The 144,179-nt window shown below is 37.9% G+C and overlaps 8 protein-coding genes across 14 annotated transcripts; 6 read left to right on the top strand and 2 right to left on the bottom strand.

The window, feature by feature from the left end:
• The first annotated feature begins 16,318 nt into the window (after nt 1-16,318).
• LOC107781085 (histone-lysine N-methyltransferase ATX4-like) lies at nt 16,319-18,766 on the top strand. Its single transcript, XM_016601720.2, has one exon. The coding sequence runs from the start codon at nt 16,511-16,513 to the stop codon at nt 18,530-18,532; it is 2,022 nt and encodes a 673-aa protein (XP_016457206.2). The 5' UTR covers nt 16,319-16,510; the 3' UTR covers nt 18,533-18,766.
• A 4,457-nt stretch (nt 18,767-23,223) lies between these two features.
• Nucleotides 23,224-26,762, top strand: LOC107807970 (SUMO-conjugating enzyme SCE1-like). The gene is made up of 5 exons (XM_016632448.2): nt 23,224-23,455; nt 23,743-23,826; nt 25,601-25,753; nt 25,860-25,973; nt 26,412-26,762. The coding sequence occupies exons 1-5, from the start codon at nt 23,387-23,389 to the stop codon at nt 26,472-26,474; spliced, it is 483 nt and encodes a 160-aa protein (XP_016487934.1). The 5' UTR covers nt 23,224-23,386; the 3' UTR covers nt 26,475-26,762.
• Nucleotides 26,763-31,473: 4,711 nt separating this feature from the next.
• Nucleotides 31,474-35,317, bottom strand: LOC107807972 (cysteine-rich receptor-like protein kinase 1). The gene is made up of 6 exons (XM_016632450.1): nt 34,155-35,317; nt 33,575-33,694; nt 33,117-33,467; nt 32,791-33,025; nt 32,459-32,603; nt 31,474-32,272 (listed from the first exon to the last, which is right to left on the bottom strand). Exons 1-6 carry the CDS (start codon nt 34,930-34,932, stop codon nt 31,874-31,876), a joined length of 2,028 nt encoding a protein of 675 aa, XP_016487936.1. The 5' UTR covers nt 34,933-35,317; the 3' UTR covers nt 31,474-31,873.
• A 781-nt stretch (nt 35,318-36,098) lies between these two features.
• LOC107807973 (uncharacterized) lies at nt 36,099-44,977 on the top strand. 3 transcript variants are annotated; one of them, XR_012710961.1, is made up of 3 exons: nt 36,099-36,314; nt 36,747-36,813; nt 44,641-44,977. XR_012710961.1 is itself a non-coding variant. In XM_016632452.2 (3 exons), exon 3 carries the CDS (start codon nt 38,248-38,250, stop codon nt 39,160-39,162), a length of 915 nt encoding a protein of 304 aa, XP_016487938.1. In that variant the 5' UTR covers nt 36,099-36,314; nt 36,747-36,813; the 3' UTR covers nt 39,163-44,626. The 3 variants fall into 3 exon arrangements, 2 of the variants coding, with proteins under 2 accessions (XP_016487938.1, XP_016487939.1); XM_016632452.2 differs by lacking the exon at nt 44,641-44,977 and adding an exon at nt 38,248-44,626; XM_016632453.2 differs by lacking the exons at nt 36,747-36,813; nt 44,641-44,977 and adding an exon at nt 38,248-44,626.
• Nucleotides 44,978-45,942: 965 nt separating this feature from the next.
• LOC107807974 (homeobox protein knotted-1-like 2) lies at nt 45,943-55,211 on the bottom strand. The gene is made up of 5 exons (XM_016632455.2): nt 54,648-55,211; nt 54,290-54,409; nt 54,012-54,153; nt 48,216-48,454; nt 45,943-47,717 (listed from the first exon to the last, which is right to left on the bottom strand). The coding sequence occupies exons 1-5, from the start codon at nt 54,951-54,953 to the stop codon at nt 47,565-47,567; spliced, it is 960 nt and encodes a 319-aa protein (XP_016487941.2). The 5' UTR covers nt 54,954-55,211; the 3' UTR covers nt 45,943-47,564.
• Nucleotides 55,212-60,149: 4,938 nt separating this feature from the next.
• LOC142182187 (serine/threonine-protein phosphatase 7 long form homolog) lies at nt 60,150-60,932 on the top strand. Its single transcript, XM_075256228.1, has one exon. It carries the CDS (start codon nt 60,150-60,152, stop codon nt 60,930-60,932), a length of 783 nt encoding a protein of 260 aa, XP_075112329.1.
• A 10,298-nt stretch (nt 60,933-71,230) lies between these two features.
• On the top strand, nt 71,231-89,954 carry LOC107821910 (uncharacterized). 5 transcript variants are annotated; one of them, XM_075255935.1, is made up of 17 exons: nt 71,231-71,310; nt 71,480-71,524; nt 73,791-73,987; nt 74,782-74,896; nt 76,985-77,123; nt 78,088-78,223; nt 78,958-79,094; nt 79,343-79,544; nt 79,853-80,091; nt 80,174-80,285; nt 80,462-80,606; nt 80,756-80,898; nt 80,988-81,157; nt 81,861-82,157; nt 82,235-82,290; nt 82,714-82,925; nt 88,631-89,954. In XM_075255935.1, exons 8-17 carry the CDS (start codon nt 79,466-79,468, stop codon nt 89,806-89,808), a joined length of 2,631 nt encoding a protein of 876 aa, XP_075112036.1. In that variant the 5' UTR covers nt 71,231-71,310; nt 71,480-71,524; nt 73,791-73,987; nt 74,782-74,896; nt 76,985-77,123; nt 78,088-78,223; nt 78,958-79,094; nt 79,343-79,465; the 3' UTR covers nt 89,809-89,954. The 5 variants fall into 5 exon arrangements, with proteins under 5 accessions (XP_075112036.1, XP_075112037.1, XP_075112035.1 ...); XM_075255936.1 differs by lacking the exons at nt 71,231-71,310; nt 71,480-71,524; nt 73,791-73,987; nt 74,782-74,896 and adding an exon at nt 76,467-76,500; XM_075255934.1 differs by lacking the exons at nt 71,231-71,310; nt 71,480-71,524; nt 73,791-73,987; nt 74,782-74,896 and having other exon boundaries at nt 76,513-77,123.
• A 3,453-nt stretch (nt 89,955-93,407) lies between these two features.
• On the top strand, nt 93,408-96,997 carry LOC107804854 (glutaredoxin). The gene is made up of 4 exons (XM_016628792.2): nt 93,408-93,666; nt 93,958-94,046; nt 96,511-96,609; nt 96,702-96,997. The coding sequence occupies exons 1-4, from the start codon at nt 93,563-93,565 to the stop codon at nt 96,785-96,787; spliced, it is 378 nt and encodes a 125-aa protein (XP_016484278.1). The 5' UTR covers nt 93,408-93,562; the 3' UTR covers nt 96,788-96,997.
• Nucleotides 96,998-144,179: the final 47,182 nt, after the last annotated feature.

A 144,179-nucleotide genomic window follows, 5' to 3' on the forward strand; every position in this document is an offset into this window, starting at 1 on the left:
CCAATCTACTTGAGACATAACAAAATTGAACACAAATTAGGAAAGTAATCATGGTTTCAACTCATTTGAGCATTTTATCAGATACTAGTTGAGCATCTTGATTTCAAATCTCTTTTACAAGATTTCCTTCATTCCCCAACCCAATCTTTACTTATTTATGTTCAAAAATCTTCCTACAAACCTAATTTGTACATGCATGTATACATAATACCATTACACCCAAGAATCATACCTCAATAACCGATCTCATAATCTCTACAACACCAACACAACCTAGGTTAGACACCTATGGCTTCCAATCACCATCCCATTAGTTACAATACTTAATTCATACTCATATTCCCATAATATATCCATATATGTAAGTCTAAGGGTGATTTACCTTTAGGAAGAAATCTTGCAAACCCTCCTTTGAGTTCTTGAAGGAATTTCTTGAAGATCTATGTGTTTTATGAGTAGATTTCATCAATACTAGTGTAGGAATGATGGAATTTCACATCAAGTTAATAGAGGTTGCTTACCTTAAAGATTGGGGGAGTTGAAGGTCTTGAGAGAGTGAAGGAAGACCCCAAAGTTCGGCCAAGATGAATGGGTAAAAATGAACCCCGAAATGAGTATATAATTTCTTGGGCGCCACAGGTGGCGCTGGGCACTGCCTGTGGCGCTGATTCCAGTATCTCAAAAATTGTCGGCGCCACGGCTAGCGCCCGGCGCTACCCAGGGAAGGGATACGAAAATGGTCATAACTTTCTGTATATACTTCCAAATGATGAACGATTTGATGAGTCGGAAACTACACTCAAAGAGATTTAATTTGATAGATTGTTCACCACACAAAACCTTATATAAATGGAGATATGCTTGTCCAAAGTGAGGTCTTGTGCGTACTCATTTACAACTTTAGTCTATTATGAAATTTTCCAACTTGGCTTACACCTAGGGCTCTCCTTAGACCCCAAATCACTTATAATATGACTTATACGCTTATTAACATATCCAATTGGTATTCATTATATCATGAATCCTCATTTGCACGCAAGATAAAATAATTAGCCTACCTTGGCACCACGAAATCTTAAATTACTTAGCAAAATCTTCTGGGGCTTTACATTCTAGCTGAGTTCAGTTGCATTCCTGGGTCATGTTGTGTCAGCAAAGGGTATGCAGGTTAATCCGAAGAAGATTGAGGTAGTCAAGAACTGGCCTAGACCAACATCAGCTACAGAGATCCGGAGTTTCTTGGGATTGGCAGGCTACTATCATAGGTTTGTGAAGGGGTTTTCATCTATCGCAGCCCCGATGACCAGGTTGACCCAGAAGGGTGCCCAGTTCAAATGGTCGAACGAGTATGAGGCGAGCTTTTAGAAGCTCAAGACAGCCCTGACTACAGCACCGTTGTTGGTTTTACCCACTGGTTCAGGGCCTTATATAGTTTATTGTGATGCATCTCATATTGGACTTGGTGCGGTATTAATGCATGATAGTAAGGTCATTGCCTATGTTTCACGGCAGTTGAATATTCATGAGAAGAACTATCCGGTTCATGATTAGGAGTTAGCAGTCATTGTTCAGGCGTTGAAGATTTGGAGGCATTATCTGTATGGTGTGACATGTGAGGTATTCGCGGATCACAAGAGTCTACAGTATTTGTTCAAGCAGAAGGAGCTAAATTTGAGGCAGAGAAGGTGGTTGGAGCTATTAATGGACTACGATATCACCATCTTATATCATCCGGAAAGGCCAATGTGGTGGCCGATGCCTTGAGTAGGAAGTCAACCAGTATGGGCAGTCTTGCTTATATTCCAGTCAGTGAGAGACCGCTTGCTTTGGATGTTCAAGCTTTAGCCAATTAGTTCGTGAGGTTGGATGTTTCTGAGCCCAGTCGTGTGTTAGCTTGCACGGTCGCTTGTTCCTCTTTATTAGAGCTTATCCATGATCAACAATATGATGATCCCCATTTGTGTGTCCTTAGAGACACGGTGCAGCACAGAGATGCCAAGCAGGTTACTTTAGGTGATGATGGAGTTTTGAGATTGCAGGGTCAAATTTGTGTGCCTAATATGGATGGGCTTCGAGAGTTGATTTTAGAGGAGGCCCATAGTTCCCGGTACTCTATTCATCCAGGTGTCGCGAAGATATATAAGGATTTGCGGCAGCATTATTGGTGGAGAATAATGAAGAAGGATATTGTTGCATATGTGGCTCGGTGTTTGAATTGTCAGCAGGTTAAGTATGAGCATCAGAGACCTGGTAGTTTGTTTCAGAAGATTGAGATCCCTGAGTGGAAGTGGGAGCATATCACTATGGACTTCGTTGTTGGACTCCCACGGACTTAGAGGAAGTTCGATGCTCTGTGGGATATTGTTGATAGGCTGACCAAGTCAGCACATTTCATTCCTGTGGTAGTCTCCTACTCTTTCGAAAGGTTAGCTGAGATCTATATCCGAGAGATAGTTCGACTTCATGGTGTGCTCGAGTCTATCATTTCGGACTGAGGTACGCAGTTTACCTCCCATTTCTGGAGAGAAGTTCATCGAGAGTTGGGCACACGGGTTGAGTTGAGCACAACATTTCATCCTTAGACAGACGAGCAGTCCGAGCGGACTATTCAGATTTTGGAGGATATGCTCTGAGCTTGTGTCATTGACTTTGGAGGCTTGTGGGATCAGTTTTTGCCTTTAGAAGAGTTTGCCTACAACAACAGCTACCGGTCGAGTATCCAGATGGCTCTGTATGATGTCAGTCACCGGTTGGATGGTTTGAGCTATGGGAGGCTCGGTTGTTCGGTACGGATCTGGTTCGGATGCCTTGTACAAGATCAGGATTATTCAGGATAGGCTTCGTATAGCTCAGTCCAGGAAAAAAGAGTTATGCCGACCGTAAGGTTCAAGATTTGGCATTCATGGTCGGTGAGCGGGTATTGCTTCGGGTGCCGCCTATGAAGGGCGTGATGAGATTTGGGAAAAAAGGCAAGCTTGCCCCTAGGTTCATTGGCCCGTTTCAGATTCTGAATCGAGTGGGAGAGGTGGCTTATAGACTTGCGTTGCTGCCAAGCTTATCAACCGTACATCTAATGTTTCATGTGTCCATGCTTTAGAAATATCACGGTGATCCATCCCACGTGTTAGATTTCAGCACTGTCCAGTTGGACAAGGACTTGTCTTATGAGGAGGAGACTGTAGCTATTCTAGATCGGCAAATTCATTAGTTGAGATCGAAGAGTTTTCCTTTTGTTCGTGTTCAGTGGAGAGGTCAGATCGCTGAGGTATCGACCTGGGAAGCCGGTATCCCCATCTTTTCCCAAACTTGGTTACTTTCTTCTTCTATCCATTCGAGGACGAACGGTTGTCTGTCCGCTGAGGCCTGTCTCTTAAATGCGAGATATGGCCTGGGCTGCCTTCTTCACAATTGCGAAGTGACTGTCGCAAATGCGACAACTGCCTGGAATCCCCCTTGGTCGCAAATGCGAGACTTCAGTCATAAATGCGACTTCGCAAATGCGACATTGCATTCGCAAATGCGAACTTAGCAGAAGTTTGGGTTCGCAATTGCGAACCCTGGTCGCAATACCCATATCTGCAACTTGCAATTTTATAACTTAGCCGAAACTCTTTCATTTTTCACATTCTTTCAAAACCAAAACACTCTTGGGCGATTTTTCAAAGACAACTCTTCTTCCAAATCGACTGTAAGTCAATTTTAACTCGTTTCCTTCAATCATTAACATCTTTTCACATGATTTCTAATCAAAATCAAAGGTTTTCATGGGGAAAATTGGGTGTTTTCGGTAGAACTTAGGGTTTTCAAAATATTGGGGATTTGGACCTCGATTTGAGGTCCGATTTCAAAACAAATTATATATTTGGGTTCATGGGGGAATGGATAATCGGGTTTTGACCATATGGTCCCGGGGAGACTTTGACTTTTTGGGTAAAACTTTAAAAAACTCATTTTCATGCTTTAGAATTGATTCCTTTAGCATTTATTGATGTAATTAAGTAACTTGTGGCTAGATACGACGAATTGGTGGTGGAATCATGAGGTAAAACGATAATTGAAGCTTGAGTTGTGTTCGTGGCATCAAGGTAAGTGTTTGGTCTAACCTTAGCTTGAGGGATTAGGAGTTGTGTCCTATTTGCTATTTGTTTCTTGTCGAGTACGACGTATAGGCGTGGTGACGAGTATCTATACGTTGGTGTCAAGCATGACCGTGAGCCTTATATTGTGATTATTATGGCTTCGTTGTATTATTCATGCTTTGATGATGATTTCTATTGTTGGGCAAAGTTTGTGGAAGTATTGTAATATTTGAACATTGAGGAGCGTTGGCTCAAGTTGTACAATGAGATATGAAAGTATAAGTGGAAATGGAACCTTTTAGAGCATTTGCTCAAAGTTGTGAAGTGAATTGTGAAGTAAAACTTAAAAAAGAGAAGAGAATCATTATATTATCTCCCTTGTCGGGAATTTGTTATTTTTGATGTTATCTCCCTAGCCGGGATGTTGATGATTCTTTTGATGTTATTCCCTTGCCGGGACTTGATTGTTGAACTATTGTTCCCTTGCTGGGATCCTTATTGTAATTTCATTTATTCCCTTGCCCTATTATTTGTGATTGTTGTTTGGGTAAGAAAGAGTGTTAAAGCACGAAGGGTGATGTCGTGTATGATTTGTGAGGAAAGGGTGTAAAGCAAGAAGGGTGATGCCATGCCGCACGATGTACAATTCCACGCCGATTATATTGATTATATAGTGAGGACGAGAGTAAAAGCACGAAGGGTGATGCCGTGCACATTTTCATTACTTGATTGATTTGGTGAGGATGAGAGTAAAAGCACGAAGGGTGATGTCATGCACATTTTAATTACTTCATTGATTTGGTGATGACGAGAGTAAAAGCACGAAGGGTGATGTCGTGCACTTATTGATTTCTGATTCTTTGTTGATATTTGAGATACGTCGTTTCTTTCAATTACCTGTTGTCTTTATATTCTAAATTGATAGTTCCCCCGCAGCATGTTACCCCTCCCATACTTGACTGTATATTACTGTTCTTCTTTTCCGCTGTATATAGTTGAATTGCACATGTTTATTTGGTAGTCTGGTCCTAGCCTCGTCACTACTTTGCCGAGGTTAGGCTAGGCACTTACCAGCACATGAGGTCGGTTGTGATGATACTGCACTCTGTACTAAGTGCAGATCCCGGAGCAGCATCATTTGGACCGTAGATTGGGTGGCTGCCTTTAGTCCATGTGATGAATATAAAATATTTACTTATTATATATTATTAATATTCTACTTTAAATAATATACTTAAATTTATATTTAGTATTTTGCCTCTTTCTAACTATTTTTGCAGAAAAAAAGATTAAAAATAACAGAAGGAAAAGACAAATACTCGATGAAAGTATGCTATGGCAAGCATAAGAATTGAGATGGGAAACGGAAGCCTATAATTGAAGTTCAGATACATCCAAGCTCCTATCTTGGACGTATCCAAGCTCCTATCTTGGACGTATCCAAGCTCATGTCTTCAGACGTATCCAAGCTCATGTCTTCAGACACATCCAAGATCATGTCTTCAGACATATTTAAGCTCACTCCTCGGACACATCCAAGCTCACTCTTCAGACGTGTCCAAGCTTATTCCTTGGATGCGTCTAATCATTTAATGTTTGCAAGATTTATCTATAAATAGAATACAATTTGGCATCGGAAGGGGGAGAAGGAGGAGAACTACTTTTATCTAAACTTTGGTCTTAACTTCTTTCTTTAACTATTTTATTTTAATCTTATTAGTTTTTGGATTTTCTAAGAGTATTGGAAATATTCTAGAATTCCTTTTTGTCATAATGAACAGCTTTTAAAGTTTGGAAGCCAGATTCTTCTGGCCGACTCTCTTTAAAGATGCCCGAGCATATGTTGCACAATGTGACAGGTGTCAGAGAACATGTAACATCACTAAGAGAGATGAGATGCCATTACAATCAATACAGGTATGTGAAATATTTGATGTGTGGGGAATAGATTTCATGGGTTCTTTTCCTTCTTCTCATTATTTTGAATATATCCTTGTGACCGTGGATTATGTGTCAAGATGGGTTGAAGTCATCCCCACAAGGAAAAATGATGCTCGAACTGTGTGCAATTTCCTCAAGAAAAATATTTTTACTAGATTTGGCACACCACGAGTCATCATTAGTGACCAAGGGACTCATTTTATGAATAGACAATTTTCTGCTAGCAGACAAAATATGGTGTGACTCATAAAACAGGAACACCATATCATGCTCAAACTCAAGGGCAAGTTGAAGTTTCCAACCGTGAGTTAAAAAGAATTCTCGAAAAAACAGTTGGAATCTCAAGAAAAGACCGCGCTTTAAAAGTAGATGATTCATTATGGGCATACCGAATGGCATTTAAAACGCCAATTGGAACATCCCCATATAGATTAGTCTTTGGGAAAGCTTGTCATTTGCCAGTTGAATTAGAACACAAAGCTTTTTGGGCACTAAAAGCACTAAACTTTGAATTAGACTCTACTGGTAAAAATAGATTTTTTTAGGTTAATGAGTTGGAAGAACTGAGATTAGTAGCTTATGAAAATGCAAGAATTTTCAAAGAAAAAACAAAAATCTGGCATGACAATTTGATCCGATAGAAAATTTGTCAAGTGAGAGATCAGGTACTTCTTTACAATAGACGACTCAAGCTATTCCCAGGAAAGTTGAAATCCAGGTGGACAGGTCCTTACAATGTTACAGATGTAACTCCATATGGTACAATTGAAATGCAGCAAAATAATGGAGGAGACAAGTTTAAGGTGAATGGACACAGGCTAAAAATGTACTTTGGAGGACATTTTGAGCAAAATCTGTCGGTCACTTTGATAGACTGATGAATTTCAAAATTAATAAGTCGAGCTGACGACATTAAACTTAGAACTATGATACCCTACCCGTAGCCATTGAGGGTGAAGCAATGGAGCCTCATAAGTCCGATACAGATTTGGGTAATTAAATGCTTAACCAATTAATCTGGTCAATATCCAGGTAATTGTACAATCGGAACATCTCACGAAGGCCTCTACAAAATCAATGTCACCTACATAGGAGTAACTCCATGGTGATCGGTATGCCTAAGTAACTGGTTGGTTAGCCATTTAATAATTCAATTTGAATGTTGGCACAAGTAAATTTTCAGGTTTATATTCATAACCAGCACTTTATGACTGTCAAAGTGTTAAATTAGTTCAGTCCATTACACATAGATCATGTGTGGTCATAGTTTCTTTCAAACTTTCTTCTGTGATTGTAAATTTGAAAGTCAAAAAGATTTTATTTTATTTATATATTCTTATTTTCAATCTCTCTCTATATATATATATATATATATATATATATATATATATAAGGATTTTCTAATATATTTATCTATGCATAACTAATTTTCTTTAGTTTATAATCATCCTTTATTCGTAAGTATTGCTCTTGTACGGTTTTAAAGTGTTAAGATAAAATTTTACATACCGTTGAACATAATTTTTTTCATTTATGCCATCTAACTTTGTGATTTTTGTTTTTATGAAGGCAAAGGATGAGTATCTCCAAATATGAGAAATTGTTGAAATTGAGAAGCATTATGATCACAAACAGGTAGAATCAATATAATTTAGCTAGAACTTGCCCCAAATATCTATCGAGGCGAAATTTCAGACAACATTGATTTTTAAATATATATATATATATATATATATATATATATATATATATATATATATATCCTTTTAGCACCCAAATTTGAGCCTTCAATTTTGTTGCTATACCATCATAAAAAGAAAAGTAAGAAAGAATACAAAAGTAATATTCTTACTCTTTCCAAGCTATCTATAGTTGAGTAGAAATGGTTATCAAAGCAAGGGATGGAGAACTATGAAGAAAAAAAAAATGAAAAAACTGGGCATTCTGAAAAACTGTGCTTCATGTATATATGAATGTCCCATACAAAAATACAAAAAAAAATGTATATATGCTTGCGAAATAAATTCGTGGTTGACAAAATAATTAACTCTTTTGATAAAGCTGGAAACATGAAGTCACTATCAATATATTCTTTATTCTTACCAGCATTAAGCCAAATATTACAAAACCAAAAAAAGTCCTAAGAAGATTTTAGAAATCAATGTTGATCGTATATTAGTGGAGACTGACATGAAGGGCAAGCTTATGAAAAAATTTGAGAAACTCAAGAGTTGTGATCATAAAGTTATCAATCTCAAAAGGTTCATCATGAATACGCGATGCAAAATTTCTTTTGCTAAATAAAAGCAGAAGCAGATTCAAGGTAAAGATTTGGTGAACTTGAAAAAGTTATTGGCATTGAACTTTATGTAAATTTTTATTTTTTCAATTTTCTACTTTACAAGAAACAATAATTACTAATAAAGTTATTCTCCTCGAGGACGAGCAATGGTTCAAGCATGGGGGAATTTGATGAATATAAAATATTTACTTATTATGTATTATTAATATTCTACTTTAAATAATATACATAAATTTATATTTAGTATTTTGCCTCTTTCTAACTATTTTTGCAGAAAAAAAGATTAAAAATAATAGAAGGAAAAGACAAAATACTCGATGAAAGTCTGATACGGCAAGTACAAGAATTGAGATGGGAAACAGAAGCTTATAATTGAAGTTCAGATACATCCAAGCTCCTATCTTGGACGTGTCCAAGTTCATGTCTTCAGACGTATCCAAGCTCATGTGTTCAGACACATCCAAGCTCACTCCTCGGACACATCCAAGCTCACTCTTCAAACGTGTCCAAGCTTATTCCTTGGACACGTCTAATCATTTAATACTTGCAAGATTTATCTATAAATAGAATGCAATTTGGCATCGGAAGGGGAAGAAGGAGGAGAACTACTTTTATCTAAACTTTGGTCTTAACTTCTTTCTTTAACTATTTTATTTTAATCTTATTAGTTTTTGGATTTTGTAAGAGTATTGGAAATATTCTAGAATTTCTTTTTGTTGTGAGATTTAAATACTCCATAATGGAGTAATCTCTTTTTTTGGGATAGTTGATGAAGCTTGATATATATTATTATAATATTATTTCAGTTTTAATACATCCTTGACTTGAAATTTTCATCGTATAATTCATACTTGCTGAAATAATAGTTTCTAACTAATCATTATTATCACTTCTATATATTTTATTTAAGTTATTCTTATATTAATTTTGTAATTATCACGGTGCAAAATTAATATATAATACCAATAAATAAAATAGTAGAGTGAGAATAATTTTTTGTAAAACTCTTATTTCAAATCTGTAATCTTGTAGTCTCAGTTTTAATTCTCACGGAGGAATTGTTGTAGGCAAGATTACTGATTTTTAGTAAAAATATTCTCACGAAGTTTTTACTACCTTTTAGCACAATTCAAGCAAGAAAATATTTCGGTTTGATCGGCACTAGTTTTAACTCAATTAATCACATAACCTCACGGAGTGCTATTAATTGACTTTTTTCTTAGTGAACAAATATAATTGTATTAGCAACAAGCAATTATTCTTCAGAGAAATACATGTAGAAATTGAGATTTTATTGTAATAATATTATTAAGTGAATTCAACGATTCCCAACTCTTTTAAATTATAAATCTTTCAGAAATTATTTGCTTTGCTTTAATTAATTAACAAATTTTTAAACTCACCTTTAATCAATTTGGTTCTCTCAAATAGTAATAAAAATATTAAAAGTCTGTAGCCTAGATTAACCAATCTCTGTGGGACGATATCAAAAACTATACTAGAATTTGACTGAGTGCGAGCAGAAAAATCCTATGCACATTGGTCTCGTTACCATGCGGAGATCCAAGGTAGACCTGTAGGTGTCCGCAGGCCCTGACGTCTCCCTCTATCCCTTTATTCATGTTTCATTTCCTTAATTCAGAAACAGTATATTATTTATTTTCAGACTTTGTATGTAGCATTCTTAGATCGTCTGTGGTACTGTGACACCAGTTCTGGGTGGTTGAAGTTCAAACAGTTGTATTAGACATATATATTCAGATAATTTACTGTATTTCTTCCGCTTATTGTAATTTTTCGCTGTCCACACGCTTTGGCTTTATAATTGTTAAAGAGTATAAAATGAATAAAGAAGTAATTTGTTCAAATAATTGGTTTGCCTAGCTCACATTAGTAGGCGCCATCACGACTCCTGAGGATGAAAATTCGGGTCGTGGCAGCCTAGCTCCTTACATACTTTTTCATTACAAGAGGATCAACAAAATAAATAATATTCTTACTGAATTTTTGGTCAAGTTCCATTCAATAAATAATAATCATTCTGAATTTCTGATTTTATATTTGAAAATGAGTTATAGCTGTAAAGAAAGTAAACTCTATGAAATTAAGCAAGAAAGTCCAATTTAATTTTCATTAACACCTTCTAAAGACAAACAAAAACAACTTCAGGGAAAAAGAAATATTCTAAGAGTGAACTAATTCGTGCCTGAGCACTTGACCACACACCGGAGGCCCCGCGCTTAGTGAAAATAGAGCGACAATCGATGAATCTGATATACCTTTGCCACAAGGATGGTAATGTTTGTAGAAACGACACTAGGTAGCCACTTTAAAGGATTGTTATTTAGAAATTAGTATTAGTACCCGTGCGATGCACAAACAAAAATCATATCAAATTTCGATGTAGGTTGTTTGAATCATGTGCGAATACCTTAAAATATAAACCTCTGAGATAAAAATTATATAACATTAGATATTAATTATGAAGAAGGATATGAAATTATTGTTCAAATCTCCTAGTTGACAACCTATTTTTTTATATATTTGTATTAGCATAATCCTTAATTATAGTACTTGCATTTTATTTTGCTGTCAATATTAAAGAATACTAAACATGTCATGTTGTGATCTGTCTTGTTTGAGCACATGAGATAATATTATTTTAACAAAATTCTTACTATCACTTTGTTTTTATATGAAAGACTGAAAGTCAAATATGTCTTATTTATCACATCATTTTTATGCAAATTCTTTTTTTTTTATTCTTTTCTTATAGTTATTGTCTATTTATTAATTAATATTATTATACTATCATATAAGTTTTTATTAGCTTAATAATTAAATTAATGTCTTGCTTATTATCCTTTAATAGTCCTTAATAAATATAAATGTTTTATTCTTGAAATTTGGTATATTTTTATGCTTGTAACCTCTTATTCAAATTTTTTTTAATCGTTTAAATTTATAAGTAATATTTTAAAATATATTTTAATTATTTTATTTATTTATTTTTATTTAATTTAAAGTATAAGTATCCTCACACTACCTCTATTTTTTATACACTCTTTTCTCTACTACAATATTTTAATTAGTTTTTATATTACTATTTCACCTATAACGAAAATAATATCATATTTTATTTTAAATTGTAACTTTGAATTAATTTATTTGATTATTATGTTCCAAATGTATTGAGTTCTCTTATAATTATTTTTGTATTAGCTGTAGTTAAATTTCTTTCTTTTTAGCTTTAAGATGCAAATTTAATTTTTAATAGTAAAATTACCTATATTAAAATTTTATTTTAATCATAAAAAAATATTTTATAATTATTTTGAACACATTATATCTTAATGTTGTAACAATATTTTCACTATCATATTATTTACTTATGTAAATTTTCTTTCTCTTTTAGTTTTAAGATACAAATTTAATTTTTAATTTTTATTAGTAAAATTGCCTATATAGAATTTTTTTTTAATTTTTTTTCATAAATAAGACTTCAATTTTGTGGTATTATCCATAGTTTGATTATTCTCATCATAGTGTTAAGAACTCTAATCTCACATTCAAGTAGTTTTTCCCTTTCATTTCGAATAGTAATTGCTTTAGTAATTTAACGTAATTTTGCTATTTTTTAATCTGATATATAGTCTTACTATGTTTTATGTGGCTTTTCATTAACTTGTAACTTTATTTAATATCATTATCAACTACTATTCTTTAATATAATATACATAAATATATAATTTTTTAATCATAAAATAAATATTTATTTTGATTTAAAAATATTGCTTGAAAATTTTAAATTATTTAAATTTTAATAATATTTTTAAGTATTATATATTTACTTTATTTTATTTTCTAAACTCATGATTTATAAATATCCTCACATTATCTCTAATTTATTTTTATTATTCAATATTTTTAGTTTTTGATTTTGTATATTAGACTTGAGTTACGTGGACTTACCCATATTATGACTTTTTTTATCACAATATAAAATACTTTCTTATCTCAAATTTAAATTAGTTTTACTCATTTTCTCTATGATAAAAAAATTGAATTTTTATTTTTTCTCTATTTAGTCTTTATTTTTTATATTATATAATTCAATTCGTAATATTATTACATTGTCATGTGGATTTTTATTAGCTTGTTCGAATTTAATATATATTTCTTTCACACTCATTCTAATATAATATAGATAAAAATTAAATAACTTTCTCATCTCAAATTCAAATATTTTTTTATCATTCTACTTTCTAAATTGGACCGCATTTTCAAAAATTTATGTTATGCTTTCAAACTTAAACTAACTGTACTCAATTCAAATATTAATCATACAAAAGTATTTTCTTAATTGTTTGAACACATTATATCTAAATGTTGTAGTAATATTTACGTATAAGATAATTGTTTGCTTGATTTATCAATATTAATATGACTTCATTATTATTGTTATTAAAATATTTTTTTACAGATTCTTTAGTTTTTTCCTTACCCTATAAATAATTTGTATACTTTAATAAGATCTTATTTTGCTGCTTGAATTTATTAAATTTTTAAACTCAATAAATCTTTAATATCTTAAGTAAATTTTAGTTTTATTTATATTTTAACTTACTCCAAAATATAAATAGTCATAAGTTATCTCAATTTACGTATCTTTATATTTTTATTTTTTCTATTATAATTTTTTAATTAATTTTTTACCTCCATATTTCTAGCTAATATAGAAGAAAATCTATGAGTTGATCAATATATAGATACAAATATATATACATATAAATATAAATATAGATATATAGATTAGATTTGTCTAAGATCTATTTAGATTATGTATAAGATTCATTAAACTACTTCCATTGATTATGTTTCCATTTATAATTTCTAATTATTAATGTTGTCCTAAAATTGCCAAGTGGCTTCATTTTAGCTTGCCACTTGGCTTAACCACAATGCATACTACTCTCCTTTTAATATAATATAGATTATATTTTAACTTACTCCAAAATATAAATAGTCATAGGTTATCTCAATTTACGTATCGCTATATTTTTATTTTTTTTCTATTATAGCTTTTTTAATTAATTTTTTACCTCCATATTTCTAGCTAATATAGAAGAAAATCTATGAGTTGATCAATATATATATATAGATAGATAGATAGATTAGATTTGTCTAAGATCTATTTAGATTATGTATAAGATTCATTAAACTACTTCCATTGATTATGTTTCCATTTATAATTTTTAATTATTAATGTTGTCCTAAAATTGTCAAGTGGCTTCATTTTAGCTTGCCACTTGGCTTAACCACAATGCATACTACTCTTCTTTTAATATAAATATAATATAGATTAGTCAGTGCATCCTGAATTTTAATTTCTTAGAACAAAACTGTCCTGAATTGTCCTGGAGTTAAGATTTTTATTTTAAAATTTCAGGACAAAATAAGTGCTAGCTAATCTCTAAATAGCATCCTTGAGAATGGTTATCTGTGTACTTGCTCCAAAATGTTCGTCGAATGAGTAGAAATGACACCAGTAGCCACTCTAAAGGGCTGCTATCTAGGAATTAGGCAGTGCATCCTGAATTTCAATTTTGTAATTCAATTTTCCAGGACAAAAAGGTCCTGAAGTTAAGATTTTTAGTATAAAATTTCATGACATAATAAATAGTGGTTAATCTCTAAATAGTATCCCTCAAAATGGCTGTCTGTGCACTTTTAAGCTCGCTATTTAAAATATATCTACTATTTATAATGTATTTAAAGATTAGTCAATTCACCCAAACTTCAGGACTAAATATCCTAAATTTGGAAATTCAGGACTTAGTGTCCTGAATTTTTGAGTTGCTAATATAAACTAAGTGTCCTGAATTTCTGAATTACCAATTTAAAATACATGACATAAGATTCGAACTTTACGACACAATTTTTGAACTTTAGGATACAATGTCCTGAAGTTTGAATTTTGAGGTTTAAACTCTAGGACGTTGTGTCCTGAAGTTTGAGCGAAATTGGCTAATTTTTAAATACATTGTAAATTGTGGACATATTCTAAACAACATACTTAAAAGTGGCTACCTGGTGTCATTTCCACTGCCCCGTCGAATGATGAACCAATGAGCCTATATTGTTTGATGAAGGTGCTAGGCCCAGGGGCGGAAATGTTCGTAGAAATGACATCAAGTAGCCACTTTAAAGGACTGCTATTTAGGAATTAGCCAGTGCATCTTGAATTTTAATTTTTCAGGACAAAAATATACTGAATTGTCCTGGAGTTAAGATATTTATTTAAAATTTCAAGACAAAATAAGTACTGGCTAATCTCTAAATAACATCCCTGAGAATGATTGTCTGTGTAGTTGTTCCGAAATATTCGTCGAATGAGTAGAAATGATACCAGGTAACCACTCTAAAGGATTACTATTTGGGAATTAGCCAGTGCATCCTGAATTTTAGTTTTGCAGTTCAATTTTTCAGTTTAAAAAGATCCTGAATTGTTCTGAAGTTAAGATTTTTAGTATAAAATTTAAAGACAAAATAACTACTGGTTAATCTCTAAATATCATCCTTGAGAATGGCTATCTGTGCACTTTTAAGCCCGTTGTTTAAAATATATTCACAAATTATAATATATTTAAAGATTAGCCAATTCACTCAAACTTCAAGAATAAGTATCCTGAATTTAAAAATTCAGGATTTAGTGTCCTAAATTTTTGAATTACTAATTTAAAATACATGACATAAGATTTGAACTTCAAGACACATTTTTTGAACTTTATGATCGATGTCCTGAAGTTTGAATTTTGAGGTTTAAACTCTAGGACGTCGTGTCATGAAGTTTGAGCGAAATTGATTAATCTTTAAATACACTATAAACTACGGATATATTTTAAACAACATACTTAAAAGTGACTACCTGGTGTCATTTCCACTGCCCCGTCGAATGATGACCCAATGGGTCTATATTGTCTGATAAAGGCGCTAGGCCCAGGGCTGCAAATGTTCGTAGAAATAACACTAGGTAGCCACTTTAAAGGACTGCTATTTAAGAATTAGCCAGTGCGTCTTGAATTTTAACTTTTTAGGACCAAAATGTCCTGAATTGTCCTGGAGTTAAGATTTTTAATTTAAAATTTCAAGACAAAATAAGTGCTGACTAATATCTAAATAGCATCCCTGAGAATGTTTATTTGTGTACTTGCTCCGAAATGTTCGTCGAATGAGTAGAAATGACACTGGGTAGCCACTCTAAAGGGTTGCTATTTAGGAATTAGCCAGTGTATCCTGAATTTCAGTTTTGCACTTCAATTTTCCAGGATAAAAAGGTCCTGAATTGTCCTAAAGTCAAGATTTTTAGTATAAAATTTCAGGACAAAATAAATACTGGTTAATCTTTAAATAGCATCTTTATGAATGGCTATTTGCGCACTTTTAAGACCGCTATTTAAAATATATCCACAATTTATAATGTATTTAAAGATTAGCCAATTCACTATCCTGAATTTGAAAATTCATGACTTAGTATCCTGAATTTTTTAGCAGCTGGACTAAGTGTTCTGAATTTCTGAATTACTAATTTAAAATACAGAACATAAGATTCGAACTTCAGGACACAATTTTCGAACTTTAGGACATGATGTCCTAAAGTTTGAATTTTGAGATTTGAACTCTAGGACGTCGTATCCTGAAGTTTGAGCGAAATTGGCTAATTTTTAAATATATTGTAAACTATGGATATATTTTATACAACATACTTAAAAGTGGCTACCTGGTCTATTTCCACTGCCCGTCGAATGATGACCCAATGGGCCTATATTGTCTGATGAAGTTGCTAGGCCCAGTCCGAGCCCGTTTCCGGGGGACCCACCTAAACATTAGAAGACGATCGACCAGAAGGAAACCTATAAATAGGAGAAAATCCTTGTACAACTGGGAATAGAACATGCTGTTCCTTAATCTCTTCCTTTATGATTATGCCCTTGGCGTTTATTTTCCATCTAGGTCTCTCTTTTTTTCCGGCAAAATTCTCTCTGCAAACTGTAGAAACAGTTGAAGAAGTAATTTACAATCGCTCTGTTTATGTCAATAATAATTTCGTTCTTGTGAAATAGCGGTTCTGAGCAAATTGCGATCGGGTTTATATGATTTAAGGGTTTTGGGAGTATAAATTGCTTCGATGTACATGAAGAAGAGAAAGAAGATGACTGTGAAACGTAAAACAAACAAGAAAGAGATCGACGAAGAAATTGATAGGGAAAATTGGTTTATTACATCCAAGAAACAGAAAACTCATGATGTTTTCGGGGTTCCTCCACTTAGAGAATTCAGAGATTTTAGATTTCAATTGAATATCAAAGAAATCAAATATCCAAATTTCCTGCCCCCTGTTCAAGATTACCCCTTTTCAGCAGAAAGTAAAGACCGGATACCAAGTCCAAGATCCCATCTTTTTACTGAGTACTCATTCAAATTGAGGAAGATCAATGTATGCTGCTCGGCATGTAAGAATTTCTCCAGTAATCTTGACGAAAATTTGTTATGCCCCGACTGCAAAGCAAAATCTGATACACCACAAATCAGTAATTCGTTACCTCTGCCGCAAGAGAATATAGCTGTAATTTGCAATGGAATAGAAGGGATTTATTTCCCAGGACTTCATATGGTTCAATGCAAGTGTGGTTCATGCAGCTCTAAGAAGCAGAAAGTTGGTGAATGGGAAAAACATGCTGGTTCCAGAGCCAAAAAGTGGAAGGCCAGCATTAAGGTAAAAATATCTATGCAACCACTCGGTGAATGGGTTGAAAATAAAAATACTCATGGTTTTAATCCTTTGAAATTAGATAAGCAGCAACTGATTTCACTCTTGCAAGAAAAGTACAAACCTGTTAATGCAAAGTGGACTTCGGAGCGTTGCGCTATTTGTAGATGGATTGAAGATTGGGATTTCAACAAGATTATTATATGCAACAGGTGCCAGATTGCTGTTCATCAAGAATGTTATGGCGCTAAAGGGGTTCGCGATTTTGCTTCTTGGGTTTGCCGGGCTTGTGAAACTCCACAAGTTGACAGGGAATGTTGCCTTTGTCCTGTCAAAGGGGGTGCATTGAAACCTACTGATGTTGATCCTTTTTGGGTTCATGTCACTTGTGCTTGGTTTAGACCTGAAATCGGTTTTGCTAATGTTGAGAAAATGGAACCTGCTATAGGACTTCTTGCAATTCCGCCAAAGTCCTTTCATCAAACATGCAGTATATGCCAACAGACTCATGGTTCTTGCATACAATGTTGCAAATGCACAGTGTCTTATCATACAATGTGTGCTTTTCGCGCTGGATACTACATGGAAATGCATTGTTCAGAGAAGAATGGAACGCAAACTACTAAATGGTTATCCTATTGTGCTTCTCATAAGGCCCCAAGCGTGGATAACATTTTAGTCATGCGAACTCCTAATGGAGTTTACTCGAATCAAAATACGCTTCATGGAATAAATGGAGGTCGGGTCTTAAAAGGTTTAAGGCTCATGACTTCTGATGCATCATCAGCTGAAACTAATGAACCAGATCCCTTCTCTGCAGCTAGATGCCGTGTTTTTAGACCATCAACGAACAAGAAAGTTAAACTGGAGCCAATAGTCCACAGGCTAACGAGGCCTCACCATCATTCGTTAAAGTTGATACATAGTTTAAGCTCAAAACAATATCAAGAAGAAAGGAATTTTCCAACTTTGAGAGAGAGATTGCATTATTTGAATAGAACGATAAACCATCGGATATGCTTTGGAAAATCCGGTATACATGGATGGGGTCTTTTCGCAAAGAGAGAGATTGAAGAAGGAGAAATGGTTGCTGAATATGTTGGTGAGAGGATTAGGGGCAGCGTTGCCGACCTCAGAGAGCGTCGCTATAGGTCACAAGGGAAGGACTGTTACTTCTTTAGGATAAACGAAGAAGTAGTGATTGATGCCACAATGAAAGGAACCATAGCAAGATTAATCAACCACTCGTGCATGCCAAATTGCTTCGCGAGGATCATGAGTCTTGGAGAAGAAGAGGATCGGATTGTTCTTATAGCTAAAACGGATGTTTTAGCAGGGGATGAGTTAACCTTTGATTACAGGTTTGAGGCTGATGAGAGTGATGAGCCTAAAGTCCCTTGCCTATGTGGTGCTCCTAACTGTAGGAAATTCATGAATTAGAGTAGCAAAAAGCAGACAAGAATTGTTACTTCTCCAAATTATAGTTAGTTCGATTCTTTAATTTATGTTTAACTTGCAAATGACTTCGTGGTTCATGTTTGTTCATGTTTATATTCAACGTAACTGTTTCACTCAATTTTTGGAAGACTTTCTTTCTTTTCTCGTTTGTTGTAATTTGTAAATGGTAGGGACAAGTGAAGAAATTGGTCTCCTAGGTGGATGTGTAATTGATGAGTATAATTGTTTCATCTTTCTTTCGTTGGATTTAAGCGTTTTTTTTTTTTTTTGAGAGTTTTGAGTTTCCTCGTATTATTGCCCAAGTTCTTTTGACACACGTATGGAATTTATTATGTACTAGAAAGTAAAATCATGTACCTCTTCTTAACAACATATATATATAAATTTCTCAGACAAAAATCACAATTATCGTCAAATATGTTGCGCTAGAATTGAACCCGCCAAGATGAACCTGTCTTGAACCTCGCTCTGATACCACTTGTTAGGACCGTAAAAATCAGGTGTCATACGGAAGCTAGCTAAGCAAACATTGAGCGACGATAAATCATACAACAAAGGAGAAATATACCAAAAGAGACACAAACATTTAACGTGGTTCGGTCAACTGACCTACGTCCACCGCGGAGATGAGCAATCCACTATATAAAAAGAGAGTACAAAATATCGAGAGAACAACCTCACGAAGAGGCAAACACAAGTGACACACTAACACTTGTCCCGTAAAGTTCTCCCCCTAAACACTACTCTCAAGCCCCTATGGCTACATTGTGGATGCTGCTGAATGAGAAGGACGGATCCTCAATTTATAGAAGTCCAAACCTTTTCCTACAAGAAAAAGGACTAGCTAAGTATAGGAGAATTATAATTTTCTTCTACAAAAAGGAAAACCCAATTAAGGTAATTATATTGCCCTTTCCTTCAACAAATAGGAAAATCAAATATGGTAAGAAAATTATGGCAAACACCTAACAATTCTCCCCCTTGGCCGGAATTTTCTGACAAAATAAACTTGATCCAACTTCTTCACAAAACTTTCAACAGGTTGCATCTCCAAATCTCCACCACAAAGTTTCTCTCAACGTGCGTAGCACACTGGTCAAATTTCTCAGACAAAAATCACGCTTATCGTCAAATATGTTGCGGCTAGAACTGAACCCGCCAAGATGAACCTGTCTTGAACCTCGTTCGAAGCTGGCTCTAATACCACTTGTTAGGACCGTAAAAATCAGGTGTCATACGGAAACTAGCTAAGTAAATATTGAGCGACGATAAATCATACAACAAAGGAGAAATATACCAAAAGAGACACAAATATTTAACGTGGTTCGGTCAACTGGATCATAAAAACGATACCCAAGCTCATCTTGACCATAACCAATAAAGATGCACTGCTTAGTTTTGACATCCAGTTTCGATCTCTCATCTTTAGGAACATGCACACAAACTTTACACCCAAAAACTCTCAGGTGATTATAAGAAACATCTTTGGCAAACCAAACTCTGTCTGGGACATCACCATCCAAAGCAACTGCAGGAGACAAATTGATAACATAGGCAACAATGTTAAGTGCTTCCGCCCAAAATGTATTTGGAAGTTTAGCCTCTGAAAGTAAGCATCTAACTCTCTCAACTAGAGTTCTATTCATCCTCTCTGCCAATCCATTCAATTGAGGTGTCTTGGGCGGAGTTTTCTGATGACGAATTCATTTTTCCTTGCAATAGTTATCAAAGGGACCACAATATTCACCACCATTGTCACTACAAATACATTTTAATTTCTTCCCCGTCTGTCTCTCAGCTAAGGCCTGAAATTCCTTAAACATGCCAAGTGCTTGATCTTTAGATTTCAAAGGATACACCCAGAGCTTACGAGAATGATCATCAATGAAGGTCACAAAGTAAAGTGCACCACCTTTTGACTTTACTTTAAAGGGACCACACAAATCAAAGTATACTAGCTCCAATAAATCGGGCTTTCTTGAGGGAGGATGGCTATGAAAGGAAACCCTTTTCTGTTTGCCAGCTAAACAATGGATACACCTTTTCAACTTTGCTTGTTTCACTCCAGAATGTAAATTTTTCTTAGCCAAACACGTAATCCCCCTCTCGCTCATATGATTCAGTCTTCGGTGCCACAATTCTGATAAAGTATCACTTTCCACCAGATTTATGGAGTCATTAAGAATAGAGCCTTCTGTCACATATAATTGACCAGACTTTACTCCTCGAGCTACTACTAACGAGCCCTTGGTGAGCTTCCATTGGCCATTAAAGAGGGCATTATGGTAACCTTCATCGTCTAATCTTTCTGCGGAGATCAAATTGAAAGGGAAGTCTGGAGCATGCTTGACATCTTGAAGAACTAACGTTGAACCATTATTAGTTTTCAAACAAACTGTGCCAACACCAAACACCTTAACTTCACTGGCATTGCCCATCTTTAACACTCCAGAATCAACATGAGTATAAGATGAGAAAAAATCTTTTCTTGGTGTGACATGTGAGGTAGCTCCAGAATCTACTATCCAGCTCGTCTCATGGGATACCAAATTGATGACGTTTTCATCATAAGCAAAAAGAAGGTCATCTCGAACAATAGCAGCAACATTGTTCTCGTTATTTTCAGCTTTCTTTCCTTCTCTAGTGTCTTGATTCAACTTGCGGCAAAACCTTTTGATGTGTCATTTCTTGCCACAGTGGTTGCATGCAATATTATAGTATTTGGACCTTGACTTGCTTCTACTTTTACCTCTATTCCTTGAGCCTCTTGTTCTATCTCTCCCCCGGTCTTCTGTAACCAAGATATCTGTTTGTGAGGACGAACCTTGAGATTTTCTCCTTACTTTCTCGTTCAACACACCACTCTTGGCATATTCCATGGTCACCTTACCTCCAGGAGCTGAATTTGTCAAAGAAACACGAAGAGTTTCCCAAGAGTCTGGCAGAGTATTAAGAAGCCAAAGTCCTTGTATCTCATCATCAAAATTAACTCTCATTCTAGATAGCTGATCAAGGACGCCCTGAAAATCATTTATGTGATCAAGGATAGGGCTGCCTTCCTTGTATTTAAAGGTCATCAATTGCTTTAGCAGAAATAATTTGTTGTTCCCGATTTTTAAAGCATAAAGAGTCTCTAGCTTTTCCCACAATGATTTCGCATGTATCTTGTTCACAATATGGTTGCGAACATTATCTTCAACCCATTGCCGTATATATCCATATACTTGTTGGTGCTCGAAATTCCAATCTTCATCGGATATACTCTCGAGTTTATGAGCTAAAAAAACGGGTAGATGCGTCTTCTTCACGAACAACAAGTCTTTCATCTTGCTTCTCCAAACATTATAATTTCTCTCATTTAGACATATCATCTTGCTCATATTCGCCTCAATTCCGTAACAACCCGAATAATTAACCAAGGCTCTGATACCACTGTTAGCTTCTGTGTGACACCTGATTTGTGTGGTCCCTTTAAAGTAAAGTCAAAAGGTGGTGCACTTTACTTTGTGACCTTCATTGATGATTATTCTCGTAAGCTCTGGGTGTATTCTTTGAAATCTAAAGATCAAGCACTTAGCGTGTTTAAGGAATTTCAGGCCTTAGCTGAGAGACAGACGGGGAAGAAATTAAAATGTATTTGTACTGACAATGGTGGTGAATATTGTGGTCCCTTTGATAACTATTGCAAGGAAAAAGGAATTCGTCATCAGAAAACTCCGCCCAAGACACCTCAATTGAATGGTTTGGCAGAAAGGATGAATATAACTCTAGTTGAGAGAGTTAGATGCTTACTTTCAGAGGCTAAACTTCCAAATACATTTTTGGGCGGAAGCACTTAACACTGTTGCCTATGTTATCAATTTGTCTCCTGCAGTTGCTTTGGATGGTGATGTCCCAGACAGAGTTTGGTTTGCCAAAGATGTTTCTTATAATCACTTGAGAATTTTTAGGTGTAAAGCTTGTGTGCATGTTCCTAAAGATGAGAGATCGAAACTGGATGTCAAAACTAAGTATAGGAGAATTATAATTTTCTTCTACAAAAAGGAAACCCAATTAAGGTAATTATATTGTCTTTTTCTTCAACAAATAGAAAAATCAAATATGATAAGAAAATTACGGCAAACATCTAACAACTCTCAAACCAAACTATTGAAGATATTGACAAAGCCGAGAAAATTGATTTTTACTGTCCTAACAAAATTATTCCAATCCACCTGATTGATGACTGAATGTTTTTTACAATTACTAATATTTTGCCAGTGATGGCAGCGTGGAAGTCAGAAATGGGAGTATCCATTTGTTATCATATTGAATTAGTGAAGCACACATGCGGGTAATTTGTCTTTTTGTGAGGGAAAAATCTTGTACGCGGCTGAAATTTGAATGGTTTAATAAATAGAAACAGAATAAACTAACAACCTTTTGTTCTTTCCAGAATCAGCATTTGTAGTAAAAATTTTAATTTTCAGCTGAAATACATTTTAGAAATTTTTAAAAATTCTAAAAAACTATTTTTTAATTTTTTTATTCAAATCACTCATAAAACTTTCAAAAATAATCTAAACTGAAATTTATATCCAAACACAACTCTAAATTTCAAATACCATTTTCACTCGAAAATTTTTTTGGACCATTTTTTGAAACTTTACAAATCTTATGTCCAAACGCCTACTAAGAGTGCATAAAACCCTTTGGCTTCCCAAGAAATAATACCCTTTGGTTTCCCGTTCCACCCTGGTTTCTTAGAAAAATTAACTTATAACTCAATCTCAAGTTTTAGTTTTCCTAGAAAGAAGGAAAAGCCTTTAGCTTGTGATATTATTGATAGAAGGAAACATGGTTGGCGGAATTGCGCGTGGTCGTCTGGCTGAGGAGAGGAAAGCATGGCGTAAGAATCACCCATATGTGCGTTTCTTAACAGCTTACTTCTGCTTATATAACTTCTTCCTTTTTAAACACCAAAGGTTTGTGGCGTGGTAGCACCTCTCTGTACCTAACCAAAAGTCTTGGGTTCGAGCCTAGCCTGAAATGGAATCACCTTTGGCAGGGTATGTTTTACCCCCAAAGGGGACTTTCTTGCGCGAATCTAAATTATTCAGGCCTCAGGCGGATATCAAACACGGGATGGAAAACTAAAATAAAAGTGTACATTAATGGGGTTTAATTGTTGCTTATGTCAATTTTATTGTTAGGGTTTTGTGGCAAAGCCGGAGACTGGTCCTGATGGCTCTGTCAATTTGATGGTTTGGCATTGTACTATCCCTGGTAAACGTGGGGTAAGTTTCTTCCATTGTTTCTTCACTGCCCCTGTTGTTAAATTTTAAGTAAAGATCAAAAGCCAATGCTACTGGGATTTCTTTTCTTGTCCTATGTTTGTTGTGGACCCAAAATGTATTTATCAAAGGTTGTGCTGGAGGTAAGTACCCAGGTCTCAAGTTCGAGCTTAGGATCCGGTCCCAAGTTCAAGACTGAGAACCCTTGGCAGAAGGGGAAAGGCTAGTATAGCATTTGCTTTAGGCTCCCAAATTTTGTGGTCCAAAAAATTTTAATAGTTAGTTTTCTAATTGTTTTCTCTTAGACAATATCGAAAACAACCTATCTGCCGTTCCAGGGGTAGGGGAAAGGCTACGTACATTTTACTCCCAGACCCCACTTGTGGGAAACTATTGGGTCTGCTGTTGTTGTCATTGTTGTTGTTTTCTCTTAGAAAATATTGAAGTTTGTAAAAAAAAGTACAAAATCTTTATATAAAAGAAAAAGAAAAACTACCAACTTTTAGCAGTAGAAATATTTTATAAATTTATAGTTAAATTTTCATATTAGTAAATAATTTTTTTATAACATCCAAAGTAATATATTGCAAGCACATGACTCAAATCTTTTGTATAACTTAAATTAATATGTACTAATACAAATAATATTACTATATAACATACCCAGTATAAACCCACGTAGTGGGTTCTGGGGAGGGTAGTGTGTACTAGGTGGAGTTAAAATGCTTTATGAATACTACACTATAAACAACAAATATGAGAAAAGACAAAACTAACTTTTGTATATGTGTGGGACATGTATATATATTCTATTAAAAAGGCATAAAGTTCTTGTTAAATTTTAGTTTTAGACCACTAATTTTATTGAGTTGCCTTGTCCTTTTGTAAGGAATGCAAATTCCGATAGAACTCATGGGGTTGAGTCTACTAACAGTTTCAACTAGCTTTGGGCTTAAAGTTTTCACTTTGAGGCTTGGATCTACAAACAGTTTCAACTAGGGCACTGCAACCACCGATACCACGTTTGCTAGCCCTTTATAAGTGACCAATCCAGTTCACCATCCAGCATCCACTTATTGCTTAAGGGATGAACATGCCAACTGGAAACTGAACATGGGGTCTGTTTTTTTTGTGTCAAGAGTAACAATTTTGTACCTGGAGAACTTTTAGGACATTTGGACGAAAGAGAAAGTTTGGCTTCATGGTGTTTGAAATATGTCCTTTTTCTCATTACTTCCAGGTGAAACAGCTGAATGACTGAAATCCACGGGAGCACGAAATCTGCTAAGTATTCATCAATTTGATCAATCTTAGAGGTGTAAATAGTGATGATATGAATGATTGTGTTAAATTTAGACCTGAATCAATTTGCTATTGTTGCGCGATGGACATTCAAGTCCTTGGAGTACACTTAGAATTTTGGGGATACAGAGAATCCCTTGGCAATGATATTTGGATCGAATCAGAGTTCATGTTGTTTGCCCCAAAAAGTAGGACTGAGCAACAGGCCGCGCACAATCTATCCCACATTGCTTGTGAAAATGCGCTCTCTTTCTCTGACTCTTGAGTTACTGAATCATTTGCCTTTTCTTTTCAAGTCTTTTAGTTTCTTTTTTGGAAATTTAGGGATTGGGTTAAAACTAGATATTGTTGGTTTTTCCTGGTACGGCATTTTGCTTGTGTTTACTGTAATTCAAATCCCTTATTTCCCCTCTCTTCACCCTATTCATTCAATTGATTATCAAGAATAATGTTACAAATTTTGCGACTGGCACAGACTGACTGGGAGGGAGGTCACTATCCACTGACGATGCACTTCAGTGAAGACTATCCTAGCCAACCCCCGTTGTGCAAGTTTCCTCAAGGTTTCTTTCATATTAATGTCTATGGTTCAGGAGATGTATGTTTGTCTATCCTCAATCCAAACAATGTAAGTACTTGTTGCTGCCATTGTGTTATTTTGTGTGTTGCTGATTGGTATTTACAGCTTTCAATTGAATCTATGGATTCTTAAAGTCGCAATTACCTTTCTTTAGGGGTGGAGTCCAGCGATTACAGTTAAACAAATTTTGGTGGGTATCCAAGAATTACTCGACGAGCCAAATCCCAGTTCTGCAGCTCAATTCGACTGTAATAAGCTCTTTATGCAGGTATTGTACTTGAGATTGACGTGTATTTGGTCAATTTCCCACAAATTGGCATTTAAATTTTTGACATTCAACACTTTCGCAGATTATTTTCTTATATCTAATCCTTACAATGTTGTCAATTGCCGTATTTGAATCATCTATGCATATTGCCTAGTAACAACCAATTTGTAGGGTACTTGAAATCCATGATACTTGTAATTCTAGCCAATACTTGGTTGTAGAAGGGAAGTGATGATTAAATGGATTCATATTTTAATTTCTAGTGAAAAAAATCCTTAATTTCCCTCTTGCAGTTATGATAAAAATTATGCATTTGGTGATATAATTTTGTATGGAAATAACCTCATAGATTCGAGACAAGAGTGTTCCTAGATTTAGCTGAATTGACCGAATAGATGTGATTGTCATTAAAAATAATGTGGCTATCATTTTTTGCAGGATAAAGCTGAGTACAAGAGACGAGTGAAGGAGCAGGCAAAGAAATATCCAGCTCCACTCTAATATTAGCTATGCTTTTAAACTGTGTATTTAAACTTGACTATGGGTAAACTTTCTCTTAATTCTTAGCAACGTCTCGTTGACACAGTGGTTCTGTGGCTACCGCAGTCGTTCAAATGTGTATGTGGTTGGAGAATGCTCTCCTGTGTGGCTAATTCTGTACTATTTTAAAATTAAATGTTAGTGTTCAGGACCTCAAACTCTAAGGCTCAACATTTGAGAGTTAGTGGCGTTTGGACATAACAAATGTGAAATTCTGGAATAAAAGTGAAAAAGAATTTCAAGCTGAAAGAGTTTGTGTTTGGACATGAACACAATTTGGAATTGTTTTTAAATTTTTGTGAGTGCTTTGAAGCGAAAATTTTAAAACATATTTCTGGAATTTCTGAAATCGAACTTTAAGTGAAAATTTAAAATTTTCATGGACAAATGCTAATTTCGAAAAAAGTGAAAGAAATTTCGAAAAAACTGAATATTTTTTTATGGTAAAACTGGCCCTTAAAATTATGATCAAAATGAAATATGATGTTTATAATTATTTTGCTGAGGACAAGAAGAAGTAAACCTAGCTATATGAAATCTCTAACAAGTGATTTTGTGTAAACACTCGGAATGAGTTGTGACTTAAGATGATGTGATTAGTAACCTTCAAAGTGGATTGTAATTAGGGATTAGTGGACAATTTAAACTTTATCTGTGTTTAGCATGATAAAATTATGTACAGGAAAACAACCGGATTAATTTTTATTTCCAAAATCCCCTATTCAAATGTTACAATAAAAAAAAAATTCAACGTTTACTGAATAAACCATGATATAAATTTTTTATTTTAAGGGTAATAGGCCTTGATTAGTGAGAACCACAGGAACTTGTTATATTTGGAGGCGTACCAGGTGCGAGAAACAGACCGGATAAAAAGTCCCCTATGACCCTTCTTTTAGTGGGCGTTTGGATATAAGAATTGTAAAATTCTGCAAAAGAGTGAATTTCTTTTTCTATTTAAAAATTAGAGTTGTGTTCGGACATAAGTATAATTTTTGGTTGTTTTTGAATTTTTGTGAGTAATTTAAGTGAATTTTGAAAAATAATTTTTTGGAGTTTTTTAAATTTTTGAAAAATTCCAGAATTTATTGAGTGAAAATTGAAAATTTTATGGCAACAATAATTTCGAAAAAAAATAAAAGCTTTTCGCAAAAAATAAAAAAAATTCATGGCCGAACAGCCTCTTAATTAGTGTTATGTACATAATTTTTATGTTGGGCGTTTTCGACATATATTTGATAATATCTCAAAAAGGTAATATTTGAATTTAAGTTGTAAAAAGGTTTTTGGATATATATATATACAAATAATTACGTTTAAGGTATTGAAGCTTTTATTATAACGCCCTACCTAACTACTTAGTAAAACATTGACAAAGCATTTGACTGTTTGTGTCCATATATGTATTGACACGAAGAATTTTATTTTATGTCTCACACAACTGCCATTAGTTGTATGAGATAACTCTCATAGTTTTATGGATTCAGATTTTTATGAACTCAGAAGTATAAGATTGGGGTCCACAAATTTGTGAGACAAAAAGAAAACTCGTACAACTAATGTAAGTTGTATAGACACAAAATAAAATTTGTCATATTGTCACACAAAATTATTGTAAAACAACTTGCTATCATCCATTCGTCCAAATTATGCTACGATGCGAGGTGTTTTCCATAATTGATTTAAAGTGTTTATATACCTTGAACAGAGGGTCTATTGAAAACAACTTATACACCTTCACAAAATAGAAGTAATATTTGAATACACATATATTATTGTTATTGTAACCTTGACCATCACCTCGAATCTTACCAATATGAAGACTCGAAACATTTGTACCCTAGGCTAGCATTTGGGTGGCCAGATTTTGGCCCTCTTTTTATCTATTTCATACAGAGTAATTGATTTAAATTTGATTTACTCTATACTGCTAATTATATCCAAAGAAAGTAAAAGAAAACAATTTCTGCTCTTTGAATCTAGGAAGGTCAAACTTATAGATAATGTGAAACCTTTTAGATCCAGCAAAAACACACCATATAGGTATAGGGTGCTTAATTATTTAAAGCATGATTTCCCTTTGCGCAAAAGATGGCCACTTTGCTCATTATTGTTTAGCAAGCGGATGGAAGATTTTGCACATATATAATATTTTTCAATGAGTAAATCAATTGATACACGAAAAAATTGATACAGTTTGAAGGAAGACGTAAAACTCAAGATTTTAAAACAGTTGATATTAAAGTGTAAAACACAAAGCTATGAATTGACTTACACTTAGGTTGCAAAAGAGATGAACTTCTAATAAAAATCCTCAAGTGAAACACAAAAACTGCTATAAATGGAAAAAAAAAATATCAGAAAAAAAGAAAGAACAAAGGGAGGCGAACTCAATGAGGCTTTTCACTAGGGTTTTATTTGCCTTATATAGAGTATTCTATGATACATGCTTAGGAATAAGGGCAACGGGCAAAACACTCAAATACAAAATATCATAATTCTGGGCAGGCAAGTTGGTCTGCCACAGTATTAAACAAATAGATATATATTAAACTAGAGAGATCTATATCATATATATAATAGTATTGTGTAGTGGACGCTTATTTGTTTTATTCATAAAATAGTACAGGACCATGCATGGTTGGCAGCTGTAATTAATTTACTATATGAGGACCTCCAAAAATAGATACTCTACTATTAAATCTTAGGAAGAATCTGTTTCTATCGATTTTTATGGAAAATTTCGTGAGTTAGGGAATTTAATTGGGGTGCTTCCTTTATAAAGTTTGTAGCATTACCAATTTAGCATTTATATATTCCAAAATAAGACTTCAAGATCAACTCCATTAAGTAGAAACCAATGTTTTAAAAGGTGGGGGCGTGAGGCGAGGCGTTTTACCTTTGACGAGGCGATTTCAAAACGTAAGCCCTGAGTTCTGAGACATGGGGTGTAAGTACCACGGATTTTTAAATTTTACTAATTTCAAGAATTTTAAAATAGTATAAAATAAAAAATAATTATAAAAATTACATTAAAATCATAAAATTATAACAAATAACCTATTTAAAATATTTATAAATTATAATTCAACTATGAATAATACTAAAAGTATGACATATGTCATAATATGCAAATTAGCTGCAACGTCGTTACAACTCAAACATCAAAAGTAATGTATTCGATACGAAATATATATATATATCTTAAGGACTAATGAATCTTGAAAGAATTTCGATATTATAATTTGATATTTTTCTTAAATACTCCTTTTATTTAATATGCTTTCTACTTGAAAGAGAATTAATATAAAAACATAATTCACAATTTCAATATGATTCTCTAGAATAATTTATTTTTAAGTTTCAACAAGTTAATAAAGTGACACATAATTCACCATACAATACCATGATAACTAATTATTCGTAAATAGTTACTAGCTAATACTGAGTTATTAAATTATTAAGTATTGCATGTCGTAAACGTGAAAAAAATAATATTTAGAAAAATAATTATAAAAAATAATGCACTATTATATAGTAAAGACATAAAAAGTTAATAAATAAATACTTTTTAAATGAAAGATTTATTTAAAATTAACTATCATAACAATCTTAGTGGATAACGTACAATAATTTTTATTTTATTTATGATATAAAATACTCTCAACTTAATGATTAAGATTAAGGAAAAAGTAATTTTGAATAGTTAGCGATTTATTAAGAAAATTTGAGGATTTACAAGGTTAGTTACATTTAATTGCATAATGTTCTATTAGGCAAGCCTAGTACGCTGAGCGTTGGGCGTGTCCGGGGCGTAAACCCCGATGACCGAGGCGTAAGTCTCACGGAACTAAGCCCCACACATAAGCTCAGGAGCGTTTTACGAGTGCTCCGTCCCGGGGCGACTCCCAATTCTGCCTTTTAATTTAAAAGGTAGAAACTAACGAGCAATACTTGTGTGTTTGGTAAAAAAATTATTTATCGAGTAAAAATTTTCTTTTATTTACACTAGGCACAACTTTTCTTTTGTATTCAAAAATTTTCTTTTACTGGAGAAAAATGAGTTTTTGAAAAAATAATATGTTTTTAAGTTAAATTGAAAATAAATCAATAGCTTTATCAAATAGTTCTTATCTTTCTTGAGCTACCAAAGATTGGGCTAAGTGCACCAGTAGCCATTTTTACGCCCATTGTTTAAAATATATTCATAATTTATGATGTATTTAAAGATTAGCCAACTCACCCAAATTTCAGGACTAAGTATCCTGAATTTGGACTTCAAGACTTAGTGTCTTGAATGTTTGAGCTGCTAATTTGAAATTCAGGATTAAGTGTCCCGAATTTCTGAACCGCTAATATCAAATTGAGGACATAAGATTCAAACTTCTGGACACAATTTTCAAACTTTAGGAGAGGATGTCCAAGAGTTTAAACCTCAAAATTCAAACTTCTGGATATTGTGTCTCAAAGTTTGAGCGAATTGACTAATTTTTAAATATATTATAAAATATAAATATATTTCAAACAACATATTTAAAAATGGCTACCGGGTGTCATTTCCAACCAAAGGTTCGTTGCTGGTTTTCACAAAAGTCCACCTTATCATATTTGGGGCTTGAGTTTTCTTCATCATCCAATCCAGCTTAAAAAGGTTCTACTATTACTTTGCAAAAGATCTCTTGTATCCATTTTCTCTTTGAATGATGGATTGTCTTCTAGTCCGTATTTGTTTGTATACTCTAATTTTTTTTAGGGAAAATAACATTGTATAGCCGCTATATATATACAATTCTATGCGTTATATACAAAAAGTATATAAATTTTATATATTAATGCGGCTATCAGATGTAAATAGTTTCGTGGGGTAAAAGTGATCTCTTTTCTTATCAGTTGAATGAGATTGGTCGCATATTAAAAGTATATAAACATTCTCTTTTGAATTAAAAAGCTGGAAAACCCCTTTAAATTGCCTCTTTTATGAAGTTGCATAAAGCTAGAGCCCATTAGGACAAGAAGCATGTTTTATGCCTCTACCACACCATGTATTTTCTGTTTGTTGAAAGACAATACTGGTCTGAGTAGCTATCAGCTACTACGACCATTATATCAGGACAAGACTCTGAATTGCATTTTCCAGTACTGGCAATGTACATTCCCATACACAGCTCTATTGATTCAATCTATTTCATCCTCTTGAATTATAGTTACAGTTACACCAATGAAACCAACGACGTGATTTACAAATCACAGCTCTGAATGTTTACATACGCACAAAATAGGGGTTGATTCTAAATCGTTGATCTTGGGTCATTGCCCTGGAGAGGACTAATGTAATTCCATGAATAATGGCAACCAAAATCTCAAGGTATTTTCAGAAGTGTACTGCTTTCACTCGTCGAAAAATCACTTGATTGAGAGCTAGATAGACTAGCAAACTCAGAGGAATGAATAGACATTGCATCAGTAGAATACCATTCTGAGCACAAACTATCTTTAGTTAATGAAGACCTACTTGTTGTATCTGGAGGGGCTAGTAAACTTGAGTTTTGGAATGGAGGTTGCATAGGCACCGGAACTTCAGTTTCTTTGTCTCTTAGGATTCTTACCACTTGAGACATAGATGGTCGCGAAAATCTTCTGGTTTGTGTACACAATAGCCCTAGTTGAAGCACGCGTGATGCCTCCTGTTCTTGAAAATCACTCATCAGCCTGCTGTCGATGGACTCAGTAATCTTATTCAACTTGTAGTTTCTCCACACCTAATACAAGAGGTAAAAACTTATGCTCAGGTAATGACAAAACAATTGCAACAATTAAAGGAGGACAACACGAATTGTGTGACCAACTCGTCTAAAAGCTTAAGCTGTCAGAGAGAGCAGACTTTTAATTATTTAATTATATTATGTCTCCAACACTCATGAAATGAAGATGGATTTGAGACTTACAGATTGTAGAACTGATCCGGAATCACTCACAAAGACATTGTTCTTTATACAACACGCGACCTCTATAGCCACCACGCCAAAGGAATAAACATCTGCTTTCTCTGTTAAACATCCTTGAAGAAGATATTCAGGAGCTAGGTATCCCCTACAGCAAGATTTAATCATATTATCAGCCCTTTAGCATATCTTCAGCTGATTAAGTATTTTTGGATAAGTAATTAATGTATTCAATCTTCTGAAGGGTTCTTTTGAAAAAACAAGTACTAATATTTCTCTTGAAATGTACTCTTGGAGAGACTTGAAACTACGTATTTTGAATACTGATAACTTACAAGGTTCCTGCAACTCCAGTACTGACATGAGTTTTATGGGGAGCAAAACGTCGAGCAAGTCCAAAATCAGCAATTTTTGGGATGAGTAGTTCATCGACCAAAATATTACTGTTTTTAATATCTCTATGGATTATCTTTGCTTTGTTTCCTTCATGCAGATAAGCAAGCCCTTCTGCTATTCCCAATATGACTTGAAACCTCTCCGTCCAGCTCAAAAATTGACGTTTGTTCTTATCTTCAAGAAAAAGCAATCAAATTATCGTATCTGCTCCAAGAAAAGGTAAAATAAAATATAGCTACTTAGGCTAAACATCAAGTATTGTTACCAAAAAGCACTTGATCAAGGTTCTTGTTAGATACAAAATCAAAAACCAGAAGACTCTCTGGTCCTTCTATGCTACAACCCAAGAGTTTCACAACATTCTTGTGTTGAATACCACTGATCAAATTGACCTCGTTAAAGAATTCCTCTGCCCATTGGCGCGTATTGTACAATAATCTTTTTACAGCAACAGTTTTTCCATCAGGAAGAATCCCTTTATATACTGAACCTGATCCCCCTTGGCCCAACTTGTTTAACGGATCAAAACCGCCTGTTGCTTTTTCTAACATTTCGTACTTGAAATTTAGTTTCGATGTCTCAAGAGCCCGTGGAATCTTATGAACCCTCTTTGTACCTATGTATATCACGAATAACCAGAAGATCCATCAGAACATGAACAAACAGAAATTAATAGAGAATTGAAGATTTTGAAGAGAACAGAATGTGAATTAACGAATATACCTCCTTGCTCCTTAGAATATCTTCTATAGCCTAAAAAAGCTCCTAAAATAGCAAATATTCCCAGGATAGTCAATAATACAATCGCTGCAATTATCCACATATTCTTACGCTTCGTTGGTCCTGGGAAAGAAAAATTGAACAAGAGATCAAAAGTAAGCTAGAAATACCCAAATGCCGATTGAATTTGTTAAGAAAATGGACCTTAGTCCTCACTCAACCCAAAAAAGTTAGCTCATAATGTGAGCATTGCCCAAAATCATATAACGAGCCAACAACTCATTCCTTCAACTAATGTCACACTATCAAACACTCCCCAGCACCCCTCAGGACTGGACATTTGGACCATAGACAATATAACGTGGAGCCCCAATGTCAGGTAAACCAAGAATAGGAATGAACCTGACTCTGATACCGTGTTAATAATATGGCCTTTAGGCCTAACTCAAAGCAAAAATCTAGTTCATAATGTAAGGATTACCGAAACCACATAAAGAGACAAACAACTCGTTCCCTCGACTAATGTTTGACAATCTAGCAATTTTTTTATTCTTATGCGACTTGTAATTTTTGTTGTTGTTACCTTTATCAGCAAGGACTAGTGCTCCATCACCGAAGAATTTATTAGAAGAGTATCTCAAATAGCAACCAGCATTCATAGCTTTTCCTTCTGCAGCAGGCAAACATTTTCTTATCATATCTCCAGCATTATTCAGGCACTTAGTACATATTTCCACGTCCAATGAATCCCAACATTGGCCTAATGCATAAACAGCAAGCAGCCCGCTTTTCACAATCGTTGCCCCAAATCCTTTATTTACTATAGACATGCTTGTGACATTCGCAATTGCACGATCCACTCTTGCTGCAAAATCCCTTTTCATATACTGATCATTCGTTATATCCGTCGGAACACCACAAACAAAACTAGAAGAATTCTTCTGCACGCTCTCGTCGAAAAAATCATAATTTTCATATCTGAGAAAACAACCGTCTAGATAAACAGAGCCACCAGGTGCAGGAATGCATGTGTTGAGCTTATCCTTAGCTTCGACGAAACAAAGTTTGCATTCGTCCTGAGAAAGATCGTTATGGCATTTCGCTAATCCATAAATATCAGGTGAAGTAGAGCTCACGGAATATGTTGCTGACTTATTTTCCGAAATGAAATCATTGAGAGTTCCCATGATTTCCATGTATTTTGGGAATAAATCGCTGTTAATTGACACATTTGTACGAGGTTTACAAGAAATATTAGCAACAGAAGTTCTTGGATCACAAAGACAAGGAGAAAACAGAAAAATGAAGAAAATTAAGGAGATGAACGTGACATGTTCAAGGTATCTTGGTGGAAAATGCATTAAATCGAAATAGGAATTGTTATTTTTAATGTATAAAACGAAAGGGATAACGATTGATTTTGACCTAAGTTACTCTATTCCATATGAAATGAAATTGTTACATATGTTCAAATGGTATTTCTGTAACAAATAAACATATTTGGACGGGGCAAGAGAAGGATTGAAAAGATTAAAGTCAATGTGTATGGAAATATCTTAGGGTTGAGTCTTCAATTTTCTCCACCTCTTCTTCTTCTTCTTCTTCCTCTCTCTTTTTATTTTATGCAAATACACATAAAAATGCATAAATGTATTGTAAAATTAAAATTTGCAGAGGAAGAGAGAAGAAAATAAGGGGGCGTGCCCCGTTAGAGGAAACTTGAAAGTAATGTCAATGATTTCGATCCGATTTTAATTTGTTCTTTTTCAAAATAGAGAGTTGAGATAATATAAATGTCTAATAACAATTTCCACGTTCCATCACTACTAATTTGTTCTTAAATCTTAATTAATGGCCGTAATAAAGTCATTTAAGGTGTTGGATTTTGAATATTTTTATGCTTTCTTTTAATCTAAAAATCATTTTGTTCATTTCTATTTAGCTTAAACTATAATCAGGGACAAATCCACCTTTTTCGCATTTGATGAAGCCTTACCGTCGTTTTTATCTCGGATTTTAGACATAATAGTTGAATTTTTATTTATTTGATGCTGACGTGCACCCGTTGCTATAAATAAGTAGTGAGTTGAAACTTGAAACTCATTTAAAATTATGAATCAGCACCCAAAAAGCTATTTGGAGTTTTAAATAGCCAGATTTACAATTGGTCGTTCAAAAATAGTCTAGTTTCAAAAGTAATTGAAATTTAGTCACTTTTCATGTAAAGATAAATTTGAGCGAAAACACTATTCAAAACCCGGAAAATACGTCAGTATATTATACTGGAGTTCCAGCATAAGTATGCTTGAACTCCAGCATATTATACTGGAGTTCCAGGATAAGTATGCTGGAACCGCAGCATAATATGATGGAGTTCCAACATAAGTTGTAATATCCTATATTTTTAGTAAGGGTGTATTGGTCATTAGCAAATAATAAAAATAAAAATAACTAAAAAAAAAGAGGGGGCCGAAGCCCAAGAAATAATTGATATAGGGCATCGTATAGAGTTTGGGAATGGGTAAAATTCCAATTCTTTGCAATCTCAAAGAAAAAGAAATAAGAGTAGGAGAGTTGAGGCAATAAAGCTCCTGCAAACAACAAAAAAAAAATCGAAGGAACAACAAAGTTGTTGGTAGCAAGTTCACATCTATAAAGAGGAAATCAAGAAGGTCTTTACAGTGTCTAGCGATCTGGTGCCGCAAGAAAGCAACTATCAGCGGAGTTTAATTCAAGTTTCAAGGTATTTTTTTTGTCCGTTAACGTAGGTATATCCAGATTATTTTGGCTAAAAAGTGATATTGATAACTGATTATATTGAGTTTCGAGTGAATTGTAATGAGATTAGATTGTCATTATTCTAAATTGAAAAGTAATGAATCTATTAGTCATGCTACCTTAGTGGAAAGTCTCTGAGGGCTTGCAAAACAGTACGTGAAATATTGCAAAGGAATTGAATTCCCAAGTATCTGTATAAGCCATCTATATACATATTGACATACACATAAGCAAGAACCAATTTCCTTTCCAGTTAAGTTCCATTAAATTAATTAACAAAGAATAGATGATCATATTCCGAGGAGTGAAAACAGAAAAATGGATTAGATTTGACAAGATCTGGAATCGATTATATTGGTAGTTCACGAAGCTTATACCTAGATTGATTTTGTAACAGTATAGGTCATGAAGAAAGTCACACGAAGTGATCGCAAGTGACAAGTTTATATTCCGGCTCGATTACTGTGAGTAGTAATCTTATCGCAATTTGTGTTTTCATAACTTGCATGATTTACACATAATTTTTAATATGAATATGTTACTGATTATTTTAAGTTACATGTGGGACAAGTCTTTTACTAGATATGATACCGAAATAGTTATTGGAGAAGATTACCATTGTTTTAAATATTTTCATTTGTCACTAGATCTGTTTTACCGTTACTTGAATTTACTGTTATCGAAAAGAAATTATATGATTTGATAAGAACCGAAATGCCCTATATTGTTTTAAAATATTTTCTATGAGTATATACGGATTACAGAGACAAGTATAAATGGGAGTAGACATTGAAGGATCCCGTAGCTAACGGCAGGTTTGTTAGAGCTGGTGCACATTGTATTTACCAATTACAGAGTACAGTTATAGTCCTCGCTAGTGGAAAGGTAGAACTAGCATACCCTTACCGATTTCTTTCGAGTAGAGACTATCGTTATATTTGACTTCTTGCGAAGAAGTCCACAGTTTTACCGATTACATGATTCGTTCATTGAAACCTCCCAAAATGTGAATACTGATATTATACAATGGTTACCGAGCTTATTACTGAATTGTTAATTATATTTTACTACAAGAAAAGCGTGATGAGACTGAAAATTATTTATTGTTTCTGAAAGGACATTTTTATGTTGTTTTCTGTTTGATATACTAGCATGTTTTCTGACTTGTCCCCAAATTAAAAACGGTTGTGGTTAAGTGTTATTACTCACTGAGCTAGCGATGCATTCCCCGCAAATCATTTTTACAGAGACAACAGTTGACGCAGGCGAGAATCTCGTTAATTAGAGCGCACAAGTTGAGAATTCTTGGTGAGCCTCGCATTTGTTTGCGTGGGCGGAGATTTTATCAATTGTTATGATCCTTTCTTTGAATTCTTAGAGTCGCTCCATAGTCATTCTTTTAGTATCATGAGTATTATTTTGCTATTAGTCTTATGTCGAGTATCATTCTTTATTTTTAAAGTCAGAGATAAATTAGTATTTCTGGTTGTTAGTGGGTTCATTAGTAATGGTGAAGACTATTTTGGTTAATTGATAAGTTGTCGATTGTTGAATTGCTATTAAGATGTTTGGTTGCTGATTTGAGACAGGGAAAATTTTTGGGATAGTCCAAAAACAGGGGAAACTCTGTTCGATTTTCTGTAAAACACCGATGAGGCCTACTTGGGAGCACTTACTCCTAAGCGCCGGAATTGGGCCGTGACAAAGTTGGTATCAGAGCTTAGGCTTTAAGTCCCGAGACATGGAGTAATGTTTAGTAGAGTCTTGTTCATGGGTATGTCGGCGCCCATACTTATGATCTTGAGGCTACTGAACATCTACGAATGTTTTCCCTTCTTTCATTCTTTGATCGTGCATTGAGATAACATGAGATTGACTTTGGTATATTTCTTTCACAGATGGCTAGGACACGCACACCCTCATCTGCTGGACGTGGTGCTACCCGGGGTGGCGGTCAAGTTGGGGTTCATCAAACTAGAAGACAGACTGCTCCTCAACCTCAAGTTGGGAACATGGGTCAAACCCAAGATGTTATGCTAGATCAAGTGCAAGAGCAGGGAGTTCAAAACGCTCCACCACCAGTGCCAACTGTTGTACCTACTGTTGCCTTACCTGCAGATGCAGTGTCAAGGTTATTGAATGTGTTAGAGGCATTGGTGCCTACTCAGGGGGGAAGTTCAGCTCCTCAGGCTACTTTACAGACACAAGTACCTGCACAGACTCAGACTTTCGGGAATAAGGAAGTATCTCTACAAGAGTTTCTGAAATTGAAATCACCAAAATTCACAGGTTCCGATAATTCATCAGATCCTCAAAGTTTCTTGGATGGGACACTTAAGGCATTATGTGCTCTTGGATGTTCTAGTGAGAGAGCCGTGGAGCTCGTAGCATACAAACTAGAGGATATGGCCAACACATGGTATAAAACTATATTGTTAAGAAGGCCAGTAGGAGCAGCACCACTGACATGGTACGAGTTCACTAAGTTGTTCAAGAATCATTTTCTTCCAGACAGTCTGATGCAACAATATGCTAGAGACTTTGAGAGATTGGTTCAGACTCCAGATATGGATGTGTTAACATATAACACTAAGTTCTGTAAGCTGGCTATATATGCTCCTTACTTAGTGCCTATCGAAGAAGCTCGAGTTCAGAGGTTTGTGGATGGATTGGTTGGTCGTCTATACACTGCAGTAGCCCCACAGATGAAGACTTTATCCTACTCTGATATAGTCAACCTTGCTAGAAAGATTGAAAACAAGGGACGTGAAGAGCGTGCAGCTAGTGATTTACGTAAAAAGGCCAAGACATGAGGGGCTTTCAGTGGTGGTTTTAGTGAAAATAAAAGAGTAGGAAATCAGGGACAACAACAACAACAACAGGGTTCTCAGACAGGGACTCATATGTCTTCACAGACCACATTCTAGGACTTATATGTCTTCACAGTGCTTTCGGTGTGGCCAGTTGGGACATCACTTGAGGGATTGCCCTCAGCCTCCGAAAAATTTCAACCAGGCTTCTACTCAGTCAGCTACACCGACTCAGACTACTCGTAATACTTCAGGTGCTATAGGTACATGAAACAAAGGTCGGGGTGCTGGAGACCGTGCTACTATGAATCAAGGACAAGGAAATGTTGGTAGAGGTCAGGCAAGAGTTTTTGCATTTACTAGACAGGATGCTCAGGCCTCGAATGCAGTGGTTACATGTATTCTTTCTGTTTGTTCATTTGATGTACTTGCGTTAATTGATCCGGGATATACTCACTCCTATGTGTCCTCGTACTTTGCTTTGAAATTTGGTAGACAACCCGAGCTATTGAATGATCCTTTTCTAGACGCTACTCCTATTGGAGAGTCTCTATTAGTTGAATACGTGTATCGTGCTTGTCAGATTCGGGTTAAGGGTAGAGATACTCTAGCTGACCTTATTGTACTTGATATGATTGACTTTGACATGCTGATGGGAATGGATTGGTTATCTTCTTACTATGCTATAGTCGATTGTTATGCAAAGATAGTTTAAGTTTGAGATACCAAATAAACCCAGTTTTATTCTAAGAGGGAGTCAGGTTCCAGAGACTTGCAAAATTGTATCTTTTATGAAGGCTCAACGACTTCTAAAGAAAGGTTGTTTGGGTCTCTTAGCTATTGTAAATGATACAAGAAAGGAAACAATTAGTATAGAAAATGTACCAGTAGTGAGAGAATTTTCTGATTTCCTGAGGATTTACCAGGATTGCCTCCAATACGAGAAATAGACTTTGGTATTGATTTGCTACCTGACACACAACCCATATCGATACCCCCATATTGAATGGCACCAACAGAGTTGAGGGAGCTAAAGCAACAAGTACAAGATTTGTTAGATAGGGGCTTTATTAGACCTAGTGTATCACCATTGGTTGCACTAATACTGTTTGTAAAGAAGAAAGATGGATCCCTGAGAATGCGCATTGACTACAGGCAGTTGAACAAGATAACAATACGTAATAAATATCCTTTGTCTCGTATAGATGACATGTTTGATCAGTTACAAGGATCTGCCCACTTTTCAAAGATTGACCTCCGTTCTGGTTATCATCAACTTAGAATAAAAAATGAAGATATTTCTAAGACTGCTTTCAGGACTCGATACGGGCACTATGAATTTCTTGTGATGCCTTTCGGACTGACAAATGCTCTAGAGGAATTCATGGATTTAATGAATCGGGTGTTCAAGCCGTTTCTGGATAGATTTGTAATAGTATTTATTGATGATATCCTGATATATTCTCGTAGCCAAGGAGAACATGAGGATCACCTCAGGACTGTGTTGCAGACATTGCGAGAACATCAGCTTTATGCTAAGTTCTCGAAGTGTGAATTCTGGCTAGACTTGGTAGCATTTTTGGGGCATGTTTTATCCAAAGATGGAATTATGGTAGATCCTAAGAAAACTGAAGCTGTGCAGAAATGACCAGGCTTACTTCTCCTACGGAGATTCACAGCTTTTTAGGCTTAGCAGGCTATTACAGGCGTTTTGTGCAAGTTTTCTCTAGAATAGAAGCGTCGCTGACCAAGCTAACACAGAAAAATGCAAAGTTTCAGTGAATGGAGGAATGTGAGCAGAGCTTTCAAAAACTCAAAACATGTTTGACAACTGCACCAATATTAGCCTTACAATCAGGTTCTGGAGGATTTACAGTATTCCGTGACGCATCGAGGGTGGAATTAGGATGTGTTCTCATGCAAAATGGTCGTGTTATTGCTTATGATTCGAGACAATTGAAAAAGCACGAGCAAAACTATCCTACATATGATTTGGAGATGGCTGCAGTGGTATTTGCTCTAAAACTTTGGAGACATTATCTATACGGCGAAACTTGTGAGTTTATACTGACCATAAAAGTCTAAAGTATATCTTTCAGTAGAGAGATCTAAATCTTCGGCAGCGTCGTTGGATGGAACTACTCAAAGACTATGATTATTCTATTTTGTATCATCCTGGAAAAGCCAATGTGGTGACTGATGCATTAAGTAGAAAATCTATGGGGAGTTTGGCACATATAGCCCCTGCAAAGAGACTTTTGGCCAAAGATATTCAGAGACTAGAAGATACATGTATCAGATTTAGTGTCGAAAATTTAGAGGCATTGTTGGCTTGTGCTCAGGCTAAGTCTTCACTAGTTGAGCACATTAAGGCCATCCAATATGAGGATGAACGATTATGTAAATACAGAGATGAGGTCTTAGCTGGTAAAAGCAAGGATATGATTGTTGAAAGTGATGGTGTTCTTCAAATGGGTGACAGGCTATGTGTAGCAGACATAGATGGGTTGAGACATGCTATTCTTAAAGAAGACCACAACTCTAAATACAATATACATCCTGGATCCACAAAAATGTACCATGACCTGAAGCAATTTTATTGGTGGGAAGGTATGAAGAAAGATGTTGCTAATTTTGTTTCTAGTTGTTTGACTTGTCAGCAGGTCAAGGCTGAGCATCAGCGACCCGCAGGACTACTACAACAAATTGAGATTCCAGAGTGGAAATGGGAAAGAGTTACTATGGATTTTGTCACCGGGCTACCACGAACCCTTAAAGGTTATGACTCGGTATGGGTGATTGTAGATCGACTGACGAAATCAACACACTTTTTGCCGGTGAAGACTATATATGGTGGAGTCAGGTATGCACATATATTTATGAACGAAATTGTCCGACTTCACGGAGTTCCAATACCCATCATCTCTAATAGAGGATCACAATTTACCTTACGCTTTTAGAAATCTTTTCAAGAAGCATTGGGTACACGAGTAAATCTTAGTACTGCATTTCATCCACAGACAGACGGGCAGTCTGAACGTACTATACAGATCTTGGAGGATATGTTGAGATCTTGCATTCTTAAGTTTGGAGGTAGTTGGGATGCTTATCTACCTTTAGCTGAATTTGCTTACAACAATAGCTTCCAGTCCAGTATTCAAATGGCACCGTACGAAGTATTGTATGGTAGAAGATGTCGCTCTCCTATTGGATGGTTTGAAGCTGGTGAGACTAACTTATTGGGACACGACCTAGTACGAGAAGCTATGGACAAGGTCCAGTTGATCAGACAGAGATTACTTGCAGCTCAAAGTAGACAAAAGTCTTATGCCGATAAGAGAAGAAGAGATTTAGTGTTCACAATTGGGGACAAAGTGTTCTTACGAGTCTCCCCTATGAAAGGTGTGGTGCGGTTTGGGAAAAGAGGCAAGTTGAGCCCCATGTTTATAGGACCGTATGAGATACTAGACTGAGTGGGAGCGGTGGCTTATAATTTGGAACTTCCTCCTGAGTTATCTTTTATTCACCCAGTATTTTCATGTATCAATGTTAAGAAAATGTATATCAGACTCATCTCAGGTGCTTGAAGCACCAACTATACCACTTGATGAGAAGTTGTCTTACGAGGAGGAACCGATAGCTATTGTCGATAGGCAAGAAAGGAAGCTACGGTCAAAAGAAATTGAGTTCATAAAAGTCCTATGGCGAAATCATACAGTTGAAGAAGCTACTTAGGAAATAGAGGATGTTGTGTGAGTCAAGTACCCCCATTTGTTTCAGTCTACAGGTACGTACTTAAGTTAAATTCGGGGACCGAATTTTATAAGGTGGGGAGGATGTAATACCCTATATTTTAAGTAAGGGTGTATTGGTCATTAGCAAATAATAATAATAATAATAATAACTAAAAAAAAGAGGGGGGCCAAAGCCCAAGAAATAATTGATATATGGCATCGTATAGAGTTTGGGAATGAGTAAAATTCCAATTCCTTGCAATCTAAAAGAAAAAGGAATAAAAGTAGGAGAGTTGGGGCATTAAAGCTCCTTCAAAAAACAACAAAAAAAAATCGAAGGAACAAAAAAGTTGTTAGTAGCAAGTTCACATCTATAAAAAGGAAATCAAGAAGGTCTTTATAGTGTCTAGCGATTTGGTGCCGCAAGAGAGCCACTATCAGCGGAGTTTAATTCAAGTTTAAAGGTATTTTTTTTATCCATTAACATAGGTATATCCAGATTATTTTAGCTAAACAGTGATATTGATAAGTGGTTATATTGAGTTTCGAGTGAATTGTAATGAGATTAGATTGTTATTATTCTAAATTGAGAAGTAATGAATCTATTAGTCATGCTACCTTAGTGGAGAGTCTCTGAGGGCTTGCAAAGCAGTACGTGAAATATTGCAAAGGAATTGAGTTCCCAAGTATCTGTATAAGCCATCTATATACATATTGACATACACATAAGCAAGAACCAATTTCCTTTCCAGTTAAGTTCCATTAAATTAATTAACAAAGAATAGATGATCATATTTCGAGGAGTGAAAATAGAAAAATGGATTAGATTTGACAAGATCTGGAATTGATTATATTGGTAGTTCACGAAGCTTATACCTAGATTGATTTTGTAACAATATAGGTCATGAAGAAAGTCACACGAAGTGATCGCAAGTGACAAGTTTATATTCCGGCTCGATTACTATGAGTAGTAATCTTACCGCAATTTGTGTTTTCATAACTTGCATGATTTACACATGATTTTTAATATGAATATGTTACCTATTATTTTAAGTTGCATGTGGGACAAGTCTTTTACTCGATATGATACCGAAATAGTTATTGGAAAAGATTACCATTGTTTTAAATATTTTCATTTGTCACTAGATCTGTTTTACCGTTACTTGAATTTGCTGTTATCGAAAAGAAATTATATGATTTGATAAGAACCGAAATGCCCTATATTGTTTTAAAATATTTTCTATGAGTATATACGGATTATAGAGACAAGTATAAATGGGAGTAGACCTTGAAGGATCCTGTAGCTAACGACGGATTCGTTAGACCTGGTGCACCTTGTATTTACCGATTATAGAGTACAGTTATAGTCCTCGCTAGTGGGAAGGTAGAACTAGCATACCACTACCGATTTCCCTCGAGTAGGGACTATCGTTATATTTGACTTCTTGCGAAGAAGTCCACAGTTTTACCGATTATATGATTCGTTCATTGAAACCTCTCAAAATGTGAATACTGATATTATGCAATGGTTACCGAGCTTATTACTGAATTGTTAATTATATTTTACTACAAGAAAAGCGTGATGAGACTAAAAATTATTTATTGTTTCTGAAAGGACATTTTTATGTTGTTTTCTGTTTGATATACTAGCATGTTTTCTGACTTGTCCCCAAATTAAAAACGGTTGTGGTTAAGTGTTATTACTCACTAAGCTAGCGACTCATTCCCCGTTATTTTTTTTTTACAGAGACAACAGTTGACGCAGGCGAGGTTCTCGTTAATTAGAGTGCACAGATTGAGAATTCTTGGTGAGCCTCGCACTTGTTCGCGTGGGCGGAGATTTCATCAATTGTTATGGTCTTTTCTTTGAATTTTTAGAGTCGCTCCATAATCATTCTTTTAGTGTCATGAGTATTATATTGCTATTAGTCTTATGTCGAGTATCATTCTTTATTTTCAAAGTCGGAGATAAATTAGTATGTCTGGTTGTTAGTGGGTTGATTAGTAATGGTGAAGACTATTTTGGTTAATTGATATGTTGTCGATTGTTGAATTGCTATTAGGATGTTTGGTTGCTAATTTGAGACAGGAAAAGTTTTTGGGATAGTCCAAAAATAGGGGAAACTCTGTCCGATTTTCTGTAAAACACCGATGAGGCGTACTTGGGAGCACTTACTCCTAAGCGCCGGTCATGATCCTGAATTGGGTCGTGACATAAGTACACTAGAACTCCAGCATAATATACTGGAGTTCCAGCAAGTATAATTGTCCAGTATAATATACTGGTGTTTGGAGCACCGGTGCTCCAGTCTCCAGTATATTATACTGGAGTCAGCAAAGTATACTGGTCCAGCATAATATGCTGGAGTTCATACATAGGTGCACCGAACTCCAGTATATTATGCTGGACCGGTCTCTATTACAGCAAAATAGTGACTATTTTTCATTGACTTCGTAAACGCTGACTATTTTTGAATGATCAGCCCGAAAACTGGCTATACCATGTTATTTTTACGTTTCTTTGGGGTTGGCAATTTGAGCCCAAACCCGTTCGACCCATCTAATCCATCTAAAGTTGGGCTGGTCATTGACCCGATCATATGTTCAACTCAGCCCATCTAAAGTTGGTCTAATGCATGACTAACGTTACTAAAATATCTTAAAAAATAATTCTTTTTCGGAAAAGGGCCTAAAATGCCCTTTTACTATATGAAATAGGACATGCTAGTCCTCCGTTAAAAGTTGGTCTCTATTCTGCCCTTGCCGTCAACAAATGGGCTCGTATATGCCCTTCATCACTAACGAGAGACTCATAAAGCCACGTGGAATATATGTGAGGGCAAATTAGACCTAATTCAAATTGTATAGGGGCATATATGAGTCAGTTATAATAGTCATTTTTCAAACACTTCACAACTCCATATTAGTTTACTTAGACACCTATTTGATAACACCAAACTAATCATCACAACAAATAAAAGCTAAGTCATAGACACAGACATTCAAATAAACGGCAATGACTTCATTAAATCCTTGTACAAAAACATAAAGCTTCATTACATAATAAAAGACAACAACTAAGACACAATAACACTAAAATTACATATTATTTCTCACTAATCCAAAGAACATAATAAGACATCCTAATATCACACACATGAAAATCTACATTTTCTTCCGAAATTTAGCATCAAGCACAATTGAGTACTCTAAATCGGTCACTTTCTTCATTAGGACATTTCTTTCCAATTCCAAGACTTCTATTCCTCCATGATCGATGAGCATCATAACATTCTCAAGATCAAATTTTCCTTTGGAGAGCATTTCTTTCACGGATTAGAGCTTCCTTTTCCTTCTTTAAACTACATATGAGATTTGAAACTCTAGGAGGAAGCTCTTCATCTTGCCATTCCCAATAAGAATATTTTTCATCCTAAAAACCAAAAATAAATAAAACAGATTTACAAGCAAATCGGAATAACTAAAAGAACCTATCAAAAATATTTCTTACCTCATGGTTCAGGCACTTGAAAAACCTTCTCCCAGCATTTAAAGGTGTCCATGCCATGAAATAATTGGTAGTAAGTCCGTAATGACACCTCCTATTCGACCCCTTTGAGTTACTAGAACATTCCGACATTGTCTTTTGTTATGATTCGACCCATTTGAGCTACTAAGATTTAATGAAGTCATTACCGTTCATTTGAATGTTTGTGTCTATGACTTAGTTTATTTGCTGTGATAATTAGTTTAGTGTTGTCAAATAGATGTCAAAGTAAACTGATATGGAGTTTTGAAGTGTTTGAGAAATGACTATTATAACTGACTTATATATGCCCCTGTACAATTCAAACTAGGTCTAACTTGCCCTCACATATATTCCACGTAGCCTTATGAGTCTCCCGTTAGTGATGGAGGGCATATACGAGCCCATTTGTTAACGGTTAGGGCGGAATAGAGACCAACTTTTAACGGAGGGCTAGCATGTCCTATTTCATATAGTAAAGGGGTATTTTAGGCCCTTCTCCGTTCTTTTTTTGTTTGATATGTTATATATGACCATACAGAAGAAAAAAAATCTTATTTGATAAAATAATTAATAAGAAAATAATACACATTAATTAAAAAAGGCTTAGTAAGAATTTGACGGGTTGAACTATGACACAAATTTTAGCCCATCTGACCCGCCCATTTGTTGACTCAACCATTTTAATCCGCCCATAATCAGCTCAACCCGCCCATTTCACACCCCTAAATCCACCTTTGACTAAAATTAAGTAACATCATGGGACTTGAGCTGAAGCATAAAGATTATCGCAGAGGCAATAAGGTAACTGAATTAGAATTATATTACTCTCTCTGTTCCAGTTTATGTGAACCTATTTCCTCTTTGTCTATTCCAAGAAAAATGACTCTTTTCTAAATTTGGAAACAATTTAGCTTAAACTTGCGATTCTACCCTTAATGAGAAGCTTTTATAACCATACAAATACTCTGGGGCTCTTTTTGATTTGTTTAGGACCACAAATTCCAAAAAGTCTTTATTTTTTTTTAAACTCCGTGTCCAGTTAAACAGGTTCACATGAATTGGAACGGATGATTTAATTGTTAGCAAGACAAAATTGTCCGATTAGAAACATTGCGGAAAGAGATTAATTCCTCTAAGCTAAATTATTCAGAAAAATGACCATATATGCTTTCCATATCAGCAAACTGCATGTTTTCTGAAGGTTTCCAGTGACGTTTTCGCTGATTAATGAACCAATTGTTAATCTGCTTCGGATCTAAACCTGTTGATTCAGCTAGACATATTTTCTCTCCTTCCTGCATTCACCAAGTTCAATAACTGTATTATTCACTTTTTTTTTTTTTCACACAACAATATATTTTTACGTTTATCAATATTGTAACTCATATAAATATTTGTACAGCATCTCAAATGAACATCAAATGTGTTTACTGATGGTGAGTTTTCATTATGAAGTTTTTTTTTTTCTTCTTTCTATCGAGATATTTCTACTGAAAATTTCAAAGTTTTGGACTCGATTAATGAGAAGAACAACACACACATATATATAGAGAGAGGGGTCCTTGCTTCAGTAATTTTTCTATGATTAATATACAATTACATAAGGGATGTATAATGGAGTTTAAACGTTTGCTTTTACCAAATAGGAATAATACTTTATATTTGAGCGGGATTTTAATCATATATATGGGTGTAAGCATTTAATTAGCATATTATAAGATGCTCAGTATAATTTTATCCTATTTTTAATTGCTAGTATAATATCTCTATTCACGAAAAATAAAAATGGTTACCGTAGGATAAGGCCATTTGTAGTGAGTGGTCCACCAGTCAAGCAAGATTTGCCTTGCTTCTTTTGGGAGTTTTCCCTTCTTATTCTTCTTGCAAAATTCTTGCTTTAGACTACTTATATATCCACTGTACTTACGCATTAACTTATCCTTAATTTCATTCTCTGATCTGCACATATCATTTGTATTTCCACCACCACCGCTTGTATCCTCCTCCTCCTCCAACCCCGCCGCTCCTTCATCTTTTGAAACAAATTAAAGTACCCATCACAATTAGTGTAGTTAATTACATTTTCTTATGGCTTCGAAAACAATGTAACAACTGGGAAATGTAAAAACAGATAATAGTTCATATTACGAAAATAGTCAAATTTGTCTCTCTACTATTAGAAATTGCGTAATTTTGTTCTAATCTTACCCTTGCATAGTTTTTTTTTTGCCTTAATCCCTAAGAGAACTCCAATCTAAGGATAATTTAAACCATAGACAAAAGTTAAAGGGGTAAATCTGAACCTCTTTTTTGTTGAAAGAATAAGCAACCCCCACTTCCAACCGAGAGGTTGTGAGTTCGAGTCTCCCCAAGAGCAAGGTGGGAAGTTCTTGGAGGGAAGGATGCCGGGGGTCTATTTGGAAACAGTCTCTCTACCCTAGGGTAGGGGTAAGGTCTGCGTACACACTACCCTCCCCAGACCCCACTAAGTGGGATTATTTTGTTAAAATATATTTGGAATTTTTTTGGCAAATACATGTTTGGCCATATATTTTATCTACATTTTGGCAAATTCCCAAAATCCAAAACCCAAATCCCAAAACTAGCTGGTTTTGGCCTAAAATATCAATATTATATTTTTTTCTAAAATTACCCCAAACTTTTATATTTTATAAAAGAGCCCACTATTTATTATTTTGTAACAAAGTTGTTTCATCTTCTCGGTCATCTGATAGTATATTATGTAATTCATTATAAAAATTAGGGGTGTACAAAAGAAACCGACAAACCGCACCAACCCGATAATCCGAGTCAAACCGAGAAAAAGCCCCGACTATGGTTTGGTTTGATTTGATTTGGTGTTGGAAAAAAGAACCTGATCATAATTGATTTGGTTTGGTTTTAACTAAAGAAAGTCAAATCGAAACCAAACCAACTCGACATTACATATATATAATATATAAATATACTTATTGTGGTGTAAATTCTAAATATTTCTTAAAAAATTTCATAATTTTGTCTTTTAAGGTGTTATTTAAGGTTGTACTTAGAACTTTTGAATGTTCCAATAAGTTTTATAGTCATTAATATTAGATATCTATTTTTTGTTTTGCAATAATTTAGATAAAGATGCATAACCTATTTCTATTTTGTCTTTAGTGTTTAGTCATGTAACTAACACTCCCTTATTAGTCTACTTATTTTAGAATGACTCAGTACTACTATATTATGTTTATTTTTATTATGGCTTTTTAATTAACAATATTTATATTACATAATTTTATTGTCTTTATTGTTGAATATTTAGGATAATGTCATGACACATCTCATATTTTATATTATTTTCTTGAAAAATACTTTATATAGTTGTATCTTACTAGGATTAAAGAAATATTTTGAGCACAAGTTATATGCTTTATTCTACAAAGATTTTATTGGAAGAAAACCCGAAAAAATCCGAATAACCCGAAAATCCGAGAAAACCCGAGATTGAAAAATTCGAGTTTTATTGGATTGGTTTGGTCTTTAGATTTAATAACCCGACACAATTGATTTGGTTTGATAATTGTAAAATCCGAACCAACCCGACCTATGTACACCCCTAATAAAAATGATAATTTTGCACCAAATTTATTTATATTCAGGACTATGATTTTGCAATAATATAATGAATGTTATTGATAAAGGTACTGTAGGGTATTTGTGATATTTTTTAGAACTTGTGGGTATAAATCGTGTTTCATGTTTTTTTTTGAAAAAAAGAAGTGAAATATGTTTTGAAAACTTATGTCCAAACACATTTTCATCTTCAAACCAAACTTCACCCAAATCAGATTTTTCAAAACAAATTTGAGAATCTATCCAAACACTAGCTTAATTGCTCAATTTAACTACTCCATTTGTCCCATATTATGTGAAGCATTTTTTTTTGTCCGTAAAAATAATCTTTCTATATATATTTAAAAATAATTTATTTTATCCATATAAGAAATCACGCAATAATCTATGATTTGTTCAAAATTTTCAATTTTTTTTTTATTTTCTTCTTAAAACGTATCGCATATGATGATAATTTGGACATTTTCGTGATATTATGACCACTTGGGTTTGGTAACTGCATAAACCCATCACATTGTAAATGTGACGTTCATTGTGAGTACTGAGGAGAATATATACTAACATAAAAGGACAACAAGAGGGTAACTTTTTATACAAAGGCGTAGGTTCGTTTTGTCGTTTCAGAGTCAGTGAATAGGAAAAAGATTGTACTACTACATGGTTGCAGCCATTAATCTAACATAACCCGCATTCTACGCACTCCTTGATTTTTTCATATGTTGCTCAGTACCTATCTCATCAGTTCATGTGTAATCACCAATGAGCACTAAAATTATTTTGGCTTAACACTGTTCTAAATAGCAGACTTGTAAAACATATATAAAGTTAGATCAAGCTCTTATACGAAAGACACCATGAATTTATTTATCAAAAATAGAGAGGAGTTGTAACCCCCCCCCCCCCAAACCCCCCAAACAAATTGTTTTTTTATCGAAATTGAAGTGGTGATAACCTATGAGAGGTCGTTTGGTACATGAGATAAGAATAAATTTTTTCCGAATAAAGTTTGGGATTAACTTTATCCCATATTTGGTTTCTAATTATCATATAACTTTTACACTAAAATGGGATATCCCACTCCATAGAATATCCTGAGATATTCCACCTTTGTACCAAAAGAATACTACAAACATCTAAATTTTATTAGACATTTAACTTGACATATGGAGTACTCAACTTCTTGTCATGTTTGGATGATCACTTAAAGCCATTTATACATTGAACATGCATGCAACACACAAATTAAAGATATTACACGGAAAAAAAAAAGGTTCAAAGACATGCAAATGTAAATAAATTAATTAAAAGAGGAAGCTTAACAGGAAAAAGAGAAGAAAACAGCAACCCATTTAATATGAAGCAATTTCGTTTTCTTTGGGCGTATATATGTGTTAAATAAGTAAGAAAATTATGTAGAGTGTCTGATTCGAACCCTTACTTTGATAAAAACAGTTGACTTAGCCCTAGAAATCCTAAGTAGTCCTAATTCGGAAAACTAGCAGAAATCCTGCATGCAAGGAATGCAATCCCCCCTTTTTTCGAAACTAGAGAGGTTTCATCATATATATGAGCTTTACACTAAGCAGTTAGTATTATAAAAATAGAGTGTCATAATCTTTCGACTGTTTATCTTCAACAATACATGGAATAGCAGCTTTTCTAGACTGGATGATAACTTAAAATAATCAAAAGACCATACAATTTGTAAAACCATTCCACCTAGCTAATTAACCAAAACAACAAATTAAAAACAAAAAGTATCAGACATTGAATTGAACAGCACTTCATTGTGTACTAACTGAATATCTTTATGCATATGGCCACAAACTTTGCTAGATATATCAGTTATAAAGCCTTAAAGTAAAGATCAACAGACATTCATGAATCGAAGCTTGAAACTTATTGGATGTCTAAGGACGACAAGATCATGCAAAGCCATGACAATGTAACTTTTTCTTGTACTTGTTTCTGCCACAATATCACATGCTCACTATAATTAACAAGATTCCCTCTGCTTCTGACTGCTTAAGATGAGGGTTAAGAAAAGGCTCTATTTAGTTTAGGATTTATTTATTTAATTTTATGTGCATTAGAAGTTTTGCACAATTCCTTCCAACCAACGTCACTATTTCTCTTGACAAAGTGGAGGTGATACTTTCTTTCGAGGGGTCTAATTAAGAGGATTTCTTTACGGATTTTTTTTTTTTTTTTTTTTGGCAAATAAAATTCTATTACCAAATTTGTATTGTATATACAGAAAAGAGACACTTCTGGGCAATAATCTCGCAAACGTCAGAAACATAATAACCTATAAGCTATTCAGAAACATAAAATTCTTTCTTCACGGATTTAATTAAGTTACATATATTGATAATGTAATTTTTTTAATTCTACTAGTGAGTTTAGCATGCGATAGCGGAGTTGAGGGTGAGCTCCCTTGGTGAACTCTCCATCTTTCACAGTTAAAGTGAAGGGTTCAAACCTCATCAACAGCATATCATCCCCTTCCCCTTTCTCCCTCTCCTTGACTTAAATATAAAAAAAAAGTGCAATAATTAGTTAATTATCATTTTTATGAGATTACCCAACTATACTTATCAATAAAATTTATAGTATGTGATAGTATAAATATATATATATATTTTTCTATGTTGGTGCATAAAACTTAGAACTGAATTTTTGTTTTAACTTTTAGAGGAGTTGGGACTTGGGAAGGAAAGAAACTCAGAAGAATCTACTGAATAACGTGGTACATTTCTTTCTTCAGTGATGAAAGCACTAGGAATTGTCAAGTCACTCAGAGCCCGTGAGACAGTAGTTGTTTTATTTACCCCATTTATGCAGATAAATTCAAGAAAATAGGAAGTGTGGATAGAACTAAGAAAAGCTAGCATAGCTAGCTAGGCTTTTCGTACACCCCGCAACTGTGGAAAGCACTCTTAAATCTGGACATTTATCTCATTTAAGGTCATGAATTTTGTACAATATTCAGAATGTTTGTTCTTTCTTTCTAAAAGACGACGTTCTGCATTTCACTTCTTTTTTCTTTTACAGTTCCTCTTTTTTACTTTTCACCATTACTACTAGAAGCAACAAAAAAGCCCGAGAAGAAAAGTAGTAATGAGAAGCATTTGAGCCATAAAAAAAGAAAAACACAGTACTATGTTTTTCGTCTTATTTTATGTGTCTTAATTTAACTCCGCACAAAATTTAATAATACAAGGAGAACTTTTGAATCATGTGATTTAAGCTAAATGTGTGTATAACAATATCCTTTAAATTTTGTCCGTCGTTTCTCATTTCTCTGAGGGAGTGTCATTAATGATAAAAAGAGAATGTTGAAGTTAAAAACTTAATAAATGCTGAAAGAGACATTTTCTAGACAAACTAAAGAGAAAAGTAAAACATATCAATTGAAACAATCGACCTTTGATGCCACACCCTAACCAGAACAATATTTTAAGAAATTAAAATGGCATCAATTTAAAGAGCTCTCAATCCTCATCATCAATGTAGGGTTTACCTAGTCCTTTGCTGCTTTAGCTTAATGTCGAAGTCTTGCTAAATACGAGGTAGTAAGATTTAGAGATTGAGACCTATATTTAGGTAGCATTTCTTTGCTAAATTAATTGGTCTCTAAACCCCTCAATTCGGGAGGATTAGCACAAGTCACCCAAAAAATGTGCAATGACTGATGATAGAAACTGAAAGATTAATTAGGTTAATTTGCAAGACGATTAATATGGGTCAGTGTATATAACTGAAATCTTTGTAACTGATACTAGAGCAAATAGAAAGAGTTCTCACATACAGGATTATTAATTAAGGAAATTAAAAAGAATTCATTTCATGTACTATATCCTGCAAAAACACGAGCTCCATGTACGCTAACATGCCGATGAACTAAAGCTAACAAATTAATTAACTGCTGCTAGACATAGGCGTTTATATATAATTAAAGAGAAACTGACCTGAGATATTGCTACTCGGAGTGACCGGAGTAGTGCAGAGATTGGTAAGTTGAATTTGAATATCATTAAGAAAAGTAGTTGCTTCATTGAAAGGCCTTTCAAGATCCGACTTGAACTTTGCTAACACATCACAGTAAGTTCCCTGCAGTATATATCACCATTCACTAAATAAGCACAAACAAATCTACACACATAGATCCCATGCATATCCCCAATTAGGAATGAAAGCTTGATAAATATATACTACTCATAGGATTGAGATGAAAAAAGAGAGAGACCATGAAATCATCCAGCTCAGAATCACCGGTGATCAGTCTATTTGATCTCCTATAAAGATCATTTTCGTGGACAATATTAATATTGTCCAACATATCAACAATCTCAGATGGCGCTCCTACCTGCAAACGTTATATATACCATAAGATTAATATTGATGAAAAATTGACACAGAAGAAGTGATAACACCAAGGTCTTCTTGGTTAAACCCTAGAATCATACTGTATATAGCAATCCAAAAACCCTAAAATCATAGCTGAACATTGTGTTTCAAACACATAAGAAAATAAGCCTTTTTTACTTTCTTTCTCTAGGCCTACTCTTTTTACTAAACAGTTTCCGAACTGAAATTTTTTTTACCTTGCGGCAGTCGATGTAAGTACGAAGAAGCTTAGGATACAAAGGATAAGAAGAGATCTTTGCTCTAATATTCGTCTCATGATGATCTTCTAATTGTAAATTAGAAGAAGACGTCCCACTTTTATCAACTACTGAATTAGCAGCCGAAGATTCCGAACACACCGACGACATATTTCCGGATCCAAATCCCACAGGGAGCAGCTCATCGCAAAACGCCGGCGGCGATCCAAAATATGGCGGCTGCAAATGGTCGTCGACGGAGTAAACAGCACTACTGCTCGAACCAAATTCATACATTTCCTCCATTTATAAGTAATGTTAATTTCCTACTATGCTCGCTCTTAATTCCGTTGTTGTGATCAAGAAGGAGAAACAATCTTTAGGCTAGCTAGCTACTTTCTTGCTTTAAATTTGTGAATAATAAGGTTACTAATTAACCTTTCAGAAGTAAAAATTAAGGAGAAATAGAGGTGGAAAGGAGGAGACCGAGTTGATGCTTGGTGGAGAGAGAAACTTTTGCCTACAAATAAATGAATTACCTGGAGAAAGTTATATAGCTGCAGCACCTGATGATCAGGAAAAGGAAGCACTCTCATCTTTTTTTTAATCTTCTAAATGGATTTATAAAGATTTTTTTTACATCATCACTAAACTTTAACTTGATTACATGCCATTTTTATTAGATTATCAATTAATGTTTATTAAGATATTTTACGTGTAAATATCTCATAATTGAGCTCGTGTTAATTTTTCAACGTCAATACATAAAACTTGAACTCTTTTAAATCTTGTGCACTAATTGTGTATAGGTTTCTCAACATTATCACGAAAAATTGACCCCAACAATCGTAAAATTTAACCGCTAGATTACACTCAAAGTATACAAGTTCTCAATATATTTAACTTTAAGTCCGAAGAAATTGAATTCAAGTTATACATAGTGACTGGTTTCAAAGTTTATGTTCCCAGATCCGTTTGTTACAAAAGAATAAGAGAATGCCTACAATCACCAAAGTTCTTTTTCTCTTCTTTTTTTTTTTCCTTTTCTTTTTCTCAAATATATCATAATTAAAAATTTTGTTAACTAATATCGTGGACAAGAGGGGTTGCTCTGATGGTAAGTAACCTCCACTTCCAACCAAGAGTCTCCCCAAGAGCAAGATGGGAAGTTCTTGGAGGGAAGGATGTCGGGGTTTGGATTGTTGTTGTTGTTAACTAATATGGTGCCCAAGATACTGTTAATTAAGCTAATTCCACTTTTTTTCCCTCCCAATTCCTAGCACGTACTTTGTTTATGCTTCTTTCCCCGATTTTAAGTATCACTTTTGATGTTCCTAAATGAACTTTATTATTTTAAATTTCATAGTGGAAATACTTTCTCTAACTCCATCTGCTACTGCCCATTGAGAGACCTTTGTCGTGCGTCAGTCCAATTAAATATTTAATTGGAGTGCATACTTTGACTTTGTATTTAGAATTTCACACAGAATCAAAGCAGCTTCCACTTTACTGCTTGCAGCTTGTTTTGCAATACTTTATTCAATTCTTTTTTAAATTTGTTAATTTCTTTTTGAAGTTGGGCTGATCCATGAGAGCGTATAATGGAGATGTGGGAATAACTATCTAGAATATAAATTTTTAATCATTAAATTATACTAATTTTGTCATTTTAGGTCCTATTTTTTAACATAGAGGGAGGAGAAGGAAAAATAAGTTGGGAATTAATTACAAGATGAGACATTAAATTTCTAGTAAAAAGGTGAAAATTCATATAGTCAGTATTACAAAGATTTTGGCAATGAAGATGGTTGATGGTGGATAACTGATGGTAAAAGCCGGAGGTATTAGAAGGTGATTGTGAGTTAGAGGGTGGTGGTGGTGGGTGCTTGTAGTGGATAGAATAGTGGTATAAAAGGCATATTTATATGAATTTTTAAATGAACAATGTCTTATGGTTTTAAGATTTTGTATAAAATATAAATGATTTACTTATAATAAAGAGCACATAACTAGTGATAAAAAAATTTACTAAAAGAATACATTTATGAACTTATATTGGATTGATTCAGATTGAGACCTTGTGATATTACGGATCCCTAATTTGTTAATTTACCGTAAACAACAAATTACAATAACAACAAACTTGTATAACAGTCATTCACTATAAAAGTCACGTTTTTCTCAAAAACAATTTTTAAGTTATATTTTACCTCTATAACTGCTTTTTACCTATAACAACAATAGCCATATTTATAATAGTACGCTCTTTTTAAAATTACCCCTCTATAACAATCATATAGAATTATTAAGATTAACAAAGTTTCTATCTTTCATAAGATATAAGATTTGAAGATATGCACATGATATATTGTCCATTGGACAAATTCCAATATATATATATATAGATAGATAGATAGAAAATTTAACTGTTAAGCTCTTAGATTGTCTTCAAGGGAAAGCTATTGGATACGGTAAAAACTTACCCGTACCGGGTGTTTACACCAAACTAATACATGACATGTGTCCTGCATATGGACTTCAATCATTTTAACCATGGTAAATCATATGCGTTCTCATCTAATTAAATTAATCAACCATAGTGAGTTAATATAGTTTGGTATAAACACGCGATATGGGTAAGGTTTTACCATTGGATACCTTTTTGTAGAAAATTTGGACATGAATCTTCGCCAGTTCAGGCGTTGTATCGCTAGTAAAAGAATGAAATCTACGAAAAAACTACAATTAAAAAGTTCTTCTATCAATCTTGAAAGAATTTATTTTTTCAGGTAGCTTTAAAATGTTTGCCTTAGAGTTTAAACTTTAAATCTTTGTACATTTAGTTATGAATTAATTAATAATGTATTAGTTTTTTTTATACTTAACTAGTGAAATATGCATAAATTTTTGAGATTCTAAATTTGAATAATTTTCTTATCTTTTATATGTAACCTTAAAAAAGAAAAAATAATTAATTTTTGGATAATTTTTATCTATAACAGCCAAAAAATATTTACGTCAAATGTTCTTAGAGGTGTATAACATCCATTCACTATAAAAGCCAAAAATTATCGGAACAAAAGGGGCTGTTATAGAGAGGATTGACTGTACTTGTTAATATGATACTAAATGAACAGTTGCCAACACTAAACTAATTTGATATTGAGGTTGAATGTACTTTCTCTATTTTAATTTAGATGATGTACTTTGATTTGACTTAAAATTTAAGGAAAAAAGAAGATTTTTGAAACATACCGTCCTAAAAGCTTAAGAGATTAAAGTTTTGTGGGGCCAAGGACTATAAAAGCTTATCATTATGGATAAAATAGTAAATTGATTCTAAATATAAAATTATGTTTTTCATTTTTAAACGGACTGTGTTAATTAAATTGAAACCGAGGGAGTAACTACTAACTAGATGAGGAGCCAAAATAAAAACTCGCTTTTTTCTTAGCAACAATTGGGCTCGTTTTGGTAAACAAGTTTGTACTACACATATTTTAAGCTAAAGGCTCTCAAATTCTCTCTCAAATCGCCGAAATTTTTTTGGACAAAAAGCACGTTTCTAATGTTAAAAAAAAGTTATATAACTAGGTAAAATGCAGTATAGTACTGCGTATTATTTAAAAATTATTTTTTTAACTAATTCGCAGTACTATACTGTGTTTTACTTATAATTTGGGCTCAACTATATTTTATTAAAGCAATTCGCAGTACTATACTGCGTTTAACTAAAATACAGTATAATACTGCGAATTGCTTTAATAAAATAAAACTCCTTCTTCTTCCTTGGACAACGACAGAACCGACTCCCCCATTAAAAAATTAATCGAGCACTGCTAGTCCCCCCTCCCCCGCGTCAAAGTTAAAAAAAAAAAAAAAAATTGGCCCCACCCGTCACCTAAAGAGCAAGGAGTGTAGGTCCCACACACAAGACAAGCTTTGGATTCCTTCTTTCGGGTGCAAAAATTCGATTTCAATCAAATTCAAAAAACTTAAATCGAGGTATTTCAATTTTGTTTATGTCGAAACTCGTATAGTACATGCATATTTGTATTGTTTAATGTGTTTCCACGTTAATTTGTGTTATGTTTGTGTTTAAATTTGTATCTTATTTATACCCAGATTGATTTATTAGCTTTGGTACAAAAAATTATTAAAATTTGATAAACTATTTATATTGTTAAAAAATTAATATTATTTATTTTGTTTGTTATTCATATTTGTATTTTATGTTGGTTGTTTTTATATGTAATAGTGACCTTTTAGCGTAGTAAAATAAATAGCCTTTTAGCGTAGTAAAATATAGAGCCTTTTAGTGTAGTAAAATATAGAGCCTTTTAGCGTAGTAAAATATAGAGCCTTTTAGCGTAGTAAAATGTAGAGCCTTTTAGCGTAGAGTCTATGTAGTTTAAGTATGTAGTAACTGCAAACTCTATCCAATTACACTTTATAAAATTAATTATTTAATTTATAACAATAAACTTACAAAAGTAACAAATTAATATATGTTGTAAAATTAACTCCAATATCGAGCTTGGAACCCATACATAATTATTCAGTCCAATTTTAAACATAATTAATTATTTAATTTATTAAGGTAATTTTAAAAATGTTGAAATTGACACGCATAATAATTAATGATAACTCGGTGCTACCGGGCCTCAAAAATCAAGCCTGGAACCCATACATAATTATTCAGTCCAATTTAAAATATAATTAATTATTTAATTTATTAAGCTAACAAAATTCTAAAAATATTGAAATTGACACGCATAATAATTAAGGATAACTTGGTGCTACCGGACCTCAAGTATCGAGCCTGGAACCCATACATAATTATTCAGTCCAATATTAAACATAATTAATTATTTAATTTATTAAGTTAACAAAATTTAAAAAATGTTGAAATTGACACACATAATAATTAAGGATAACTTGGTGCTACTGGGCCTTAAATATCGAGCCTGGAACCCATACATAATTATTCAGTCCAATATTAAACATAATTAATTATTTAATTTATTAAGCTAACAAAATTCTAAAAATGTTGAAATTGACACACATAATAATTAAGGATAACTTGGTGCTACCGGGCCTCAAATATCGAGCCTGAAACCCATACATAATTATTCAGTCCAATTCAATAATTTTTAATTTAATTCCTTAAACTAACAAAATTCTAAAAATGTTGAAATTGACACGCATAATAATTAAAGATAACTCGGTTCTACCGGGCCTCAAAAATCAAGCCTGGAACCCATACATAATTATTCAATCCAATTTTAAACATAATTAATTATTTAATTTATTAAGCTAACAAAATTCTAAAAATGTTGAAATTGACACGCATAATAATTAAGGATAACTTGGTGCTACCGGGCCTCAAATATCGAGCCTGAAATCATACATAATTATTCAGTCCAATATTAAACATAATTAATTATTTAATTCCTTAAACTAATACACACAATTAATTTTGTTTACATTATAGTAGACGACATGGACTTTCCTCCGCCTGCGCATCCTGGACCTACCGAGGATCAGCTACTAGTGTTACAGGGCGACCATAGGTCCTCCTTTGTATGGGAGGGACAGCTATCGATGCAGGCTCTCCGCCTTAGGAGACCTGACGATTTGTGGGAGTTCATCGTGGAGCATCATTTTCATGCCCGCGTAGTCGCGCGCCTACAGGCTACAGGCTTCTATACGATTTTTGAGCTTGGACGGATGCAGCTTGATTGGTCTCTTATCACGGCCTTGGTAGAGCGGTGGCGACCGGAGACGCACGTTTTTCACTTGTCCACTGGAGATGCCACCATCACGCTGGAGGATGTTCAGGTTTTGGACGGGCTACGCGTAGATGGACAGGTTGTGGCACTGCCCCAGTACATTAGATCCATGACCCGTGCACAGTTTTTGGATATGATGGGGCAGTTTACTGGTTATAGACCTCAGGGTGACGCTGGGGGCAGTCGCGTTGCTTTGTCAGCCATCGGAGATCATATGGCTGTTTTGCACCCAGACATTACCGATGAGACGGAGGATCTCCATATTGAGAGGTACACGCGGTTGGCGCTGCTCCTGTTTTTCAGGTGTGTCTTGTTCTCGAACACTTCGAGGAGTCTCGTGAGTATGCGCTTTCTCCATCATCTTCAGCAGTTGGATGATTTACCCCAGTACAGTTGGGGTGCTGCTGTTCTCGCATACCTGAAAGGAGCTTGTGCCGGTCGAGCATGGGACCAGCGGTGGACATATGTGGTTTTCTGCCCCTCCTACAGGTGACAACATTTTCGAATACTTTGTTCATTACTCCGAATTCTATATGGTCGAAATGACTCATAAATTTTACATCAACCTTTTATTTTAGGTTTGGGCCTGGCAGCGGATCATGCCGTTGCAGCCACCTCTACCACCACTTGCGTCCGGTGAGGCTTATCCGTTTCTCCCTCTAGATTCTAGGTGGATTCTCCGGCGTGGGAACTACTGAGGGACCGATGCTCATCATAATCTCCCCTTGTCAGGGATGTGCTAGATATGCTGGTGGACGGACAGGTAAATATGTACCTACACTTACTTGTTTTAAATTAAGTTGTGTTGCGCATACTCACTTTTATGTTATTATTTGGTAGTTCATCTGGACGTCATACAACGACGAGTTGCTAGCTTAGTTGTCTGTTTATTGCTCAGTCGATCGACTGCTTTGGAGCACCTCCGTCCCGATGATCTTCTTCGATATGGTTGAGTATCATGCCACAGAGCGTGTGCTTCTCCAGTTTCACTGTCCCCAGCCTATACCGGGGGAGCCTGGATGGGTGGATACACACTATCAGCGGGATGACCGTGCCAGGCTGAACTATATATATATGGGATGGCTAGAGCAGCAGGTCCATATTTGGGAGGAGCGAGTTGACCGTATTCCGCCATCACCTATATTTACCCAAGAGGCCACTATTCATCTGTATGCATTATGGTACCGCCGTCACACCCGACTGATTATCGGGAACCCCATTCATGTACTTGGCGAGCGCTACAGACCATACGCCGGGAGGCACGAGGCACTGGTATGTTTTTTGGCTTATTAATACCGTATAATTGTGATATAGCGTTATTTAATTAATATTTTAAATGTTTCACAGGCTATTGGGCATCATCACCTAGACCAGTTGGGACAGGAGATGCAGCAGCATACCGACATCCCTACAGTCATTGACTATGGCCGGCGGGTGGCACAGTTGGCTCGTCGGACCCTGTTTCAGGCGAGAGATACGGCAAGGTTGGACCATGAGGCTCAGTATGCGGCGCCAGAGGACTACCATCGGGGTAGGAGTGTCCCACGAGGTAGGGGTAGGGCACGGGGGAGGGGTGCCCCACGAGGCAGGGGTGCCCCACGGGGTCGTGGGGGACGAGGAGGAGGTGGTCCACAGCAAGGGGGCGTTGAGGCACCTGTCGACCCACCTGTTGAGGGACATGATGAGGACTTTGGAGTTAAGGCGCTTAGAGATGATCAGTCGGGTTATATACCTCAGGTAGATGAGCCTTCCAGCAACATGCCTTCATACAACCTTCAGCTATCTCTGCCAGCATCGCAGGTCACCCCGTCAGGAGCATTGTCGATCACGGGTACATTCGACGGGGATGTAGACCAGTACTTTGCATGCCCATATACCGCAGCTGAGGATCGGCCCACCCGGGACGTGGATGGCGGGCGTAGGTTGAGTTATGCCTCATCCCCGGCGGTCGATGCGGATCTACCACAGGCGCAAGTATTGTTACGCGGCACCTTCCTGAGATTCCTTGGAAGGGCGATGTAAGGCTAAACAACTGATGTCAGTGCAGTTGCTGTCCGCCAACTAAGGTCCCCTCCGTACGCTAGACTAGATTGTCAGTGTCGTACGGGAAAACCAATGTCAAGAGCAATTGAGAGAACAAGAATGAGAATTGAGAATGAAATAAAGCTTGATTGCATTAATGAAAGCTATTACAGAAAGGCAACGCGGTGTCGAGGGGGAGAGACACCAGTACAGAGAAATGTTTGCTTGCTAGAAAGTTTGATTGCTTGATCCCCCTAATAATGCTTAAAAAAAATAATCCAAATCTACATGACTAGACTTGATTAAACTAGAGAAACATAATGGAAGTACATGGAATAAAACTACTCTATATTTACAATGAAAAAGACTTAGTTTGCTATAAGGCAGAAAACAGGTCCGTTGTCAGCAGCATATTCTTTTGCATCAGGGTCTGCGCACGCGGCGCTGTTGGCATCTGCCTGCGGTTGGGCGCTGGCGAGGGATATCGGTGGGGCGACAGAGGTACATGCGCGCTTGTCACTTGGTGCGGCCAAGACCACGGGGCCGTCTGTGGCGCTAGGCATTGGAAGGCTTGCTAGGACGCCACGGGGCGCGCCCAAGGGGTCATGAGGCACTGCTGGAAAGCCGCCTATGACATTCTCCCCCACCTGAGTTGGCTACGTCCTCGGCGCCTTACTTGCAAGATAATCTTCAATTAGGTTCTTGTAGGCTTTGAGGTTTGTTCCTCTCTCCCAAGTGTTCTCCTCTGCATCACAGCCCTGCCATTTTACCAAGAACTCTTGGTGATCTTTCCTTGAGGCATGAATCACTCTATCATCAAGGATAGCTTCAACACGCCTTTTCCCGGTTGAATTGGGCCCTCGAATACTGGGTATTGTGAGCTGGCTCCTTGAAGGATCCTCCGAGTCTTCCCGAAAAGGTTTCAGGAGGCTGACATGGAAGACATGATGAATTTTCCACCAAGCTGGGGTATCCACCCGGTATGCAACTTTCCCAATGCGCCTTTCAATGGACAAGGGTCCAATGTATTTTTGCAATAAGCGAGGGTCATGGACCCCCGCAAATAAGTAACGCTTTGGAATTTTGACCATCACTTTGTCTCCTACCTGATATTCAACAAAGCGACGATTCTGATCAGCATGCCTCTTCATCCGCTTTTGAGCCTTGACAAGATAGCTCCGCACTATCTCCAAATTTTGCTTCCACTCTTTAGAGAAGCTAGCAGCTCGAGGAGATTTAGACATATTTGGTGCATTGACTGTGTGTGGGAGTAGCGGTTGCTGTCCGGTAACAATTTCAAAAGCGCTTTTGTTGTACTAGAGCTCTTTTATGAATTAAACACAGTTGAGCAGCATCCAGAAGCTTCACCCAATTCTTCTACGATCCGGTTATAAAATGACGGAGATATTCCTCCAACATACCATTGAACCGCTCCGTCTGGCCATCAGACCGCGGATGAAAACTTGAGTTGTGACTCAGATTCGACCCAAGGCACTTAAAGAGTTGGGTCCAAAAGTTACTAGTGAAGTGTGAGTCACGATCACTAACAATGTCTTTGGGTAGGCCCCAATATTTGACGACATGAGAGAAGAAGAGTCGAGCTGTATCTTCTGCTGATATATATTGTGAGGTAGCAATAAAGGTAGCATATTTGGAAAACCGATCTACCACAACCAAGATAGTTGTTAGATCTCCGACTTTGGGCAATCCGGTGATGAAATCCAGGGAAACACTTTCCCAAGGTCTCTTTGGGATAGTTAGTGGTTCCAAGAGTCCTGCCTGTGTTAAGCGGTCTGACTTGTCCTTCTAGAATACTAGACAAGTCTTCACATACTGAGCAACGTCATCGGCCATTTGAGGCCAATAATATGCACGGTGAAGTAACGCCATGGTGCGTTCTTCACCGGGATGGCCGGCCCACAGAGTATCATGACATTCCGCCAGAAGAGTCCTTCGTAGATCTCCTCCTTTAGGAACATAAAGTCGGTTCCCTTTCACTTTCAGAAAACCATCTTCCATGTAGAACTGGCAAGTCTTGCCCTGTCCCACCAAATCAACCAAATACTGTGCAGCAGGGTCTTTGATGAGTAAATCCTGTATCTGGTCCTTGATGGAGGTGGCGAGTAGGCACACCGATGCTAGATCAGCTCTCCGACTGAGCGCATCAGCAACATGATTGATCTTCCCACTTCAGTACTCCAGGTTCAAGTGGAATTCAGCTAGGAGTTCCTGCCACCTGGCCTGTCGACCATTCAACTTCGGCTGGGTCATGAAATGGCTAACAGCTGTGTTGTCTGTCTTGACCACGAACGGGGTTCCCAGCAGATAGTGCCTCCAGAGGTGCAAGTAGTGGACGACAACCAATAATTCTTTCTCATGGGCGGCATAGCGCCGCTCTGCATATTTTAGCTTCCGACTCTCGTACGCTACATGATGCCCTTCTTGTAGTAGGACTCCACCGAGGGCATAGTCAGATGCATCTGTTTGTACTTCGAATGGCTTGGCCAGATCAGGAAGGGCCAAGATGGGGCTACTAGACATAGCCGCTTTCAATGCGTTGAAGGCCTCCGCTCGCTTGGGTCCCCATTCCCAAGGCGTGACCTTCTTGAGGAGTTATGTCAACGGTACTGCAATGAGGGAGTAGTCTTTCACGAATCGCCGATAGAAATTGCATAGACCAAGGAACGCCCTCAAGGCGTGGATATCCTTAGGCGGCAGCCAATCTATGATTGCCTGAATCTTCTGCTGGTCCATCTTGATCCACCCTTACTCGATGACATGTCCGAGGAAGTCAATTTGCTTTTGAGCAAAAGAGTACTTAGGTAGCTTCGCATATAGTTCATGCTCCCGCAATCAAGCTAGGACCTTCCGCAAGTGCATCAAATGTTCCTCCAATGTTTGGCTATATACCACAATGTCATCCAAGTAGACCACCACGAATTCATCAATGTACTCTCGGAAGACTTGGTTCATCAAAGTGCAAAACGTAGTTGGGGCGTTAGTCAAGCCGAATGGCATAACCAGGAAATCATATGACCCATATCTTGTCACACCGGTCGTCTTGTTCTCATCACCCTCTGCAATCTGAACTTGCCAATAACCTGTCTTCAGGTCTATTTTGGTGAACATCGCCGCACTACCCAGTCTATCGAACAAGTCTGCTATTAGCGGAATAGGGTACTTGTTCTTCACAGTAATTTTGTTTAGAGCCCGATAGTCCACACAGAGTCGTAGACTACCATCATGTATCTTTTGGAATAGCACAGGGGACCCGTATGGGGATTTGGAGGGCACGATAATCCCTGTGTCTAGCATTTCCGTCAATTGTCTCCGAAGCTCGGTGAGTTCGGGTTGTGACATTCTGTAAGGCGCCCGGGCGGGTGGATTCGCACCCGGCACCAGCTCAATTTCATGGTCCACAGTGTGCCTAGGCGGTAGTCGCTTTGGCATGTCTTGTGGCATGACATCTTCAAACTCTAGTAGTAGCTCCTTCACGGGTTCAGGAATGGGACCCGAGGAGCGTTCTACATCTTCGATGCAGAGGGTTGCCAGGAACGTGAAATCATTTCTTTTGACCCCCTTCTTCAACTGCAAGGCCGAGATGTTTTCAGCGGCCATCTTCATGGGCATGCATGGGATAATGCAGGGCTTGGTCCCGTTTGCTCCCATCATCAGTAACATGTCAGCATACGGTACATGCATGGTGTTGGTTTGCCTCAGGAATTCCAATCCAACGATCAACTCGAAGCCATCTATGATCACCACGCGTAGGTTGAATTTTCCTTCGTAAGGGCCAAGCTTCACCGGTACTTCTTTGGCTATTCCACCCACTGGCTGGGGAGGTGAGTTGATAGCCTTGACACGGCCTCTACCTTTCCCTACAACTAGACCAAGGCGCTCCACCTAAGTCGAGGCTAAGTAGTTGTGGGTAGCACCCGTGTCTACCATGGCCCGAATGGGCTTGCCATTCACCTTCATCTCAACGAACATTAAGGTCCTCTCGTGCTTAAGAGGAGTCTCATCATCCGCCTTCTTTTTCCCTTTCTTGGTGACTGGACATGGGTCCTTCTTCTTACGGATACCAGCACTAGTCTCTGCTAATGCCTCAGAAATAGAGCCAACAATTGCATTGAAGAAACCTACTGGTTCAGTCTGATCCGCATCGTCTGAGTCGTCATCCGTCCCATCATCAAAAGTCTGATGGGCATTCATCTGTGCCTGTGGGCACTCATTGTTCCAATGTGGTCCGCCGCAATGACGACATCCTGAAGGAGGCTTCCTCCCCCGATCATTGTTGTTAGACGCAGCATTGTTGCTGCCTGTGGAGGTAGCCTTAGGTTTGGTTGAGCCCCAATCTCCCCCACTTCTGCTAGGGCCACCATTGCTAGACTAGCCCCCTTTGAATCCCGCTCGGGCAAGCGGCTGAGGCCTATCCTTCCGAGCTTCCATTTGATAGTCCCCAAGGCATTCAGCTGCTTGGATCGCCTTGGGCAGGGTATCTACCCGTTGTCTTTGTAGCTCCATACGGGCATAAGGTTTCAGCCCTTCTAGGAAAGTGAAGAGCTTGTCTTTGTCCCCCATGTCGCGTATGCTTAGCATGAGCGCGGAGAATTCCCGCACGTAGTCCCGCATGGATTTGGTCTGGCGGAGCTCCCATAGCTTTCTCCTTGAATTGTATTCAACATTTTCGGGGAAGAACTGTAGGCGTATGGCTGCCTTCAGTTATGCCCATGTTTCGAGAGCATCTTCACCGGCCTTGATGGCTTCGTATTTCACCCGCCACCAGAGTTTAGCATCACCCTGAAGATACATGGCAGCAGTTGCTACCTTCTTAGCTTCTTCTAGGCCCCCAACAACATCGAAATATTGTTCGACATCAAAGATGAAGTTCTCCACTTCCTTGGCATTCCTAGCTCCACTGTATGGCTTTGGCTCAAGAATTTTCAATTTTTGTGTCGCGGAAGTGGGGTTTGCAGCGTCCCCGATCTGGTTTCCACCGCCTTGCAGCAGGCCCTGTAAAGCAGCATTGACAACATTGAGCTTGTCTGTCAAGTCGTCAATAGTTTGTTGCATGGTAGTCACCCTGTCTGCCTCTTGTTCCCTGTAAGCTAAATCCTCGGCACGCTCCTGTTGGAGTCCCTCGAATTTGCCAAAAATTTCGGCTGCCTTTGTGGCTGCCGTTTGCCAGTCTACCTCGGAGTCACGACTGATGTTTTCTATGTCAACTTCGGCCTGGAGCACCCTGCGGTCCAGGTCGTCCAACCTTTGCCCTAGGCTGGTTCTTAGTTCAGGCACCGTATCCATGATGGGTAGTAATCCGTCAACCGTCTGTTCAAGGGCCGCAATGCGGTCCCCATGATTCACCATGGTCAGAAATGGTGGTAATGGCAATGCGTTCCCTCGTCCGATGTCGAGCCTAGGCTCTGATACCAACTGTTACGCGGCGCCTTCCTGAGATTCCTTAGAAGGGCGACGTAAGGCTAAGCAACTGATGTCAGTGCAGTTGCTGTCCGCCAACTGAGGTCCCCTCCGTACGCTAGACTAGATTGTCAGTGTCGTACGAGAAAACCAATATCAAGAGCAATTGAGAGAACATGAATGAGAATTGAGAATGAAAGAAAGCTTGATTGCATTAATGAAAGCTATTACAGAAAGGCAACGCGGTGTCGAGGAGGAGAGACACCAGTACAGAGAAATGTTTGCTTGCTAGAAAGTTTGATTGCTTGATCCCCCTTAATAATGCTTAAAAAAAATAATCCAAAGCTACAAGACTAGACTTGATTAAGCTAGTGAAACATAATGGAAGTACATGGAATAAAACTACTTTATATTTACAATGAAAAAGACTTAGTTTGCTATAAGGCAGAAAACAAGTCCGTTGTCAGCAACATAGTCTTTGGCATCAGGGTCTGCGCGCGCGACATTGTCTGCGCGCGCGGCGCTGTTGGCATCTGCCTGCGGTTGGGCGCTGGCGAGGGATATCGGTGGGGCGACAGAGGCACATGCGCGCTTGTCACTTGGCACGGCCAAGACCACAGGGCCGTCCGTGGCGCTAGGCATTGGAAGGCTTGCTAGGACGCCACGGGGCGCGCCCAAGGGGTCATGGGGCACGACTGGAAAGCCGCCCATGACAGTATGTTTGTATTACTTTAAAATTTCAATTGTTTTCTTTTCCTTAATGAGCTGACATTAATTAATTTTTAACTTTCTTATGTAGGTTTTGTCCCAGCCCATCTTTGAGGCCACTACATGCTTTGATGAGGACACCACGGATGCATATACTCAGGCGGCCGACGAGACCACGCCGAGAAAATGTTTTTTGACTCAACACGTACAATACAAATATACTTTTTCACATGCTAAGATTACTACTTGTTTTGTAGGTTGCTGACGACCCGGCGGCATATTCTTCCGATCCTGCCAGCTGTGGTGTCGATGCTGCTGCACATCCTCACATAAAGAGGCGGCTTGATAACGATGATCCAGATAGTGTATCCGGGCGGCAGGAGATGCGACTTAGGCCGGCAGCAGCACTGAAGCACACAAGCTACGGGACTCACTGATTTACTTATATTTTTACTTTGTGTAAATAGTGCATTATGTAAATAATGGTAACAATTATCTTTTAACAATATTTTTATTTTAATTGCTTTTGAACAACAATTTTACTTAAACAATACACAAGAAACACAAACATTGCAAACGTAACACAAAAACAAACAGTAGAACTAAAACCATCACTGCACAAAGGATAACTAAAACCATAAAACGCAGTACTATACCACGCTTTATATATTAAATTTTTCTGCAATAAAGCAGCTTTTTTCACATGGTTTTTATCTTTTTCAGAACGACAAGACAACTCCATAAAACGGAGTAGTATACATCGCTTTATATATTAAATTTTTCTACAATAAAGCAATTTTTTTTCACTTGGTTTTTATCTTTTTCAGAACGGCAAGACAACTCCATAAAACGCAGTACTATACCTCACTTTTATATATTAAATTTTTCTGCAATAAAGCAGCTTTTTTTACATGGTTTTCATCTTTTTCAGAATGACAAGACAACTCCATAAAATGCAGTACTATACCACGCTTTATGTATTTTGTCTTGCCTATAAATAACGGCCTCATTGTAGTTATTTTGTGTGCTAAAAAATTAGTAAAAGCAAATATTTCATTAAAAGTAAGTTTTTTTTTACTAAAAGCAAATATTTCATTAAATGGCTCAACCTCTTCGTCCACCAAAGTGCAACTGTGGAAAAGAATGCTCGATGCAAAATTGTTGGGACGGTGGTGAAGTTGGACGAACCTATTTGTGATTTTGAGGAATGGGTTGATGAACCATGTTATCAGGAATGCTATAGAGAACAACTGCAGTTTCTTCATAATATGTGTTTATGCCAACGGGAAACACAAAGAGAAAGCGATAGAATTATTGTAGAAATGAGGGCGAAACTGAAGGAGGTGGGAGAAGAAAAATGGAAAGCACAATGGAATTGTGAAGCACAAAAGGAACGTAAAAAAAAATATAAACGGGAACTTGCGGAGGTGAAGGCGAAACTGAAAGAGGTAGAAGAAGAAAAAGAACAAATGGAAGAACGATTTAAGTGGTTGGAACGGAGAATAAATGACAACCGGGACTAAACATTGGCATGTATATGTTTAGTGTATTTTTCATATTTCATGTATTTTTATTATGTTGGCATGTTATGTTTGTGTTTGTGTTGTAGTAATGTTTTATTTTAATTGAAGTGACATGTATGACATGTATTGAAGTGGCATGTATTGACATGTATGGCATGTATGCGCACTAAATTTTATTTTAATTGAAGTTGAAGTTAAGTTTAAGTGCTTGTGTTGTTATATGAAACTATCAAACCACACTTTACATATTACATTTTTCTACAATTAAACAGCTTTTTCTTCACTCATTCCAGATTGTGGAACATAAATTTATTTGATATATATTGCAACATACATAAGTACAAACACGTATTACAATATACCAAAACAAAAGACTAGGGGTATCCTTGATAGTTAGGTACATTCGACGAACTTGCACCAGGAGCCGGATTACCACCGCCACACACACCACTTGAAGAACATTTAGGACGGTCGTGTCCTGTTTGCAAGCATATGCCACATTTACGCGTATAAACGGTGTCACCAACATCCATTTGGTTCCGTATACGCGTTCTCTTTTGCACTTGCAGCTTGCGCAAAAAGTCCTTGTTACATACCATCTTAAAAGTTTCCGGCGGCCAATAATGCTCAGCACATAATGGCTGCAACTTCCCACTATACGTGTCTACGTATGCAACAACATTGTATTGCCTATCAATATAGTTTGTTGCCCCATATCCAACTTGTTGAAAGCACTTCAACGCATGTGCGCACGACATGTGGTAGATGATCCATTTCCCGCATGAACATAACCTTCTATTTTCATTCACCGTCTGCAGTATTATACTGCGTTTTACAAAAAAAAAACAAATTTGTCTGCATTCCTTCAGATCTGGGCATTAATAAGTGAAACGTAGTACTGTACTGCGTTTAAGGTATAGTACTGCGAATTAGTTAAATTTTTTTTAAAAATAATATGCAGTATTATACTGCGTTTTACTTTAACGGCTAACTTTCCATTAAAGTAAAATGCAGTATAGTAGTGCGTTTTACCTAGTTATGTAACTTTTTTTTTAGCATGAGAAACCTACTTTTTGTCCAAAAAAAATCATTAAAAAAGTTTCGGACTCCTCAAATCGCACCACTTGACAACTTTGGGCAGCTTTTCGGACTGCAAATGGAAACTCCATCACCATGAATGAACTTTGCCTGGGTTTGGAGGTTCAACATTTCCCCTGCATTTCTATTTCCGTCGCGTACTTCTACTCCCATTCATGATAATGTAATAGATTCATATATACTGGCTGTTAGTTTTCGTGATGTTCAATTTGACCCGTGTATTGGCTTGGGCTTGGGGATTTTTCTCACGATAATCGCTCATCTCTTGCAGGTCTCTTGGTTTACTTTGGTGGAGGCGTTAAGGAACGAAACTGAGGTCATGTCACTTTCTTCCACTCAGCCCATCTGTACACAGCGTTCGTCCATTCAATTTCTGTTCTTTGTGTGGCTCATTTGCCCTTTTGATTGAAGTAACATTTCTTAATACTCTAATTTTGATGAGTGTCATTTCAGCCATGATTGCATTTCTTTTACTAGTCAACTGATTCATGATGCAGCAAGGTGAATATATCACTTGCACCATCACATTTTATATGATGGTTTTTGACTGGATATTGAGTTTGAAAATGTTTATTTGATTTAAGTGGAGAAAAGTTGTGAAAATTGTGTACGCTAATATAATTTGTGGAATAGTGTCTAAGATTTAGGGTGCCTCAAACTAGAAAGAGTGCCGTATTAATCTTGACGGTTTCTTTTCTTCGTTAACTTTTACTACACTCTAGTCTAGTTTTAAAAAGGTCTTAAATGTTTTTGTAGCACCTAGCACATACTAGTTTTAAAACTTATAAATTTCAATTGGAGACCTCTAATGTTGCACCAAAAAGAAAAAAAGTTTTTTGTGATTCTTTAGGATAATATGGTCATAGGAGACAAGAAAAGTATAAATTTAAAATAAAACAAAAAAGTAGGGAAAAAAAGAAAGAAACAGAGGGATAATATCACTAAAGTATCAAGTTTGTAAAGAAAATAAAGGAAAAGAAAAGAAAATAGTAGTAAATATGTAACAAGTTTATCTTGTTGATGTTTTTCGATTTCAAAGTTGCACGTTGATGTGATAATATCACCAAGTACCAAGTTTGTAATTGATTAATTTTAGGGCGCAAACTTTTCTTGAGTGATGCTCTAGCATCACGTCGGTTAATGATGCCTTTGTTCTCCTTCTTTTGCTTCACATTTTATATAGAATGTCAGACCATAAATGTTAACTATTTTTTCAGAGAAAATGTGTTCTTTAGGGAATTCCAAAATTTTCCCATCATTTAATTTAAGTCTTAACATTTCATATTTCATAGGCATGTAGAGGAACGGGATTGGGGGAGGGGGTCAAATAAGAGAAAAACAGAGGCAAAGGTTGAGAGATGAAGAAGGTGGAGAGTGCATGTAGATTGGCCAATGTGGTTGTTCAACAGTTGGCACAGGTGGGATCATTTATTTTGTACGTTAATTATTGATATGTCATGTTGCTATCTTGATGGAAATTCCAATCCTCTGCTGTTTCAGACTCATGGTTGGTCCTGTAGTTATCCCTCCTTGATGTTGATGCTGATGCTCATATTCTTAAATTGGCTTGCCAAATGGTAATAACTGGTAGTTCTGATATAGAATGGTGCCCTGAGCCCTGTTGGGAGAAACTTTTGTCCTTTAGTTGCTCAAGCCGATGCTAATGGTTATGCCAGAGTTGTCAAATTTAGTTCTTCTTTGGATGGATCAGAAATTCATGGTATGCTTGTGTTTCCTTTCACCTGATAAAGAAGTTAGATGACCCTAGTTCAGGGGATACAGCCAAATGGGATTTTATTTCTTACTTAGGACTAAATATTTATTTGTAGAAACACTTAAATTCATTATTGAAATACCAATATATGATGGTAGGTCCAAAATAACTATAGTTATCAAGAGATTCCACTCGATTGTGCTATCAGTAATCTTGATTTCATTTATTAATTCTGTAGCCAAATCAAGAGGTTATCAAACACAATAGTGAAAGCAACAAGTTTTTCCGTGCCCGTGCTGTTTTAGTTTAAGAATTTAGAAGAGGTCTGGAATTCATAAAGATTTGGGGGCAAATACTCTGTTAGAGTGTAGTAGAAGTTTATCAAGCAATGTGTAAACTGTAGAGAGTACTCATTGTCACTTATAGCTGTCTGTTCTAGTGTTCTTTCAATAAAAACCAGGGTGCAACATTTAACAACGGTAGTTATAAAAGTGTGACTGAATAGGTATTATGATTTCTTTTTCTTGGCTGAGATTTGGCAAGTGCTAAGAACTCATGTAGTTTCTTTGAGTAATTAATCACTGCTATAAGAGATCTTGGCTTTTCTAGCGAGGGGGTGGTTGGGGGCAGAGCAGGATATAGAATCATGCATATGTAGAATTGACTTATCAGGTTCACTGAATATGTTAAGAATTAGAAAGTTTATATCCTCTGTTCCAGGTATGTACTTTATGTTAACAATACCACTCCTTTTTTTTAACCTATGTTTACAATACCAGTCACATCTCTCTTCACGTTACAAAAAGTTTATCTTTTATTGAGGAAATAACTGAAGTACTTCAATGACAAGGTCTTCTATTTCTTGTAGGGATCGATTTGCTAGAGATATGTCATAAATACGTGTAGTAACATCAATCCTTGATTCTCAACTAAGTATTTCCGAAGACTGAAAAGCACATGATTATGAGCTTTGGCTGCCTCTTTTGATATCCACCAGCCACAGCCGCTATATACGCTGCCGGGATGACTGCAAATTCAGTTGCTGGGATTGGTGAGATGATCCTTGTAAGTTAGATTACCACAATACAGAAGTTCATGCAATAGGCATCCGTTACATTGCAATGAGTCCAAGTCACCCTAATATCTTGCTGACCAGTAGCTATTATGAAGATCTAAGGGTTTGAGACATGAGATCCATTGCAAAACCTGTACATAAGACATTAGTCCCATTGGGAGGAGTTCAGAGAATAAGATATCATCTACTGTATTGGACCTAGTCTTGACGACTTGTATTCACAAAGATCTGCAGTTGTCTAAGTTAAAGATGATAAAGCTGAAGTCATGGAAACCTGTGACAAATGCGGTGTCTGGCATGTTGACCAGATTGACTAAGAGGCTCTTTAGGTATGGAAGGAAAGAGGGAAGAATATTTTATTAACGCCTCCTTTGCATGTGTTTGCCAGAAGGTTAACGACCTCTTGGTCTGGGATATGCTTCTTAGGAGTCAGGAACACGCAAGTTATGAAATAGTAATTAATACTTTTTTGGGGGATGGGGGTGTTTTGAGTTTCTGCCCACTGTTTTATGCATATTGATCTCATCTTCATGATGTTCCCACCTTGTATCTCTGCTAGAGAGAGAATTTCTGGTTATTTTGAATGGCTCATTCGTAACAGACAATTAGTGTGTACTTTTGTGAGTGAATTCACATAAACTTGTATCCATTAAAGCTGCAGTAGTAAATAGCAAGACAAGTACAACAATAGAATTGGCTCTGTTCTGTTCGTATCCATTTGTGTGTTGAAATTATGGACGTCCTGCATCTTGTAGTATAATTCACCTACTCCAAATTGATGCAGAAGTCGCGAGGCAAATGTCAAAGGAATGAGAAAGAATTGATAGTATTTTGAAATTGTAATCCTATTTTGGCCTGCATGGCCAAGTGTATGCTACAACGCTCCCCTCAGAATTCAGGTTTGTCTTTATTCTACTTTTTCTTACAACTTTTGTACAAAGATACAAAATCAGAAAGAGACTGATGCTGTTCATCTATGGGTAATATACTCAATTATTCTTACATGAACGGGCACACACCCAATCGTATGTGGTGAGAATTCCCCTTCAAAGCTTGGCCTCAAAAACATTATCGCTTAACTCACATTCTTCATAAATCATACTCCTATAAATTTGATAATTCCTGATATTTTATACGTGAAATTTAGAAATTTTATGTTTCTTTTCATGGTCGTAATTTAGACATAAAAATAGTTTAAATCAACAGTTAATTTTCGTAAATTTCGTCTTCAGAATCAGACTTATAGTACTTGTTACGCAGTAAACATTGCTTAGGAGACCCTTCACATAAAATTAACAAATGGACATAAAAACGTGGTTCCATTATAGTAGGGTATGCTGAAGCAAGTACTAAAAAGAAGCCTTCGAAATACAGCTAGATTAGAATGCCTGATAATATCTGGCACACTGATATAGTGACCTTTAATTAGGAAAAGAAAGTACTCTTTTCCATTGAAATTTATATTAATATGAGGTGTTTTTTTTAATGTGAGCTATATATGGGCCATATGAAGGCAGCTGGCTTGGTGAATTTTCTCTGCTCTATTGAACTCTGGTTTGGTATTATTTTTTGTAATACGTGTTAACTTATTGGTGACTTTTCTCTGCTCTATTGGTGAATAACAAGTTAACTTATTAAAACTGGAGGAGGACCGATGGTCTAATATAGGAAAAGAGAGAAAATGAGAATGAGAAAGGGGCTTTGGCTTTTTTAGGAGGGGAAATGTATCAAATTTGGAGAATACCAAAGGGTAGACACAAACAAGAAAGGAGAGGAAAAAAACATTGAATTTTCTTTGTCGGAACTCGTTTAATAATCTTAACTCGAAAGCTCAGTACTAACGTGGTGTGCCCTGCTACAACGCAATTAGGCTCTCAATCATAAAAACGTTCAAAAGAAAATTATCTCTTGCTTGAAATGAGTGATCAAAACTAAGAGAAAGGAAATAAGAAATTTGTATCGTGATGAATACATCGGAGAGGCAAGTTCCGATAAAAAAAAATGTAGTATAAAGCAACTCAGAGCTTATACACGGAATATCCACAAAATGACGGGGAGGAAATGGTTCAAATTTATCTATTATAATGTGAACAGAAATAAATGACTTTGCAATATAAATTACATTTTATATTATCGACTTTCCACAATTTCAACATAAAGATTTCTTGTGTAATCAGCCACCTAAAAATAATTTAGAATATTTTGCAATTGATTAATAACCATTACACCATATGATACAGTTGATAATAATAGTTATTTTTTTTAAATATATTTTTTCATTGATTATACTAGTAAGTTGTAACTAAGGAACGAGATGTAAGAATCCAACTTTAAGACTTTACTTCTGAACTGTAACTCTTGGAAGTCATAGATACTCCTATTATTCGGAGTTTGAAGACACTTAAAGAGAAACAGAAAACAGACTAGCTAGTAGTATTTATTACGAGCTCCAGAAGAGGTCCCTAACAGGCTAAATTTTCCACAAATGGAGAGTTCGACAATGGTATTGTCCTGTAGCAGAATTCATCATTTTCTCCAAGTGCATTAAAATTCTTAGAACTCTCTCTCTCATCTCATATTCATAGACAAATGGCAACTCAGTCACGTCCCTGTCATTTGTCTTCATTTATTGCGCAATTTTTTGCCCGTTTGGAATCTTTTTCCTCTCTTATTTATCTTCACTCACTCTCACAGTTGCACTCTCAGTCTCATGTGTTATATCTTCGCTTCATTCAACTTCCACCACTAATACCCATTCCCCAGTTCCTCTACAAAGTTCCCTTTTTTAACCTCTTTTACACATTTTCATGATATATACCAACCTTTTTTTCTTGTTTTTTGTTTTGTGAAGCTACATATTCTTGACTTACTTACTCATGCAAAATCGATCGTCTGCATTTGAGATGTAATTCTTGTTAAATGGGTCTAGAAAAATATTTCAGCTGGTTGATTTTGCTTTCTTGGGTTTTCCTGGTTCTGAGTTTCAGAGTAAACTGCTCAGAGGTTTCTTTGAAGTTATTGAGGACACCTCGCGCATTTTCAAACCGGAATTTTGCTAAATTTGCTTTTCAAGTTTTGGTGAGTGGCAATGGTGACATTTGTGCGGACTGCTCCACTTATTGCAAGGTCAGTTTGCATGCTATAGAACAGTTGTCTACATGTCATTTTTTTTTTGTTTTTAATTGCAAAGCACAGGCATGCTCTTGTTACAATTGCTGTTAATTTAGGAGTTCTGAATGCACTACGAATATCCTGTTTGAGCTATTCCTCAAAAGGATTCTGCCTTTGGGTTCCTACTTCATTCTCTCTGAAAGGCAAAAGACCAATTTGAGTGATTTTGTTTATTTAGTTAATTTTGCTCAATATTTGGAGATACTTAAACATATAGGATTTGGAACTCTTTTTAGTATTAACTTAAAGACGCAAGCGCGTAGCTTGAATTCAACATTATCAGTTACTATCTTCTCCGCATACTTGATGTCGATAGTAGATGAGTGTCTAATGTGAGCACAAACTAACTTTACCACCTTAGTACAAGGAGAAAAAAATGAAAGAAGAGAAGGGGTTCCATGGATCAGTGTTATTTTTATCTAAGAAGAGGAGAGAAACCATCTTTATGCTCATCCTCACTTGTCAGCAGACTTCCATCTACATTATTTTCAATCCTTTAATAAAATATGTAGTAAGTAGCATTTAATGGTAAGCTTCTGCAATGCCAATAGTAAGCCATTAGGCATATGTATGACTTGTTTCCCTGAAAACATAAAAAATATCTGTCGATAATAGCGAAGGATTATAGAAAGCGGCCACCTTACTGTCAAATGATATGCACCTTACAATGATAAACTTGAGGTTTAAGGAAAGATTTCTTGTATAACATCCATAGAATATATTGAAAAGTAGCAGTTAAGGAAAATGCACATTTTAAGAGAGATTCTCTCTTGATCCTTAGGGTGCAACTGCCTATTGAAGATTGTTCTACATTTATTGAGTTTCAGTTTTTATTTTTTAACTTGGTAAGTTTTCTGTTCGTTTAGTTTTTTGCGCTTCATTACACAACTAATTAATTTTTCATTTACTGTTACTGTAGCTGGATGATCACATCCCTTCAGTTTGTGCAAGTGGAGAAATTTTGTACACACGGTTGTTAGACGGAAATCATACTTTTGAAGTTTGCACCAATGGATCTCATGGAGCTGGATGCTCTCGTTATAACTGGACTGTTGGTAGCACTCAACCTTTTCTTCTTTTCATGGTCTTGGTGCCACCCTAGTAGTTCATGATACTTAAATACCACTTAGGGCACATAAAAACGACCATTATCTTCGGTGGTGTATTTTGACTTCTGTCTTTAAGGCTTAAGTTGTTTTTTGTTGTTGTTTCTGATCCTTCTTTGTTCAACATAGTTAGTTATTACATATGTTGGGGAGAGATCACCAAATAGTGGAGAGAAGGTAAATGAGGAGAGCTCTGGATCATTACATAGTTTCTGATCCTCTCTCTGTCTCTTTATTTCCTCATAATGCGGGAATCGAACACCCTCTGCTGCTGGAGGGCTGATGTATAATGTACTACTTCAATCCAGCAACCTGGTAGGAGTAGGTTCTAGCTTGCCCCTTTCTTCTTATTAGCCAGATAGGTTTGGAACACTTTGTAATAAAAAGACAAGGTAAACTTCTATTTCCGTGTAATATCTTTCAACCATTTTAAGACATTTGCTCAAACTTTGAATAAAGAGGCTACATGTTCCAATTTTCACCTTGTTTAGGCATCCTAGCACAGTTATCATCAATTATTGTTTATGTTTCAGTTGCCGGACAGGTAGACAATAAACTTGGTCTTTTCTAAGCATGATGTATTTGTGTGTGTGTTTGGGACTCAAGTCTAGTTGTAACTGCTGGTAAAGTAAAAATTCATTCATGGTTTCACTTCCTGATTTCATGTCCCTACTCTTCTGCAGACACTATTCCTCCTACAGCCTACATTACCGCACCAACATCTTTTACAAATGCTTCAAATGTTTCAGTGAACATATCTTTCAGCGAGCCATGTTGGACCCAAGGTGGTTTTGGATGCTCTTCCACGAATTCCTGCAATGTAAGTATATGAGAAGCTAAAATATGTTGGCAGTGGGAAGTCTTTTGCATGAAAGCTTGGTTTCTTATGATGTCTAATTATCTTTTCTTCAAGGTTTTGACCTTCGTTAGTTGAAGTTCACCTCTGCAAACATTCTCAAATTGCCTTGTAATGGAAAGAGTCGTGTAGGGGATCTAGGGTTCTTGGAAATTCCTTTTTTATTATCTCTTCAGCTCAAAACTTAGTTATCAATTGTGTGCTCTTTGCAGCTTCTTGTTTATGGCCCTGGACAGGTCGTACCAAACACACTCAATGTTATTGAGCCAGATCTTAAATTTTCTGTTGTCGTGAGTCTGTCTACACGTGATCAGTATGGAAGAGTGGTCGTGGTAATGGATAAAAACTTCTGTTCAGACTCTGCTGGAAACAAATTTAAAAGGACAGAAAATTCAAGAATATTTATGCATTTTGGTGAGTCAGTTGCCTTACCTTTATCATGTTGATATCGGTTCTTTTAGAGATGATCCTTTTGAATCAGATTTTCTGTTTCAGAGTTATATTATTGTTCTAGTCTTCTAGAAGGCCCTGCCATTTCATGATCCAAAGGGACATCTTTCTTTCTGTGACAATTGAAACAAATTCTAATATGTGATATCTTAATATGAATATACTGTAGAAACGAATCCTAGTGTATAAAGATAATAGATTAACAATCAACAATTAACTCTGTGCCGATCAATATAGACTGACTCCAGTCTCTTTGATACTGGATTCAACAGATAGAAGAACAGTGTCCGTTGACATAAGGACTCAAATACCTGAAAGGCTACTACAGATTGACAGAGAAACGAGAACAGTGCTAGCTACAAATAGAACTGAGAACATGAAGGTGTATTTGTACTTTACAGAACCTATTGTCAATTCATCTACTGAAATTTTGAATTCTCTGAACATAAGTCAGGGGTTGGTTACTCCCATTAGTGGAAATAGTTTGGGAGAACGTAGATTTGGCTTTCAGGTTAGTTCTTTCCAATGTTTATTGCAATTTGATATTCCATTGCAGTTCTTGTAAATAATACCTTTTTTTGGTTCATTTCCAGATTAAAGGCATATCACAGACGGCAATAGTCACATTGAGCCTAAGATCAAGCTTCATATTGAGCAGACAGGGAACCTCCGTTGCTCCAGTAACTCCAGTTACTTTTCTATACGGTACGTTTGACTGCCTGTTAGAAACTTTTCATTGAAGACACCTCTAAATAAAGAAAGGATAATGCCTCTACTTCCACCTGCTGAATTGACATGAGGATGATATGTGATTGCATGGTAATGTTTGATATGCTAGTTATTTTGTTTCTCCAAAATATAATTGTTTATTGGACCTTCAGATATGCAACGGCCTGCTGTCAGCTTGAGCACAACATCTAGGATGAGAACTTGTGAAGAGCAAATTCCTGTATGGATAAAGTTCGTTAAGCCTGTATTTGGATTTAATTCTTCACATGTGTCCATCACTGGAGGACATTTGCAGAGGTTAGCAGATTCCTTGTATACTGATCTTCCTCGGTGAAAAGATTCTCCTGTAAAATAAAGCTTGTTCTTTAGCAAGTTAGGAAGAATAACATCATTTCTGTCGTGTACCAGTCATGGCTCATTGATTTAATGTTCTTATGTATTTCCAGCTTTCAAGAAATGAGTAGAAGCATTTACATTGTCAATATACAAGCGAGGGAAGATTTTGTTTCTGTGAGCATCCCGGAAAATGTAACCGGTGATGTTGCTGGAAACAGAAACCTACAATCTAATGTTCTCCAGCTCCTGCACTGTAATATTCGATAGTTCTAAACTCAAGGTCACTTTCTTTTGCTTTGAAAATGCTTTAATCATGTATGATTTCCTTTTACTCTTTTACAGATACTGTACCATCAATATCTCAAGTGCTTTCCATCTTTGCAACTGCTGCTTTCGTGGTAACATCTTTTGCAGCAGGGCTCCTCACTGTGTCAACTGCGAGCCTCCAATCTGTTGGTGCATACTCAAGACCAAGCTCTTTTATGACATCTGATCCTGCTAGAAATCTTTTTGTAAATACCCCTTCCTTAACAACTTTATGTTAGACTCGTATAGGTCTGCAGTCTATATGGGTACTTCTTTGGTTGTTAAATACATGGGGAAGGATATGAAAGATCTTGAATTTTAGAACTCTAAGGCTCTTAGTGAAGCTCATGAAGTTGTCCTTTGTTCCTGAGATGTATTCTCGGAAGCAACACCATGAGAAGGGAATAATCATTTGCTTTCTCCAAAAACAAATTCCAGTGTGACAGATACCTCGTCACAAGTCAGATTCTTTTTTTATTTTTGTAGAGTTCAGAGTAATAACTTTAGCTCCCAGTTTTAGTATCTCTGTGCTGGCAGCATAATTTCCGAAAAAATATTAATACGTCGACCTGCTATTTTCAACGGTTGGAGCAAGAAATATTTTGAACAGACAACAGCTCTACCATTGCTGAGCTACCAATGAAAAGGGGTCATAAGGCATAGATACCATTAAGATCGAGTTCTGCTGATGATTTATTTGGGTAGTGTTTAGAGTTTATGTTCTCTCACTAGCAATATCAGAAGGCTCTAATGTGGACGAATACATTTTTGGAAATGTCCACGCATCTTATGTCCATTAAGTTCATTGAAATTTTCAAAATCTTTGAGATCAAAATAGCACTCTTAGATTGATTGATCCATTACATTATGTTCTGAGTGCACATCTTTTCTTTTTGTGTCTTGAAACAGAGAATAGCTTGTCACATTCAGGTATTTGCATTGACGAGATGGTTGCCAGTTACATTGCCAGTTGAATACTACGAATTTGCTAGAGGCCTGCAATGGAGTGTTCCCTACATGAGGCTCCCATGGGAAACTGGAAGCACGTTTCCATTCATGATGGGACCGAGTTCCCCGACAAACTCACATTCATACGGCTCTAAAATTCATGATTTTGGAAAGAAAACAGACAAATACAATGTGGACAAAGCTTCAGGATTATATGGGCTGCCACTTAGTCCTATGGAATATAGGTCAATCTTCGAGGTTAGAATCCGCAACTTTCACCATAACATAAATACTTGTTCCGTGATCGCGTTGTTGAATGCTCTTCTGAATGGCAGAGCCAGAATCTTCTTCCGGAAGCTCAGTATATCCTGGATCCACAATATTCAAGTGGGTAAGTATCGAAAGATGTCTCTGTATCACTTTTGAAGTGGTCAAAGGTGATTAGTTTCCCGATTCATTGGATAAATGCAGTAAATCAATGTCCTGAGGTGTACTTTCAACTAGTTTCCTCTTTACAAAAATTAACCAAGAAGCACTAAGGTCAGGATTACTACTTGTAAACCAAGCTACTTCCAGGCCACGTGAAACCAGAACTAGGGCTGTCACCAAATACGTGATACAATTATATTCACTTCTTTGGGAAACTAAATATGCAAAGTAACAAATAGAGACCATGCTTCAGGTACTGGGACTTAGGTTTTAGTTAAAAAAGAAAAGGACGATCAAGTGCATGTACTTGAAAATATCTTTATCAGCCTTTAAGCAAAAGATGGATTTAGCATCTGCAAATGAAAAATTCATCTGCTGTTTCCAGGTGGAGAGATTTTAACAGAAGCATGTTTTGGTTAGCCGTTATTGGAGGCAGCTTGATATTGCTTCATGTTTTGCTCCTTTTTATTTTAAAGCTGAGAAAGGACACAGGAAAAAAGTGGAGCTATGGAGCTTTGGTCTTTCCAAGATTTGAGATCTTCCTTTTAATTCTGGCTATACCTTGCATTTGCAAAGTCTCAGTAAATATAGTTAAAGGTATTTCCAATTCATAAGCACTATGTTCCTTTATGCATTATGCCCTATAGCATTGTGTTGCAACGAGTGCATTCCACCTGAAACACATCAATTTTCACATCTAAAAATGATGAGATATATCTGTAGTGACTGATCCCCAATACAGTACTTATCTATAACAGTTAGACGCTACTTACCTTAATCAGATATTGACCAGGTCAGTAGATTCAAAGCATTACAGCTCTTAGAACTGTGATTTCTGAAAGATTGTGATTTGCATAGATTTTGTCACAATGAGTTAAAACTGCCAGTAGATCATTACTGCTGAAGCTAATAGATATTACCTGCATAATTGTCGTAGTTGTGTTTGTTGAATTTGACAAAATGTTTGTCCCACATCGGTGGGAAAACAAAAGTTGGGGGGATTTTCCCCCTATAAAAGAAGGCTTAATGTTTAGGTTTTAAATACACCTCTCATTTGCCTTCTCATCTGTTTAAGGCATTTGTATCTTCTCTCTTTAGTATTATTTCACTTGTATTTTTGGAGTGAAATAAAATATTGGTTGTGTCCGAGGAGTAGGCAAAATTAGCCGAACCTCGTAAATTCTGGTGTTCCCTTTATTGTTGCTTTATTGTCTTATTTATTATTTGGTGGCTGTCATGATTTTTGGTATAGTAGTTGTGACTTATTCACACTATATACATTTGGCTTCCGCAACAATTGGTATCAGAGCCAAGGTACTGTCTAAGTATGCTCTGTGGTTGCAGCATAGTCTGATCTTCCACATCAGAAAAGATTTATCTTGGTAACTGAGTCAAGGTTCTGTCTGAGTATGCTCTGTGGTTGCAGCTTAGTCTGATCTTCTACATCAGAAAGGAAATAATCTTGATTTGTGTCGTCAGCTATTAAATAATATTTGTGTCAAATATGGGAGATAATAAACAAGAAGAATCTACATCAAGTGTCAACAATACGTCATCATTGGCATCTTCGCTTATGACAAGAATTGTGTCAAATGCGAAATTTGCGGTAGAAATTTTTGACGGGTCCGGGCATTTTGGGATGTGGCAAGGCGAGGTTCTAGATGTCCTTTTTCAACAAGGGCTAGATCTGGCCATTGAAGAAAAGAAACCAGATGTTATTGGAGAAGAAGATTGGAAGATTCTCAACCGTGTTGCTTGCGGTACCATTCGATCCTACCTTGCTAGAGAGCAGAAATATCCATACACAAAGGAAACTTCTGCAAGTAGATTATGGAAAGCACTGTAGGATAAATTTTTGAAGAAAAACAGTCAAAATAAATTGTACATGAAGAAGAGATTGTTTCACTTCACCTATGTTCCTGGTACCACGATGAATGAACATATCACTAGTTTCAATAAGTTGGTTACAGATTTGCAAAATATGGATACAACTTATGATGATGGTGACTTGGCCTTGATGTTGTTGGCGTCACTTCCTGATGAGTACGAGCACCTTGAAACTACTCTACTCCATGGAAATGACGAAGTTTCTCTCAGAGAAGTTTGTTCGGCTTTGTACAGCTATGAACAAAGAAAGCGAGAAAAACAGAAGGGCGGAGAAGGAGAAGCACTATTTGTGAGGGGTCGTCCTCAAAATCAAACGAGGACAAAGAAGGGAAGATCCAAGTCAAGATCCAGACCCAGCAAAGATGAATGTGCCTTTTGTCGAGAAAAAGGGCACTGGAAGAAAGACTGTCCGAAGTTGAAGAATAAGGCCAAATATAATAATGGAAAGGCCATTATGGATTCAAATGTAGCTGATTGTGATGATTCAGACTTCTCATTAGTTACAACAGAGTCATTAACATCATCAGACATATGGTTGATGGACTCGGCTTGTAGCCATCATATGTGTCCCAACAGGGACTGGTTTGTGGAATTTCAAGAAGGAGAATATGGAGTCATCCACACAGCGGATAACAACCCTCTTACCTCATATGACATTGGTTCAATACGATTAAGGAACCATGATGGAATGATCAGAACATTGACAGATGTTCGATATGTACCGGATTTGAAGAAGAATCTCATCTCTGTGGGAGCCCTGGAATCAAAAGGGTTCAAAATCATTGCAGAAAATGGAGTGATGAGAGTATGCTCCGGTGCACTAGTGTTAATGAAGGCTAATCGGAAGAATAATAATATGTACCGCTATCGTGGCAGTACAGTTATTGGGACAGCGACAGTGACATCCAGTGACGACAAAGAGGCAGAAGCAACCAAGCTATGGCACATGCGCTTGGGACATGCTGGAGGAAAATCCTTGAAAACTCTATCAGATCAAGGATTGTTAAAAGGAGTAAAGGCTTGCAACTTGGAGTTTTGTGAGCATTGTGTCAAAGGGAAACAGACAAGGGTTAAATTTGGTACAGCGATCCATAATACTAAAGGCATTTTGGATTATGTACACTCTGATGTTTGGGGTCCTTCCAAAACACCTTTATTGGGTGGGAAGCACTATTTTGTAACCTTTGTTGATGATTTTTCCCGAAGAGTATGGGTGTATACAATGAAGAGCAAAGATGAAGTGTTGGGAATTTTTCTCAAATGGAAGACGATGGTGGAGAATCAGACAGGCAGGAGGATCAAGTGTATTCGCACAGACAATGGAGGTGAATACAAAAATGATCATTTCAATAAGGTATGTGAAAATGATGGCATCATCCGACACTTCACTGTTAGACATACACCACAACAAAATGGAGTGGCAGAACGTATGAACCGGACCTTGCTGGAGAAGGTACGGTGTATGTTGTCCAATGCTGGCTTGGGCAAAGAATTTTGGGCTGAGGCAATTACATATGCATGCCACCTCATTAATCGCTTACCATCTGCTGCTATTAATGGCAAGACACCATTTGAAAAATGGTATGGAAAACCTGCTGTAGATTATAACTCTTTGCACGTGTTTGGCTCAACTGCATATTATCATGTGACGGAGTCAAAATTGGATCCAAGGGCAAAGAAGGCTATTTTTATGGGAATTACTTCTGGAGTCAAAGGATATCGCTTATGGTGTCCTATGACAAAGAAAGTAATATTCAGCAGGGATGTTACCTTTGATGAATCTGCTATGGTAAATAAGGTAACAGAAGATACCAAACAAAATAAAGGTGCTTCTAAGCAGGTGGAGTTTGAGGGAAAATTTATTTTTCCTACACAAGAAGCAGAGGAGGAAACAAATGAAGATTATCCTCTAGAAGGAGAGCCAGTAGAGGAGATTCCAACTCAGGAACCTCAACAACAACTTGAATCAATAGCAACCAGCAGGCCAAAAAGAACAATAACGAAACATGTTCGTCTCATAGAGACGGTTGCTTGTGCAACCTCAATTGTATCTGATGATGTTCCTACTACTTATAAAGACGTTGTCCAAAGTTCAGAAGAAGATAAGTGGAGGATTGCCATGAATGATGAAATACAGTCCCTTCATCAGAATCATACATGGAGATTGGCCAATCTCCCGAAGGGAAAGAAAGCAATTGGGTGCAAATGGGTATTTGCAAAGAAGGAAGGATTTCCTAACCAAGTAGATGTTCGCTACAAAGCAAGATTGGTGGCCAAAGGATATACTCAAAAGGAGGGAATTGATTACAATGAAGTGTTTTCTCCAGTTGTAAAACATTCCTCCATTAGAATTATGTTGGCTTTAGTAGCACAATTGGATTTGGAACTAGTTCAGATGGATGTAAAAACTGCGTTTTTACATGGAAACTTGGAGGAGGAAATCTACATGACTCAGCCAGAAGGATTCAAAGTTGCTGGAAAAGAAAATATAGTGTGCAAACTTGAAAAATCGTTGTACGGATTGAAACAATCTTCTAGACAATGGTACAAGCGATTTGACGAGTTTATGTTGCGGCAAGGGTACAAGAGAAGCAAATACGATCATTGTGTGTATTTGCACAAGCTTAAAGATGGTTCCTTTGTATATCTTCTCCTATATGTTGATGATATGTTGATAGCTTCCAAAAATTTGGAAGAAATTGATAAGTTGAAGATTCAACTGAAGAAGGAGTTCGAGATGAAGGATTTGGGTGAGGCAAAGAAAATTCTTGGCATGGAGATAATTAGAGATAGACGTTCAAAGAAACTCTGTTTATCTCAAAAGGAATATTTGAAGAGAGTACTTCAACGTTTTGGCATAGATGACAAGACTAGCCAGTTAGTACTCCACTTGCTTCCCATTTTAAGCTAAGTACTACTATGTCGCCAATGGATGAAGTTGAACGAAAGTATATGTCAAAGGTACCATACGCAAATGCTGTTGGTAGCTTGATGTATGCAATGGTTTGCACAAGGCCTGACATTTCACAAGCTGTTGGAGTTATTAGCAGATATATGCACAATCCAGGGAAGGAGCATTGGCAAGCTGTGAAGTGGATTCTACGGTATATTCATAATACTGTAGATGTCGGGTTAGTTTTTGAGCAGGAAGACAATCAGTCTGTAGTTGGATATTGTGACTCAGATTTTGCGGGTGATCTGGACAAACGAAGATCAACTACTGGTTATGTGTTTACTTTTGCAAAGGCACCAGTTAGTTGGAAGTCTACTTTGCAGTCAACAGTTGCTTTGTCTACAACAGAGGCAGAGTACATGGCTATTACAGAGGCTGTGAAAGAGGTAATTTGGCTTCAAGGATTGCTAAAGGAGCTTGGTGTTGAACAAAAAGGTATCACAATTTTTTGTGATAGTCAAAGTGCTATTCAATTAGCGAAGAACCAAGTTTATCATGCAAGGACGAAGCACATTGATGTTCGATATCATTTTGTACGAGAAATCATAGAAGAAGGTGGAGTCACAGTGAAGAAAATTCATACTACGGAGAATCCTGCTGATATGCTGACAAAGGTGGTGACTGCGATCAAGTTTCAACATTGTTTGGATTTGATCAACATTGTTGAACACTGAAGATTGAAGATGAAGACACGATCAAAATTTGTTATTGAGAGAAAATTGAAGATGTGGAATTTTGCCAAGGTGGAGATTTGTTGAATTTGACAAAATGTTTGTCCCACATCGGTGGGAAAACAAAAGTTGGGGGATTTTCCCCCTATAAAAGAAGGCTTAATGTTTAGGTTTTAAATACACCTCTCATTTGCCTTCTCATCTGTTTAAGACATTTGTATCTTCTCTCTTTAGTATTATTTCACTTGTATTTTTGGAGTGAAATAAAATATTGGTTGTGTCCGAGGAGTAGGCAAAATTAGCCGAACCTCGTAAATTCTGGTGTTCCCTTTATTGTTGCTTTATTGTCTTATTTATTATTTGGTGGCTGTCATAATTTTTGGTATAATAGTTGTGACTTATTCACACTATATACATTTGGCTTCCGCAACAGTGTTTACCTTAGCATTCTCTCTTCCTGACACCCTCCCCGTGTAGGAGCGGGGACATGCAGATAATAAGTCTTATTGCAAACCTTTTCCCTGTCTGTAAAAAGGAGAACCACATCAATTATTAGAAATTAGGCACGGTTGCATATATCTAAAAATCTATCCAGCCTCTAGGGCTACAGGTCTTTAACAGCTTTATTAAGATCCTAAATATTTCTAGTATCAAGATACATCTTTTGGTATGGAGATAATCTATCATTTACTATAAGAATGTTCTCTACTAGAATGGATCTGCGCATTTTATAGTTTCTTTCTGCATCACTTGAAGATTTGATTATTCCCAAATTTGTTCTTTTCTTCTAGGAGGATCAACTGCAGGAATTGTTGTTGGCATTTTACTTTTAAGTTTAGTATCATTTCTACTGCTAGCATTGCTGTTGTTCCTTTCTATTGGAATCACGTTAGGGAAGCTTCTTCAGTATAAGGAGGTACACCAAGTTGGGCAGACATTCCATTGGTATCAAGAATTAATCCGAGTTACCCTAGGTCCTGGTAAAAGAGGTCAGTGGACATGGAAAAAATCACGCGATTCTAAATATTTAATCATGTTTGGCCCCCTGTTTGAGGACCTAAGGGGTCCACCAAAGTATATGCTCTCTCAGATTACAGGAGGAAATCCTAGCAAGCATAATGACAAAGTCATTGCAACAGACGATGAGACGGAAGATGCAGAAGCACCTTTTATCCAGAAGTTGTTTGGTATTCTAAGAATATACTTCACATTTCTTGAATTTGTGAAGCGAGTTTGTCTTGGAATTGTGGCTGGTACGTATTTGAAGAACTGGTCTTCAAAAACTCCGATAGTTGTCCTGCTTAGCATCACTTCTTTCCAGCTATTCTTTATGGTTCTGAAGAAGCCTTTCATTAAAAAGAAGGTTCAGCTTGTTGAGATCATCTCAGTTGCTTGCGAAGTAGGTATTTTTGCTGCTTGCATTGTTCTCTTAGAAAGAGATTCATCAAGAAAGGAAACCGAAATTGGAATCGCCATGCTTGCACTTTTCTTCATAGCATTTTTGGTCCAGCTGCTAAATGAATGGTATGCATTATACAGACAGACAAAGCGACTCGGTCCTGATGACAATTCTTTCTGCTCTGGTCTGAAAGCAGCATCAATTGGATTCCTTTTGTTTTTCATTCCTCAAAGATTGATCAGAAAGCTCGAAAGTGGGTCTGCGTTGTTAGACCACAGACTAAAGGAAACTGGGGATGTTACTTCTTCTGGTGACAGGAATAGGAGTTCTGGTAGTAGGAGCTCAGGTGATAAAGCATGGATGCGGCGAATAAGAGAACTAGCAAAGTCCAGCTTTAGTAAAGACAGTAAGGCAACGCCAAGTGATCCCTCAACAAGTACTGTTAGATGGAGCGGATTGTGGAATACAAAGAGAAGTGGGAGCTCATCTATGGATGCATCAGCAGACTTCAAGTCAAAACCAAGAAGATTGCACAATGATTTAGAAGCTATTTTTGCTTCCAAGTCATAAACATCTTATTCAATATACAATGGAGTAATATATTCTGGCTTTACTGGTTACTTGACTACATCTAAAGCGGGTTTGGACCTGTTGCTTTAACTATGTAACAATGTATCTGTATGCTATAAATTAAAGTATACAACACTTATTCTGAACTCTCTGACGTTGATCCTGGATTCCCCCTGCTTGACTGTTTTTGAGCTTATGTGCTTAGCAGGTTTATGTTATATTTCCATAATAAGGATTGTTGGAATCATAGAATGTATCAATATGTAGCTCTAGAATATAAATGCATGATGTCAATGTCATAACTTGAATATTCCTGTCTTACACTAAATCTTTTCGTCTTTTTATTGGATAATAAATTGTCGTTTAAACAAAGAAAAGGGGGAAAAGAATATGCTTCATATAGTACTCTTTTCACCTTTCTTCAAGGAAACAATAGCACTATGAAAAGTAAATGCGAAATACATAAGCGACCCCTTTAAGTTGTCCTCAACGATCAGATGGACACCTCAAATTATACTAATGACCAGACAGACACATCTTCTCGGCTAAAGTGTGACTCATGAACAGTGGAGGAGCCATGAATTTTATAAAGGGGAGTCAAAATATAAAGAAATAAACTCACTAAAAAGTCAAGGGGTGTTATTATATAGTATATATACATATTTTAAAAAAAATTACCAAGCTAAACAGTGTAATTTTCCGACGAAGGGGTGTCGATTGACACTCCTTGGGTGCATGTTGCTCCGCCAGGGAAAATATCAGCTATGTCCATTTATAAGTAGCTTATTACAAAAATTGGTCAATTCCTAAAATATTAGCCAATTAGCTATTTGTAGACAAAAAAGGTCAAATTTTTACTTTCTTTTGAGTAGGTGTTATTAGAATAGATTGGGTACATCTTAAGGAGCTTGAACTCAATTTTGTGATGATTTGGTGGAGTTTTGACGTGGTTTGAATTGAAAATCTGAAGTAGAAGATGAATATGAAAAAAATGATATGTTGTGTATCAAACATGTATCATATTTGTATCAAATGTATATCACACGTATATCCATGTATATATGCGTGTGAGATACATGCGTGATACATGTGTCGCAGAAGAATTTTTTGAACTCGATTTTAACTACAAATTTTGATACTAAATCAGTCCAAATCACCTCCAATATTCTTCAAATTTTGTATATTGACTCATCTATATGTTTTCAATGAATCTCAACCATACCCATTGAAAAAAGTTATTTTTTGCTTAGATTTTTGGAATCTTGTATATATATAATGTATTTCATTACCTTATTTGCTACCTCATCTACAAAATTTCTTTTCATCTTGTGTCTAATGTTGCTAATCCCGCTTAAAAATATGGAAGAAGATTTTTGTGTGTGATTCTTGGAGAGAAAGAACCTTATTTTGTTTGTGTTCTTAATTTTTATATTTGTTTGACTAGTTTTGGTAAGTCTATTATTAATAGCTAGAAGTTGGTAAGTTGGAACTTTTTTGGAATATTTATGTAAGATTCTCGCTCCGCCACTTCTCATGAAAGTGTGTGCTTTTTACTCCATGTAAGTATTCTCTGTCATAAAACTTTTATCTAAATTCGTCTTTCATGTCAAGTTTGGCTTTGGTAGAATTTTAACAAACTTTTGAAATGAGAAGATAAAAAAAGATAAATTACATGAAACGAAATGGTCTAAAATTTACCAATCACGTATAAAAATTACATAAAATGAATGTGAATGGTATTAAATTTAACTTGTGAAAGTGCACAAGTATATTGGGACAGAGGGTTAAGCAGCAAACGAAACAAATAAACTGACGAAGTCATTTTCTTATTTCCTCGGTTTATTTTTAGCTGTCTACTTTTGACTTTACGCCCCTTTAAAAAAAAAAAATATATTTTATAATTTTACCTATAATAATAATAATAATATTTAAAAGAATATTAAAAAATAATTTAAAGAATGAATAGCTAATAATAAGGATAAAACAAGAAAAAGAAATTCTCTTAATTTGATAAAATGAATAAGTAAAAGTAAAATTACATTTTTAGAATAGTATTTTTTTTTGGTTGATTTATCCAAAAAACAAATTGGAATCCTTTGGGTTTTGCCGTGAATGCCTAAAATAAAGACCGAATACATACGAAGACACTTAAAGTTGACACGATCTTTCATTTAGACACTTCATCTAAAGTTTGTTTCATTTGAACATTTTAACCATGTATTTACCGTGTCATTTAGACACAAAATTTTTAGGCATCCATACGTAATAGATGCGTGAAATTCACACGCCAGGGTAACCAATAAGATAGAGACACATGGATTTATTAACAATTAAAAAAAGACTTTAGAAAAATGAAAAAGAATAAAAGAAAAACAAGAATCCCACCCCACCCCTCCCCTCCGTCATCTTCCCCAACGACCCCCACCCCCTTCCTTTCCATCTTCATCTGCAAAACAAAGTACTCCCATAATCATGGCTTGGCTTAATTCTAGGCCACATTGCCGGAAATGGAGTTTCAGGGTTCCAAATCGAACAGAACAAATGCAAAATTTTGCAAAATCTTAGATTTCACCGGAAAAGTTCGTACTTGGGTTTTTTGAAAATCTGAAAATTAGGGTTCGAAGTTGGCTGGGTGTTCGAGTTTTTGGTTGTAAACGCTGATACGAGGTGAGGTCTGAAGATTTGAGCTTTGATTTGAACTGCTTTTCTAGGGTTTTGGGTTCGAAACTTGAACTGATTGTTCGACGAAGAAGACGAACTTAAGTCTTTTGATTTTGCGGTTGTTTGTTCGAATTGATCACTGGGGCTTGGTATTGATATTGTTTAGAGTTTTCATTTCAAGTTTTAAATCATTTGGTGAAGATTTGAGTGAGATTGGTTCATTTTGGGTCTGCTGAAGCACAATGATATTCTTGGCTTTCATTGGAAAAGTTCAAGCTATTTCCATTCATTTTTCTTCTTCTTCTTCTTCGTTTTAGTCTCAGTTCTCTGCTTCTTCTTCTTCATTTCAGTTCTGAAAGGAATGGAAATAACCAAGAATCTCTGCCAAGAACTTTTCCTTGGCAAACAAATAAGGACTTGATAACAAACAAACAAATGTCATTGTGCTTCAGCACTATCATATTCCTTTCCAATAAGAATCTCTTCTATTTCCATTCATTGTGCTTCTAAGTACTACTGTATTTTATATGATAATTTTGAAGAAAGTACTACTGTATTGAACTTTTTGTTTTCGGCTGAATTTGAATCTGGTATGAGATTCGAAAGAAGAAGAGGAAAATGAGTCGGAGAAGATGACGGAAAGTGGAGGAGACAATGGTGGAAATGATGGTGGACATAAAAAAGAAGAAGGAAATAAAAAAAATAAAAAAAATCTATTTTTTGGGCTTTTCACGCGCCCATATTGGGTGAAACTCACTCTATGTGCTAACTCAGCAAGAAGTGTTTAATCGGAACAAAGTTATACGTGCTCAATAGGAACTCTCTTAAGTTCAGGTGTCTAAATAAAAGATCGTGCCAACTTTAAATGTCTGCATTTAAATATTCGGCCTAAAATAAACGCAAATCAGAAGAAATAGATGCCATCTTACCTTTTGTCGATGAAAAAGTTTCCAAAGGAGAAAATCGAGTGGCACCGAAAAGGAGGAAAGAAAAAGCCACCTGTGGCAATCTTGCAACAGCAAGGCAAACCCAACTTCCAACACCTGTTAAAACTTGAACTCCTTCATCTATTTGTATATAAAGGAAAGACCCAATGGGATCATTGTTCAGTTCACCTCAGATTAGCAAAGAACAAATGGAGATAGCCCTTACCAAAGCCAAACAGATCGTTTCCTCTAACCCCGTCGTCGTCTTCAGGTATTATTACCTACTTTTTCTGGGGTTTCTCTCTTGATTTCAGTTTCAATTTTAAAACTATTAAGTAGTAGTAATAAAAAGAGGAATCTTTTACTTTTCCAATTTGGTTTTTTATGTTTCAAAAAAAAATGGGGAATATGAACTGGTTTATTGAGAATTTGGCCTATTTTATTTATTGCAAGATTCGGGAGAGGAAAGGGGAATTTTAGGAAAACGATCTTTTTTTCTCTAGCATTAAAAATATCAGGATATAATGACTCCATGCTGTTTAATTGCTTTTTCTTCGTGCAGTAAAACATATTGCGGATATTGCACGAGGGTGAAGCAGCTTCTTTCCCAACTTGGTGCTACTTTCAAAGTTATTGAACTTGATCAGGAAAGTGAGTCATTCCACATGGAAATTGCTTCTATGTTCTTTATACATCCTTATTGCTGCAAAACATTGTGATTTCTATCCCCCCTAAATCTAGTTTTATCTCAAGATGCAATAAAGATCCTCTCTGCTTTTTCTCTTCTATTTTCCTTTTCTTTTTGAGTACTGAAAGATTGAGATTGAGCAGAAAAATTTGAATTTCTGTTAGCTGATTAGTTTCACTTGTTAAGAGGAAGGTTAGTAAATGTATAGAATGCATGCCTTATAGTACGTATGCAACAGTTACCAGGTAACGAATGCACCTAGTGTTTTCCCCTCCGCTGGCTTTGAACCCGAGACCTCATCGTTCTCACCCTTGGGTGCTACCTTCTTGTTTTATTTATTAAAGAATGTCACCTTTTTATATTTCGTAAGTTCTCAGGTTGGACATTCTCATTTTTCCCTCCTCATAGGAATGACATGACATCTTTTAGACATTCAAAAGATATTTGTGGTATATGAAGATCACGGTATTAGAATTCTTATTTAAACTTCGTTCACAGTCAAACAAAGATACATAAATTGAAATGAAAAGCATATGCTATTTTTTTTTTTCATTGCCCAAGTCTTGGTTCATAGACTTGTGCTTGGTTGACAGATTTGTGCTGGGTGAGGGATAGCAGGTATGCTGTAAAATAGTTGAGGTGTGCCCAATCTAGTAGGAGATATCTGATTGAATATTCAAGGTGTGCCCATCATTTTAGGGTCAGAACCAGCTTTCTCTTCTTTTAATTTTTTCCTTTTTATTTATTTTTTTTTTTGGGGGGGGGGGGGAGGAAGGGAATCAAGGGTTGAGGGGAGAAGAGGAGCAGGGGTGGGGTGGGGTGGTAGTGTTTTAGATTTCCTCTTTCTTCTTCTTTTGTGATTCCTTGTGTCACTTCTAGGGTTGTTCGTCGGTCGGTATGATACGGTATTTAGACACTTCAGTTCGGTATTTCCGGTATTCAGAATCTTAAAATCCTATACCAATACCTTACCTAATTAAATTCGGTATGGTTCGGTTTTTCTCCTTTCGGTTTCGGTTTATTCGGTTCGGTAACTTCGGTTTATTCGGTTTGAATACTAACTAGTGCATAGAGCCATAGACTCTAATATTCTTAATTAAAGTACTCAAAAATATAAAACTGAAGATGTTTATTGACAAAAGTTTTGTCCAAAACCAGCAAATATCCGACCCATAGAGAGAAAACTGTACATAAAAGCATAAATTTGATCAATAAAAATGTCTTGTCACTTGTTTAGGGTTAATTGATGAACTTAGAGAATAAAGGAAAGGAAAATTTTAGATTTTTATATTTATGTTATAATTGATAATATGTGTTGTGTAATATAATATATATTTCGGTACGGTATCGGTATTTTGGTATTTTATTTTAAAATCCAAATACCATACCTAATACCAATTTTTTTTTAAAACTTAAACTAAATACCATACCAAAATACCGAATATCAAATATCAAAATTTTCGATTTCGGTACGGTAATTCGGTATTTACCAAATTATGCACAGCCCTAGTCAGTAGTCACTTCTCTAGTAAACATCTTATATATGATCCTTTTGTCACCCAACATCCTATCTTTCAACAGCAATTAAGAAAAGCATAGAAATCTCGTGACAAGATTCCTTTCACTTCCACTGTCTTGTTTTCATTCCTTTTTCAATTTCTATAGTAATTCAACTGTTCTATCTCTAAGTTAATTGAAAAAGGAAATGTTTAAGAAGATTTGGATGTCTTCTCTATGGGTGTATTAGGAATTAACCCCTAGAGTTTCTTAAGAGAACCAAAGAGGTATTCGACCTCCTTTTGCAAAGGAATGTTGTTCCTAAAATATTATAAGCACCAAGGCTCGAAGATAGAGTAGATTAGGCAAAAAAGAGTGTTATGTATTTAGTTGTAATGGTCTGATTGTCGATGTCTTAGAATGAATTAAGTATTCAATTTTCAGCACTCTTAAATGCTAGAGGTTTAAGAATTACAAATGATTTTTATAAATGTTTTGTTGGTTACCATGATACTTCTTTTAAATGGAAAGTATTTTGTACCCATTGAAAGGAACTTTCTGGCCCCATGATCATTTTAAGCAAAACACGGATTATTACCGTATCCTAGTTGAAATTTCGTATAAGTGTTTGGTGTGGGACACTGGAGGCATGGCTCCAGTGCACAATGTTAGCAGTTTGTTTATAATCTTCCTGCTTATAAGCATTCAGCATTGCCATCTAGCGCCTTATGAATTTAAATTTGGATTTGAAGTATGTTAGAAGCACTGGCTAGAACATGTTTGGGAGATTGGGTCTTCTAATGGATACCTTGAACTTGTTGGCTTAGTTTAGCTTTGCCAAAATGTGTGTTTACTCAAAGAGTTCCTGAACCCTATAGTTGCGCATTATAGTCGATGAGAATTTCTTTGGTGAATTTTGTTTATCTGAAGGTGATGGAAATGAGGTGCAACAAGCACTACTTGAATGGACCGGGCAGAGGACTGTACCAAACGTGTTTATTGGGGGAAAACATGTTGGTGGCTGTGACAGTAAGAATCATCAACTTGTCCTCTTTTATCACCATCTCTTCCTTCCGTCTAAAACTTACCCGGAGCTTTGACATTTATTTCTTATTCTGCAGGCATAGTAGAGAAGCATCAACAGGGAAAGCTACTTCCCATGCTCAAGGATGCTGCTGCTGTTCCCAACACTTCTGCCAAAGTGTAAACACATCTATCTATACAGTGTAGTTAAGCTGACAATAAAAATGAAGTTGAGGTTGCTGTTGCTGTAACTTTAACGGCCTCGGGCCTCCTCTAGTTGGGGTTGTTTAATAAGGCATTGGATTTCAGGTTTCATTTTCTCTTTTGTCCCAAGTTTTCTAAACATTTCCTTTTACCTTTTTCCCTTTCAACTTACTGCTGCAACATTACCATCTGTGTGAGAAGTATATACTGTAGATTTCGCGTTACATATGCCTTTCTCTTTCCGACAAGAGTGAATTTGCTTCCCTTCTATATATGGTTCTATAGAATGATGCTACAACTACATCATGCATGCCTTGCATACTCCTTTATAACCCCTTTGCTGCTATAATCGAACCAAAAGAATCTCTATGGAACTATTTGATTCTTATTTTTCTTTATGAACTCACAAGAAAAAGTAAAAATATAGGTAGTACAAAAATGTTAGCATTGAAAGGCAGATGGGAGGAATCCTTACGACGTTCATAGCAAAACCTTTTTATTTCATGAATTTGCTTATTCATCTTATTGCAGTCATAGTTGTATGTTTAATATGATAGATATTCTCAAGTCAAAACTTGAATTACCATGGAAATGCAACAATAAACTTCTAAGTTCTCTCTTTACTGGGAGATTCCTTTTGGGGAAAGCTAGAATGTGACTTTCCGAGGGCGATATACGTTTACAGCTTGTTTGGATGGTAGTTTCCCGTTGTATCGTTATTCCAAAACAATATTTATTTTGATTGTTTCACTAAAATTGGTTATATTGTATTGTTAAATCCATTGTTCCAGAACAATGAATAATCCCTTTTTTTGAAATAACCGATTTGGTTGGTGGGAGTGTTTCCTACTTTCTTTTCAATTATGCCATAACTTATTACTCTACAATTCTATTTTATCCTTTAACTTTTTTTTTGCTCTTTTAACTCCAAATCTCCAATCTGTAACTTACTTTATTTTTTTTCCAGAACTTCTGCCGCCAATGCTAAAGGTGTTTTGCCGCCTTCTGTTTTTTTTTTCTTCTCCTAGTTTGTTTTTAACTCAATTCTAATTAGTTGTGCTCCTTTGTTTTGGCTTCTTCTGTCTCATTCCTTTGTTCTGCTTTCTTAAGGTGTTTTGTCTTTTTCTGTTTTGTTTCTTAAAATTATTGTTATGCATATTTTTTGATAAATTTAATATTTAAACAATTGAGGGTATTTTAGTAAACTTATCAGTTACAGTACAGTACAATACAGTCAAACCAAACAGCAAAATATTACGTATTTAACAATAACAAACAATACAATCTATCCAAACATTATATTCATAAAACGATAGATCACGCCCAACTATGCCTTATAAAAAGGACAAGCGGTCGTTGCAAATATAATTCGAGTATTTAGCCTAGAGTCGAATCTCACAGGGAATTAACCTACCAATTACTTTTGTCAGACTCACTGAATTCTTCGTAATCAACTTCCCAAGATATTTTGAATAACAATTGGTGATATTTTTACTAACTATAACTGAATGAAGTTAAGTAAACTAAAAGCTAACTATGACTGAGTTGTAAACAAATAAGAGAAGGATCTAAGGTTATGATTTCCCCTATTGACGGAATTCCTTCTTGTTATGTTTCGCATAGATTTGTCTAATCGTCTCTATCGATCATGAGCACTTTTACTACCGTAAATCTCTCCCGAGTAATTACGACAATTTACTAGACGCACTCTTCCGAGTTACGCTAGCTGGCTTTTATTACAGCTCACTTTAGATCGCACCCAAGGTTTCGTTATCCCTAATCCCACCTTTAAACCCTCGGTTATTGATTCCTCATATACTTTGGGAGTGATTTTGTTCAACAATTACCTAAATATGCACTCTCTCCCGAGTAATACATACTAAATAGACACAGCTAATTGAGGATCCTATTAATTAACTACAACAAGAACGTAGTAGAACAAATAGAGATTAAACTTGGCAAACTATATTAACACAACAAGAAGTTCATCCTCAACAGGTTCCATCAAAACCCTAGACTAAATAATTAGCTACTCATAATCGCATTCATCATAACAACAACAAAATTCATCATGAATGATAAATACAAAAGGAAGAAAGGTAGAACTCGATGTCGAATTATCGTCTTTGCCTCTTGCCTCTATTTGCCTTCAACTAAATTGTAAAAACCTTGATAATGTCTTTTTGGGCGAGCTGGACCTCTTATAGATTAAGTGGAATTACCCCCAAACTTCCAAGTTTACCCCTGAACTTCTACGCTCTGGATTTAACTAGCGCGGCCGCGCTCGAACCGCGCTAGTGGCCGCGCATATTGCTGAGTGTTCTGCCTCGTTTTTCTGCTCTAGCTCGGTCGCGCTAAGGCCGCGCTAGGCCCGCGCTAGAGTGGTTCAGCATTTTATCTTTTCTTTCCTTCCTTCTTTCATACGTACTCTGCTCCGAGGGGCTTCCCTTGCTTTAATTTAGCTCCAAACACTATCTTAAGTCTTCATAAGCACAACTTGCTCCTGCAAAATATGAAATTCACAATTAGAGCCAATTTATCGTCATTTAACTATCCTAAATTGGTGAAGCATAGTCAAGTTGGGGCATAAATAGTCGCTAAACTACACGAATCTAGCCTATTATCAACACCCCACACTTAAATCATTGCTACTCCCCGAGAAATCCACCATACTCTATAAAGGTTCCTTCATTAAGCTTTTCCCTATCTTATCACACCAAGAACAAATCACCAAAGTTACGTCTAGTAGTGTACCATCTTTGGCTCAAGAGTCGACTCTGGCGTGCCGTGCAATATTCATACTTACTCAAATTACTCTATACAGAGGTCAAGACTTACATTTCCTTCGTGAATCACATGCCCTCACATCACACAAGAGAGTTGTTCCACAAATAATAATATTAAGAATAATTAGGAACTTAGATAAAGAAAATTCACTCACTCTCACAAAGAAAATTCACAGGCCACACAGATGCACCATATGCTTACTCGTAGTGTACTACTCTACTAATCGAGCCCATTCAGTCTAAGATCAATTAGGATTTCATTTGGTTGTAATGTAGGCTAAGGGAAGGGTAGGATATATTTGGATATAGTGACTAACCTCCCTGAGCACTTTTAATACACTCACATTTGCATTCAAAACCATACTTATGTCTGACCAGATATTCCACCACACTCTATCTATAATACCTCAAACTCCATTAGGTGCAATTGTGTCCACTACTACATTTATTCATTCTTTTATCTTTTCTTTTTTTTTCTTTTTTTTTAAGTGGTGCTTCTTCTTTTACTTTTCCAAAAACTGCACATTTCCTCTATTTCATTGTTCCACTCAAAAACCAAACCACCACCCACACTTTAACTTTTGCATATTTCAAGGCCATTCAAGTGTTCATGGGAGGTAAAAAGTGTTCAAATAGATGGGTCGTTCAAACAATTGGGTAAGGTTTGTAATGTGGTTGCCAAAGAAACATGCTTATAGGCTCAACGGGGTTAACTATGATGTATCACATTTAGGTGGGGTCTACTTTATATATCTGGCTTAGCAAAGACATGCCTATATCACTTCTAAGACTGAATAAAGCTACTTTTTCGCTTTGCAAACACACGGGGCAAGTTCTAGGCATCAAATGCAGAGCATAGAGTGCAATACAACTCACACACACATGGCACATGACTCACTCCAGATTGTCTTATCAAGACACTCTCGTTTGAGTACTCAAGTCAGTTACAAACATACAATTTAAGGCACTCTAACAAGAATCAACCACTGAGACTAAGTGTCACACTCTAGTGCCTACTGTGTTTAGGTGTTTCAACGCTAAGGGCTTCTCTTCCTACTTCACCTCATCGCCCATAAGTACCAACAAAGAACTAGAAACATCATAAACAAAAAAAAACTAACTATACCCAGTTCAAGCAAAATCCTTGGAAAAGAACCGTGGCCCAAAGAAAAACCAAGGGGGAGTTACTACACTACATAAAACAAACAAAAAAACTTTTTAATATTTTCTTTAGACTTACTTTCCTCAAAAAACTGTCTAGAAGATCCTTCATCAGGAAGAGTCCAACATATTTCTATTTTTTTTCCAAATTTTCACGTCGACTTAGTCCCTCAAGAACCCCGTCGAAAGAGATCCGTCGTCGGGACAAGTCGACTTACCTAATTTGACTGCTACTCAAAACCACAAAACGATCAAGAAAAACAAAGAAAACATAAAACAGTCAAGTTCATACATATATACACATACATTGAAGTATCCCCCACCCCACACTTAAAAGGAAGACATGTCCTCATGGCATACAAAATAATGAACAATGAGGTAAAGGAATTTCCCTGATTGATCACTCTTGATCTGAAACCGTCTCCGGGTTCAGATTGCATGCACGACCCAGAGCTCTCAGCCAACCCAATTTTTTCTTCTCCGATTTCACCTGCTGGGCAGCCACCACATCAACCCGTGTACCTAAGTCAGGGACCGTGGTACGCAATCCTGCCACCTCCTACTCTAGGCTGTGAACCGGGTAACCCGAGCAGCCCCAAATGGATCTGCAGCCTCTACAATCTGCTCATGGGCCGGACTCGGCCCTTACTTCCTCTTGCTCATCCTCCCCTTCCTTAGAATCATCGGATTCAACACTATTACCACCACCATCCGCCACAAGATCCTTCCCAGTAGTTACCTTATCAGCTCAGAACTTGGAGTCTCTTGGCACTATCCCATTCACATTCAGATTTTTCAGCACCCGAGCTGCCCGGCAAAGCCTAGTGACTAAGGAAGGGAATAAGAACCCATACCTCTTCACCGGACATCGTGTAAACATCTCCTCGTGAATCAGCTTGGCCACGTCAAAGTTGTGACCATTCATAAAGCACCAAATTAGAGCAGCTCGAGGAGCATTTCCGTGATGTTGGAAGACAGGATCAGGCGGTTGTTGATGACATAAAACCAGCACTTCCCTTCAAAGGTGAGCGTCGTGGAGTGAAACTTCTTCTCATCATTCATCCATACAATTTCCTTGCTGGGGACACAAATGGTTTCAAAGAACCTCTCCCACTGTGTGTATTTTCTGCCATACAATTCATAATAGTCCTCATACTCATCCACCGATGTGGGCAGCTGGTATATCCTCCGAATAGCCTCAACAAAGGCATCCACGACCTTCCTGAGCACTGTTATTACGCCATTCACATGTTCTTTTACATTGGCATAGAATTCACGGACAACCATCATATTTCCCTCATCCATCTCTTCAAAGAAGATTTGTAACCCCCGCCTTACTAGCTCATTATACAAGTTAGGGCAGCCTAGCTGGAGCGACCCTATATCTATGCCCCTCTCCGGTATTGGTTTCTTAGGGGCCTTATCAGCAAAGCGGTATTGAGCCTTGGCGGAGACGAACTTGTTACTATCAAAAGGACGAGGAGGAGCTGACCCATGCGCCCTGGAAGATCCAGCTTGACTGCTAGATGAAGCACCGGTGGTGCGGCATTTTCTGGATGGTGCCATAGTACCTGAAAGAGGAATAGCATTAGCACAACACAAAAGGTATGACTCAACTGCAGTTACTCAGACTTCACCCGTACAATTGGTCACAATTACCATTTACACTCACTGTGTCATTTAACCAAACACCTTGTGGGCATTATATACCGGAACTCCCAATTAAACATGTTGCAACCAAATTACCACCACAATTTCTCCAAATCCACCCACTAAGTTAAGAGATACAACTCCACAAACATCACCACCCACAAGCACTACACATACACTACAAATTACTTCTAGGAAAAGAGAAGAACAAAAAACTACTACATAATGAAGAAATTAAACAAAAATCTCTAAAAAAAATAAAAATTGGCAAAAAGAAAACCTTACCTGTAGTGAGAGAAGATGGTGAGAAGCGAAGAAGAGTGGGGGAGAGCGTGGCTTGAACCTTGGGGAATTTGGGTTGGGATTAGTGGGGAATGGAGAATAGGGGAATTTGGAGAAGATGGGAGTTAGGGTTGGGATTCTTAGGCGTTGGGTAATTTGGAATGGAGAAGATGGGAATAATTAGGGGGATGGGGGGTGGGGTGGGGTGGGGGGAATAAACAACTAAAACTATTAACATACAAAATAAAACAAATCGAAGAATGTTAGCAGGCGGATGTTACTAGCGCGGTTGTAGTGCGTTTCGAGTGCGGCCGCGCTAGTTGAGGCAGAATGTTTGGCCATATGCGTGGCCACTAGCGCGCTTCATGCGCGGCCACTAGCACGGGCACGCTACTGGGAGAAATGCTGAGGCATAATGTTTGGCCATATGCGCGGCCTATAGCACGGCTTGTATCGCGGGCACGGTCCTGGGGCTCAAAATTTTTCCATGTTTTTTTTACCTATTCCTTCTGCATCTGATGGACTTATCACTCGCCCAGGCTCACCTGCATTGGTTCAGTACTTACCAAAATCAAAATTAATAAATACTAACTATACTAAAGTCACTATGCATTGGGTTACCTCCAAACCAGCACCTTAGTTAATGTCGTGGCACGACTGTTACAACAAGTCAATGGGTTGCCTCCCATGCAGAGCCTGATTTAACGTCGCGACACGATGCAGATGAGCGCATTCAAGGCTCGCTCGACCTTTGAGGTTCAGTTAGATGGATCACCGACACTTCCTTGGGTTCATCCATGCCCACATATGGTTTCAATCTTTGTCCATTGACTCTAAATGTATGAGAGTCTTTCTCTGAGGCAATCTCTATGGCCCCTGAAGGGAACACTTTGACCACTCGAAATAGTCCAGATCATCGTGACTTGAGTTTACCCGGAAATAGCCTTAATCTTGAGTTATAAAGCAACACCATGTCTCCGGGATTGAAATTTTGCTCAACAATGTTCTTGTCGTGCAACCTCTTCATTCTCTCCTTGTACAACCTCGTGCTCTCGAAAGCAAGAAATCGGAACTTGTCTAGCTCATGCAATTCTATGACTCTATTTGTTCCCGCAACCTCAATGTCCAGATTTAGTTGTTTCATTATCCACCAAGCTCTATGTTCTAGTTCCACTGGCAAGTGACGGGCCTTCCCGAACACCAACTTATATGGTGACATACCAATTGGTGTTTTGAAATCGGTTCTGTAGGACTAGAGTGCATCATCTAATTTTTTTGCCCAATTAGTTCTTGTGGCGTTTACAGTCTTGGTCAGCACACTCTTTATCTCTCTATTCGACACTTCGACATGTCCACTGGTCTGAGGATGATATGGGATTGCCACCTTGTAGTGCACATCATACTTTGCTAGCAATTTCTTGAAGGCTTGATTGCAAAAGTGAATGCCTCTGTCACTGATAATAGCTCTCGGGGTCCCGAAATGGGTGAATTTATTCTTCTTCAAAAAACCCACCACCACTCTTGCATCATTGGTGGGGAGTGCTACAGCTTCTACCCATTTGGACACGTAATCTACAGCAACAAGTATGTACTTATTGCCAAAGGAGCTGACGAAGGGGCCCATGAAGTCTATCCCCCATACATCGAACACTTCAACCTCTTGAATTGGGTTTATGGGCATCTCATGGCGACGGAAAATGTTCCCGGTTCGCTGACATTCATTACAGCCCTTCACCCATTGATGTGCATCCTTAAACACTCTTGGCCAGTAGAACCCGACTTCTAGCACCTTTGCTGTCGTCCTAACTCCTCTAAAATGTCTGTCATATGCCGATGTGTGACATGCCTGCAAAACAGAGAATTGTTCTATCTCAGGGACACACATCCGGATCATATTATCAACACATATTCTAAATAGATAAGGTTCATCCCAGTAATACATGCGGCAGTCACGATAAAACTTTTTCTTTTACACAGAGGAAAGGTCATAGGGAACTATACCGCTTGCCAGGTAATTTGCAAAGTCTACATACCATGGCACTTCCTCAAGGCTTGTGGCGAGTAACTGCTCATCTGGAAAGGTTTCCAGAATATCCTCTACCTCAACTGAGTTTTCAGCTCCTTCAAGTCGCGATAGATGATCATCAACTTGGTTTTCTGTGCCCTTACGATCACAAATCTCCAGGTCGAACTCTTGTAGTAACATTACCCAACGAATCAGGTGCGGTTTGGACTCCTTATTTTCAATCAAGTACCTGAGAGCAGCATGATCAGTATATACAATTATCTTAGAGCCAATCAGGTATGATCTGAACTTGTCGAATAAAAACACCACAACCAACATCTCCTTTTCAGTCACAGTGTAGTTCAGTTGGGCTCCACTCATTGTTCTACTGGCGTAGTAAATTGGGTGCATTAGCTTGTCTTTCTATTGTACCAGCACTGCACCCACTGCATAGTCACCGGCGTCACATATGAGTTCGAATGGTTGCTCCAAGTCGGGGGAAACAATGATGGGTGCTATGACTAGCCTCTTTTTCAACTCCTCGAATGCTACCCTGTAATCATTAGAAAACATGAAAAGGTGATCTTTTTCTAACAACTTACAGAGAGGGTTGACAATTTTTGAGAAGTCTTTTATGAATCTCTGGTAGAAACCAGCATGCCCGAGGAAGCTCCTGATTGCCTTGACTGAGGTGGGGGTGGCAGCTTTGCTATCAATGATGGGAAGTGGGAAGTGGTCTTTTCGGGTGGCCAGATTTAATTTCCTATAGTCCATACAAATTCTCCAGCCTGTAACGGTTCTTGTAGAGATCAGCTCGTTGTTATCATTTTTGACCACCGTCATACCACCCTTCTTAGGAACACATTGCACCGGGCTAACCCAGTTGCTGTCAGAGATGGGGAAAATGATTCCTGCATCCAACCACTTAATCACCTCCTTCTTCACCACTTCCTTCATGTTGGGGTTCAGCCTTCTTTGATGCTCCCTGGAAGGTTTGTGCCCCTCTTCCAGCAGAATTTTATACATACAATATGCCGGGTTGATCCCCTTAATGTCTGCCATGGTCCACCCGATGTCTGTCTTACACTTCTTGAGTACCTGCAAAAGTTGTTGTGCATGCACATCTAACAAACTAGATGAGATAATAACAAGTAATATGGAGTTCGGTTCTAGGAACGCATACTTGAGACGGGCGGGCAGTGGCTTCAACTCCATCTTTGGTGGTTCTTCTATGGATGGCTTGGCTAGATGAGTTTCTCTATTTTCTAAGTGCAGGGGCTTGGATTCAAGTTTTCTCTCACAAAACCCCTCTGCCCTCTAAAGCCAGTACCCATTCTGCTAATTTTGCCCCGTTCACCTCATCTGAATTCACAAGACATGCAGCAAGAGGATCCTCAATATTCAATGTCTCATCATACTCTTCCACGATTACATCCACGACATCAATAAGATAATAATTAGCGAATTCACTTGGTCGCCTCATAGATTTCTGCACGTTGAATGTTATCTCCTCATCGTTCAACCTCATCTTGAGCTCCCCAGTTTCACAATCAATGAGGGCTCGCCTTGTGGCCAAGAACGGCCTTCCCAAAATTATGGGAATTTCTTTATCCACCTTACAATCCAGAATCACAAAATCTACAGGGAACACAAATTTCCCTACCTGTATCAACACGTCATCCAAAATACTAGAGGGTTTTTTCACAGTTCTGTCAGCTAGCTGCAACAATATAGACGTGGGTCAAGCTCTTCCAATCCCCAACCTCTTATAGATCGCCAGGGGCATAAGATTTATGCTAGCCCCCAAATCACAAAGTGCCTTGGCAAAAGCAAAGTTACCAATGGTGTAGGGAATTGTGAAACTCCCTGGATCAGGCAACTTCTTAGCAACTAGTCTAGTTACCACAACACTGCAGGTCTGAGTTACAGTCACTGTGGCCAAATATTGAAAGTCGAATTTTCGGGACATCAAGTCCTTAATCATTTTTGCATAACCAGGCATCTCCTTCAAAGCATCAATTAATGGAATATTTATCTGGATTTGTTTCAGCATCTCCAAGAAGTTCTTGTATTGTTCTTCTTTCTATTATTTGGCCATCCTCTGTGGGAATGATGTTGAATGACTTTTCTTCCCAATGATTTGGGTTTTCTCCTTGTCAGACACCACCTCAACTATCGGTTCCTATGCTGTCTCAACTTCTTTCTCAGCCTCAATCTGTGTGTTGGTTTTTTCCTGGGCAAGCTATACTGTTACCTCTGTCAGTTTCGTTGAATCATCTAGCTCAATGGGCACTGGTACAAATATCTCAGCCTGTCTACTTTCTCGAGCCCTCTCTTGCTCCAAGCCTAAGTCTCTGCCATTACATAGACTCACTGTCATCAGCTGCTTTGGGTCTTGATCTTTTGGATTTACCTGCGTATCTGCAGGTAATGCCCCATGAGGACGATTATTTAAAGACATCGAGATCTGACCCATTTGCACTTCAATATTCTTTATAGGTGACTCATGTGCATCTACTCTTTCACTTATTTTTGCATTTAACGTAATAACCTGCTGCACCATCTCCTCGAGTCTAGCAAACCCATCTTCCTGTCTCCCACCATGTTGCTGCTGAGGAGGATGATAACCATGTTGCTGATTTTGATTGTTGTATCCATGTGGCCTTTGGTAGGGTACCACATTAATGTGAGGTCGCATGGCTCCCATATTTCAATTGTTGTGTTGTGGCTAGATTGGCCTGTATGGCTGATTCTGTTGGCCCCAATTCTGACCACACTGTCATTGGTCCCCATAATTAAACACATAATTCATGTCTTAAGTGTAATGATGATGATCACTTTCTGTATTCCATTGGCTACCAATTAGCTAACTAATGCAAGATGTGAATAAACCCCCATTGGTTGTATCTACAATGTACACCTGCTGCGTCTACCCTGACTCTTCCACCTTTTTGGTGAGTATACTTATTTGTGTCATTAAGGTGGCCACATTTTCAGCTAGAGTGTTGGATGGATCTAAGGGCACTGAGTGAACTATTGGAGTGATAGGTGCATTCCTGGTTGTCCACCCCGAATTCTGTGCTATCTTGTCAAGCAGGCTCTGGCTTTCTCTCCATGTTTTGCTCAAGAATGCTTCTCTAGCTGAAGCATCAACATTAGCCTTCATGCTATCTGTTAGACCCATGTAAAACCGCTGCCCCAACATCTGATCTGGAATGTCGTGGTGTAGACATATAACCAATATCCCTTTGAATCGTTCCCATGTTTCTTGCAGTGTTTCCATTGATTTCTATTTGAAGCTCAAAATTTCATCAATTTGCTGAGCAGTCTTGTTGGGTGGATGAAACTTATTCATAAATTGCTTGACTAACTCCTCCCAAGTTGTGATGGAATTGATGGGGAGTGAATTTAGCCTAGTCTGGGCAGCTCCTGTCACTGAGAATGAAAACAACAACAACTTTATTACTTCCTAAGTTACGTTGGTCTGCCTTTGAGTTTTGCAGATTGACAGGAAATTCTTCAAGTGCTATTGACGATCTTCAATGTATGACCCCGAAAATAATCCCTTGTTTTGCAATAAGTGCAACATGTTGTTTGTGATTTGAAAAGATTCGGTCTGTATCTGCGGGACTAATATCGATGTGGCCAACTTCTCTGTTGTGGGTTGCGCCCAGTTATATAGAGCAGCCTCTGGCACAAGAGGCTCCACTACCTGTGCAGTCGGGTCTACCACGTTATCACCCATGTCTAGTTCAGGTTGTTCAGTTGATTTTTGTTGTTTGTTTTTCCAGTTGGCCCGATTCAAGGCCTTGAAAACTTTCTCGAGATCTGATAATGCTTCAAACACTTCATCAGTTCTCGATGAGTTTCTAGGCATGCACCTGTACAACCAAGTTAACAAACGTTAAAATTTCAATGTATGAATTGAAAATATAGAAAACTGACTACACTAAGAATTTTGTATTTCTTTCAACTGTAATTGATAACCCGTTAATTCCCCGGCAACGGCGCCAAAATTTGATCATGCCCAACTATGCCTTATAAAAAGGACAAGTGATTGTTGCAAATATAATCCGAGTATTTAGCCCAGAGTCAAATCCCATAGGGAATTAACCTACCAATTACTTTTGTCAGACTCACTGAATTCTTCGTAATCAACTTCCCAAGATATTTTGAATAACAATTGGTGATATTTTTACTAACTATAACCGAATGAAGTTAAGTAAACTAAAAGCTTACTATGACTGAGTTGTAAACAAATAAGAGAAGGATCTAAGGTTGTGATTTCCCCTATTGACGGAATCCGTTCCTGTTATATTTCGCATAGATTTGCCTAATCGTCTCTATCGATCATGAGCACTTTTACTACCGTAAATCTCTCCCGAGTAATTACGACAATTTACTAGACGCACTCTCCCGAGTTACGCTAGCTGGCTTTTATTGCAGCTCACTTTAGATCACACCCAAGGTTTCGTTATCCCTAATCTCACCTTTAAACCCTCAGTTATTGATTCCTCATATACTTTGGGAGTGGTGTTGTTCAACAATTACCTAAATATGAACTCTCTCCGAGTAATACATACTAAATAGGCACAACTAATTAAGGATCCTACCAATTAACTATAACAAGAACGTAGTTGAACAAATAGAGATTAAACTGGGCAAACTATATTAACACAACAAGAAGTTCATCCTCAACAGGTTTCATCAAAATCTTAGACTAAATAATTAGCTACTCATAATCGTATTCATCATAACAGCAGCAAAATTCATCATGAATGATAAATACAAAAGGAAGAAAGGTAGAACTCGATGTCGAATTATCCTCCTTGCCTCTTGCCTCTACTTGCCTTCAACTAAATTGTAAAAACCTTGATAATGTCTTTTTGGGCGAGCTGGACCTCTTATAGGTTAAGTGGAATTACCCCCAAACTTCCAAGTTTACCCCTAAACTTCTGCACTCCGGATTTAACTAGCGTGGCCACGCTCGATCCGCACTAGTGGCCACGTATATCGCAGAGTGTTCTACCTCGTTTTTCTGCTCTAGCGCGGTCGTGCTAGGACCGTGCTAGAGTGGTTCAACATTTTATCTCTTCTTTTCTTCCTTCTTTCACACGTACTTAGCTTCGAGGGGCTTTCCTTGCTTTAATTTAGCTCCAAACACTATCCTAAGTCTTCATAAGCACAACTTGCTCCTACAAAACATGAAATTCACAATTAGAGCCAATTTATCGTCATTTAACTATTCTAGAACGGTGAATCATAGTCAAGTCGGGGCATAAATAGTCGTCAAACTACACGAATTTAGCCTATTATCAACGATACAATACAATACACTATAAAATGATGGAGAAAAATAATCCAAACAGAGTGTTAGATAACATCTTAGTGTACACATTTTATTTAAAAAAAGCCTTATTAAAACAACCCTAAGGCATAAGTAATTAACTATAGGATGATGAGTTCAAAGTCGGCAGATTCTTCTTAATGGATGTTAGACTGAAAATAATTAAAAGTTGAGTCCAACAACAAATAGTGGCATAGCCAGAACTTTCACTAAGGGAATTCAAAACGTTTTTTTTAAAGACAAAAGTGAAGCAAACTAAATACAATCTTACAACCGCCAAACAACCGCCAAATGATTCATCATTTATTCGATGTCGCAAGTCATTTTGAAACTTAATTATACAATAAGAATATAATTAGAAGAATTAAAAATCTGTTAGAATCTGCTGGTAAAGAAACGCTCAAGTAAGGAGTGGGATCGAACTGGTGATCTCTAGAAAAATTTGAATCCCCTCAATTATTCAGCAAATTTTTTCGGTTGTTTCAAGGGAAGTCAAAGTAAAATAATACTATATATATATATATTCAAAGCAAAAAATTGACCTTATATACACAATATAATTTTTCGCAAAAGGACTCAATTGAACGCCCTTCCATCCCTAGCTCCTCCCTGCCAACAAGTCACAAACAATAGTATTAGACATCCAAAAATGTTCGAAACATGATTCGGAATAATACTAAAAGAAGGATACATTAACCCCTTATTTATAGTTGTAAAGGGTAAGAGTTAATTGGCCATATAATCACTTAAGTTAGGGGCAATTGGTCATCACTTAAGTTGGGGGTAAGAGTTATGTTTACCCTAAAATTTGGATAATAATTAAACTTATATTGTGGTTTTAAGGATATGTGATTTCGTTCAATACCAATTATGTGACGATCCGACTAGTCGTCTCATGAGTTACCGCTCCGTTTTTCCCATTTCTGCTTCTTTATGCTTTGTTTATTCGTGTTATGTGATATCGGGTTGGTCGGATCGAATCCGGAATGATTTTTGTAAGGTTTGAGACACTTAGTCTTTTTTAAGGAAGCTTAAGTTGGAAAAGTCAAACGGATGTTGGCTTATGTGTTAGAGGGCTCGAATGTGAGTTCTGATGGTTCAGTTAGCTTCGGGAGGTGATTTATAACTTAGGAGCGTGATCGGAATGAGTTTTGGAGGTTCGTAGTGGATTTAGGCATGAATTGACAAAGTTGATATTTTGGCGATTTCCGGTTGGTAGGCGAGATTTTTATATAGGGGTCGAAATGGAATTTCGAGAGTTGCAGTAGTTCCATTGTGTCATTTGGGATGTGTGTGCAAAATTTCGGGTCATTCGGACGTGGTTGGGTTAGGTTTTTGATCAAAAGCAGAATTCAGAAGATTTTAGAAAGTTTGGCTTGAATCCGATGTGTTTTGGGTGATTTGATGTTGTTTGAGGTGTTTTGATGATTGGAACAAGTTTGAATAAGGTATTAGGATATGTTTGTGCTTTTGGTTGAGGTCCCGGGGGCCTCGAGATGATTTCGGATGGTTAACGGTGAAGATTGAAATTTGTTGCAGCTGCTGAAATTAATGCTTCTGGTATTTTCGCTCCTGCGGATTGGAGACCGCAAGTGCGGTACCGCATAAGCGGAAGGTATCCGCAGAAGCGGATTTTGGAGAAGTTGTCAGGAATCGCAGAAGCGGTTGGAATACCACATCTGTGATGGCGCAGATGCGAAAAGTTGATCGCAGATGCGAAAAGGGGAGTTTAAGTGAGGACCGCAGATGAGGTACCGCAGAAGCGAAAATATAGCCGCAGATGCAAAAATGTTTGGGCAGAAGGTATAAATTGTGGCCTTCGCAAATTTTGAGCTATTTCACCATTTTTATCTCGGCTTTGGAGCTTTTTGGGCGATTTGAAAGAGAGATTTCAAGGGAACTTCGTTGAGGTAAGGAATTTGGACTTAAGACTCATTCCTATGCTATTATTTCATGGATTAGAGCTAGAAATTATGGAAATTTAGGGTGAAAATTGGGGAAACTAGGGCTTGGGAACTTAGGCCTTTAATTGAGGATTTGAAGGACAATTTGGGGTCGAATTTCTGAACTTTTGATATGTATGAATTCATGGGGAGATAAAAAATCTATTGATGTAAAAATTATAAAATTTCGAGACGTGGGCCCAGGGGTTGGGTTTTGGTAATTTCGGGATTTATGTTGTAAATTGATTATTTTCGCTTGGTCTTCATTCCCTTAGCCTATTTTGACGTCCTCGTTCTGATTTTGGATAGATTCGACGCGAGTGAAGGCCGATCGAGGGGCAAAGGCGTCATGAGCTAGAGATTTGACTTGTTTGAGGTGAGTAATGATTGTAAATGATGTTCTGAGGGTTTGAAACCCCGGATTGCACATCGTAGTGCTATATTGAGGTGAGGCACATGCTTGATGACGAGCATGGGGTCGTGCACTATTGGGGATTGCGACTTGGTCCGTCCCATTAATGATTTTACCACGTATTTGACTGAAATCTATTTGCTATCATCATTATTTGGGCTGAATGCCGTATTTGGGCTTCGTGCCAACTATTGAACCCTTTAGAGATTTTTATCGGTATTTTCTCATTGTTTTTGACTTCATACTTGAACTCAGTCATGTTATTTTCTATTATTTTCGTACTCAGCCATGTTTACTCTATTTAAAATACTTACATGATCTTTTAAATGATATTTTTGGGCTGAGAAACATGTTTTACTACTGCCCGAGTGGCTTGTGAGGATTTTTGACTGAGCAAGGCCGAGGGCCTATGTTGTGAGGAAATATTTGATACCGATTATGAGGTCGAGGGCCTGAGATATGTATGTCACGAGGTGGCTTGATTGATATGAGGCCGAGGGCCTAGTAATGATGTCACGAGGTGGTTTGATATTGAGTTTGGGTCGTAAGGGGCCCCTCCAGTAGTCTGTACACGCCCAGTGAGCGCGAGTGTCACACCTCCTTTTTCACCTGCGCCCCCAGGGGCGTAGGGGGAGTTTTTCCAATTAAAGAACAATCAAAACGGGATTTATTACTTAGTTCAGAGTCGCCACTTGGGAGATTTATGGTGTCCCAAGTCACCGGTTGAATCCCGAATCGAGGAAAAGATTAACTCTGTATTACAGTCCGTAAACCAGAAATCCGGGTAAGGAATTCTGTTAACCTGGGAGAAGGTGTTAGGTATTCCCGAGTTCCGTGGTTCTAGCACGGTCGCTCAACTGTCATATTCGGCTTATTTATCTGATTTTAATTCATATTGAACATATGTGCAAATTTAAACTTTTTACCGCTTTTATTATTGTTATTTTTTTTCAACGAGAATTGCAATGTCGTGAAAACGCATCTCGAACCACGTCACATCAACACACCCGTGGTTGTTGACACGTCTCGACTCCGTTGAGATTTGGATTTGGGTCACATAAGTGTGCACCCGAGTTTAAGAAAGTAAATTATTAAAGGCGCGCCTAAAGCGACTAGTGTATCATTATTTTGGATAAGGCCGTGAAATTTTGCTATACAGCCTATCCCGAAGTCTAAGTAATTTTCCCAACACGTATAGAGGACCCCGCAGCTTGTATACTTTTGTTTGTCGAGGCTCGTCTCACTCATTATTTTTAAAAGAATTTACAACGTCGTGGAAATGCATCTCGAACCACGTCACAATCAATGTACCCGTAATTAGAGACACATTTCGACTTTGTTGAGATTTGGATTTGGGTCACATAAATGTGCACCCGGGTTTAAGAAGGCAATGTTATTAAAGTACGCGCCTAAAGAGACTAACGCGTGGTTATTTGGGGAAGACCGTGAAATTCGCTAACGACTCGCCTCAGAATCTAAGTATTTCAAATATACATTTTGATGAGGGCCCCGCGACTTATGTGTTCTATTTAACGAGGCTCGTCTCATTTCATTTATAGGTCCATCCTAAAATGAACTAAGATTTTCTAATTAATTTGTCTCTAAAAATAAGGAAAAATCCTAATCGATTTTGTCAAGGGCCTAAAACAATAATTGTAAACCAAATATGTCTCAAGGCTCAAGGATAGGCCCGAAAAATGTGAATTGGCACAACCAAAAGCCGGCCCAACGTAGTCTTTGGCCCAGGCCCATGCGAGTATACAAATAAGGTAAAACCCGGGCCATTCGTTAAAGCGCTAAAGCTCAGATGGCCTGGAATTAGGCTGACCACTAGACCGACGCAGCTTCAGTTGAATCAAATCAAGTATCCATCGAAGTTACTGCGTCCTTTTACTCAAATGAACAGAACATGGTTTGAAGATTAGATTATTTTAACTACTGGTCCGTTTTTACTAAAGGTGAAAGAGCAAATTAAGAGGTAGCTTTGAGTTCGACAACAAGATTGCATATCAAGCCTTCAAGGATTAGACTATTGGTCATACACTTCTACCAACGCTAGTTAACACCTATATATTAAGAACTAATCTGCATGATATGAGTTACTGCAATACAATACATGCTCAACTGGACATCAAACTCGATTTCAAATCCAACTGTTTCCGACTTTTCTTTTTAAACATAAATGAACGCTAAACTACACATACACCCATTGTACTGAATTGCAGTTAGATAGTCACGAATTTGAATTGGTTCGAAGCAGTTCAAGGGCAGTTTATTACAAGCTGTAGATTCAGCCATTCCAAATTACTTAAGCAAACAGTCCTAATTACAATTCAAACCATTACATTTAATTATAAAGAAGATATAATAGCTACTGAAGTTTTCCAATGAAGTTAGGTTTCCATTTCATTTATTTCAACCAAACTCTACATGATGAGGAGATTCAACATGTACCTGGATTGAAAATAGGACAAGAAGAAGGAGAAGTCAGCAGCAGGTAAGCAGCAGACAATACAACAGCAATGGGATTCAGAACAGCTCCAAAAACCAGTTTTGAAACCAAAATAACACTCAACCACAACCCAGAATGAATTTGTCAACCAACAGCAATACAAACACCCAAAACAGACCAAACTGAGCTCGGATAAGTTCAGAAACAGAATCAATAGACAGCCAAATAGATTTAACAATCAAAAGGGGCAAGAACCAGTGCTTGGAATCTAAATTCTGCCTAGAACTCAATGGAATAGTATCCTTTTTCTTAAACTCTCTCTTAGAACTGATTCAAGACTCAAAAATGTTCTCTCAGATTGACTTTTCCTCTCTCCAGGTCTCTCTTCAGATTTTTTCGGATCCCCCCTCTGTCTAAAAATGACTCTATATATAACACCCAAAGCAGGCCTGCCCCCTCAACTCTCAAAAGCACTTTAGGCAGAATTTTTAAACTAATTCTGCCCATCATCTGTCAAACCCCACTATATTATGTTTTCCCTCTTTTTAATTCATTTGTTCCCCACTACCCTTGTCTTTTCTTTATTTAAATTCAAATAGGTATGGACACCTATTTCTTAATCCATTTCCTTTAAACCTTCCCCCCACCATTATGTTTTGTTCCCCATTAGCACTAAACAATGGCATTAGTTTAATGGTACTTTAGTACCCTACTGTCAGCCCACTCATCTTAAGCCATTTTAAAACCTTATAAACCCCAAAATACCCTCCTAAAGCCCTTGAAATTACAGCTATAACCAATTCTCCTAAGTTCTGAATGCAACCTTATGACTCACTACTATCTAGTTGACATTATCATACCAACACTAAATTCAAACCAATGTCAGATTCATTTCAGACCCTAAACAGTAGGATTCGATTCATCAATTGCTTAAGTTTGAATCAAATAGCAACAAAATAAAGGCCAAGGCTTTTAATGACTTAGAACACCCTTACAGGGCATGACACAGCAGGTTTAGGTGACAACCAAAATAATAGTTGTGACTAAGCAGTTCGACTGACCAAGCAATTCAAAACATTGCCAATGACCAAGAAATTCAAAACAATGTGACGAACTGAATATACCACAGGCTCAATTCTAAGTTCAACTATACCAACAGGCTGTGTCATGCCCTGTAAGGGTGTTCTAAGTCATTAAAAGCCTTGGCCTTTATTTTGTTGCTATTTGATTCAAACTTAAGCAACTATCATGTTAAACTAACACTCAAACCTACCGGACTAATCGACGACACTTATTCAATCGATTACACAGATTATAACATATAACAATCGACAACAAACAGAAGCAATGATAAAATTGGACCAAATAAAAGGTCTGATGAAGAAAGACAGAATCAATCGACAAAACTGAAAAATCAATAAAGCTACACTTAAACAAAGTAAACAGAATAAACAAACACAAAAATGGAACAAACGGGAAAATGAAAATACCTCAGGAACTCGGAGACTAGACGATCCTGACTTGGACTCTGACTCGGACCTTTTTGAGGTCGAACGGACCTTAATCGAGTGTTCTCAATTGAGAACACTTCGACTAAGGTCCACTGGACACCCAAATTCCTTTTCTTCGGACAAACTTCAACCTTTGGTTTTCTAGGGTTCTTGGGGGTTCGATTTAGGGTTCGAACGGTTCTGGTCTGATTCGAACCAAACCAACGGTGGTTTGGTGACGAGGGAGGTCAGAGAGATGTCTGGTATGAGTTTGGGACTGGTTGGGGTAGGTTTAAGTTCTGTTCGAATCTTCGATTGAAGATTCGAGAAGCTGGAGGTTGATTCGAGGCAAAAAGTTAATAGATCCGTAACGAGGGTGGTTAGGGGGTGCCTTGGTGTGAGTTTGGGACTGGTTGGGGTGGGTTTCAAGTGTTGCTCGAATCTTCGATTGAAGATTCGAGAAGCTACAGTCTGATTCGAGCAAAACGGGTAAGGGATTTGTGGAGAGGGTGGTTAGGTACTCTAGGGGTGTTGGTTTCATGGTCATCGGCATTGTTGCCGCCGGCTTTCAGGCGAAAGGGTTTCTGGGCGGCTAGGGTTTCGAGGGTCGTTTGGTTTGTCTCTGAAGGAGACGATGAACAAGGGTATGGCTTAGGGGGGGTGTGAGGTGAGAGGTTGGGCTTATATACGGAGGGGGTGGTTTAATCCTGGCCGTTGGATCAAGAATGATCAACGGCCTGGATCAATTTACTTAAAGAAAACGGCGTCGTTTGGTCTAAGTGAGGGGGGGGTTAGCTGGATTCGGGTAACGGGTCGGGTTCGGGAATGGGTAAGGGAGATTGAATCTCAGCCGTTGGATCGATTTAATCCAACGACCTTGATTAAGAGTGACCAAACGCCGTCGTTTTAAGATGTCTCTGGCCAGGCCAACTGGACCTGGTCCATGGGAGATTTGGGCCTGATTTTTTGCATTGAACTTGGCCCAATTTTCACTCTTTTCTTCTTTTTCCTTTAATTTTCTTTTAATTCCTTTTCAACTAAAAATCCTAATTAAATTATAAAATTGACAATTAACTAAAACATTAACTCTTAATACTAGCTATCACACGAAATTAAACATCAAATAAAGATAAAATCACACAATTCGGACATTAAATGCAAAAAATGCAAAGTACATATTCTTTGTGATTTTTCCATTTTGTAAAACAAACTTGATTGTTTAATTTAGTCCTAAATTGTAAAATTAAATCCTAAATGCACATGCAACACATATTTTTGTATTTTTCTTAATTAAAGTAGAAATAAATATGCACAGACAAATACAAATAAATCACAAACAACACAAAACCATTTTATTTTGAATTTTTGGGAGTAGTTCTCATAGGGCAAAAATCACGTGCTCACAGCTGCCCCTATTTGTCCGAAAACACAAAGAGTTTTCGTGCAAAGATAAAGTGAGCGGATACGAGCGATTTTTGCCCGTTGGAATACTCCGTGTGAAGCATTTTTGAAAAGATTTAATCGAACCTTTGCTTCAATAGTTTCCTACATATCCCTGGCTAGAAGGGAATCAGGTTAATGTAGTTCGGGAAGTTTTGGTAGCTGGGACAACCATGGGACTGCATCTTTGCTGTTACTGCTGTTGCATGCTGTTACTACTGCTTTTCGATCTCCTTATTACACCGGGCCAAAAGAAAACAAGAAGCTAGACTAAACTGGGGATTACAACATCTCATCTATTTTCAACTAGCTCTTGTAGTCTTCTTTCAGATTTCTGGAATGGGATTCATGCTGGGGGTATTTTTGTTGTAATCCTACGCATTACTGACTTCTGGCTTAATCTTGAAATGTATTCCTCTATTCTGCAGGCGGGCTCCTGACTTCAACTTGAATGTGTACTCCTTTGTTCTACAGGCGGGCTCCTGACTCCAACTTGACTTTAAAAGATAATACGGCCTCCATTCTCCAGGCGGGCTCCTGACTTCAACAGCAATTTTTAAAATAAACACCTCCATTCTACAGGCGAGTTCCTGGCCTCAACAATTTCTTAAAATATAACACCTCCATTCTCCCGACGGGCCCCTAACTGCATCAACTTCTTAAAAATATAATACCCCATTCTCCAGGCGGGCCCCTGACTGCATCAACTTCTTAAAAATATAATACCTCCATTCTCCAGGCGGGCTCCTGACTTCTTTGACTTAAAATTATAATAACCTCCGTTTTACAGGCGGGCTCCCGACTCCAACAACAACTTTGAAAGTAAATCAGCCTCCATTCTCCAGGCGGGCTCCTGATTTCAACAAAAACTTTGAAAATAAATTAGCCTCCATTCTCCAGGCGGACTCCTGATTCCAACAGCAATTTTGAAAGTAAATCAGCCTCCATTCTCCAGGCGGGCTCCTGACTTCTTCAACTTAAAATATAACAACCTCCGTTCTACAGGCGGGCTCCTGACTTCGACTTGAAATTGTAACAACTTCCGTTTTACAGGCGGGCTCCTGACTTCAGCTACTTCTTAAAAATATAATACTTCCATTCTCTAGGCGGGCTCCTGATTGCTTCAACTTCTTAAAAATGTAACACCTCATTCTCCAGGCGGGCTCCTGACTTCAACAACTTCTTAAAAATATAGTACCTCCATTCTCCAGGCGGGTTCCTGACTTCAACTTCAACTTGAAATGACAACAACCTCCATTCTCCAGGAGGCTCCTGACTTCAACTACTTCTTAAAAATATAGCACCTCCATTCTCCAAGCGGGTTCCTGACTTCAACCTTCTCAAAAAATATAACACCTCCATTTTTCAGGCGGGCTCCTGACTTCAATTATGACTTAAAATATAACAACCTCCATTCTTTAGGTGGGCTCCTGACTTCAACAACTTCTTAAACAATGCGTTTTATTGTTGTTGTTCCTTCCTGCCTCCCGAACCATTTTCCTTCTAACTTGAATCATCTTCTTTCAGAACTGCTTCCCTCAAAACTGGTGTTTGATTCCTCTGAAAACTGCTGGGGATAACACCGGTATTTAATTCACAAATATGTTATTTTCCTTCTTCAAAGACTACTTCCTTTAAAGATGGTGCTTTCACTTCTCTGAAACCTGCCGGGGATAACACTGCTGGGGAATTATCTTCCTTCTTTAAGACTAGTTACTTTCCTCCTTTTAACAATGGTGGGGATGATACTGATTCAAATACCACTACCCTTAAAACTTGGGTTATCTTGCTTCTTCCAAGATTGCTTTCTTTAAAACTTGTATTGCCTTCTCCCGTAAACTGCTGGGGATTCCACTTCCTTTAGAACTTGTGTTATCTTCCATCTTCCCCCAAGTGGGTATCTGATTTCAAGAAAATTTTCGCAATGAGAGACAATTTTCTGCCCCAGTTTGATAACCTTCTTTGTGGCCATATCTTCCCGCTGTCAATAACATTTCTTTTCCCTGCTTCAAATCAAAGAAAAATTTGTTAGTTTAAAACGTGGTGAGTGGTCGTGCCACTCCTGCTGGGGATGGTTTTTCTCTTCTTCCTTTCCCTGCTTTTCTTTTTATTACAAAACTTGTTGGGGATGATATTCCTGCTGGGGATGGTTTTTCTTTTCTCTTCCTTCCCCGCTCTGTGTTGTCCGACCATCGCGGAACTTGGTCGATAATCTGTCGGAGTTATTCCCGCATCTCGCAAATCTGCTGGGGATCCTCTTGGAATTTGATCCATAACTTTTCAACTGTTGTTTTTTCTGTTTTTCTCCAACTTCCCCTAGAAATTCGGTCCTCTTGGAATCTAGACCCATTCATCATTTGGTCTTGCGACAAACTTCTTTTCGCTTTGTCGCCTTATCTTTGGCCTGTCCTATCCACATTGTGTTTTTGAACCATCTTGGCAACTGGTAATAAGCTCTGAAAATCCTTTTCAAAAACAAACCGCTGGGGAGATAAAGTCTTTAGACCAAGAAATGAAAAAGTGATGATTTCAAAAGATAGAAAAGGAAGGAGTCTTTCTGAACAAATGCTGGGAAAAAAAGAAAGAAAAGAACTTATCTGAATGATATAACCGATCCCAACGATCATGTCGTGCATTCCAGATTAATCAACCCAGTCTACTTATATCAATCAATCTTTCGGACCGCCTCATCTTGCTGGGGATAAACAGGCACTCAACTCTTTGCCAAATGCGGATACTTTTCGCCAATCTTGTCTTGTCGCCTCATAGTGCCCTTCGAGGGGTTTTCACTATTAAGACTCTCTCATTTCTCTCAACTCCCATTTCCTTATGGTGCCCGTGAAGGTTTTCACCGATAAGACTCTCTCGTTTTATTTCTCTCAACTTACGTTGCCTTATGGTGCCTGCAGAGGTTTTTACCGATAAGACTCTCTCATTTTATTTTATTTTTTTCCAGCTGGGGATTGGAGTGTTACCGATATGACTCTCTCTGTTGGGGTTTCTTTCGGCTACCAATTCATTTCCAGCTTGTGATCCTCTTCTCTGCTGGGGATCAGAGTGTTATTCCCGACTTCTGTTTGCATGACTTGGCACTTCTCGGATACTGATCGGGAGGTCTTTTTTGGACATCAATATGGGTTTTTGTGTATGGCTAAAAGAAAAAGGGTAAAAGGTTCAAGATAATCTTGATGGGTAAAACATTACAACTCTTGGAATCAACTTTCTTTCCCAAAATTATAAATACAACTTCTGCCCCAGTTTTTCTTGCTTGGAATTTTTTTTTGTTACACTATGACCGAGCCGTGAGGTGCCTACATATCCTTCTTTGAGGAATCAGGTCAAAAGTAGTTCCCAATTCCTTTGTTTTTCTTGTGACTTTTCTTTTTGTCTTTATTATCATTATTTTTCTCTTCTCTTTTCTTTTCATTTTCATTACTGATTCCAAAAGAGGGGTATAAAAGAATAAATAAGGCTCAAAGGGGGAAGCAAAGGTTAAAGTGTTTGGATAGAAGAAATAATTGCCTCTATCATTTCATTCTCCGATAAATGCCAAGTACAAACAAACAACAATTACAATCAAAAGAAATCATACATAATATCTCTTAACTGCATCCGAATTGATAGCCATGTCGACGCATTTCCCTTCGATATCTGTTAAACATAAAGCACCATCGGATAACACTCTGGTCACAATAAACGACCCTTGCCAATTCGGGGCGAGCTTGCCCTTTGCTTCGGCCTGATGTGGCAGGATTCGTTTCAACACCTGCTGCCCCACTTCAAATTTTCTGGGGCGCACCTTCTTGTTGTAGGCTCTTGCCATTCTCCTTTGATACAATTGGCCATTGCATATTGCTGCCAATCTCTTTTCATCAATCAAGTTCAACTGCTCCAATCGGGCTTTGACCCATTCATCGTCATCAATCCCAGCCTCAGCGATAATCCGAAGGGATGGAATTTCAACTTCTGCCGGTATTACTGCTTCAGTTCCGTATACCAACAAATAAGGAGTTGCCCTTACTGAAGTACGGACAGTAGTGCGATAACCCAACAATGCAAATGGTAATTTCTCATGCCATTGTCTGGATCCTTCTATCATCTTCCTCAGTATCTTCTTTATGTTCTTGTTGGCCGCCTCGACCGCTCCATTCGCCTTGGGACGATATGGTGTGGAATTACGGTGTATAATCTTGAACTGTTGACACACTTCTTTCATCAAACCGCTGTTAAGATTAGCACCATTGTCCGTGATGATCACTTTTGGGATCCCAAATCTACAGATGATATGGGAATGAACAAAATCTACCACTGTCTTCTTGGTTACCGACTTGAAAGTCTTAGCTTCAACCCACTTAGTAAATAATCGATGGTCACCAGAATGAACCTATGACCGTTGGTAGCTGCCGGCTCAATTGGCCCAATGACATCCATGCCCCAGGCAACAAATGGCCATGGTGCTGACATTGTATGCAATTCTGTCAGCGGAGAATGAATCAGATCTCCGTGTATCTGACATTGATGGCACTTCCGCACGAAACTGATACAATCACGCTCCATAGTGAGCCAATAGTACCCTGCTCGAAGAATCTTCTTTGCCAATACATATCCGCTCATATGTGGCCCACAAACTCTAGCATGTACCTCTGTCATAACTGTCGTGGCTTGACTAGCATCTATACATCTCAGCAATCCCAAATCTGGTGTTCTTTTGTACAACACTCCCCCATTGAGGAAAAATCCATTTGTCAATCGCCGAATGGCTCTCTTTTGATCTCCGGTGGCCTGTTCCGGGTATATCCCCATCCTCAGGTATTCCTTGACATCATAAAACCATGGCTCGCCATCCATTTCTTCCTCTATCATGTTGCAATAAGCATGCTGACCACGAACATGGATATGCAACAGGTCAACATGAATTTTGTCTGGGTGGTGCAACATCGATGCTAAGGTGGCCAAAGCATCGGCAACCTCATTATGAACTCTTGGGATGTGTCTGAACTCCACTGATCAAAATCGCTTGCTCAGATCGTGCAAACATTGTCGATATGGTATGAGCTTCAAATCCCTTGTTTCCCATTCACCCTGAATCTGATGCACCAGGAGGTCCGAGTCTCCCAAGACCAAGACGTCCTGGACATCCATGTCTGCAGCTAACCGTAAACCCAAAATGCATGCCTCATATTCAGCCATGTCATTGGTACAATAGAAACGTAGTTGTGCCGTAACAGGATAATGATGTTCTGTTTTAGAAATAAGTACCGCTCCTATTCTAACTCCTTTCGTATTTGCGGCTCCATCAAAGAAGAGCTTCCAACCTTGTTCCTCAGATAATTCCAACTCATCTACATGCATCACTTCTTCATCAGGAAAATACATCCTCAAGGGCTCGTATTCTTCATCAACAGGATTCTCGGCCAAGTGATCAGCCAATGCTTGGGCCTTCATGGTCGTCCTCGTCACATAGACGATGTCGAATTCTGTGAGTAATATCTGCCATTTCGCCAATCTTCCTGTGGGCATAGGCTTCTGAAAAATATACTTCAGTGGATCCAAGCGTGAAATGAGATAAGTAGTATATGATGACAGATAATGCTTCAATTTCTGGGCCACCCAAGTTAGGGCACAACACGTCTTCTCAAGTTGAGTGTACTTAACCTCATAGACCGTAAACTTCTTACTGAGATAATAGATGGCTTGCTCCTTCCTTCCTGTGATATCATGTTGCCCCAGTACACAACCAAATGAATTCTCCAGTACCGTTAGATAGAGAATCAACGATCTTCCTGGTTCAGGTGGGACCAACACAGGTGGGTTTGATAAATACCCCTTGATTTGGTCGAAGGCTTCCTGACATTCTGCCATCCATTCTACCACAACATCTTTCTTCAGTAGCCGAAAAATGGGTTCACAAGTCGCCGTGAGTTGAGCGATGAACCTGCTGATATAATTCAACCTTCCCAACAGACTCATTACTTCTGTTTTGTTCTTCGGCAGTGGCAATTCCTGGATGGATTTGATTTTTGATGGGTCCAACTCAATGCCTCGCCGACTGACAATGAATCCCAACAGCTTTCCAGATGGAACACCAAATGCACATTTGGCAAGGTTGAGCTTAATGTCGTACCTTCGAATTCTTTGGAAAAACTTCCTTAGGTCTGCAATGTGGTCTTCCTAACGCTTAGATTTTATGATCACATCATCTACGTACACCTCAATCTCTTTGTGTATCATGTCATGAAACACCGTAGTCATTGCTCTCATGTACGTTTCCCCAACGTTCTTCAAGCCAAAAGGCATTACCCGGTAGCAATAAGTCCCCCACGGTGTAATGAATGCCGTCTTTTCCGCATCTTCTTCATCCATCAGAATCTGATGATACCCAACATAGCAATCTACAAAAGACCCGATCTCACGTCCGGCACAATTATCGATCAAGATATGGATGTTGGGTAATGGAAAGTTGTCCTTGGGGCTTGCCCTGTTCAAATTGCGGTAATCGACACACACCCTGATCTTCTCATCTTTATTCGGCACTGGAACCACATTAGCCAACCAATCAGGCTATCGAGTGACCTGAATAACCTTTGCTTGCAGCTGCTTGGTTACTTCCTCTTTAATCTTCACACTCATGTCTATTTTTAACTTCCTCAATTTCTGCTTGACGGGAGGGCATGCCGGGTTAATGGGTAATTTGTGAACCACTAAATCCGTGCTTAACCCCGGTATGTCATCATACAACCATGCAAAAACGTCTTTGAACTCAAAAAGTGCTTTGATTAGTTCTTCCCTGATATTCGGTGCAATGTGGATACTTATTTTAGTTTCCATGATATCAACTGCATCCCCTAAATTGATGGCTTCTGTGTCATTTAAGTTGGGCTTGGATTTCTCTTCAAACTGGCTTAACTCTCTATTTATCTCTTCGAAGGCTTCATCCTCATCGTATTCCGATTCATCATCATAATCGACCTCTTGTACAATTAGTTCGGAGTCAGATTGATTTTTTAGACTGGGTTGAAGATCTGTTGTGCATGTCATGTCATTAGAACCAATATAAAGAGAACTGTTCAGAAAGAGAAAAGAAGAAAACAAAGTTAAAACAAAATAAGAATAAAAAGCTTTCACTTTATTAAAATACGGGATAACAGAGTTTCACACTTTGCCGAATACAAAACAAAACTGGATTACAACCCTGGAATAATCCAAAAAGAAAGAAAAATCAGAGCCCACTACCAAGACTCCCTCCGGGTAGGAAGGGGAGTAACCATCCAATTGTTGATATTTGCCCTAGGCCCCACAAACTGTACATCTAACTTACTGGACCCTTCTCCAGCTTCTATCATGTTAACATCGGCGAATAGCCTTTCAAAGCCCTCATTCAAATCTCCATCTGGCCCAATCAGTGGTCCGAGAACTTTTGGGACCGACAACTTTCTGATACCTGCTCTGAAAAATGATCTGGATAGGCGCGGGATTGGCTTAGGAAGGACCCAGACTCTTTTCCTCACCTTGCGGGCCTGCCTCACATCCGTCACTGTAGGCTTGAACCCCAACCCAAAAGTATCCAGATTTTTGGGCAAAGAAACCGGCTGAACAATACCCTGAAGATCAGCCCCTAAACCTTTGCCTGGCACAAACCCGTTTTTCAACATCTCCGAGGCTACCATGACAGTCGCAGCTGCGATCCTGGGAAGTGGAAGGTCCTCGCCTTCAGAAATTTTATCCACTGAAACCGTATCGAAAACCTGGTAAACCCACGGTCCCTTATCATCATCAGTCTCTATGAAGGGCACGATGGCATCACTTACGACGCTTGCATTGTCTTCCCCATGTACTATGATCTCTTTCCTATCCCACTCGAATTTGACCATCTGATGTAATGTAGAAGGCACTGCTTTGGCGGCGTGGATCTTGGGTCGCCCCAACAAAAGATTATATGACACTGCCACGTCTAACACTTGAAACTCCATGGTGAACCCGACTGGACCAATTGTTAATTCAAGTATGATGTCACCTACTGTGTCTGTACCACCACCATCAAACTCTCGAACATAGATGATGTTCTTGTGAATCCTGTCACCATCGACCTTCAGTTTGTTCAATGTGGCCAAAGGACAGATATTGGCACTGGACCTATTATCAATCAGTACGCGAGTGACTACCGAGTCTTCACACTTCACAATCAAATAAAGGGCTCTATTATGTTCTGTACCCTCCACGGGCAACTCATCGTCTGAAAAAGTGACCTTGTTGACCTCGAAAATCTTGTCTGCTATTTTCTCCAGATGGTTCATAGAGATCTTATCCGGAACATGGGCTTCATTCAGAATTTTCATCAATACCTGGCGATGCTCATCTGAATGGATCAACAACGACAACAATGAGATCTGTGCCAGGGTCTTCCTCAACTACTCCACAATGGAGTAATCTTGTGCCTTCATTTTCTTTAAAAATTCTTCCGCCTCTTCCTCGGTAACTGGATTCTTTGTCGCTACGGGATTGTCCCTTCTTAACTCTGCGGGAGCAAAACACCTTCCCGAACGAGTTAACCCCTGTGCCTCACATATTTCTTCCACAACTTCCTTCCCCTTATGCATTACCATTACCTGACTGTAGCTCCATGGCACAGCTTTCTCGCTGATTATCAGCAACTGCATTACTGGCCTGATAACAACTGGTCCTATGCATGCCCCCTTCACGGCTACTGGCTTGCTTGATATCCCTTGCACCGTTACTTTGACCGGCTCTGGATTCTTGGCAACATCAGACGAACTCTTCCCTATCACCACCACTGGCTTGCCTTCTACCCTTTCCGACTATACTACCGCTTTTCCACTGATCAACTTTTCTTTCGGACTGGCACGGATCATCATTACCGTTTGTGAGGGCTTCTTGAGCTTCCCTCCTTCGTGCACTAGTTCGATCATGTGGGCTTCATGGTGTGCCGTCAACGGGTTCTGATTGATGTTAGGTGCCTCTGGCTCCTGGACCTCGATCCTATTTGTGTCAATAAGATATTGTACGGCAGTCTTCAACTTCCAACACTTCTCAGTACCATGCCCGGGAGCCCCCGAACAATATTCACAGCTTACCGAGTGGTCCAGACTTTTGGGAAGGGGATTTGGCAATTTGGGCTCCACAGGACTCAATAGGCCTAACTGCCTCAATTTATGGAACAGAGTAGTATAGGTTTCTCTCAGCGGAGTGAATGTTCTCGGTCTTTGCACCCTTTCATTCTTGAAAGTCTGATTCCCACGGAAACCTGGTCCCGAAGGATTCTTGTAGGCCTTTGGTGGTGGATATGTGTTTTGTGGAGGTGGATATGTGTTTTGTGGAGGTGGATATGTATTCTGGGGAGCCAGCGCACGCCATTGTGGGCGAGCCGGAGGCTGGGTGTAAGTTTGGGCGTGATGGACAGAGAAATATGGCTCTTGTGGTGGGTAGTGGGGCTGTGGAGGGCCGTATGGAATGTGTGGGTAATTTGAGTGATGGGGTCTAAGTTGGTAGTGAGGGGGGGGGGACCTCTGGATTTGGACCAAGTACCGTGCTTGTGCTAGATCGTCCCAGGTGTACCACCTGCTCGGATCCTGTCTTGTGTACCATTCCAGTGCAGACCCACTTAGACTTTGACCAAAGTAAGCTATTAGCAGCTCATGTTTACCACCTGTTCCTCTCATCTTGCTGCAAAAACCACGCAGATGTGCCATTGGATCACCGTGCCCCTCATATAAATCAAACTTTGGCATCTTGAACCCTGCCAGCAATTGAATGTCGGGGAATGGGCACAGATCTTTGTAGGCCACACTGACTTGGTTGCCTAACCCATGGATATTCCTGAAGGACTGCTCCAGGCTTTTAAACTTTCGAATCACTTCGTCTTGCTCTAGGCTCTTATCCGGTTTTTCAGTATCTACCGGTATCTCGAAGTGAGTATTATAAGTATGAGGCTCGGGTGCTTTGGAGGTTGGTTCAGGGGGTAATATTGGTTATCGTGAGCCTGAAACAACGGCTCACTGGACAATCTTTGCAGCGTGGCTGGTGGGGGTGCCACGAAAACAGGAACATTTGGTGGAGGAGGGTTCTGATTGGGTTGTGAAGCTTGGGGATCATAGGCATTTCTTCCCTGATAGTATTGGTGACTGGGGAAGCTTGTCGAAGGGCCGGGGGGAGGGTATTCCGGCGTGTGTCCTGGTGGGAGAGTGGGAATAACGGAGGGTTAGGCACCTTTTGTACCCTAGCTAAGGCCAGCTGCATTTCTTTCATCTCCTGTCTCATCTTATCCATTTCCTCCTTCAGCATTTGATTCTCCGTCCTTTCATCCTCGACACTTTGGTCTGAACTAGTCATGCTTTTTAGTACGGGCCCTTTGGATCTTGTTTGGTAATGGTAATCTGCCAGAACGTTCTAACAAACTAACTGGTTCGAAATCTCTGGAAGGACAACAAACTTGTTAGCGTTAGAGTTTAACACATATTGCAATTTCACGTTGGGGGATGCAATGTTCCTAGGCAGTTTAAGCATTTCTAACATGTCTTTGCTTCGACCGCATGCGTCATTCCGGCTTACTTTATTTGTGCCTCGTTTAAGCGTTTAAGAAACTTCCTTCATCTTTCTTTTTATTTCTTTCTTTTCTTTTTTTTTATTCATTTTGCCTTTTTTCCTTTTTTTAGTGGTGGTCGAATCTTATGTGGATTGCCTACGTATCATGTCCCCGCATGAATCAGACCGGGCGTAATTCTGCCTATAAGTGCGGAAAATAAAAATATAATTTTGGAAATTTTCGATTTTTCACTAATAAATATTCTATTATAAACCAGACGCTTTTTGGAAAGGAAAATAACAGACTCAAAACCAAACCAAGTACGAACTCAATAACTACTGATACTCTGATGCAAAATAAAGACAGACTCCAAGAAAAAGAAAATGCATATTCAAACTATGAACACATTAAAGCTTTAAATTTGGGTGCCCGCGGGGCGTCATTCGGCCTCGCCGCGGGTTTAGGTGTAAGGTTCCTTTCCAGCTATTCCAATTCATACATGATGTGCTTCACAAATATCATCACCGTTGAGAAGAAGGTAGTACGGGTCATGTTTTCACACTCCCGATATTTCCTGGTAATAGCATGAGCAATAGTCAGAATCTTGTTCCTGGTTCGGTCTTTCCCTAGGAGCAGGCGTTCTATCGGATCCCCTCTAGCCTTCAAAACCCGAGAATCATGCAGATGTTGTTTCCGTAACTGCTGTATTTCATCTTCCATTGCGGCCATCAGATTATAGCAGTGTTTACTCTCGGTTTCAAAAGCCTTGGCTTGTTTAGCCGTCTCGCTCTCTAGGGTGGTCACCTTCCTTTGTAGACTGGCAATGGTCTTTCCATAATCTTTCCTCGCATGCTGTAAGTACTGTGTACGCTCTTTCGTTCTTTTTTCCCATTGTGCCTGGAGTTGTGCTATGGTATCCTCAGATTTCTTTAAATCATCCCGGCACTCACCGATTTCCTTTTCCAATCCTTTTATTAACCGCTCATCCGACTGACTCCTTTGTTGTTTGTCAGCATCTCTCCGCATTTGTCGGATTTGGGCTTTCAGCGCCTCATTTTCTTGGGCCAGTTTGCTCTTTTCTCCCTGGTCGGCATCAACTTGCAGACTATTTTTAAATTCCAGGTCTCTAATCTGTTGCCTCAGCTTGCCTATTTTTGCCTTGTAACTCTCTTCTTTAGCCAACCAATCCCACTGTTCTTGCGACGCCTAGATGAACTCCTGGAGATGGGGCCTTTTGGCCGGTCTCCCAAACTCGATTTCTTTCTTAAACCAAGCAAGGTATCCCGGTGAAACTTCACCCTTGGACCGATCGCGTACACATGTATTGGCTGTTAAGTATTGACACTCGCTCCAAATTTGTCGGACTGCTGCTTCAGGAAACTATCCGTTGGGCCCGATCTCGACTACTTTGCCACTAAGATCTTCATCTTTCGGAACTATTTGGCATCTCCCCAACTGTCTCAAGACTCAATACGGGGCATAGGGCTGAATACTCCGGAGTCCCATCAAAAGGAAATGGGGTCCGGTGGCTGGCATATATATGATTTCATCCACAGGCAACCATCCTAGTGTTTACTGTATTTGGCTAGCGGTGAGGGTCCGAAAGAATGATGTCCACGCCGTAACTCCCTCGGGTAGACTGACCCCCTTGATTCTTGTGTAGAACTCTTCTATGCAAGTTTTCTTCGAGGAACCATAACTCAAGAGCTGGGAACGGTGGCAGAGATGCTCAGTCATCCATATTTGTAGCAATAAGTTACACCCCTGGAAAAAGTTCCCTCTTGCTTTGCAGGCTGTGAGAGCTCGGAAGATATCAGATACTATCATAGGCGCAAGAGTGCTTTTATCTTGAGTGAGCAAGGTACTGACGACCCCGACTATTTTCAAATCAATGTTTCCGTCTTTCCTTGGAAATACCAAAAGGCCCAAAAAGGTTATCATAAAAGCCACTCGTCTATGCTCGTCCCATTTCTGACGGTTACTTTTGCTGCATAACTTGTTACCCGGGTTGTTGAATCCTCTGACCTGACCGTATCTGTCGTATATGAAGCGCGGATTACAAAAACCTGCGGCCAAATCTGGGTTATGGACCGTCCTGGGTATCTTTAACGAATCTAAAAACCGATGCACAGTGACAACTCTTGGAGTAACCAGGTATTTTTGCCTCAACAGAACTTCAGTATTTCCGATGTACCCGGCTATTTCCTCCAAAGTCGGAGTGAGTTCGAAATCGGAGAAGTGGAAGACATTGTGTGTCGGGTCCCAGCGGGTGACCAAAGCTCTTATGATATCCCCCCGAGGCTGGATTTCCAATAAACCCGTAAGACCTTTTAGATATTTCTTGACCTCATCTTGCCCTTCACCACCTAAGTCATCCCACCATAGCCGCAACTTGAAAGGGATTTTAGTCATTATTAAAAAATGTTCATTTTGCATCGTGCTCATCCTGCACATTTATTAAGGTGATTAAGAAATAAAATTTATTTGACCCAACAAATTGACTATTTTTAACTTTTCACAGATTAAAAGGAAGATACGGCTCCGCACACGGCTTTTCAGCACTTCGGGAACGAAGATTTTAAAGTTGGGTGAGTCAATCGGTCAAAAATCCAAAAATGACTAAAAGTGGTCGTTTATGCAAAGTCAGCCTTCCGGCGTCCCTTTCGGGAACATTCGGCTATTCTTGCCAAAAACGACATCACCCGACTTATTTATGTTGACAATTAAAATTTGACATTTTTGGCTATTTTTGTAAAAGGGGAGGTTGGACTCGATGACGGTTGCCTACGTATCCTGCACCCTGTGAGAATCAAACCGGCGTAGTTCGGGTAGATAAAACAAACTTCTTTTTGAAAAACCAGACTCTTTTTAATGGCAAATAAAACCATTTTTCATAAACAAAACCCCCTTCTTTCTTCTTTTGGTTTTATTCAAAAATAAGCAATCAATTCTCTAACCGCTATTTCCTTTTTTTTCGCATTTCAAAATATTATTCCTGATATTCACAAGACAGTCAACACACAAGTCTAAATCAAATAAATGCGCAAGTAGTAGCAAGTAAGATGCATCAGGATGGTCATTTCCATTTTTGGTACACCTGTCCTAGACAGACCCAACCCCTGTGTTGAGCCTCCAAAGTCAAATGCACGTGATGCAAACAAACGTTCCTACTAGGGATCCGGCATGAAGCTGAGTTATTCTAGGTTCATAACCTGGGTATTTGCTCTAGACTGTGTACCCGAGCGGACAAATCGAGTTGAGGAGGGGGCTACGTACCGGGAACCAAAAGGCCATCCGGCTTAGCAACTTGTCCGGCCTCTTTCTTATTTCAGGTATGACACTAACAGAATAGGGAGTCTCGACCAGCAAGCACATCCCCGGAGGTAAGAAGAGAAGGGTTTCGGCACAGTTTATATACAGTTCAGATAATATCAAAGCGGTAAAAGCAACATTTAGCACATTAGGCCCAAACATGTAACAAAATCAGATAAAAGCCAAATATAACAATTTATCTAAGCTCGAATTCTGAACCCTGAACCAGAGATTCTGGGTTCGAATCCCCAGCAGAGTCGCCAGAGTTGTCACACCTCCTTTTTCACCTGCGCCCGCAGGGGAATAGGGGGAGTTTTTTCAATTAAAGGACAATCGAAACTAGATTTATTACTTAGTTCAGAGTCGCCACTTGGGAGATTTATGGTGTCCCAAGTCACCGGTTGAATCCCGAATCGAGGAAAAGATTAACTCTATATTACAGTCCGCAAACCAGAAATTCGGGTAAGGAATTCTGTTAACCTGGGAGAAGGTGTTAGGCATTTTCGAGTTCCGTGGTTCTAGCACGGTCGCTCAACTGTCATATTCGGCTTATATATCTGATTTTAATTCATATTGAACCTATGTGCAAATTTAAACTTTTTACCGTTTTTATTATTGTTATTTTTTTCAACGAGAATTGCAACATCGTGAAAACACATCTCGAACCACGTCACATCAATGCACCCGTGATTGTTGACACGTCTTGACTCCGTTGATATTTGGATTTGGGTCACATAAGTGTGCACCCGAGTTTAAGAAAGTAAATTATTAAAGGCGCGCCTAAAGCGACTAGCGTATCATTATTTTGGGTAAGGCCATGAAATTTTGCTATACGGCCCATCCCGAAGTCTAAGTAATTTTACCAATACGTATAGAGGGCCCCGCAGCTTGTATACTTTTGTTTGTCGAGGCTCGTCTCACTCATTATTTTTAAAAGAATTTACAACGTCGCGGAAATGCATCTCGAACCACGTCACAATCAATGTACTCGTGATTAGAGACACATTTCGACTTTGTTGAGATTTGGATTTGGGTAACATAAATATGCACCCGGGTTTAAGAAGGCAATGTTATTAAAGTACGCGCCTAAAGAGACTAACGCGTGGTTATTTGGGGAAGACCGTGAAATTCACTAACGTCTCGCCTCGGAATCTAAGTATTTCAAATATACATTTTGATGAGGGCCCCGCGACTTATGTGTTCTATTTAGCGAGGCTCGTCTCATTTCATTTATAGGTCCATCCTAAAATGAACTAAGATTTTCTAATTAATTTGTCTCTAAAAATAAGGAAAAATCCTAATCGATTTTGTCAAGGGCCTAAAACAATAATTGTAAACCAAATATGTCTCAGGGCTCAAGGATAGGCCCGAAAAATGTGAATTGGCACAACCAAAAGCCGCCCCAACGTAGTCTTTGGCCCAGGCCCATGCGAGTATACAAATAAGGTAAAACCCGGGCCATTCGTTAAAGCGCTAAAGCTCAGATGGCATGGAATTAGGCTGGCCACTAGACCGACGCAGCTTCAGTTGAATCAAATCAAGTATCCATCGAAATTACTGCATCCTTTTACTCAAATGAATAGAACATGGTTTGAAGATTAGATTATTTTAACTACTGGTCCGTTTTTACTAAAGGTGAAAGAGCAAATTAAGAGGTAGCTTTGAGTTCGACAACAAGATTGCATATCAAGCCTTCAAGGATTAGACTATTGGTCATACACTTCTACCAACGCTAGTTAACACCTATATATTAAGAACTAATCTGCATGATATAAGTTACTGCAATACAATACATGCTCAACTGGACATCAAACTCGATTTCAAATCCAACTGTTTCCGACTTTTCTTTTTAAACATAAATGAACACTAAACTACACATACACCCATTGGACTGAATTGCAGTTAGATAGTCACGAATTTGAATTGGTTCGAAGCAGTTCAAGGGCAGTTTATTACAAGCTGTAGATTCAGCCATTCCAAATTACTTAAGTAAACAGTCCTAATTACAATTCAAACCATTACATTCAATTATAAAGAAGATATAGTAGCTACTGAAGTTTTCCAATGAAGTTAGGTTTCCATTTCATTTATTTCAGCCAAACTCTACATGATGTGGAGATTCAACATGTACCTGGATTGGAAAACAGGACAAGAAGAAGGAAAAGTCAGCAGCAGGTAAGCAGCAGACAATACAATAGCAATGGGATTCAGAACAGCTCCAAAAACAAGTTTTAAAACCAAAATAACACTCAACCACAACCCAGAAAGAGTTTGTCAACCAACAGCAATACAGACACCCAAAACAGACCAAACTGAGCTCGGATAAGTTCAGAAACAGAATCAATAGACTGCCAAATAGATTCAACAATCAAAAGAGGCAAGAACTAGTGCTTGGAATCTAAATTCTGCCTAGAACTCAATGGAACAGTATCCTTTCTCTTAAACTCTCTCTTAAAACTGATTCAAGACTCAAAAATGTTCTCTCAGATTGACTTTTCCTCTCTCTAGGTCTCTCTTCAGATTTTTTCGGATCCCCCCTCTGTCTAAAAATGACTCTATATATAACCCCCAAAGCAGGCCTGCCCCATCAACTCTCAAAAGCACTTTAGGCAGAATTTTTAAACTAATTCTGCCCATCATCTCTCAAACCCCACTATATTATATTTTCCCTCTTTTTAATTTATTTGTTCCCCACTACCCTTGTCTTTTCTTTATTTAAATTCAAATAGGTATGGGCACCTATTTCTTAATCCATTTCCTTTAAACCTTCCCCCCACCATTATATTTTGTTCCCCATTAGCACTAAACAATTGCATTAGTTTAATGGTACTTTAGTACCCTACTGTCAGCCCACTCATCTTAAGCCATTTTCAGACCTTTTAAACCCCAAAATACCCTCCTAAAGCCCCTGAAATTACAGCTATAACCAATTCTCCTAAGTTTTGAATGCAACCTTATGACTCACTACTATCCAGTTGACATTATCATACCAACACTGAATTCAAACCAATGTCAGATTCATTTCAGACCCTAAACAGTAGGGTTCGATTCATCAATTGCTTAAGCTTGAATCAAATAGCAACAAAATAAAGGCCAAGGCTTTTAATGACTTAGAACACCCTTATAGGGCATGACACAGCAGGTTCAGGTGACAACCAAAATAACAGTTGTGACTAAGCAGTTCGACTGACCATGCAATTCAAAACAATGTGGCGAACTGAATATACCCACAGGCTCAGTTCTAAGTTCAACTATACCAACAGGCTCATTTCAATACAACATTTAGGACAGACTAGAATGAACCATGCAATCAAAACCAAAATTAAACTACTATCATGTTAAACTAACACTCAAACCTACCGGACTAATCGACGCCACTTATTCAATCGATTACACAAATTATAACATATAACAATCGACAACAAATAGAAGCAATGATAAAATTGGAACAAATAAAAGGTCTGATGAAGAAAGACAGAATCAATCGACAAAACTGAAAAATCAACAAAGCTACACTTAAACAAAGTAAACAGAATAAACAAACACAAAAATGGAACAAACAGGAAAAGGAAAATACCTCAGGAACTCGGAGACTAGACGATCCTGACTTGGACTCTGACTCGGACCTTTTTGAGGTCGAAAGAACCTTAATCGAGTGTTCTCAACTGAGAACACTTCGACTAAGGTCCACTGGACACCCAAATTCCTTTTCTTCGGACAAACTTCAACCTTTGGTTTTCTAGGGTTCTTGGGGGTTCGATTTGGGGTTCGAACGGTTCTGGTCTGATTCGAACCAAACCAACAGTGGTTTGGTGACGAGGGAGGTCAAGGAGATGTTCGGTATGAGTTTGGAACTGGTTGGGGTAGGTTTAGGTTCTGCTTGAATCTTCGATTGAAGATTCGAGAAGCTGGAGGTTGATTCGAGGCAAACGATTAACAGATCCGTAACGAGGGTGGTCGGGGGTGCCTTGGTGTGAGTTTGGGACTGGTTGGGGTGGGTTTCAAGTTTTGCTCAAATATTTGATTGAAGATTCGAGAAGCTACAGTCTGATTCGAGCAAAACGGGTAAGGGATTCGTGGAGAGGGTGGTTAGGTTATCTAGGGGTGTTGGTTTCATGGTCATCGGCGTTGTTGCCGCCGGCTTTCAGGCGAAAGGGTTTCAGGGCGGCTAGGGTTTCGAGGGTCATTTGGTTTGTCTCTGAAGGAGACGATGAACTGGGTATGGCTTAGGGAGGTGTGAGGTGAGAGGTTGGGCTTATATACGGAGGGGGGTGGTTTAATCCTGGCCGTTGGATCAAGCACGATCAACGGCCTGGATCAATTTACTTAAAGGAAACGGCGTCGTTTGGTCTAAGTGGGGGGTTGGCTGGATCTGGGTAACGGGTCGGGTTCGGGAATGGGTAAGGGAGATTGAATCTCAGCCGTTGGATCGATTTAATCCAACGACCTTGATTAAGAGTGACCAAACGACGTCGCTTTAAGACGTCTCTGGCCAGGCCAACTGCACCTGGTCCATGGGTGATTTGGGCCTGATTTTTTGCATTGAACTTGTCCCAATTTTCACTCTTTTCTTCTTTTTCCTTTCATTTTCTTTTAATTCCTTTTCAAATAAAAATCCTAATTAAATTATAAAATTGACAATTAACTAAAACATTAACTCTTAATACTAGTTATCACACGAAATTAAACATCAAATAAAGATAAAATCACACAATTCGGACATTAAATGCAAAAAATGCAAAGTACATATTTTTTGTGATTTTTCCATTTTGTAAAACAAACTTGATTGTTTAATTAAGTCCTAAATTGTAAAATTAAATCCTAAATGCACATACAACACATATTTTTGAATTTTTCTTAATTAAAGTAGAAATAAACATGCACAGACAAAATACAAATAAATCACAAACAACACAAAACCATTTTATTTTGAATTTTTTGGAGTAGTTCTCATAGGGCAAAAATCACGTGCTCACAGCGAATACCCATTGTGATGTGAGATTGAGCCCGAGGGGCTGGTATTGTTCTATGTGATTGCCCGAGGGGCTGGTACTGTTCTAAGATGTTGCCCGAGGGGCGGATTTGTTGATATTGTGCTCGAGGGGCGAGCCTTTATGTGTTTACTTTTCATAATTGACTGTCAATTACCTGCTTAATCATTGAAAAAGGCTTTTCATGAAACTACATTTGACTTAAAGAATTTTACCTATCTTTCACTGATTTACTGATTTTAAATGGTTTTACTGCTTCATTATAGAATGTTTTGTGCCTTATGTGATTTCTTGCTTTCACTCTTTATTTACATTTATAAGTCACTGAGTTGGAGTACTCACTTTACTTCCTGCACCTCTGTGTGTAGATTCAGGTGTTGCGAATCCTGCCAGTGCGAGTTGAGAGCTCCCAGCAGATATCGGAGTCCACGAGGTAGCTGCTTGACATCCGTAGTCCTGTGTCTCTCCCTTTTTATCATTTCCATCTCTTAACAGACATTTGTAATAGTTTGTGGATTTTTCAGACTTGTATTAGGTTTTATAGATGCTCATGACTAGTGACACCCCGGTATCAGGCTGCGTTGGGTTATCTTCTATGATTTATGCTTTTACCTGCTTAAACTTTGGTTTATTTATTCATGTTCAAACAGTTTCTTAATTCTTAATTATTAATAATTGGAAAATGGTAAGTGTCGGTTGGCCTTGTATTCACGAGAGGCGCCATCACGACCGGGTCCGGGTTTAGGGTTGTGACAAATTAATAAGCAAGAAATAAATGAATAAATTAGAGAATAAAATAAATCAAACCAGTATGCTAGCCAGGTCTCGACCTTGACTCGAGATAGTCTTGTGGTGGAACAATAAGAACAGTAAAAGATAAATCAACTATGATGAACAGTAAGTGAAATAGCAGGAACGTAACGAGTGTATATATTCTTATGAGTGAACAATGATGATTACAAATGAATGGGGTCCCTCTTTATATAGTAGAGGAGTCCTAAATAAGGTACATTTCTAATTATAGTAGGAAACCATATTAACATCTTATTAACCGACGTGGATTGATCCGTTCCGAAATTTATGCAACGATCATCGACCAATCACGAATATCTCACCTTTTCCTTTCTCAAGCTATACCGATGTCACTCGGAGTTTATCTCTTTATGCCCGCGATTGACGTCGACCTTGGTCCGGAAAGAGGCTTCAATTCTGGACTCAACGTCCTAGCTCCTTGATGCGACATTCCTATCTCGAGCAAAGGATGAAATCGAGTATCCTCAATTTCTACTGTATACAGATAATCCCCCTCGTTTCTTAGAGTACAATGATAAGAAACGACTTGAGCCTCGATTTTCTGGAGACCCAGATAATGATGTCATCCCCGTGATGTAAGCAATTGAGATGACCAAAATGTCATGTCGGTATAGTTCCCCAAACCATTAATGCTTTCCAGTGGACGGTCGGCCACTAGCAGCACTGAACTGTCGCCGTGAATCTATAAATATAGGCTCTTTGGTTAAATCAAAATTTTACTTTCACCTCTACCAAGTTTTCTAAGTTTCTTACTCTCTCCATCTCTTCTCTTTCACCACCCGTTGAGTCAACCTTGTTAGTATCAAGAATACCAAGTTTCACCTCTTTTTGCTTCCTTCTACCTGAATTAATGGCGAAAACCTCCAAAACCATCCCACAAAAGGAAAAGGCTTCTTCATCGTGGCTGGCCGATGATAAAACACGGTGGAGCCACGCATCGAGGAGTGCATTCCGGGGTCGTGCGATCTTACCTCCGATTTCAAGATCGAGAAACCCTCATCTGTCCCTAGCCGATGCGAGCCGATGTCAAGATATATATGCTCGATAACTGAGGGTGACCTGAAGCATGTAAAAGAGGATTGCCATTGGGAAGGCAAACATGTGGTGGTCCCGACCCCTGAAGAGGACATCACCACCCACGTGAAAAGTTTCTTGAGTGTTTACACTTACCCTTTTACGTTGTGTCCTATTGACCCCGTTATCCTTGATTTCTGTCGCCAATATCGAATAACCTTGGGCTAGGTTCATCCTTCCTTCTGGCGCATTGTTATTTTGCTCTGATTCTTTGTGAGCCAAGTCGAGGTTATGTCTTTTACCCTCAACCATCTTATTAGAATGTACAGCCCCCGTCTCTATCAGGGAGGGTTGATAAGGCTTCAGCGCCGGGCCACCAAGGTGCTGTCCTCGAGCATAGATGAGGACAAAGACCAAGGATGGATGGGCCGGTTTGTCCGAGTGAGGACTTCCGACATAATTCTGACCGAGAAGATGTCGTTCCCTGAAGAGCGGAACATGAAGCGTAAGCACGAATTTGCATATAACTTCTGTCTACCGATTTGTTTCTTTTGTCTTTTCGCATTGACATCCTTTCCGATGATACAATGGTTGCTTCGGTGCCCGGTGCATTCCCAGACCTTGAAGGCTGGGTTGGGAAGCTATACTCGACTTTTTCATACTCCGAGCGTTGTTGGCGCGATTTGGCCAAGGGCCGATAGGAGGCCAAAAACTACGGTAAGCTTCTCTATCGTGTTTGATGCCTTTCTGTGAAATGTGTCTTTCTTATTTTCACTTGATTTCCTTCTATACAAGTCTCGGGGATGTTGTCGAAATGAGACTAGCCCCGCCTGGGGAGGCGGTGGCCCCGAAACCACCTAAGTATAAGAAGAGGAGAAGGATATTGCCTTCAGATAATACGAAGCCTGAGAAGAGCAAGACCCGTAAGTCATAGAATAACTCCGCCGCTATATCTGCTGACATAGCCCAAAAGCCACGAGATGAAGAAGAGGAGGGGGAAGATGCTCACTGTGAGCTAATGGCTCGAAAGAGGGGTGGCGTGGAAGCTTCAAAAGCAGTCGAGACAGTGATGGTCGAAAAGACTCATCTTCGGACCGAGGAGGTCTTGGAAGATGGTTCGAGCAAAGTCACTGAGTCATCGGGGGCCGAAGATGTCTCCCACCGTGATGAACAACCGGTGAGTGTGCTTGAAGAGTTCGGTTCCAAGTCCCTTCGAAAAAGAGAGAGTGCCCCAAGTGACTTGCTTAGGGCAATCAATATTGACGATTCGCGACCCAACCCCATATTTTTTGAAGGACAATTTCGGGAGGCACGGTCTATGAAGACCCCTGATATGGGAATGGTTTGCAAAGGGGAAGACATATTCTGTAGCTGTCTCGCGGGAGTCGATAACGTTTCCGACCTAGATGCAATTATCATTTTTTATGAGGCTCAGCGACTCCTGAACCACGTAAATTTCATCCCCTTTATTACATTTGCTTTTATTTCCTTTTGTCTAAATTCTTTCCTTTCTCCGTAGCCTGTGACGCTTTATTGGGAGGCGTTCACCAAATCTCGAGCTAAGCTGAACCGGTGTGAGGCCAATCTTAAAAGGCTCACGGAGGAGAGAGACGCCCTCAAACGGCTCTATGTGCAAAATGAAGAGGAGATTAAGGACCTCCAAGCTGAATTGGCAACCGCACATAAAAAGCAGACCGATCTCATCGAACAGGTAATGTAAATTTTTAGGAGCTTGACATATCAATTTGATATTGGTGACTAACACTTAGATCCTACAAGTTCAGCAGAAGGTCGAGAAAATTGAGCAGCTTCACGAGGAGTCAGAGATAAAAGAGGCTGAGACTTTGGGGTGGAAGTAGAACATGGACCATCTTGCCTCGGAGAAATATACCGCTCGAGCCCAGCTATCTTCAGTTGAGCGTCAACTCCAAATCATGAAGAAAGAGATCTTGGCTCGAGCCAAGAAAATTGAAGAGCTCGAGGCTCAGCTGGCTGCTAAGCTTGCAAAGGCCGAATCTGTAGCAGAAAAAGCAAGGGCCGATGCGGAGGCAGTCATGGCTGTCTACCGAGCCAACACTGAAGCTGTTAACACTCGAGTGAAGGAAATTTCCGATGCCTCTCAGATTTGATTATCCTGCATTGCTGAGCATGCTAAATGCCAGTCTCGGAGAGAGACTCTCGAGGAGGTTCATGCTCGTGGCTTTGACCTCACGGCTGACATTGAGAACGCAAAAGTGCTAGAGGTCGAGGCCGAAGTTTTGCTCTCTGATGATGATGACTCTAAGAGTATGAGCGGATCCGAGAGCGGAGAAGATGAAGATGAAGCTCCCGAGGAAGATTAGGCACTTAGAATTTTTTTCTCTTTTTTTAATTTTTGTGTAAGGCCCTTGTCGGTGCCTTGTACATATTTTTGTCCATATATATAAAGAAATTTCTCTTTTGAATGCCTTCTCAAATTTTGTCTTCAATCATGTTTTGTGCCTTGTAAAATTTTAGCACATTTTTATGCTTTAAACAATATGTTCGAGACTTTGGTTTTAAGTGAGTTGATCGAAGCCATAATATTACTCCTTTTATAGTCGGGTTCGAGTAAAACCTAAATGTAGCAAAAGGACCCTTAGGTTTGTTTTGGATGACAACGGACCCTCGATCTGTAGTCGAGTAGATTTTTATTCAAATTCGAGATAGCGGGACCCTTAGGTTCGAATCGAGTGAGAATGTGTTTGGCCCATAGGCTCTTTGAATTAAGTCGATATGGCCTCTAAAGGATGGCTATCTTTTCCCTCTTTTGGCTCAAAGACTTAGTAAAATTTTCTTATGCCTTAGCATGTATTTTTTCTACCTATTGGTTTTTTTTAGGGTTTAGTGTTGATTGAAACCCCTTTGTTTTTTGTGCTTGAGAACAAGTTTGTATTTAAATAATTCGATACCTCTTAAGGTTTTTTGAGGGACGATTTTATCGAAGCCCTTCTATTATTTTGTCGAGAGTAGCCTTTTTAATCAGTTTTTAAAGAATTTGAAGGCCTGTTTTTATTGTGGGGTTCGGATGTCTCCGAGCCGTGTTAGTTTAGCCGTAGCCTTTGGGTGTAATTCTTGGTCTTATTTTCCCAACAACACTTCGAACTTGTTCGAAGTGTTAGTCCCTGAGAACAATGGCCTTGGCCTATAAATCGAGAGGTGCCTCTTTGAGGTCTTTAGATAACTTGAACGTGTTGATTTTCAGTGGTAGTCCCTGAGTAGGGGGATTGACCGTTCGAGGTGTATTTATACTTGGCCCTTGAGCCATTTACCGTTCGAGGTGTAATTGTACTTAGCCCTTGAGCCATTTTTCACAAAAATCATAAGCATGGAGCTTGTATAGTTGAAACTTTTCTTTGAGGCACAAGATACTTGATAAGGAAAAATGCTTCTTTGAATAATTTATACATGCATACATGTTTTGCCATTGGGGCTCGATTAATCTACATGGACACGGTTCATTCGACCGTTTGGCCCATTGCAAAGTTTTTCTATCGAGGCCCTTTTGACACGGAGTATTTTCCCTTAAGAATAAATCATCCGAGGGTGATGGCCCCCTCCCCCAGTATTCGAGGTTGAATGTTAGGAAGCCTCGGATACTGTTGAATTATTCCCGGGTAGCACATATAATTATTGCCTCGTTAAAAACCTCGCCGGAAAAACCCATTTGGGAAAAAAATCAATCTAAGAGAATAAGAGTGCAATGTGTGCTTTAAAACCTAAAGTCCTCGTGTTAGCATCAAATACAAATGGAAAGGGAGAAACTAATACCTTAGCAATAATACCGTTTGAGGAGTGATATGTTCCAATTGTTTGGCAATTGTTCGCCCTCCATTGTGTCAAGTTTGTAAGATCCCTTTCCGATGACACTGAGGACCTGATATGGCTCTTCCCAATTTGGGGCTAGCTTCCCTTCATTCAGGTCTCGAGTATTGTGGATGACTTTCCTTAGAACCAAGTCCCCTATTTTGAAATGTCAAAGATTGGCTCTTCAAATATAATATCTTTCGATTCGTTATTTCTGGGCGGCCATTCGAACGAGGGCGACTTCCCATTTTTCGTCTAACAATTCGAGGCTTGTGCTCATAGCCTCGTGATTTGATTCTTTCGGTGTGTATCGAAACCTGACGCTTGAGTCCCCAACTTCGATCGGGATCAGAGATTCGGCTCCATATACTAAGGAGAATGGCATTGCCCCTGTACTAGATTTTGTCATTGTCCGATATGCCCAAAGGACTTCATGCAAAATTTATCTCTATTTCCCCTTAGCGTCGTTCAGCCCTTTCTTTAGGTTTTGAATGATGGTCTTGTTCATTGATTCGGCTTGTCCGTTCCCACTAGGATGATACAACGTTGATAATTTCCTTTTTATTTTGTGATCCTCTAGAAACTTTATCACTTTATTGTTTTTCATTGTCGCACATGATTTCGGCAAGTATCCCGAATCAGCATATGATGTGATCCCAGATGAAGTCTATAACTTCTTTTTCTCTGACTTTCTCGAAGACCTGTGCTTCCACTATTTAGAAAAGTAGTCAGTCATAAACAAATGAATTTAGCTTTACCTGGAGCCGATGGCAGAGGGCCGACGATATCCATCCCCCATTTCAAGAAAGGGCATGGGGATAAGACCGAAAGAAGTTGTTCTCCAGGCCGATGGATCATTGGTGCATACCTTTGGCATTTATTACATTTTCGAATAAACTCCTTAGTGTCTTTTTTAATACTATCCCAATAGTATGTTGCTTTGATGATTTTGTGAACTAGTGATTCGGCACCGAAGTGGTCCCCACAAGTACCTTCATGGACTTCCTGTAGAACATAATTGGTGTCCCTTGGTCCCAAACATACTTCTAATGGTCCGTCGAACGTCCTTCTGTACAATGTTCCATCTACAACCAATGTGAATCGAGCAGCTTTAGGGTCCTATGGGAGCTTTTTGTTTTTCAAGTACTCGATATATTTATTCCTCCAATCCCAAGTTAAGCTTGTGGATTTTATCTCAGCGTGAGCTTCTTCGATCATGGACCTCGAGAGTTGAATGACAGTCCCCGAGCTGATTTTGTCATCCTCGACTGATGACCCCATATTTGCAAGAGCATCGGCTTCACTGTTCTGCTCACGAGGTATGTGCTGCCAGGTCCATTCTTTAAAACGGTGCAAAGTCACATGTTGCTTATCTAAATACCTTTGCATTACATCCTTTCAAACCTCGAAGGTTTTGTTTACTTGTTTACTACCAGCAAAGAATCGCACTTGGCCTCAATGACTTCTACCCCAAAGCTTTTAGCTAGGTCGAGACCTGCAATCATGGCCTTGTACTCGGCCTCATTGTTAGTTAACTTAGAAGTTTTGATAGATTGTCTAATTGTGCTGTCCGTGGGCGGCTTCAAAACGATGTCTAGCCTGGATTCTTCACATTCAAAGCACCGTCTGTGAAAAGGGTCCACACCACCGAGGACGTACCCAATTTTAACAAAAGTTCCTTCTCGACTTCGGGTACGAAGGATGGCGTGAAATCGACCACGAAATCTGCTAAAATTTGAGACTTGATGGCCATTTGGGGTTGATATTCTATATCGTACCCACTGAGCTTGATGGCCCATTTAGACAATCGGCTCGATAGTTTGGGCTTATGTAGAACTTTTTGAAGCGCGTAAGTGGTTAATACACATATGGGGTGACGTTGAAAATACTATTTTAGCTTCCTAGATGC

This window comes from Nicotiana tabacum, chromosome 6 (genome assembly GCF_000715075.1).
Source record: "Nicotiana tabacum cultivar K326 chromosome 6, ASM71507v2, whole genome shotgun sequence".
In the NCBI taxonomy this organism is placed as follows: Eukaryota; Viridiplantae; Streptophyta; class Magnoliopsida; order Solanales; family Solanaceae; genus Nicotiana; species Nicotiana tabacum.

Bases quoted from the DNA above. Each gene is read 5' to 3' on its own strand.
- LOC107781085 (XM_016601720.2), top strand. From the start codon at position 16,511: ATGTACATGAAGAAGAGAAAGAAGATGACTGTGAAACGTAAAACAAAC.
- LOC107807970 (XM_016632448.2), top strand. From the start codon at position 23,387: ATGGTTGGCGGAATTGCGCGTGGTCGTCTGGCTGAGGAGAGGAAAGCA. The intron at 23,827-25,600 runs GTAAGTTTCTTC...CGACTGGCACAG, and splicing joins CTATCCCTGGTAAACGTGGG to ACTGACTGGGAGGGAGGTCA. The intron at 25,974-26,411 runs GTATTGTACTTG...CATTTTTTGCAG, and splicing joins GTAATAAGCTCTTTATGCAG to GATAAAGCTGAGTACAAGAG.
- LOC107807972 (XM_016632450.1), bottom strand. From the start codon at position 34,932: ATGCATTTTCCACCAAGATACCTTGAACATGTCACGTTCATCTCCTTA. The intron at 33,695-34,154 runs GTAACAACAACA...TTTCTTTCCCAG, and splicing joins ACTAGTCCTTGCTGATAAAG to GACCAACGAAGCGTAAGAAT. The intron at 33,026-33,116 runs GTAACAATACTT...TTTTTCTTGAAG, and splicing joins CCTTGATCAAGTGCTTTTTG to ATAAGAACAAACGTCAATTT.
- LOC107807973 (XM_016632452.2), top strand. From the start codon at position 38,248: ATGGCTAGGACACGCACACCCTCATCTGCTGGACGTGGTGCTACCCGG.
- LOC107807974 (XM_016632455.2), bottom strand. From the start codon at position 54,953: ATGGAGGAAATGTATGAATTTGGTTCGAGCAGTAGTGCTGTTTACTCC. The intron at 54,410-54,647 runs GTAAAAAAAATT...TAACGTTTGCAG, and splicing joins CTTACATCGACTGCCGCAAG to GTAGGAGCGCCATCTGAGAT. The intron at 54,154-54,289 runs GTCTCTCTCTTT...TATATACTGCAG, and splicing joins CTGAGCTGGATGATTTCATG to GGAACTTACTGTGATGTGTT.
- LOC142182187 (XM_075256228.1), top strand. From the start codon at position 60,150: ATGGACTTTCCTCCGCCTGCGCATCCTGGACCTACCGAGGATCAGCTA.
- LOC107821910 (XM_075255934.1), top strand. From the start codon at position 76,917: ATGGGTCTAGAAAAATATTTCAGCTGGTTGATTTTGCTTTCTTGGGTT. The intron at 78,224-78,957 runs GTAGCACTCAAC...ACTCTTCTGCAG, and splicing joins TCGTTATAACTGGACTGTTG to ACACTATTCCTCCTACAGCC. The intron at 82,158-82,234 runs GTTAGAATCCGC...TCTGAATGGCAG, and splicing joins AATATAGGTCAATCTTCGAG to AGCCAGAATCTTCTTCCGGA.
- LOC107804854 (XM_016628792.2), top strand. From the start codon at position 93,563: ATGGGATCATTGTTCAGTTCACCTCAGATTAGCAAAGAACAAATGGAG. The intron at 93,667-93,957 runs GTATTATTACCT...TTCTTCGTGCAG, and splicing joins AACCCCGTCGTCGTCTTCAG to TAAAACATATTGCGGATATT. The intron at 94,047-96,510 runs GTGAGTCATTCC...GTTTATCTGAAG, and splicing joins TATTGAACTTGATCAGGAAA to GTGATGGAAATGAGGTGCAA.